At 45.5% G+C, this 137,500-nt stretch overlaps 3 protein-coding genes across 4 annotated transcripts; all 3 read right to left on the minus strand.

The window, feature by feature from the left end:
* Positions 1-1,803: 1,803 nt before the first annotated feature.
* On the minus strand, positions 1,804-117,807 carry MRE11 (DNA repair and meiosis protein (Mre11)). 2 transcript variants are annotated; one of them, XM_086523192.1, is made up of 22 exons: positions 117,599-117,807; positions 85,963-86,120; positions 85,712-85,802; positions 85,493-85,612; positions 53,205-53,273; positions 53,032-53,123; positions 52,850-52,952; positions 52,663-52,770; positions 29,815-29,877; positions 29,657-29,728; positions 29,452-29,529; positions 29,304-29,366; positions 29,155-29,218; positions 28,241-28,323; positions 27,990-28,103; positions 27,726-27,803; positions 27,517-27,582; positions 14,310-14,542; positions 14,008-14,131; positions 13,729-13,923; positions 2,537-2,651; positions 1,804-2,140 (listed from the first exon to the last, which is right to left on the minus strand). In XM_086523192.1, exons 1-21 carry the CDS (start codon positions 117,737-117,739, stop codon positions 2,619-2,621), a joined length of 2,148 nt encoding a protein of 715 aa, XP_086379318.1. In that variant the 5' UTR covers positions 117,740-117,807; the 3' UTR covers positions 1,804-2,140; positions 2,537-2,618. The 2 variants fall into 2 exon arrangements, with proteins under 2 accessions (XP_086379318.1, XP_086379319.1); XM_086523193.1 differs by having other exon boundaries at positions 85,963-86,136; positions 117,599-117,731.
* On the minus strand, positions 45,739-47,282 carry LOC147447372 (uncharacterized). Its single transcript, XM_086524305.1, has one exon. It carries the CDS (start codon positions 46,939-46,941, stop codon positions 46,183-46,185), a length of 759 nt encoding a protein of 252 aa, XP_086380431.1. The 5' UTR covers positions 46,942-47,282; the 3' UTR covers positions 45,739-46,182.
* Positions 117,808-134,859: 17,052 nt separating the features above from the next.
* Positions 134,860-135,711, minus strand: LOC147447373 (uncharacterized). The gene has a single exon (XM_086523611.1). The coding sequence runs from the start codon at positions 135,709-135,711 to the stop codon at positions 134,860-134,862; it is 852 nt and encodes a 283-aa protein (XP_086379737.1).
* Positions 135,712-137,500: the final 1,789 nt, after the last annotated feature.

Consider the following 137,500-nt stretch of genomic DNA (forward strand, 5'->3'; position numbering starts at 1 on the left):
ATTTTTCTTAAAATCCACATGGCGTCCATGTTAGTTCACGTATGTCTGCTAAATATGAAAATTTTTAAATTTGGATTAAGAGTTACTCAAGTCTCTCTCTCTCTCTCTCTCTCTCTCTCTCTCTCTCTCTCTATGGTAGACATCAAGAAATAGATAGGAGGTTACTATTGTATACCCTTATGGCACCCCTATTTAAAACCCCTCTTCCTTGCACTCACGTGATACTATACGGAACTACATAGTGAATCCCTTGGGCTGCTACATGTTTGCACCAACAAAGCATCCCTTTCTCTACAAAGAGCTTTAAAAAATTACATTACGAATTATTTTGATAATCTAACATTTAGAAAATGAATTTAGCAAGGATCTATAAACAAGAATCCTTTAATAAGACATGATAACCCATACACCCTTTGATATTATGATGGCCTTTTCTCCAAAGCTTAAAAGCACAAACAATTGCTATGGCCCTTGCCAATGCCAGGCTAATGTGAATCTCTTAATATTTTTTTGAGTAAATGTGTGTCAATATAATTACATTCACATTCTCGAGTATTTGGGAGAACTTTTACCCAAAAATTCTATGAAAAAACACAAATAGTTGTCTAGAGCCGAGAGTGATAGGGGCCCTTTTGTCCCATTCACATGGAACTAGGGCCCTCTTTTCCCCACTAGTTTGCACAAGCCCATTGTGAATGCATGCATCCTCTCTTGCCAATTCCCGGACGTGGAGAGTTGTATTTGAGACTTGTTATTCAAGGATAGATCCTTAAAAGTCTCTTGGGATAGTTTCCTACAACGTTAAAATACTCTTCTTGGGTGGGTATGGGTGTGGGTGTGCTAATAAAAAGAGGAAAATGGTATAATCTTTCTATCACCCAAGTATGGTAGATTTATTATGCCATTTCCCTCTTGAATAACAAGTCTTGACTTCAACTCTCCTCGTCAATTAGATCTTTAAGGTCTCTCTCTCTCTCTCTCTCTCTCTCTCTCTCTCTCTCTCTCTCTCTCTCTCTCTCTTCCTTCATAGACTCGTAGCATAGATCTAGGGTCTTTGGATTGCTCCTACAATGTCAAATGTCCTTTTCTACCTCTCAATTACTTGCTTTGTCATTCATGCTTGGATAGTGTGTTTTGATATTTCTTGAGCCGACCAAGAATGCCACATTAAATTTCAGTAGTTTTTTGACATTAGGTGGGCATTTATCATGCAACAACCCATATTAGCAAAGGAGTATTGGTACTTTAGGAACCAATACTGATCAAAGTTTTCGATACATCAAAAGAAAACAGCAGCAAGGTTGCTCTAACTTGAAGCAACCTGCCACAAACTCCAAAAGCGGTACTTCAAAAAATGAGCAACTGAAAACAACAGTATTGGGTCTAAGATCAAGTAGGAAGGAAACACCGATGTCTTTCATGTGCAAAGACATCCAACACAAAATATCAATGTAATTACTCAAATTGAGAATTAAAGGCTAGAATTTAGTTATGCTAATTGGATCAAGAAAAGCTACTAATCATTTAGTTGAGCACCCACAATTACACTTCTTCTAAACAAGGCCAAAAACATGTACTGTGACATAGTCAATACCTATGTATCTTAGGCTTCTCAAAAATCTTCTTAGGCTTCTCAAAAATCTTACTCCTAGCACAATTCTAAAGCTAGAAAATTGTTGACCCGTGCCACAATTGCAGCTTCTATTCTATGACTAGCAACTTAACAATTCCCAAAAACTGCTTTTTAGTGACAGTAAATAAGCCAAGGACTAACACCAGCCTATCAAGAGAAAAAGCATTAGAGAACAAAAGCACACAAGTAGGTTTCTTTCGAGAATAACTTCTTTTTATTACAAGGATACAAAAATTCAACTCTCTTCTCTTCACAAGTTCTTCCCAGAGTCTTTGAGGCAGAGAGAAGTATTGTCTATTAGACCTCCTTTTATACAACTTCACTTGTCACTAGTGAGGATATTGGATTCTGGATAAGAGATGGGAACCCCGGGTGTCTCCTAGCAAGTAGCAAAACAATTATGTACACTGGTTTCAAAGTAGCTGACAGGGATGCCGAACGGTGATTGGCTGCTACCTGTCGTTGACCCAAACCCTTACCGGCAGCTTTGACCGTATCCTCCATATCCTGTGTACAGATTGGGAAAATAAGATGGAGTGTCATTGAAGTTTTATTTCTGGTGGTTTTCACCAATGTTGAGACCAGGATCAAATAATCTCATTTAGTCATATGAGCATGCCTCTTGAAAATCGCAAACCCCAATGTTTTTACTGAGTAATCATCCTTGTAGTATAATATGTAACAGACACCTACACACTATAGAGGGTGCAAATTAAAAAGCTCAGAAGCAAGGAAGAGAAAGTGTTCTTACATTCCTCATATATGCCACCGTGATACATAGACAGCTTGTGCACATTGGCTTTTCACAATATTATACTTCCTCTGAGTGACAGGCCCACATCTCCTTGTACTTAGTATACAGCTACTCCTCCCCCCTCTCCCCATAAGAAAAAGTACACGCACCGGCTTCTAACAGGACGGCCCCTGTAGCAAAAAGAATGTATTTTGGAACACCAATAGCCCCACGAATGTCGATGGGTAAGAATCATCTTCTCAATGAGCCCCAGCTCCGCCGTGTCTGCCATGGCAAAAAAACACGTGACTTGACTATATTGTGACTATTTCTATATCAAAAACAATGGACATACGCACATCAAAGACAACGTTTAAATGGAGTAAAATACCCTTCTGCATTATCATTTCCCGAACCTCTTTCAAGACAAGGTAAAACAACAAAACTAACAACAGATTAAGAAATTGTCAATTACTTACTAGAAGTTTGTAATCAATGAAAAGTTTGTTTGCTCCAAAAAAGAGTAGATCTTTGTGTGTAGCAATATTCCGTTTTTGCAATGTATTTTTGTAAAAGCTTGTAATAACTGACGCGGATTTTTCTCCCATTAATACATACGGTGTTTTAAATGTCGTCTCTGCCATACTTGCTCATTATCAATTTGTTCAAGTTTCCGATTGAAATGTGCAATTTCTTTAATTTTGGAGTGCATATGTTTTCAATGTTGGTGTCTTTCAATGCTTTGTCGCGTGATTTTGTTTAAAACTATGGTTTTAACTTATTTTGACGTTAATTTTAAGTTCTTTTTAAAAAGTGACATTGGGTATATAAGTGACAATTCAAATGCATGTTCCAGTGCACATGTTGGACTTGGCTTTGATAGGCAAAGGGGGTTATTTCTATCTCCATAACCACTTCTTGTTTGATCATCTCACTTCTTTGGATGAGGTTTAGAGGTGGAGCATGTGGTGCTAGACCTTTAGCCAACAATGACAACAGTTTTTTGATGGAGTGTGAACTTCTCCTTTCTCCATGCTCTCTCCTTCCCCGTTGGTAGTGTCACGTGTGGCCCTACAAATTTGGTGACTGGTCACTTCTTTGCCCTCCTGTGAGCTTGTCAGTACCACTTGTGGGACATCTTCCAATCTCTTGTGAGCTTGACAACACCACTTTTGGGACAAATTTGCAGCCTTTTGTGAGCGGTTTTCTTGATGATTGACAACAAATTTGTCGAGATCCTTTGGATGATAGGTTTGCACGTAGTGTCAACAGTTGGTGGGGACATCTAGTTCTTTCTTGATGATCGACAGCAGATTTGTCGAGATCCTTTGGATGACAAGTTTGCACGTAGTGTCGACAGTTGGTGGGGACATCTAGTTCCTATTTCCGCAATCAGCAACATTTGGATGCTTCTTCCATACATCCCTTTGGAGAGCTCCAACATTGGGGGCATCTCTTCGGGTGCAGATCTGGCCAGGGCTGGCTAGTATAGAAGGTTCTTTCCTTGAGTTTTTTGACCAGCTTTCTGGCATGTTACAGATCAGCCCCAATGTTCTTCACGGGCTTGTTCCCCGAGCCGGTTCCTTTACTCTCCCTTTGAGTATTGGTATCATGTTGAGTATTGGATACTAATTGCACACTTTAATTGTGGGTATGTTCTCTTCAACACAAGTACAAAGGACAATCTTGATGAAGGTTTTAAGGAAGCAAGATTACAACAGTTGGAATATATGTGCTCTTTCGAGTCTATATGCAGTTTGGCATTATTGGATTGTACCTACAGGTTGATCTTGGCAGATGCGGAGAAGTGGCATACATTTGGTTTGATCTCAAGGAGTTTGCTTGAGTAGCTAGAGGTTCTTTTTGGACCCTGACGGCTTCTTTGGCAAACCTGATCCTCAAGTGACGACCCTTCAGGTCTTCCTATTCTTAGCAGTCCGAGTTTACCGATGGTGTGATTCTCTTTGAGTCTCGAGTTCCATGAGATTCAAAATTTGCTATTTAGTTACAGAGGAAGAAGATTTACCAGGTTGTCTCACATTTCTTTTTGGTGGTACCCATTCTCTTTTCCCAACATTGAACGGGAGGGAGACTTCCTATCTTGAGGGAAGCTCTCAGCTTTGGCTTTGGAGCTTTCTGTAACAATGTTTGCTCTGATCCGACGTAGGGTTGAGTCAGTTGTTACCCAAAACATACTTTTGAGGATACTTCTCTTTCAGAGGGGAAGTCTAGGTTATCATCTTCAATCAACTACCAATGCTAAATACAGTAGAGTACCATGCACAGTGTCTTTTAGTTCTTGGCTTCCTTGCCCATTTCTTGCGGTTGGTGTGTTTCAGCCAAGTGTGGTTAGTATCTTGGCCGATATTCTTCCTTAGCCATTTTGGTGGTTGCCTCGTCTTTTGGATTTGTGGTGTGATAGTTGCTCTTCCTGGTGCATCTGAGCAGTAGATCATATGCCTTGTCTTCCAGATTGATCCCTGGAGACTGTATCATTCAGGACACACCTACTTCCCTTATCCTTAGACTAGCGTGTTGTATTATACAAGTGGATAGTGGTCCTTCTCGGACTAGGAACCAATTGGGAAGACAAGAAGAATGTTGTGGCTGATGCGTTATCAAGAAAGCCACAAATTTCAGTTGTGTCAATTCCTTATCATCATGAGCTTGATGACATGACGGAACAATATGCTACTGATGAGATTTTGCAAGGATCTTTGAACTCTTGCAAGATGGACAACGCCATGAGCACCACCTCCTCAAGGATGGTTTTTTGATAATGCATGGAAGGCTATGTGACATTAGGCCATTGCGACATATGGCTATGGTAGAAAGCCATGTCCCACCGTATGCAGGGCATTGTGGTATAGATGCGACATTGAAAGCAGTCGAGACATTCTTTTATTGGCCTACTTTGAGGAGAGATGTGGATGCCTTTGTGCGAGCATGCGTGATTTGCCAACAGGTTAAGTTTGATAGGCAACAGGCACTAGCGTTGTTGTAGCCACTACCTATTCCAAATAAGCCATGGGAAAGTATTGTTATGGATTTTATCTTGATCTTCCAAGAATGCCGACATGGAATGATAGTATACGGACCATTATTTGCAGGTTCAGCAAGCAGGCCCATTTTATTCCTATCAGGAAGAAGATAAAATTTGATCAGATGGCACGATTGTTTATGTACAATGTGTTTAAGTACCATGGTATGCCACAGTCTATTGTCAGTGATCGTGATCCTCGTATGACGATCCTGTTTTGGAGAGGCTTGTTTGAAAACATGGGCAATATGCTCCAGGTTTCCTCCTCATTTCATCCACAAACTGATGGGCAGTCAAAAGAGGCTAATTCTAATGTCTTAGATCTTCAAACATACAACGAAACGCTCCCCAGGCATCGGTCTGCGTCGTTTCGAGGTTCAAACAATACCAAAACAATATTTCTCACTTCTCCACCCGAGAGTAAAATCACCAATCTTTGAGACCAGTATTAAAACCATAGTCAAACAATTCAAATGGGCACCAAGACAGGTTTAAAACAGATAGCATCCATTTCAAACAAACTTCAAACAATACTTTCTCGAACAATGTTCAAAAGTATCTAACTAGAAAACAACCAGAGAGGTCATTCAAGGCTTTGTTCGGACAACCCAACTTTAAGGACAACTGGCTTGCCCTTCTGTATCACGGTTATAGTTCGGTTCTGAACCTCGAGAGTTGCATCATTCTTGTCGTGCCACGGCATGCCCAAGAGAACGTCGCAATTGCCCAACTTCATAATGTGTAAATCGACTTTTCCATGATAATCTAGTATAGTCACTGAAAGAGCACCAATGAGCGGTACCACTTTCTGAGTTTACCCAGTGGCTAGCTCAGCTTCAATTTCTCCACCCTCTGCATCATAATCAAAGTGCATCTGCTTCAAGAATTCTGGATGGATGAAGTTCTCCATAGCTCCGGGGTCAAAGAAAATAAGGGCTTTCAAGCCGTTGACTTTTCATAAGCTCTGCATAATTCATTAAAATTCTCGAGGTGTATACCATAAATATCGGGTACTAGTCCAATAGCAGGTCTAGCCCTCTTGGCCGGAGGTGGCCCCGGGGATCTGTTTGACGTGGGAGCAGAAGGTTGCACTGAGGACATCGAGGCTCGCTCAGAACATGTATTGAACGTATGCCTTGTTTGGAAACATTCGAATCATCGGCCTTCTTGTAACAAGGCGTCTCATTGACGGTGTGTCAGACCAAGCCGTTGAGGTTGGTTTTCACGGGATTCCCAAGAATTTGTTCGTTGTTGCCGGGAGTTTTGGTTAGTGGCCCGAGGTTCTTCTGTGGAAAACTTTAACTTTCCCTTCATGAGCTTGTAGCCGACCGCGGCATGATCCATAAGCTCTTGCATGGTAGAGACTTGCTTGGAGAGACAATATTCCTGCAATGGTGATGGTAGTCCAATGGTGTAGCGCTCGCATTGGTCCTCCAAGGAACTGAACTTAAAGAAGGACACCAAAAGGTACACGTCGAGAAACCTTTGGTTATAGTCGTCCATGGTTTCAATAGCAAACATTTTCAAGTTGCCCCACTCTGCCAAAATCCGGACTTCAAACATTGAAGTCATGTAACTACGTGCAAAAACTATCTTGAAAGCTTGCCAGGTCCTTGGAGCATGCGGTTGTGTCGCGATTGAACTCCACCATTGCATAGCATTATCTTTAAGAAATCTCGTTGCTAGAGAAATCTTGGATTCTTCTGTATAGTTCCCCAAAGCATAGATGTTGTCGAATTGCTGTAAGAACTGCAATGCTTTCTTGCGATCTTTCACCCCAGAAAAAGTGAAAAATTTGACAGTCGTTCCACCATCTTTGAAATCTTTGGGTTGGTTAGGCGCATATCCCGGGTATGGATAATAAGGGTATCCATATGGGCTCCAACCATTGTAGCCTGGTGGCGGTGGTGGTGGTGGAGGTGGGGGCAATGGCGGTGGCAAAGGCGATTGCACTGGATCAGGGTCAGATGGCTGCACCATATTCCTGAAAACTCCCCCGATTGGAACAGATGGCTGAGAAGGTTGCCGGTTGGAAGCTCTTGTACTTTCTGATGCCGGAGGAGGAGGTACCACCTGGGGCATCATTGGGGTAACATGTAGTACAAAAATTGGTGAAAACTTTGCAACATCGGAAGATTCTACTGAGGATGCCGCGAAAGAATGTCGTGAAGCTCGTTGAGCAGAAGCCGCAAATATTCTCTTGAATCCATGAATTCCATGTCTTGGGTTCTTTATGTATTATGCCCTGTAAGATAGAGCGATGAAGATGGAAGCGCGCCTGATGCGCGATGAAGTAAGGGTGGAAGTGGCTAATAAGTCTGAGGTCGGAACCCGAAGATACTTCAAGTAAAATTCCAATAGCTCTATCTACTCTTTTATAGGACCGTTATGCTTTCAGAAAAGCAGACGCCTGATGCTTTGATACCACTGTCACAAGACGGGCACACGTGCCAATAGAAAAGAACAAACTGAACAGACTTTTAGCACTTCAATAACAACTGAACTGAGAGTGAGAGAGAGAGAGAGAGAGAGAGAGAGAGAGAGAGAGAGAGAGAGAGAGAGAGAGAGAGAAATGAAATGAAATGAAATGTTATATTAACGTCTTCAAAAGGCCAAAATGACCTATGAGACCAATCAGTTACAAAATAGTGAATCTAATACCATGTCTGGGTACAAAAGAACTAGAAAAGAACTAGAAGTGGAACAAAATACTACTACTACTACTACAATCTAAAACTACGTGGGTGTAGCAGCTGATACAATAGGTACCCGGTAAACTGGATGTAACAGTGTGTGAAACAAAGATGGAAGAAATGGTGAGGATCCATCCTCATCTGCACTCTGGATGTCGAGAGAGTATGGCTCGAATCTTCTGTTGTAGTCTCCGTCGATGCTGTGTAGCTCCTCTCCTCAGTCGCGGTCGTCTGTATCTCTGTAGCTCCAATGCTCGGTCGATGAGAGTGCCAGTAGTGGTCGAATGAGTGTGGGACGAGCTCTGCACTGGTGGCTGCTCCTCTGGCTGTCCCATATCTAGTGAAAAGAAATCTGTAATGTGTCTCTGGGACTGCCTCTCTCTAGCTCTCCCCAGTAAAGTGTCTCTATACCTGTGTAACTCAAGTAGATATAGTCCAAGACATCTCTGATCCTCATAACTCATGACCCTAGATAGAGGACCAAAACCCTCTCTGAATAAGCAGTGGAAACGCCCCCGTATCTCATAGAACACTGTGCAATGACATATGTAGTGCAACTCTGTCTCTGGCTCTCTTTGGCATAATCGGCATATCCTGCTGTCTGCTGGTATCCCTCTGAATCTACCGGTCTCAATCTCGAGCTGATGTGAGGATGTGCGTATCTGACCAATGGCACAACGCAAACCATGAGACATATGTGTGTCCATGTAGCTGGGTCGAATCACAAACCCATCTCCTGTGAGGTGGAGAAGATGCTCTCTATAGAAAGCCATCTTCGTGCTCAACTCCTGATGCGGCTCTATCCATGTCCTCCTGGTGTCGAGCTGGATCAGGTCCTGACGAATGAGTCTAGTGATCTCCACCCGTGTAAGAGACACCGAGGGTGCCTGAAGAGAATACTGGAAAGGGGGCAACCTGTCCATGGTGAAGCCATGCGTCTGAAACCATGAAGTCATCTGTGCATACCAGCATGAAGTGTCCCCCTGTAGAGCTAACTGTCTGGAAGACTCAAGGGCCAATCTAGCATATCTGTCTCTAGTAGTATCCCATAGGCTGTGCACAAAGGACACTGATCTGGTAAGCGCCTCAATCTCCATGGGGGGGGCAGCTAGCTCTGCTCGAATGATCGCGTGAGGTACGGAGGCCTTGGCTCTAATCAATCGGGAGATCATAGATACCAAGGGCCTCTCCATACTTCTCCAACCATCCTGGCCTACAGAAGGTCCCCATACCTGTACCCCATACATCATAGCTGAGGCTACTAAAGTATCAAAGAGCCATAACTTTGTCCGAGGTTCCTGGAACTGAACCTGCGAACACATCCTCTCCAAGCCTCCCAAGGCCGCATAAGCTCTGGTCAGTCTAGTCTTTGCTGCTCTCCCCAAAGAAAACCTCGGCCCAGTGAAGACTATCCCAAGGTAAGTGTATGCATCTGTATACTCCACAATCTCTTGACCATACGTGAAGGTCGGTGCCGATCTCCTGATCCACTGCGGTGTGGTGTTAAACACCATGACCTTGGTTTTACCAAGGTTTACAGACAATCCACTATCCTCTGCAAAACTGTGTAATGCATCCAACTGTCGCTGCATACCCTCTGGTGAGTCAGAGATCAAGACAATATCATCAGCATATAACAACAATGGGATCCACGTCCCTGCCAGCTGGGCACCTCTATCACCCTCTCTGTCAATGTAATCAGACACCTCATCAACATACATACCAAATAGAGTAGGAGACAATGGGCAACCCTGTTTCACCCCGATAGTGGAGTGAACTAAGTCAGATATCCCCTCTGGGGTGCGTACATGTCCCATCACTGATCTGTATAAAGCCATAATCCCCCAAATCAACACTGTGGGCACCCCCATCTCCTGCAGTCTGCGCATCAGTCGAGCTCTCGGTACCATGTCAAATGCTTTGCGGAAATCCACAAAGCTACAATAAATCCGTCTCCCATGTGACCTGCCCTCCTCAATGATAGCTCTGAGTGTCAGAATATGGTCAAGAGTGGAGAAACCCCTCCTGAAACCTGCCTGTCCCTTTGCCCGTACACCCTCACCCTCTGCCCAGTTACTCAACTGCTGCTCAATAATGGATGCATACAATCGTGCCAGTGTGTGTCCAACCATAATAGTGCGGTAATTTCCAGGCTCTGTAGGATCACCTGCCTTGAATATAGGCACAATAGTAGACAACCTCCAAGTCTCAGGTAATCCCTCACACATGGCACGATTGAACAACACTGCAAGAACCTCCATCAGCATATCCCTAGCATGTATAAAGTGCTCCGCTACTAGACCGTCATGATCGTAAGCCCTCCGGGTCCTCATCCTGTCAATGGCTCTCTTTACCATCTCAGTGGTAAAGAAGGTGCTCGTAGGTGGACATGGCTCTGTAGGATCTGGAAGGGGATCCTGCCCAGGAACCGTATATAACGATGCCGCATACTGGCCCCACACATCAGGAGAAGTAATCACTGGGGGAGGGGAGTGCTCATGGAAGAGTCGCCATGCCTCGCCTGAGTCTCTACTCAAGAACAACTGATACAAGTCTCGCTCCATCTGGGCCAGGTAAGCTCGTTTCTTCTTTCGCACAAGGCGCCGGAAAGCAATCCGCGACTGTCTGTAGGTGATGACTCCTAAATGAAGATCCCTCTGAAGCTGGGCTCTCATCTCTCTGCACTCCTCATCATACCAACTATTCTGGGGCATGCTCCCAGAATGTCGCCTCCGATCCGGTTGAGTGTGTGGGTATGCCTCTGATGCTGCATCATGTAGTGTCTCAGTCAATAAAGTAGTGCACTCCTCTACTGAGAGGCCTGGAGCAACTGTGCATAGACGATCCCAGATCGCCTCTGTATAAACCGAGTCAGTCTCTGGTGTAAATGTATAACGGGTGTGTGACCTGCCTCCTGATTTCTGGGCTGTACTAAACTGAAAAGATACGGACAGTGTCAAGAGAGCATGATCCACTGCTACGCCCACTGGTCTGGCTCCCACCATGAAATCCTGAATACAAGGAATAAAGCTCGGCTGTGTCATAACATAGTCCACTGTACTGGCCCCATGTCTGTGTGGAAAGCATGTGAAGCCTGCTGCTCCAGGAAACCGCTGTAAGCCATTAAGTATGGCTAGCCCATGTGTAGTCGTCATCTCCGTGAGGTATCTCCCATACTCAGTCTGCTCTCTGTCATGTGAGCATCTGTCAAACCCCAGCTCACCCACATCCAACTCTCTAAGCATCTCATCTGAGGTGTCGTAGAAGACTGTCTGACAGTTGCCCGTTCGAGCATTGAAGTCTCCTAGGAGGATGATATCACCATCCCTAGAAAACTCCCATATATCATCATCTAGAATTGAGAAAGGCGACTGCCCTCTGGATACAGCATATACTGACGTACTGGGGGGGAAGTAACATATAGCAATATATAGAAATCGACCTGTGTCAGCTCTCAGCCTCACGAGAGAGAGAGAGAGAGAGAGACGGAGTGGCGGAATTCCACCCCAAAGAGTATTGGCCCCAAGCCTTGGCGCCCCTTTCGGTATTTCTTTATATTGCATAAACACAGTACAAGCCGGTACTCCAGACTCTACACCTTCTCTAAGAAGCATACCAGAGAATGAGCCCATGGCCTCATATTTAAAGGCCCTAGACTCCAAAAGCAGTTTACATGAAAAGCCTTCAAACTCAAAAGCATCTAGTCCAAAAGCAATGCCCAAAATCTGCCAGTGCGTTTTGCGGTACAATTGCCACATCAGTACTATCAACGCGTTTTGCAAAAATCTACCACGTCAACACTGTCAACGAAATTTTAGGTATGTCTGTACAGCTACCACGTCATCAATCCACGCGCGCGCGCGCGTGTGTGTGTGTGTGGGTCGTGCTTTATTTTGAGTGTCTTTATGTCACTTGGGCCCCATCCGATGAGAGAGTCAGGTCATCACCGAGGAAAATACCTGTCTTTTTGAGAGTAGGCCTCTTCCTCAAGAATTCCTTCTTCTCTTCCAACGAGGGGAAGCGTAGTATGAGAGCTCTCCCCTTTGAAGACTCACCCGTGCCATCACTTTTCTTACCTACCCTCCATGCCTTTGTGTGCAGAGGCTTTTCCATCCCCATCATGGATGTAAGGCTTGTGACCTCTTTCTCCACATTGTTTATGTCTTTGAGACCGGTCACTCTCACATGCAGTGCTCGCATCCGCCTTCTTTGTTCCTCTTCGAGAGTCATGTTGATAAGCGTCGGTGTACAAGGAGTTTCTCGACTTTTCCCTTTCTTGGCGACCTCAATCCATTTTTCAGCCTCGTCCGCCTTTTTCTACGTCCTTGTTGTCATCTCCGCCCATGAAAATGTCTTTGCCACACTCAGTTTCTCTTCCTCTGTGATCATCCTTACCTGTTTCTTAATTTCCTTGATTTCATCTATTACCGAGGGTTGAAATTCGCCTTCCTCTAGTCCATTGCTTACTCTATCAGCAAGCTCCTGTTTAAGGGCTGAGACTTGTTTTTTGAGTACCCGTATCTCTACGTTTGGGTTCTCCTGTTTGAGGGTTGAGACTTCTTCTTTGAGCGTCTGTATTTCTGCGTTAAGGCTCTCTTTCTCCTTCTTCCACTGTGCGCCCTCATTGAAGACCATCTGAAGTAGGTTGGCCTTCTCCTTCCACCATCCTTCCATCTCTGTTTTCCACTCCTTCATTTCCCTCTCCATCTGCGCCATCCGCTTATTCGTGAGCACGAAGGTTGCCTTTGCTCGCGGCTTGCAAACAGGTGAGACATCGGCGGCTTCCATGTCTTGTGCAGGGTCTTCTTCAAGTGGATCCCTTACGGTGAGGCCCAAAGAATCAGGGTCTTCTTCAAGAGGATCCATTACGGTGAGACCCAAAGAATCAGAGAAAGAGAGAGAGAGAGAGAGAGAGAGAGAGAGAGAGAGAGAGAGAGAGGTGCGATAGATAGGTTGAGAGGGGGGGGGGGGGGGGGGGGGGGGGGGGCAGCGCGATAGAGAGGGAGCGGGGCGGGCAGCGCGAGAGAGAGAGAGGGAGCCAGGGAGCAGCAGGGGGGAAGCGCGAGGGGCAGGTGCAGCAGGGGGTGCGGAGCGGGCAGCAAGGCGAGGGTGCAGCGGGGGGGGGGGGGGGGGGGGGGGGGGGGGGGGGGCGGGGGGGGCGCGCGCGCGAGAGAGAGAAATGAAATAAAATAAATGAAATTTTATAGTAACGTCTGCAAAAGGCTAAATAACCTTTAGGCTATGACACTAGAAGTGAAAGCCATATAAGATGTCATACAATTGTCTTTTTCTTTTTTTTTTTTGGGGGGGGGGGGGGGGGGGGACCATGGGGATATACAAAGTTAAGCCAACTGTACCTAGATAAATCCAAGAAAAATCCGGATACATCTTTAAGGACAGTGCACAGTAGTCACCCACAAGGCAAAGTAACTTTCAGTCCATCACGCTAATTACATCCCCACAACGGTACTAGTAGTGAGTGTAGCCCTAGGTATGAATATATGCTTCCAAACACATATACCCCAGCACATAGGAGCATACATTCATATAAGGTCTGCGTACTGAATTTCTGTCCTCGCTATGCACGCACAGGGCACCAATGAAGCCTAGCACTGAACATGCAACATACCTGTGTTGGTGCTCCTGACGATGCCGGTCTTCTATGATCCTCCTCATCTTCATCATCATCATCTGCCATTTCAATGTAGGTTGTCCGTGTAACACCGCTGCTTGCAGATTTTCGTCCTCGCTTCTGCACAGATGATGGCCGCTTCTCCTTTTTTTGAGCTGCTTGTCGCTTTCTTCCCTTAGTGGGTGTAGGTTCCTTGACAGAAGGTACAAGAAAGTTTTATGAAATTAAGGGGGTCTTTATAATCCATACATCTACAGAAGCGCACTTCATACACACCGGTTCACTTTCGGACTCTGCAATTGCATCTCCCATTACTTCCTCACTACTGGATGATGTGCCAATATCCTCTACATCCTGATCACTCCGCTGAAATGCTGCTCTTGCTGCAGTAGATGCTGCCCTGCACTCAGGATGTTAGTAAACTCGCTCTTTCTATCATCCTGTTTGTAGCTTAGCAACTTAGCTACAACAGACACTTTCAACCCATGGATTACTTTCTCAAATCAACTTCACTAATGTCTACAGGGACAAATGCACCACAAAAATTCATCAAATTACTATGAGTGTTATCGATTCACCTTTGGGAGCGACTTGTACTTATGGACAAATCTAAAGTAGTCTGTTTCAAATTTGCTCGAGAACCCCTCCCCCTCCCCCGTGTGCTGGCATTCGATCTCCCACCACGGCCCCTGGTTGACCCTGTTGATTGGCTGACTGTAGTCACAGACTTCCTTGCAGCTCCTCTCAGCTCTGTGTCAGCATCTTCATCATCACTAAAACCTCCTTTGCTGGAATTTGGTGCCAGGCTACCCTGCACAAAAGAGTATGTTTTTTGGTTCATAGTGGCTGAGGATGGGTCTCTGCATTACAAATTAAGGTATGGTTTCTTATTCACGGTATTTAAGTGACTGAGCATGAATCTTTCTTATATGGTAATAAACCGCGCGCGCACACACACACGCACACACACGCACACACACGCACACGCACACACACACGCACACACACACACACACACACACACACACACACACACACACACACACACATATATATATATATATACCAATACCAGCAGATAGCAGGATATGCCGTTTATGTCATTTAGAGCCAGAGACAGAGTTACATTACATATGTCATTGCACAGTGTACTATGAGATACGAGGCCGTTTTCATTGTCTATTCAGAGAGGGTTTTGGGCCTCTATCTAGGGTCATGAGTTATGAGGATCGAGTGCTTCGGTGCGGAACTCCGCCGTGTCATGTCGACTCTCTCTCCGAAAGCTTTTGAGTGGAAGGACTGTTGAATCTCTCTCTGGCAGTGGCAGTGGCAGTGGCAGTGGACGAGGGTGAGCTGCTGTGGCAGTGGACGAGGGCGACCTGCTGTGGCGAGGGCGACTTGCTGTGGCGAGGGACGAGGGCGACCTCTGCTGTGGGCGAGGGACGAGGGAGACCTGCTGTGGCGAGGGACGAGGGCAACCTGATGTGGACGAGGGACGAGCAGGCTGAGGCGAGGGCAACCTACTGGTCGAGGGACGAGCTGGCTGAGGCGAGAGCGAGCAGGCTCAGGGCGAGGGCGAGCAGGCTCTTGGCGAGAATCGCGGGCGAAGGCGGAGCTGGCTGAGGTGAGGGCGAGCAGTCGCGTTGCCAACCTGCTGGACGAGGGACGAGGGGGCGAGCTCTCTCTCTCTCTGCTGGACGAGGGTCCGCTCAACCTGATCAAGGGCGAGCTGCTAGGCCTGGGCAAGCTGCTGGTCCTGTGTCAGGAGGGCGGGACGAGACCAGCCTGCCAGGGCTAGGGGCGAGGAGTCAGCCAAGACCAGGGCCAGTACCTAGTGACTAGGGCGAGGCCAACCAGGGCGGATGCGAGACCTCCTATGATGGACCAACCAATCGAGGATGGTGATGCAAGTGGCTTCACCACCCCACAAAAAATGAAAGCGACTTTCAAGCGGAGGAACAGAGATAGTATACTCTCGCCAAGCTCACTGCGAGCAGGGAAAGCCGTCAGAGTCCAAGATGATTTAATGATGGAAAAGGTTCAAGTGATGATTAAATCTGAGCTCAGCTTTATGAGAGATGACATCAGGAAAGAGATGTACGCAAACGCAGATAGTTATAAGAATTCTATGTATGCAGATATGACGAAAGAATTAGATAAAGCAATGCTTGGTAGGCATCATGAGATGTATATATCTGTGAAAGGGGAGATGCAGGCTCTAATGCGTGCAGAAGTGAATGTAATGGAATGTATTATGCAGAAAAAGTTGGATGAGGCAATTACAAGCTTTGAATCTTGGAAAACCAATATGGAAAAATGCATGAAGGAAAAAGATGCAGTGATCGCAGAGCTTAAAGGGGAACTTGCAGCTTGCAAAATTATGCCCAAAACGGAAGGGGGAAATCAGCCCTCGATGTTAAAGGAGCTCGAAGATATTAAGGAGCAGGTGAAAACTCTGCGCGAAGGAGAAGAACAAAACTCGAAAGAGGCTTCCTCATGGGCGGAGCGCCTTGTTAAAACACAGGAGAAAGTTGATGAAGCAGAAAAATGGATCGAAGGTGCAAAGAAAGGGAAGGCCCGGATGCCAGAAGTCGCACAGACTTCTACCATCATCAATATGACCATTGAGGAGGAACAGAAGAGGAGGACTAGAGCCCTCCATGTGCGTATTACTGGTATCAAAGACACCGAAAATGTAGAAGACGAAGTGAAGGAACTCTTGCAGCGCATGGGCATCCCAGAACCTATGCACACAGGTGCTTGGAGAGTAGGAAAGAAGGGAGTGGATGAGAAGGGAAACGTCAAAGAGAAAGCACTTATTTTGCGTTTCCCGACTTTGGAAACAAGGAAGGAATTCCTGAAGAAGAGACCAGCACTTAAGAAAACTGGAATATTTATGGGGGATGACCTTACTTTAGCACAAATAGCACATATGCAAGAGTTGATGCCAGAGATCAAGGCAGCAAGGGAGAAGGGAAAAATTGCCTTTTACAGAGGAGGGAAAGTAGTGGTCTTGGAAAAACGCACAGCATGACGATGCGAGACATATGGGACCACACTCCGGATGGCGGCATGGAATTGTAATGGATCATATAGGCTGGATGTGGGTGCCTTTGAAGATAGCTTCAGAGATAGAGACATTGTCTTTTACTCGGAGACACATCAAAAATCTGGACAACTGATGCCAAGTGTGACTGGCTATTTATGGGAGACGGTTTGTCGGCCAGACGCTAGATCCCAGCATGGAAGTCGAGGTTCAGGTTGGGTAGCAGTCTTATTCAAGGAAGAGTTGCAGCCGCTATTACAGATTGTCCGGAGAGATGACCAGGCGAGATACATGTGGGTGAGACTGAGAGCTGAGACAGGCAGATTCTTATACATTGCTGTATGTTACTTCCCCCCTAGCACATCGGTCTATACCTCACCTAGAGGGCAATCCCCTTTCTCTATACTTGATGATGACATATGGGAGTTCTCTAGAGATGGAGATATCATTCTCTTGGGAGACTTTAATGCCAGGACGGCCAACTCCCAAACGGTATTTTATGATACCTCGGAGGAGATGCTTAGAGAGATGGATATATCGGAGATGGGACTTGACAGACACTCACAAGATAAAGAGCACACAGAGTATGGGAGATATCTCATGGAGATGACAACTACGCATGGTCTGGCCATACTTAATGGTCTAGAGATTTTTCCTTCATCTGGGGGATTCACATGCTTTCCACACAGACATGGGGCCAGTACAGTGGACTATGTCATGGCTTCACCGAGCTTCATCTCTCATATTCAAGATCTTAGTGTGGGCCCTAGGCCTGTTGGAGTAGCAGTGGACCATGCTCTCCTGAATTTTTCAGTCTCTTTCCAGTATAGTGTCTCTCAGAGACCACGGAGGATTGCACACACACGGTATACTTTTACACCAAAGACGGATTCAGTTTATGTGGAAGAGATTTACAGACGGATGGGGGCAGCCGAGCCTGTACATACAGTGGAGGAGATCACCACTTTATTGACTGAGATCTTGCATGGTATAGCAGCAGAGGCATACCCACACACTCAACCAGGTCAGAGAAGACGTTCTGGGAACATGCCTCAGAATAGTTGGTATGATGAGGAGTGCAGAGAGATGAGAGTTCAGATTCAGAGCGAGCTTATACTTGGAGTCATTACATATAGACAGTCTCGGATTGCCCTTCGGCGTTTAGTGCGACGGAAGAAGCGGGCCTTTTTAACCCAGATGGAACGTGATTTGTATCAGCTCTTTTTGAGTCGAGATTCAGGTGAGGCCTGGCGTCTCTTCCATGAGCACTCACCTCCTCCAGTGATTACCTCTCCCGAGATTTGGGGTCAATATGCAGCATCATTATATACAGTACCTGGGCAACCACCATTACCAAACCCTCTAGAGCCATGTCCAGCCACTAGTACCTTCTTTACCACTGAGATGGTGAAGAACGCCATTGACAGGATGAGGACTAGGAGAGCATATGATCATGATGGTTTGGTGGCAGAGCACTTGATACATGCTAGAGATTTATTGTCAGAGGTTCTTGCGCGGTTGTTTAACCGTGTCATGTGTGAGGGACTACCCGAGTCCTGGAGATTATCTACTATTATACCTCTTTTCAAGGCAGGGGACCCCACAGTACCAGGGAACTACCGTACTATTATGATAGGGCACACATTGGCACGGTTGTATGCATCCATTCTTGAACAGCAACTGAGTAAATGGGCAAAAAATGAGGGCATACGAGCAGCAGGACAGGCTGGATTCAGGAGGGGTTTCTCCACTTTGGACCATATTCTTACACTCAGAGCCATTATTGAGGAGGGTCGGGCACATGGGAGACGGATGTATTGTTGCTTTGTGGACTTCTGCAAGGCATTTGACACAGTGCCAAGGGCCAGATTGATGCACAGGCTACTGAAGTTGGGAGTACCCACGGAGATCATATGAGGGACCATGGCTTTATACGGCTCAGTGACTGGCCAGGTACGCACTCTTGAGGGGATTTCTGACATTGTTCATTCCACTATTGGAGTGAAACAGGGGTGTCCTTTGTCCCCTACACTTTTTGGTATGTATGTAGATGAGGTCTCTGACTACATTGACAGAGAGGGTGACAAAGGCGCTCAGCTGGCAGGGACATGGATCCCTTTATTATTATATGCTGATGATATTGTGTTAATGTCAGAGTCGCCAGAGGGCATGCAAAGACATTTGGATGCATTGCACAACTTTGCAGATGATAGTGGACTGTCTGTGAACCTTGGTAAAACCAAGGTTATGGTGTTTAACACCACACCACAGTGGGTCAAGAGATCGGCACCTACACTCGTATATAGCCAGGACACTGTGGAGTACACAGATGAATATACATATCTGGGGGTGGTATTCACGGGACCGAGGTTTACCCTGAGGAGAGCAGCAGAGACTAGACTATCCAAAGCCTATGCGGCATTAGGAGGGCTAGAGAGGATGTGTTCGCAGGTTCAGTTTCAAGAACCACGAACAAAACTATGGCTCTTTGATACTTTGGTTGCTTCAGCTATGCTTTATGGGGTCCAAGTTTGGGGACCATCTGTGAATCATGACAGTTGGAGGAACATGGAGAGTCCGTTGGTATTTATGATATCCCGGATGATTAGAGCCAAGGCCTCTGTACCACATGCGATTATTCGAGCGGAGGTAGCCGCCCCTCCTATAGAGATTGAGGCTCTTACCAGATCAGTGTCCTTTATGCACAGTCTATGGGATACACAAAGAGGCAGATATACTAGACTCGCTCTTGAGTCCTCTAGACAGTTAGCGATGCAGGGAGATGCATCATGTTGGTATGCACAGATGACCTCATGGTTTCAGAGGCATGGTCTCAGCATGGATAGATTGCCTCCCTTTCAGTATTCCCTGGATGCACCATCCCTGCCAGTCACACGGACGGAGATCACTAGACTCGTTCGACGGGATCTTATACAGTTGGACACCATGAGGACATGGGTAGAGCCGATACAGGAGTTGGGCACGAAGATGGCTTTCTACAAAGAGCACCTTCTCCAACTTTCAGGGGATGGGTTTGTGACTCGTCCGAGCTACATGGACACTCATTTATCTCATGATCTGCAATGTGCTATTGGTCAGATTCACACATCCTCACACCAGCTGGAGATTGAGACGGGTAGATTCAGAGGGATACCACCAGAGTCTAGGATATGTCAACTATGCGGTAGAGAGCCAGAGACAGAGCTACACTACATATGCCATTGCACTGTGTATTATGAGATACGAGGGCGCTTCCATTGCTTATTCAAGGAGGGTTTTGGACCCCTAGATAGAGTCATGAGGTATCAGGACCAGAGATGCCTTGGCTTATATCGACTTGAGCTACACCGACATAGAGACAGTCTGTTGGGGAGACATGGAGTACGACAGTCGCAGAGACAGATCAGAGACTTCTTTGGATCGAGGGAGCCAAGAGACCAACCACTGGCACAGGATTGTACCCGCATTCATACCAGAGGCACCCTCATTGACAGGGCGATTGAGCTCGGGAGATCGAGACGACCACGACCGAGACACAGGAGCACGCTACATCGACGGAGACTCCAGCAGAAGATCACAGGCATTCTAGCACGACACCCAGATTGTCATTGAGGGCCTATTCTACATTTTCACATTTCACATTTCACACTTCATTTTCAGTTTTCATTTTTACTTTCAGTACTTTTTGTACCTGTACTTCAGACATTGTATTAGATTCACCACTTTGTATCTGATGGTCTCATAGGTCATTTTGGCCTTTTGAAGACGTTAATATATCATTTCATTTCATTTCTCTCTCTCTCTCTCTCTCTCTCTCTCTCTCTCTCTCTCTCTCTCTCTCTCTCTCTCTCTCTCTCTCTCTCTCTCTCTTAAAATTCATTGATTTTGAAGTTTCTGTTCGTGTGTTGCTATTGATTTCTCACTTGGAGTGTCCAAGTCTGTAATGGTACAACTATTTACTGAGGCGGACATTGACGATGCTCTTTAGCAACCGATGCACTACATCCTCGAATAGCGCCTGCTGATGCCGGACCAAGATCATGTTAGCTTTTATTTTACTTCATTTTATTTTGTACCTAGATATTGTATTAGATCCAACAAGTTTGTATCAATTTGGTCTCATAGGTCACTTTGGCCTTTTGAAGACGTTTACTAAAACATTTAATTTCGTTCCTCTCTCTCTCTCTCTCTCTCTCTCTCTCTCTCTCTCTCTCTCTCTCTCTCTCTCTCTCTCTCTCTCTCTCTCATGGTTTGGGTTGTGCCATTGGCCAGATACGCACATCCTCACATCAACTCGAGATTGAGACTGGAAAATTCAGAGGGTTACCAGCAGATAGCAGGATATGCCGCTTATCATCTAGAGCCAGAGACAGAGTTACATTACATATGTCATTGCACAATGTACTATGAGATACAAGGCCATTTTCATTGTCTATTCAGAGAGGGGTTTGGGATTCTATCTAGGGTCAAGAGTTATGAGGATCAGAGATGTCTTGGACTGTATCTACTTGAGTTACACAAGCATAGAGACACTTTACTGAGGAGAGCTGGAGAGAGACAATCCTAGAGACAGATTACAGATTTCTTTACACTAGATATTGGACACCCGGAGGAGCTACCTTCTCATAATATGTTGGCGTTTGAGCAAGAGTTCTACACAGAGTTTTCACTTGGTGAACAAAGATTTTTGGGCCTGTGATCAGCAACCTGACTTCAAGGTTCGTCGACTACTCCGTAGTTCAGCTTAAAAACAGAGTTACTAATGCAGTTTCTGCAGGTGCCATACAAAGAGATAAAGAAAGGTCAGCATTTTTGCGAGAGTTTAGTGACTTTTTTTCTGATTCATTACCGTCGCAATTGCCTCCAGAGAGACCTGAGGACCATCGGATAGATTTGGTGCCAAGGTGTAACCCACCAAATAGACCTCCCTACAGGGTTAGTGCGGCGCAGCAGAAAGAGGTTATGGGCCAGGTTGAGGAGTTATTAGAGAAGGGATTGATCCACCCTAGTTCTTCACCCTTTTGCTCCCCAATGCTCCTAGTACAGAAAAAGGATGGCTCATGGTGCAAGTGTATTGATTACCGTGCGTTGAATAAGAATACCATCAAGAATAGGTTTTCTATTCCAAGGATTGATGATATTCTCGATCTTTTAGAGGCTGCTGCAATTTTCAGCTGGATAGACCTTAAGAGTGGGTACCATCAGATTCATATAAGGCCAGAGGATGTGCACAAGACTGCGTTTAGAACGACATTTGGTCTCTATGAGTTTCTAGTGATGCCGTTTGGTCTAACAAATGCTCCTGCCACGTTCAACAGAATGATGGACTTGATTTTTCGCTCGCATCAAGAGTTTGTTAGGACATTCTTCGATGACATGATAGTCTATTCGAAGAATGAAGAGGAGCATAGGCGTCACTTGACCATTGTGTTCGAAGAGCTACGCAGTCACATGTTACTTGTCAACCCTAAGAAAAGTGAATTCTTCCTGGAAGAGATCCACTTTCTTGGCCACATAGTGTCAAAGGATGGTGTCAGAATGGATCCTGCAAAGGTCGAAGCTATTAAGACATGGCCAGACTTGAAGACTGTGCACGATGTCAGAAGCTTCTTGGGATTGTGTTCCTACTAAAGAAGGTTTATCAGGAATTTTGCAGAGATAGCATCACCTCTTCATGCATTGCAAAAGAAAGAGGTAACTTTCAGATGGACCCAAAAAGAGATTTCAGCTTTTAGTCTCTTAAAGGAAAAGTTGACTTCAGATCAAGTAATTGTTTTGCCAGACCTCGAGAAGTCATTTGTGGTCCAGTGTGACGCGTGTGGCAGTAGCATCGGAACAGTGATATTGCAAGATGGACGGGTAGTAGCTTATGAAAGCCGAATTTTGCAAGGGCTATACAAGTCTATGAGGAAGAGCTCTTGGCCGTGATTCATGCGCTTTCTACCTGGAAGCACTACCTCTTGTTAGATTCTTCATCTTCAGATGCTTCGCACACTGTCTACAGGCTTCACACACATCACGTGCACTGGCCCTCGGTTGTGAGTTGGCCACCCGTACACCTGTTGGACAGGGATCTCAGACACACTTAGGGTTGTTCAGCACATTTCCCAATTTAGACATGTTTTGGTCACATATTCCTCCATTTATATTGGAGGGTCATATTTTTAGATCATTGGGCTATATTGAGGATTATTGCCCAACCAAACCCTATTCTCCTATATATAGGACGGGGGACACCCTCTTTCTCATTGTATTGTCTCACACCATGTAGCCATCTGGAGTTATTGGGCTGCCAGCCTTTCCACCATCTGTCTCCTGCCATGTCCTCTCTCTCTCTCTCTCTCTCTCTCTCTCTCTCTCTCTCTCTCTCTCTCTCTCTCTCTCTCTCTCACCTTCCGTTGCACACTCTGACATGGTATCAGAGCTTGCTTCTAGGCTGAGGATTTGCCATAGCCATCCCCCGGGAGGACGCGGCGGAGATTTCCATCGTGAAGACCTGCTCAGATCTACTAGCGTTTTTTTTGGGACCTGGCGTTTTTGCTTCAGCCCTAGCGTTTTGGGATCTGCACCCTCTTCTACTCCCTCTGCTAGCGCCCTCCCTCCCTCTACCTGATCACCACCTTCTGCACCAACGTTTTTCAGCCAGCATTGGCCTTGCGTTTTTTGTTGCAGGAGGGCCATCATCTGCTCTAGTGTTTTTCAACCAGCAGGATCTGCGTTTTTCAGCCCTATGCTCTTGCGTTTTTGGGCAGGACAGCCAGCAGATAGACCAGCGTTTTACCTCTACTTCAGCCTTTCCTCCTTGCCGATCTTGGACAGCCGGAGCCCCGCTCCTTGCCCCTTGGTCTTCCCGCCTAGAAGCTGTGAACTTGCCGGCGATTCTCCGACTTCTACCTTGCTTATTTTCAGCCTGTTTTTGGTGTATTTACAGCCCTCACCTTACACTTTCGGCAGCCGGAGATTCCATCACTTGGTGTTTTGCTCAAACCCTTGCGTTCTCGCGGTGTTTCCAGCTCCCTTTTGCTGCGTTTTCAGGTTTTGGACAACACCTCTACTTTGCACATTTAGCATCCCTTCAGATTTTCCTTGCCTCTCCCGTCAAATACACCCTACTTCGCGGTCATTTGGAGTTCTATCCGGCGCAATTATTCATCTCCTCTTCTCACCTTTGCTCCTTCTTCGACATTGAGACGTGGACTCAGATATAGGTTCTGGCACAACGGACGGATCTCCCTCGACATTGCAGATCCTCCCTCCTCGAGGCTCTTTTGCCCTCGGGAAGATGCAAGAATTTGATTGGTATAGGTACTTATGTGGACGTGGCTTGTGTTTTCCATTGCTACTTCTTCCTCAGTAACCCTCCCTCCCTCTCCCTTGACTGTTGTCTCTCTATTTGGGATTGCCCTATCCACTTCCTTCATTGGTTCTCTGTATGATAGACCCGTGCCTCTTGGCACGTCAGACACTTCTTTTGGACATGTTCTGCTAGATGTGAGTATCCTTTGGCATTTGGATGCTTGCAGGGTCTCTTCTAGCACACTACTTCATGGTGGCTCTTTTGCCTTGCCTCTACTTAGTAGAGCCTCTTCCTTGCTTCTGATTGGTTTTGTGGCTCCTCCACTTGCAGTTTGGATGTACCTATGCACTACTTACATGGTGAAGACCTCCTGGATGTTCCTTGCTTTGCTGGTCAACTCCGAGGCTATGACTTCTAAACACCGGTCATTCTTCCCGATGCATCCTCTTAGCTGTCCTTTACCTCACCACACTCCATTACTTTCCCAAGGGGGGGAGTTCTCCCATGTCGTGTGTCTTCACAACTTGCACTTGCAGACTCTCTTGGATATTTTGTCCAGACCCAGATGGTGGATGTGCTCCCACACGTTGACTTTTCCCAAGATCTCCTCGAACTCTTTTGTTCGATATTGTGTGTCGGCCATGGAACGACAGATCATATTGCAGCTTAAAAGAATGTTATGGTCAGTTGTATCAATTCCTTATCATCACGAGCTGGATGACATGAAGGAACAATATACTACTGATGAAGATTTTGCAAGGATCTTTGAACAGTTGCAAGAGGGGCAACATCATGAGCACTACCTCCTCAGAGATGATTTTATGATGATGCATCGCAAACTTTGTGTCACAAGGCCATTGCGACATAACGTCATGGTATAAAATCATGTCCCACCGTATGCAGGGCATCGTGGTATTGACGCAACAATTAAAGCGGTAGAGACATTCTTCTATAGGTCTACCTTGACGAGAGATGTGGATGCCTTTGTGCGAGCATGCCTGATTTGCCAAAAGGTCAAGTTGACCCGCAAAAGGCACCAAAGATGTTACAACCACTCCTGATTCCCAATAAGCCATGGGAAAGCATTGATATGGATTTTATCTTTGATCTTCCAAGAACCCCAATTGGGAACGATGGTATATGGACCATTATTTGCAGGTTCAGCAAGCAGGCCCACTTTATCCTTGTCAGGAAGAAGATAAAATTTGATCAGATGGCACGCTTGTTCATGTACAATGTGTTTAAGTACCATGGTATGCCACAATCGATTGTCAGTGATCGTGATCCTCGCATGACAATTGTTTGAGAACATGGGCACTATGCTCAAGTTATCGTCTTCGTTTGATCCACAAACTGATGGACAGTCAGAAGAGGCTAATTCTACTGTCTTGGATCTGCTGAAGAGGCTAGTTCTACTGTCTTGGATCTATTGGCAAGTGGGAACAGTATTTGCGTATGCTTGAGTATGCATGCATTTGTTGACTAGCAAGGCACCTTTTGAGATTGTTGAAGGCAGCAAAAAGGTTCTTCTCATTTTGCATACAAAGGACAAGATCTTTGAGGCAGATCAATATGTTGAGAACATGGATGAAATGTAAGAGAAAATTAAAGTTGCCTTGGAGAAGACTCAGGCAAAGCAGAAAAAGGCTGCCGATCGTCACCGTCGTGAATTGCTGTTGTCACTTGGTGATTCGGTTCTATTAAGGTTTGAGAAGGCAAGGTTAAAGCAGATGAAGGGCAAGGAACGGGTGTTTCCTAAGCTCAGCATGCGTTACTATGGGCCTTCTCAAGTGCTTGATAAGATCAGCGATGTGGCTTACAGGCTGAAATTGCCTGATACGTGGAAGATTCATAATGCGTTTCACAGGAGTCTCCTAAGACCCTTCGTGTGTGATGTGCCAGAAGATATGCCAGATGAGGATCAACCAGAAGTTGAGGAACTTGATGAGATCTTGATACCTGAGGAAGTTTTGGCACATAAGGACAGAAAAGTTACAAGGACAGATTGCAAGATGCTACTTGGTGAAGTTCAAGAACTATCCACCTATGGGTGCAAAGTGGATGGAAGAGCATGAATTGTCAGAGTCACGAAATGTATTGCAGCTTTACCTTGAAGCCTTTGGGTTACAGCCTACTTATGCCCCAACCCAACGTGTGCAAAGGAGGGGTAATGATAGAGCTGGCACTTCAAATGTATATATGAATTTGGTGTAATAGATGGAAATGACAAAAGTATGAAGGTCTCATTAAGTCATTTGTATCTATGTGTTAAGACCTTTCTTGCGGATACATGCGATGATAAAAGAGTGCTAACAACACAAGATCCTCAGTGGCATGTATTCATGGTATATTAATCGAGGACGTTCGCGATTTCAAGAGGGAGGTATGTCACGAGGATGTGGCAACTGCTAACCACAGTTGTTGGTTTCTTTCGAATGATTTTTGTTTAATTTTTGAGCCCCTCTTTTTGAAGTTGCAAATGGTTGGACATTGTATGGCCAATGTGAATGGTAGTTTCACCCGCAGACAGGAAGTTGGTCGGCAATGAAACTCGTATAGTAAGAGGATGTCTAGGCTCAGTTCAAGATCATGTAGGTCCTCCCGTCGCACTTTGCAAGTTGGTGGATACTAGGAAGTGAACTCAATAGGCTAGATTGACCAGAGCTTATGCAGCACTGGGGTGATTGGAGAGGATGTGTTCCCAGGTTCAGTTTCAAGAACCTCAAACAAAGCTCTAGCATTTTGACACTCTGGTGGCTTCAGCTATGCTATACGGAGTTCAAATATGGGTACCCTCAGTGGATAACCATGGCAGATCTGGTAGCACTGATGGATGGAGAGGTATGGAGAGGCCTCTATGATCTCTCGGATGATTAGAGCCAAGGCTTCAGTACAACATGAGATTATTCCAGCTGAGTTGGCCGCACCTCCTCTGGTGGTCGAGGCACTTACTCCATCAGTCTCCTTTACACACCGTTTATGGGACCTCCCCAAAGACAAATATATTATATGCCCGGCTAGCCCTTGAGTCCTCCCGACAGCTACCGCAGCAGGGGGATACAGCCTGCTGGCATGGACAGATGACATCATGGTTTCATATACATGGACAGATTGCCCGCCTTCTAGTACTCTCTAGATGCACCCTCTTTGACTCTCGCAGGGACAGAGATCACTAGACTCATCTGCCAGGACTTGATTCAGCTAGATATCAAGAGGACCTCGATACAGCTTCACAAAGGAGGAGATTGATGCCATGATGAAATGACCCATTGATAGTACTTACAGTGACAGCCTACTCAGAAGATCAAGATTTGGAGATACACTAAACCCCAAAATAAGATGCCGCCCTTGGAGATGTTGACACAAACTGGTGCAGCTTATAGGACGAACAATAATATAAAAAACTTTTGCTGTGTGTTACGACATTTAAAAACTCCACTACCTGTGAGAAAGCACTTTTTTTTGCTGACCCCATCTTCACAGATGAACCACCTTTCAATGCTCGTTCCTAGGCATATCAGAACAAAAGACTTGAGTTAAAAAAAGTTACTAGTCCATTGTGCACACCTGCATGCACTGGCTGACTTTCTCAATCAAGTCTAGACAATGCACAGAATGAGTTCAAAAAAGTTACTAGGTCATTATGCACACCTGCATGCACTGGCTAACTTTCTCAATCAAGTCCTCCTCCTTGATTTGCATTACATCAGTTTCCTCTGCCAGCTTAGTCTGAACAATGAATATTAAAGACAAATCTCTTACAGCCAATTCTACTCTTCAAATCTAAAGTGACCCATTCTCATTAGGTGAAACGTGTTCAGAAGATGGTTAAAATATGGAAACCGAAACATTTTAGAACAATAGAACAAATTAGATAAATCTTAAGTTTAAACATGGAGTTCAAAATGGGGATACCCTCGTCTCTTCGAGGTTATGCTGAACGCAATCATAGAAGGCCTGTTTGTCATCTTTATTGACAAATTCATGTAATGCTACATCAAGATCGTTGACAGGTAAAATCTCCATTTTCTGCAAACCAGATCCAATCTCTCGAGCCGTTAGGTATCTTCAGTTGAAGATGATAATTGGATATATCAGCAACCAATTTTTTGTGCATGCTTGAGTGCATAAAAACCATGGTTTAGCACACCAACAATCATAATTACCAGATTGCTCTCAGCAACTAGTGCTTCAATATTTTGCTGATTTAGCTCCTCTGGCCTAAGAAGCTCTTTTTCTTGCTCTTTATCTGAATGAAAACCATTCCCAGTCAGTAAATAACTTCAAAGTTTCCCCGTGAAATGTTAAAGCAACAAGAAGAAATTTCAACAATAAATCTTCTTGTGATGGTCACAAGGGATAGCTCTTGACAAGAGAATCGAGCAAAGCAGAAAAATGACTTGCTATTCACAGAATCCATTTGCAATTTATGCAGCTTCAATAAAATTTACCATTCTCCATTCACACACTAGATAGGTATGGTAGGATCCTGTTTTTACCATATTGGCGTTCTAATTTGAGCAATTTATGCAGCTTCAACAACAATCAAGAAAATTTAGCATTCTCCATTCACACACTAGATAGGTAAGGTAGGATCCATATTGGCGTTCTAAGCAGCAATTGACTACATGATGACCATCTCAGCAGCAGCAAGGGATCTCCTCAGATCTTCACTTCCAAAAGAGCAACAAATCGTTCAAATGTTTGCTTAAGAACTTTGCTTTTCCGAACAGTTAGGTTGATTGTCGCACAAACACACATTTTTTTAATTAAATATTTCTGTTCTAGCACAAAGACACATTTCTTAAATTGAATATTTCTGTTTTAGCACTCGTTTTCCAGGAGGAGTTTTTGAAAAGTATATCTGGTTGTTTGGTGAAGTCTCTTCATCTTTATCACATTATATGCCCTTCTTCACTTGGGTTAGATGTTTTGGACAGTTTGGAGATCTCGTAATATCCACATGTTTCAACAAGGTTTACTGGCACATGAGAGCGCGCACACACAACAGATGGACAAACATGTTACAGGATGGATTCTGCAAGCAAAAGACCTAAAAAACAAAAAGATTTTACAGTACCAGTCGCTGCATGTCTTCTCTTCGCTGCCTTTGTGAATATTAGTATGTCATGAGGGTTGGCAACCTAAAAAATGATGCAAAACCACCTTCACAACAAAATCCCAAAGAAAGATGAGAAAGGAAACTCCAGAAGAAAAGCCAAAATTAACCTTTCCTACAAACTTCTGCCCAAAACGTTGCGGATTGATTGTTGAATATCCAGTGTAGTCTACCTGTATAGACAAGAAAATGAAGGAATCCACAAACTCATGAGATCATTTTCTTCCACATTACATAGCAATGAAGCTTAGTACGAACCTTAATGCGGATCAATGGAAGCTTCAATTCAGGGCGGCTGATACCCTTCCCATTTGCACGAACAATCAATTCATGTACCTGTAAGTTCCAGAAATGCTATTCAAAGGAGACGAAACTTTCATAAAACTAAAAATTCAATCCCCACATCAAGGCCCAAGTGAAGATTTTGCAATTTTAAAGAGGAGGACATCGCAAAGGGCACTACCAATTTGCTCAGATGATCAAGAACAGCTTCTGGATCATTTGGATCAAGGTCAGACTCATTTTGTAGAGAAACCTTGCAACAGAACAAGAACATGAAAATTCATGCTTCAACTTAGCACCCTCAAATGTAGATTCAATCTCAAATAACAGTTTACTCACATCTGCAAACTCAAATGCCCTGACTGAGTTCAAGGGTATTTTTGTAGGCCGATATTGGCTTCCCTGCATCTAAATTCAATCAGACAGGACACAAGCAAGGACAAGACATCCACAGCATAAGAATGTCTGAGGGAATACAAACCTTGAGCACAAAACCTGCAATAGGTGAAAATTCACTTTTGTGCTTGAGGCAACCAAAACCCAACAAACATGAACATTAAGAGTCACTTGAGGAAAGGAGGTCTGTTGAAGTATGCAATGCCCTTTTGTAAGAAGAGATTGAACGCATAGAAGTGATGGTCCAGTGAAAGATTGAATTAAGAGGTCCAATTGTGTTAAAATAGAGTCGAAGTTGACATCAAGGAAAAAAGGTGATAAACAAGAAATTCTATTTCAATGCAAAAGTTGCATGCTTTGAGGCATCCAATTTCTAGCGCTTGTGTCTTTCATTCGCACTCCCCCTCTCTCACTCTTAATTTATCTTCACAACATGAAGCAGTCTGCTTGTGAGCTGCAAGGCCACATAGCCAAGCTTCACCCAATTGAGGTATTGCAGTCAGCTTCATACCCTCGCTTTGCTCTCAGTTTTGGATACAGCAAGAGCTACAATATTGGATCTGCCTTTTCACACCCGGCATCTCTGCTAGCACCAGCCACAGCAATATTCGGATCCGCCTCCGCAGTGGCAAAGCTTGCAATAACAAAGCACGTAAACAAGTGCAGCAGAGAAAATTACAATTAAGCCAAATAAGCCCGATTCCGGTACATAAGCAAAGACAGAAAGTAGAGGTTCAAGGATTGTTTCCCTCTCTTACAACATGTGACTATGTTGCAGGTTCAATAAACATGACTTGGGACATTAGTTGCCATGGCATTGGCAGTTTGCACATGGGCTTGAAGCAAGTAAGATTAGTACCTAGTTCTAATAAAAAGGTGCAGCCTACACTACCTACTAGGTGGTTGCATGGAAGAATCTAATCTACAGAACATCGCCCCCCTGCTGGTGATGACATCACACGTCTACTGCAGCAGGAACCAGCTTTAACTCAACAATATTATTTGGCAGCCCCGCATGTGCATATTCCTGCCAATCTTTGGCAAGAGTAACCTTGTTGAAGCGAGGGCACCTATTCCACGGCCAACTGCAAAGCCTCTAGCACCATAATGCTTGCTGTGCCAACCATAATGCTTGCTGTGCCAAGTGTGCAGGGTCATCACTGGCACAAGGATATGCAAGTGTTGCAACATAATTCAAGAAGAATGCCTACTCAAGAGGTTGTTTACAATCCTGGTGTTCTCACACACACACACACACACTCTTTTCAACGCATGTAAAATACTGTGCATTTGGCACCGTTTGCTACACAACTACAAGTGCAAGAGTAAGACTGCCCTAATGGCACCATCAATCACAAACTACACCATTAAAAAGAATTCACAACAAGGGGTTTCAAACCAAGGAACACAGATGCGACACACCAAAGGATGAACTTACTTTTCCAAGTACACAAGAGTGGATCAAAAAAAATGAACAAGCACTCAAATGATTTAAATTTAGTATTTAGCCTCATTCATACCATCTGCACAAGATGCATGTGAAGGAGTAAACACAATCTTTGGTGGAAAAGTAAACAAACAAAGGATTTATTATGAAAATAACTTTACGGCGTCAAGCATGAATTCAAGGACTCAATGATTTAAATCTAGTATCTAGCCTCATTCATACCATCAGTAGAAGATGCATGTGAAGGAGTAAACACGATCTTTTGTGGAGAAGTGAAAAAACAAAGGATTCATTATGAAAATAACTTTGCGGCGTCATGCATGAATTCAAGGACTCACATGCTCAGCATGCATAGAAGATGAAATCCATCAGTAACATCAATGTATACATTGTACTATGTGGTGGGCTCTTGCAGGAACTAGAGCCATGTTCCTATTTGCAGGCTCAAGAGCTAGATTAGGCCTTTGATGGAGACCTAGGTTTTCCATTCATGGGTCGCTATTTCATTCTCATTAGTATCATGCACAAGCTCAATCAACACCCAGAAGGACCAGCTTGAAGGACACCACATTTGTAGGTGGTCAATTGCCATCAAGGATTGCATCCCAACAACATTCGTACAGGATGCCACTCTGCTTGCCAAATACATGAGCATGACTAGGTTCTCGACTAGCTTTCACTGGATGGCAGGTAAGTGCAATGATTGCTAATAATGTGCAAAATACTTGTCAATTAAAATATGATGATGCCAATATTGTTCTCTAGATGCAAGTCAAAGCTAAAGAATTGAGAGTTGTAGATGGCTTTTGAATTTTAGGTTTCTTGTAAGTTGGGATATAAATCTATAAAGGACACATTGTTAAACATGCCGAATCCAACACTTGGAAGCATGCATCTCATCACTATGTCTTAAGGAAGAAGGAATTTAAGTGCAAGAAAGTGTGACTTCTTACAAGAGATTGAATTAAAAAACTGTGAACCACAGGAATTGAGTCCTCCAGAGTGAGTCAATAGTGCAAGCAATCCACACTTACAATGCCCCATGATTTATCGAGGGATGTAGTCACTTAGACTGTCACACACTGCTGACGTGTCAAGCCACTGAAGAACGGAGCCAACCTGCACATCCCGGCCAAGGGGGGCCTAACCCTAAGTGAAGAAGCCAAAGCAGTAGAAGAAGTTTTACCAACTTGCAAAGTCTTGCCGAATGGCCTATTTTTAAAGAAGAGTTCCCGCCAACTTATGGGGCCACGTCCGTCGATGATAGGGCCCAAATGACATAAAAGCATTAAAATAAGGTTGGACCCTCACACACACAAAAAAGCGTAATAACTGATGACGTGGCAACCAATACGGACGCGCGCGTTTTACGCTGATGACATGGCAGGCTGTATGGATTTTCACGAATTGCGCTGCTGACGTGGCAGTTGTACAGCAGGTTTGGATGTTCCCTAGAAATCACCAGTGATAGGGTCAATCACTTTGTTAACGAAATTATTTCAACCTTGCTCGCCAACTATAAGATTTTTCATCGTAAGTCTTGCTCTTATTACCCTAGAGAAAATGGGCAGGCCGAGAGCACCAACAAGGTTCTGATAGCCCTTCTGCGGAAAACATCTCATCTCCATCCGGCATCTTGGGCTCAAGGTATCCACGGCACCCTTTGGGCATACCGAACTTCCTTCAAAGCTACAACCAATCACACCCCATTTCAGTTAGCCTTTGGTTTGGAAGCAATAGCTCCCTTCAAATTCAACTTAGGATCTCCGCGAGTGGGTAGTCTGCGTGCCGAAGGGGGTTTGAAGTCTACCTCTCTCTCTCGTCTCACCCTATTGGAAGAATGCCGCCGTTTGGCTCCTCAGGTTCTTGAAGTAGAGCAACTTCGTCGCAAGGCGTGGCATGATCGCCATCTTTGTAAGCCAAAAATAATGACAGGATGACTGGTGTTACTGTACCAAGCTAGATATCAGAAAAAAGCAAAGAAAATGGTCCCAGCTTGGCAAGGACCATTCATAGTACAAGAGATTCTACCTCAGGGGACAATACAGTTAGTGACTCTGGAAGGTATTTCCTTACCATTGGTGAATGGCTCCATGATTACATGCTACTACCCTTCGCCATAGCCTGGAGTCATTGTCTCTTCTATGCAGTCATTGTCTCTTCTACTAAGGTGCCTTCCGTTGTGTCCTGACCAGTTTTGTGCCCTACCTTTTCACCTCACTTCTATGACTTTCCGGTCTCAGAGTCCTTCCCCACCTTCAACGCTGTTCTTTCCGACTATGTTCCAGTTTCCATGGATTGCTCATCTTAAACATTGTTCTTCCGACCTATGTCTGTCTGTCTGTCTTCCGGTTCGCTTTTTTTCATCACTCCTATGTCTACTTCATAAAATTCTTTTATAAAGAATTCTTCTCTTGGGTCAACTGAAGGAGTCTGCAGCCTTTCCTTTCCTCAGATTCTTGGATTCTATTCACTGTCTTTCTCCTACTTTAATTTGCAGAGTGTGACTGTGTAATATTTACAGCTATTGAGCTGATCAATTTTTGGATACAAATAATCTACACATCTTTCGTTGCAAATCTCTTCCAGCCAAACGTTCCATCACAATTTCCCGGCCCCTACCTCCCCTATCTAGCAACTAATTCCTTTACACCTACATAACCCAGCTCGCCCTCCTTCCTAATTCGCCCCTCCCTTCTAGAGTCCTTCCCCTCACAACTCGCCCCCTCCCCTTTCCCAACTCGACCCTCTCCCAACTCACCCCGCCCCCAATTCGTCCCCCTCTCTCCCAACTCGCCCCCTCCCCTTTCCCAACTCGCCCCTCCCCCTCCCCAATTCGTCCCCCCTCTCTCCCACCTCGCCCCCTATCTGTAGTAGGGTTACAGTGTCACTTCACAGGGCAGACAGTTGGACAGTTGGCTACACTGGGTCTGACTCACACTGGACGGACCCTCTGGACGGACCTCTGGTCTAGGGAGTGACACGTGGCAGGGTACCTACCGACGGTGGTCTAGTGGACCTCGTGGCCAGGTCACCACATGGCTGACATTATGAGCCGTTGGTGGCTCTTTATGGTGGTACATATGAGTAGTAGCGGTTGGTGATGTTATCATCTTCTTCACCTTTGATCTTGTACGTAGTCGTCTAGAGCGAGTCTTACACAGAGCACTGCTTCACCATCCCTGCACATCTGAGCCTCGACACCCCATTTGTACCTGTGAGTCCTGGGCTGGAGCTGAGTGTGCTGCCACGCCAGAGTCTGTACATGGTTCTTTATGGTTCTTTGAGCGAGTCGAGTCCACATGTTCTGGTCCACTGTTGTGACTCTGTTGTTATCCATTGTTTCTGTGTTTCATTCTTTTTGAGAGAGTTTCCATTTGTTGGAGTGAGATTGTCACGCACATTGCACTGAGGGGCACCCACACTGTAGAGAGCACGACACATTATCCGCGCTACAGGTGCTCTCATTTTGGCGATCACGGTGGGACCTCAACTGAAATCTCACTCTGTGAGGTGCAAATCTTGAAGGTGCAAATCTTGAAGCTAGTTAGGTTTATCTAGCTTCGCCTACCTTCGCCAACCTTGCCTTGCACTGTTCTCCTCTCGCCTAGTCCAACTAGTCTAGTCTCCTCTCGCCTGGTCCAACTGGTCTAGTCCTCTCTCGCCCTGGTCCAACCTGTCCTCGTCCCTGGTCTAGACCTCCTTGACCATGGTCTAGTCCTCCTCGTCCTTGGTCTCGTCCCTGGTCCAGTCGGGTCTAGTCACTTACCTAGTCTGGTCTGGTCTGGTGGAGTCTAGACCTGTCACAAGTTTTCTTGCCCCAAGCGTGGTTGGACTGGTGGTCACTGCATGACACATACAAGGAGGTCAGTCGAGCGTCAAAGCTCACTATTGAGCCCTCTGATGTACTATCACAGAAGACGACCTTTGACACCTTGTAGAAATCCTTCAACCTCATCACCTATACCTCCACATATCACATCACCCATTCCTTCATCAGGTTCCCCATCTTCCCGATCACCTTCTCTAGTAAAGCTCTCTCCTATTTTGATACAGCAAGCTATAGAGCAACAGGGTCAGCAAGGAATCATGGAGCCACTAGCTAGTGTTTTGGCCAAGGTAAACATCAAGTTCCCTACCTTCAAAGGGCTTTCTTTAGAAGATGCTGACGACCATGCAAGAAGATTTGTATCTCTCTGTAGAGGACGTGGTCTTAACAGGGAAGATGCTTATCTGGTACTTTTTCCATCCACCTTGGACGGCTTAGCAGACAAATGGTACAACCAGTTTGCAGAGAATCATTTTGCAACTTGGGCAGACTTAAGACAACAATTCTGTGCAGCTTTCAGGCCGGGCGACTACCAAGAGAAAGTGTTGGATGAGTTGGCCAACATGGTGCTCCAACCAGAGGAGACTTTTGCGGAGCTTATGACCAAAACCAAGTCTCTGGTTGCCAAGCTTCCCCAGCAACCTGGTGAATTCATGGTTAAGAAGTGGGTGGAGAAGGCGCTTCCAAAAACCTCTCAGCAAAAACTCCGGGAGAGCCTCCGACCTGACGCCACTCTGGAGGAATTCATCGCAGCTGCTACTAGAATAGAGGGGGCTAGGAAGCTGTTCAACAACTCTCCTCACATAGATACTCCCTCTGTGTTCTCAGAAGGTGGTCCTGCTGATCCTTTGACTTCCTTGCGCAGGAAACTGGAAGCCCTAAAGTTACAGCGAGCTCTTCAAGAGGAGAGGTCCTTCTCTCTTAGACAAGAGAAGCCTCCAAATCATGAGGCATTGGAACAGATTAAGCGCGAGCTAGAAGAGCTCAAGTGTCAGCAAGAGACTAAGGCTACGGTTTGGTGTAGCTCATGCCGCTCTCCAGGGCACCCTCCACAGGAATGCCCCCTTCGGGTTTACTGCCACTTCTGTGAAAAATCTGGACATGATGACAAGGATTGTTACTACCTAAAGGGATTGCACAAAATACAGCAAAGTCTTGGTCCTTCTCTCCAACAAGGGTTAGCACCATCATCCAACATGGTTTCCCACTACGGCCATCCCAACTACATGCCACCTTTGCTCAATACCCCTGCTGTCCAAGGTATGTAAAGTACTTTCCCGACTCAGTTTTTATAATGCTAATGCCACCTCAACCCCTCAGAGCTTCTACACTTCAGCCTCCAACTCCATGCAACAACCACCTCGTCCCCCGTTTCGTCCTTCCAATCGGCCCATACTCTGCTACAGATGCAGAGAGTATGGGCATTATCAGAGCAAATGCCCTCTGCCAAAAGGCTCTTCTCCGTGCCAACTTTGCCCTGAGGCTCAGGATCACTACACTAAGGATTGTCCAAAACAACTCGCCTCTACCTCTGCGAGCCCAAGTCAGAGCCAACCTGAATTCACCTTTCCCAAGATCAATTTGATAGCAGTTAGTACCAACCCCAAGCCACCCCTTTCTGCCCATATGATTGCCTCTCAAGACAAGTTGCAGCTGGTGTCCTCACACAAGCTCAGAGGGCAGCCCTCGGCCTCAATCTTCCAGCAGGTACAGCCCTTTCCTCCCCAATGCCTACACCTCCTCCAGCAGCTGACATGCCATCCCCTAGTGCTAAGAAAGGATCTTTTACTATGCTCTCCGATATTGATGGGGCTTTCTTAGAAGCAGTTGCTGACTTACCAAAGATCAAAGCACCAGAGGAACAACAACAGGTAGAAAAAGCGAAGCAGTTGCTGACTTACCAAAGATCAAAGCACCAGAGGAACAACAACAGGTAGAAAAAGCGAAGCATACAGCAGAGATAGTCTTGAAGAACACTTTCCAACAAGTGTCCCACTATGACATGTTGCGGCTAGATGCAAGTTTCAGAAGTGACACCCTTGCAGTTATTCAGTCACTTTACCCTAGAGCAGGTCCTAGTGGCGGGCACCTCCCAGTGCGACCGTCAGAGTCCTATATGATATCCAATCCTGCTGCTCCACTCACTGATTATAGAAGCCCTCGCCTGACAGTGTCCATTTTGGGTCGACAATTCTCAGGAGTGATAGTGGATGGTGGATCTGGCATCAACCTGATGCCCGAGTTCACTATGTTAGCTCTAGGTTTACAACCTACTCGCCCTGCTCCCTTCACAGTTACATTGGCCGACCAGCGGACAGTCTACCCAGTGGGCATAGTGGACAATGTGCCTCTGCAAGTACAAGACTTTACTTTTAACTTGGATTTTGTTGTGGTTCGTCATCCCCAGGTTGAGGGCGGATTTCCTTTGCTCATTGGAAGACCATGGCTGCGACACACTAAAGCACTTCATGATTGGGGAAACGACGCTATGTGGATACATACTTCTGGCTCCTCGATGCAACCCATTCTCTTAGAAGGTGGTATGGATCCCGTGGTGCAGCAAGTTTCTTTGTCAATGGAAACCAAACCTGAACAAGAACAGCCTACTACACCTGAAGGGTCAGATGAAGATCTGTTGGAGTGGTTAGAGGCTACCAAATCTATGCCTTGTTATGGAGTCTCTATTCACTCTTTGCATGAAGATACACCCTCTTCAAATGGTGCCACAGTAACTACACCAAATGAGCCACCTGAGCCTATGAAGAAGTATAGAAGCAATAAGAAATCTCCTCTACAAACACCTTTGGTGTCTGCTTCTCCGACCAGAACAAAGCTCTCCTTTGTGTATAGCAAACTCCCTTCACAAAGCTCGTCCTGCAAGATGAATTCTAAGATCACGATCGCTGTATTGCTCATGGTAGCTGCGTGCTCATTATTTGCACCTATCTACCCTATCCCCCTCTCCCCCTCTTCCCCTCACTACCCCTCGCCTTACCCTCCCCCTCGCCCTAGTCCCTCACCCTCCCTCCCCCCTCTCCCACTTGCCCTCGTCCTACCCTCCCCTCCCCCTCGCCTAGTCCCCCTCACTACCCTCGCCCTCGCCCTCGCCCTAAGTCCCTCCCCCTCGCCCCTACCCCTCGCCCTAGTCCCTCCCCCTCATCCCCTCGTCCTCCCCCTACCCACCCCCTCTCGCCCCTAACCACTCCCCCACTCACCCTCGCCCCTACCCACCCCCTCACTCCCTCTCGCCCCTACCCACCCCTTCCTACCCTCGCCCCTACCCACCCCTCACTCCCTCTCACCCCTACCCACCCCTCCCTACCCTCGCCGCTACCCAGCCCTTCTTCGCCCCTACCCACCCCCTCACTCCCTCTCGCCCCTACCCAGCCCCCCCTCGCCCCTACCCACCCCCTTTCCCCCTCGCCCCTACCTATCCCCTCTCCCTAATGGGATACTCTCTCCAAAATAATGCACAGCCCAAACAAGCAGCCTAGAAGCAGTGTATTTTGTGTTCATTCCCTGCATTGAGAGAGCACCTGTAGGTAGGTAGATAGGAGTGAAATTCACACCTACATATCTTTAGTTAGCAGGACTAGATGTAAAAGTTTTGGCAGTTCGTGCTCTACTTGCTGCCATCTATTTTCATGCATATCAGCAGGTCTCATACATGATTTTGCAGAGGGTTTCACCTCAAACTCAATTAGTAGGCAATTACGTGAAGCGACTGGTGGTCATTGTTACCTCTGTTCTTTTCTTCACGACCCCTGTTTCCCCATCAATGGCATTGGCACTAGTATAGCTTTGGCTGGAGTCTTTGCGTACTCACGGGTGAAGCAGCAAAAGAAGAAGCCTGAAAAGTCTGAGTGGCAAACAAAACTTGAAGTTGACTTAGGACAATGCTTAAGGCACACTTCATTTGTCAGAGCTAAACATTTGATATCGATTGGTTGCGATTGGTTGAAGAGCTACCGGTCACTTACTTCCTGCTGTGGAGCTTTATTATGTTTTGCCAATTGGGATTCTTGGATTATGAAATCATACTACGTCCCGCTTCTCCAAAGGATTAAAAATTTGCAAGCAGTGCAGTGTGTTTAAACTCCATTTTTGGGCCTAGAACCTGCTTCAAGAAGGATGTACATATGCAGTACCTAATGGTTTTCTTTCACAGTTTTTTCAGTATTTCCTCTCACCGAGACGGTGAGCGGTCTTGTGGCGGGCAACCTGTAGCAGGGCTACAGTGTCACTTCACAGGGCAGACAGTTGGACAGTTGGCTACACTGGGTCTGGTTCACACTGGACGGACCCTCTGGACGGACCTTTGGTCTAGGGAGTGACACGTGGCAAGGTACCTACCGACGGTGGTCTAGTGGACCTCGTGGCCAGGTCACCACATGGCTGACATTATGAGCCGTTGGTGGCTCTTTATGGTGGTACATATGAGTAGTAGCGGTTGGTGATGTTATCATCTTCTTCACCTTTGATCTTGTACGTAGTCGTCTAGAGCGAGTCTTACACAGAGCACTGCTTCACCATCCCTGCACATCTGAGCCTCGACACCCCATTTGTACCTGTGAGTCCTGGGCTGGAGCTGAGTGTGTTGCCACGCCAGAGTCTGTACATGGTTCTTTATGGTTCTTTGAGCGAGTCGAGTCCACATGTTCTGGTCCACTGTTGTGACTCTGTTTTTATCCATTGTTTCTGTGTTTCATTCTGTTTGAGAGAGTTTCCATTTGTTTGAGTGAGATTGTCACGCACATTGCACTGAGGGGCACCCACACTATAGAGAGCACGACACATTATCCGCGCTACACTATCCCAACTTGCCCCTCCCCTCCCCTCCCCAACTCGTCCCTCCCCTCAACAACTCACCCTGCCCCCTCCCCAATTTGTCCCCATCACCAACTCGCCCCTCCCCTTACCCAATTCGTCCCCCTCTCCAAATCGCCCTTACCCTTACCATACTCGCCCCTACCCCTCACAACTCGCCCTCCCCAAGTTGCCTCGTTCGTCCCCGGTTCGTCAAACCCAACTCGACCTCTACCCTTCTTTATTCGCCGTGCTTTCCCTCCAAAGCAGCCCTAATCACACACATCTCTTGCCTCTCTACCTAATCGACCGCTCTGCCCTCTTCGGCTTCTTCCGCTTCGGCTCCTTCCGTTGTGATAACTACAAAAATTTGGCTTCTTCCACTTCGGCTCCTTCCGCTGGGATAACTATAGACAGTTATATACATATAGAGGATGAAAGCAGTATGCAGTATTGCAGAGTTGATCATATGTATGCAATTGTGGATCAGCTTTTGAGTGTCTAAACGTTTTTTTGGGCTTTGAATTGGAACAACCTCAGTCAATGAGTGTGTGGCCTATACACATCATTTACTGTGTCAGAAGTTTTGCAATTCCCATGGGGTAGCAGCAAACATTCCAGAAAAGCGGGATTAATAAAGAAGCCACCACCGCAACCGCTGAGTTTTGCTAAGAGGATGACTCAAAAACTAGTTGCCATGATCTGAATGACTTCACTTCCAGTGATGCTAGCGACGAAAGTTACAAAGCCTCACCAAACTCGGAGTCGGATTCAGAAGCTACCTCTGAATCGGACGCTTCCAAAGAAACAAATGTGAAAGCAACAGGTAAAAAGAAACGCAATCATCAAATCATCAGTCATGACATCAGTCGGCTGGCTACATCTAAAAATCGCACACCATTCTCTTTGGCTGTTTATCTACAACCGCCTCGACCATCTCTAAGCGAAATCCTCTCCAAGGACCAGCTACAGACTCTGGGTCTCACAGCACTGGCTGATGGTGATCTGCCAACTACTGTTCCTGTTGAGATGGTACATGATCTTTTGAATAACTTTCCCAAGGTCAAGGGCCACAAACTCATTGCTACACGGTTAGGCCATGCTATGGGGATGACCACCTTTCCATCTGTGAAGCCTGCTACCCAAACTTTCTCTCAGCTTTCCAAGGATGCCACCATTCAGGCATGTCAGGAGATTCTCAGTAAGGATTACCCATATTACGAAAGAAACAAATAGCTCCTGGCAATCTTTAGTAGATACTACTTTCTGGCTAGAGATGCCAAAGAAGACGAGGGACATTGTGAATTGCCCACTACATTATTCCATTGGGACAGCCTTTACTGTTTGATCCACACCCAACCCTGTGGATTTCACGAGATTCTTTTTTCATCGCTACAGTCTAGGGCCAAAAGGTTTTGGGCCCAAGTGAGGTCTGTGCACTTCAGCTTCAAATGTTTCGCAGCACCTCTCTTGACGTGGGTCATAAATATACATGTTACACCTGATGAAGTGGATGAGGATACACGAAGTATGCAAGGGAAAGGGAAATCTCTAAACATTCAGGCTGATCCTAAAATCACGAAGAAAAAGAAGATCAAAGCAAAGGTGGCGAAAGATACAGCAAAGTCTCTACTCTCTTTGCCAATATCTGAGAGCCAACAGACTAAGGTGACACATCTTCCGTGGCGCTCTCTGTCTTCCACCCCTCTCTCTATTGGGCCAGTGTCTACTTCTAAACTTCATGACAAGTTGACGGCTTCTCCCTCGGAGATTCCTCTACCTTCTTCCCCAATATTCACCCACACTGATGCCAATATATCACTGACTCCACCTGCAACAACCATCTCAGCTTCCACTCCACCAGTAGTACCTACTACTAGCGAGCCAGTTGTGCCACTTGTGAGTCCTCCAGTATCATCTTCAGGGGTGGCCGACTCTACTTCTTTGCTACAGCTTTCGAAGAAAGTATTACAAGACTCCAGGAATGCTATCGCCACCATAGAGCTTGGAGCGGAACAGTTAGCTTCCACGTACCAGCACCATTCTGTAATATATGCAGCTATGGAGGGATCTCTGAAGGTCGTCAAGAGTGCCATCTCGGATCGGGATGCTACGATTTTCACATTGCGACAAGCTTTGAAAATAAAGTCAAACATCATTGAAGACCTTAAAGCACAGGTACAAGGATTTCGAGAAATGCTTCTTCATGGAGATAGTTCTGCTCGAGCTCCTGCTCGAGCTTGGGCTCGGGCTGGATCCAGGCCACCAATGCATACTACAGATCCTTCTCAACAATTTAAGGGACTCTACACCTAGCCTCCAGTTCAGTACTATAATAGTCAACAGTGTCGTCAGGGGTTTCAATCATCGCCATTGTCCCACATGCATAGCATTCCTTGCTACGACGGTGTTGTTGGTGCACACCGCCATGGCTGTGTCACTCGACGTCCTCAGTACACTACCGGGCAGGAATTACCCCTACCCTGCAGCAGGTGGCGGCTCCTTTCACACGCGGCCAAGTTATGGACAGCAGAGCCCAGCAGCCTCTAGTCCAGCAACGAAGTTCCACCATTGATTTGATGGCTCCACCTCCAGAGATTGAGCCTTCGGGTGCGATTACAGCGACTACTCTTTCTCTGGGATGATAGAATGACAGTCTTTTCACCATGGCAGTACAGTAGTAATTTATTATTTCAATTGAGTTTTTAGCAGTTTCAATTGTTATCGCACCAAGATCGTGAGTGGTTTTGTGGCGGGCAACTTGTAGCAGGGCTACAGTGTCACAGGCACGGGACAGGCCGTTAGTCACAGTTGGCCGGTTTCACACTGGACGGTCGGTGACTGTGACACGTAGCACGGATACGGATGGTGGTCTAGTCGACATCGTGGCCAACGCACCACCTCATAGTTCAGAGATAGGCCTAGCTGGAGTGGATATTTTTCAACCGTTGGTGGCTCTTCATGTTTGTATATATCTGCATGTTGTTTGGGGCTTTTGGCTACTTTTTGTGTGGTCAATTATCTAGAGTCTATCATCAGAGTTGTACACAGCACATCTGCACCATCCCTGCACACTTGAGCCTCGACAACCCCACTGTACCTATGAGATCTGGGCTGGAGCTGAGTGTGCTGCAATGCCAGAGTCTGTATCGGTTTCTTTGAGTTTGTCGATGTTCGTGTTGTTCATGATCTGCTGAGTCATACTGTTGTTGTTGCCTTGTTATTCTTGCTCCGTTGTTCTCTGTCTTCTGTGTTTGCATTCTATGGAGTGAGATATCACGCACATTGCACTGAGGAGCACCCACTACAGAGGGCACAACACACTATCTACACTACATTGTGTTTTGAGTCGTTTCGTGTCTTGAGTCATATTCCACTTCTGTGTTTGAGTCATGTTCTTGTGTGATGTTTCTTCTGTTGAAGTGAGGTTTCATGCATACCGCATTGAGGAGCACCCACTCTACAGAGCACACCTTTTCCTCGGTACACTCCCAAGGCTGCATAAGCTCTCGTCAATCTAGTTTCTACTGCTCTCCTCAATGAAAACACCGGTCCATTGAAGACTACCCCAAGATACGTATATGCATCTGTATACTTCACCGTCTCCTCGCCATATGTAAAAGTGGGTGCTAACCTCCTAACTCACTATGGTGTGGTGTTAAAACACCATAACCTTGGTTTTTCCCAAGTTAACAAATAATCCACTATCGTGGGAAAATGTGTACAAAGCATCTAAATGGCGTTGCATCCCCTCCAGGGAGTTAGAAATCAACACAATATCATCAACATATAACAATAGTGGGATCCATGTCCCTGCCAATTGTGCTCTTCTATCACCGTCCCTTTCAATGTAGTTAGCAACCTCATCCACATACATACGAAATAGTGTAGGAGATAGCGGGCAGCCCTGTTTCACCCCAACAGTGGAGTGAACCAAATCGAAAATCCCCTGTGGAGTGCGTACATGCCCCACTATTGACTTGTATAGAGCCATGATCTCCCAAATCAACTCTTTGGGTATCCCCATCTCTTGTAGTCTGCACATCAATCCAGCTCTGGGCACTGTATCGAAGGCTTTGCAGAAATCCACAAAGCAACAATAGAGCCAACGTCCAAAGTTCTCTCTGAATAGACAGTGAAAGCGACCTCGTATCTCATAGTATACCGGACAAATGACAAATGTGATGTAACTCTGTCCCTCACTCTATATGACACAACTGGCATATCCTGGCTTCTGCTGGTACTCTCTTAATTTGTCATCTCAATCTCTAGCTGACGCGATGATGTGCGTATCTGACCAATAGCACATCGTATCCCATAGGATAAATGAGTGTCCATATAGGCCGGTCTGATCACATATCCTGTTAGTTGGAGGAGATGCTCTCTATAGAAAGCCATCTCCGTGCCCAACTCTTGTACCAGCTGTATCCATGTGCTTTTGGTATCTAGTTGAATCAAATCCTGACGTATAAATCTAGTGGTCTCTGTCCATGTGAGAGAAAGGGAGGATGCATCAAGGGAGTACTAGAATGGAGGCAATCTATCCATGCTGAAGCCATATGATTGAAACCATGATGTCTATTCAGACAGAGAATTCAACACAAGTTGAGGGCCGTATTTTTTAGAGCCGACCCCCCCTCAGGACTTTGTATTAATATGATTCTTCAGAAGAAGAAGAGCTTTTGATCAATACAACTCGCTAATCGCACTTCTAACTGCACAAATTGAAGAGATGAAAGCTCTAAAATTCGGCATAGATTGTAATTAGGCTTTTTACATAAAACACCTCGTTGAACTCAATCCCAAGGCCCTAAACACCTCGTGGGTGATAGGATCTACGGGGATTAAGCAAGAATCAAGTTGGAAAGAAGATATGTAAGCGTTGAGAAGTAGTAACGAGTTTGGTTGAAAATGCATAAGCTTGAGCATCCATAGCTATGGAGACTTGTGTGGGAGAATGGAGACCTTCCTTTTGACTGAGGATTGCATGGAGCTTCAAGAGCTAGGAAGACAAAAGTACCCCTGCTCTCTCCAATGCAGTCCCACAAAAAAACGAACAGAGCTTCAAGAGCCAGGAAGACAGAAGTACCATTGCTCTCTCCAATGCACTCCCACATAAAAATGAAAAAATCTCCGTTTGTGGTCCTTCAATCAAAAAAATATGAGCATGAAAGTTATTCATCTTGCTGGATCCAATAAGTCAGAAGGCCCATTCTTTAAGAAACGACTTCTTTTTCAAATTATTCTATGAATACTCACACTAGGTCCTTTAAAGGCAGTTTCCTATTTTAGAACTACTCATTTACCTTCTTTCTTGCATGGGAGGCTTGTGGACCACATCCCTCATCTCCACAAAGCTTTAGGTTGGCATTTGTGGATAATAACACCTTCGCTCCCATTCCCACCTTTTAATTAGCCATACTACCCACTTTCGAAGGCTTTCAAGATCCGTTTTGAACTCTTTTGGACTCGCAAATATCCCGGTTTTTTTTTCCACACAAAGATCCTTCCATTAGTTATAAAAAGAAAATTGTCCATTGGGCTACAAACACTCCATGAAAGAGTACAAGAGGCTAGATAGAAGAGGAGACTCTCCCCTAACTATCGGAATGTACAACAAAAAAAGGGTATCCCGCTGGGCTATATCATACAATGGGGGGGGGGGGGGGGGGGGGGGGGGGGGGGAAGCCACACAAGTGGGCGATAATGCCACTGAGGAGTGCCTGCTCTACGGGAGTAAAAGAGGCCACCCCCCCAAGTCGCATGGAAGGCTAGGCGCCGCTGCTCCGCGCGATCCGAGGTCCCCCGGATGCGATCGTACTCACCCCTGAAGGTGTGAATCAGCTCTATCCATATCGCTCGAACTGTCTCCGCGGGAGGCTCCGTCCGTCCATCTATAGCTCTACTGCACCTAGCTCGCCATACGAACCAGATAGTGAGGCTGCTGATAAGCTCCCAACAAGGCTCTCTGGCCTCCGTCCAAGGTGAATCTGTGAAGTCCGGTGCAATAAACTGCCTGGGCTGCCCTTGAACAAAATGAAGTCACAGTGAAGGGAGACGCCTCATATCCAAGGGCCAGCCCAGAGGATGTCGACCAGGCTGCGGCTCCCCAAGTGTAAACACCCTCCGACGTAAGCGAGGACAGGAGACGAAGAATCCGAAGCCAAATCTGCAGTGTCTCTGTGTCTCTAGCTGATGCCCACATCTACTACAAATAGGGGGGAAGCCACTATAAACCAGCCAAGTGCCCACTGCTACCCCTCGATGGGCAACCAGCCACTGAAACGTGGAGATCCGACGAGCCTGACATGATGCCCAAAGTCTCGCCCAGAAATCCTCTAGGAAGGCTTGTGAGAGGCCCTGTCGTCTCCAATGCTCTGCTACAGCTGGGATGGCTGCCCGCCGTGACGTCAAAATGTATCTCCCTAGTCGCACTGTACTGAAAGAAGGAGATGTCAGGAGCCCCTAGTGAAGCGAAAGGGTCCTCCCACATCCACTCGCCTGGGTCCCACTGAAGTCGTGCCAGCGGTCGAGAGCCATAGACCCATAATCGCCAAGTCGTGTCAAGCTCTCCTGGATCCGGGTCTATGTGCCACTTCCGTGAAGCAGCACCCACAACTCTTATCCTCTGAAAAGTACATCCCTCAATCAATGGCGACTCCTCCTCCACTCTCTGCAGCCTCCCCTCATCCCCTACCTCAAAGAAGAGACAAATCCCCTCCTCGGTAGATGCTATGACTGCAATCAAAATCTTTAGCTGCGTAAAAACCCCCATCCATCGAGGGGCCGTCGGCTCAAATGGATCCTCCCACTGCGCTGTAAGGGCTATCTGAATCTCCTCTCTCTTAGTCTGTCCGCCCCGAAAGTGGCTGAGGCTCTCCATCTGTATCTCCTCTGGAAGTCTGCAGAAAGCCTGCCAATCCCCAAAGCTGCATGCAGGGCCATCAGCCATGGGTCCCCATGCTAGTCTCGTCCTGGATCCCAACATATGTCCCTACTCTATGAGCACAGAGGAACTCCATATCAAAGGCTGCCACGCTCTCTCCTCTATACAAGATGGCTGTCGCTGCTGTAGGCCAAGGCGAAGCAACTCCCAAGCCCGTAATATGCTCACAGCAAAATGATCCTCCCAGCCTCTGCTCACGCATGTTCCTCCTCATCTCAGTGAAGATCCATCTGGTCTCTGGTGCCCAAATACCTCCTGCTAGGGGAGCTCGGGCCTGAATCCACCCAAGTAAGGACTCCTTCCACTGCTCGGCACCGGGAAGAAGCCCTCGCACAATGAGCTTCCCTAGCAGTGCTCTGTTGTGGTCTGTGGGATCAATGATGCCAAGCCCCCCTTTGCCAAGGGTAAAGTGATGACCGACCAAGCTACTTTGGCCAGGGCAGAGTGACCGTCTCGCCCTGACCAAAGGAAGTTCCTGATCAGCCTCTGAATCTGTCTGATACAAGAACTAGAGAATATCCAACATGAAGTGATGTACCACATGGTGGCCAGCAAAACTTGGTTGGTCACCACCACCCTCCCTGCTAGAGATAATCTCGCTGAGCTCCAATATAGAATCTTCTTCCGTATGCACAGAAGAAGTGGAGCAATCTGCTGCTAGGGAGATAAGTCCAATCCAATCCAACCTGACAACCCAAGTACCGTACTGCAGTGCCAGGGGGTATCCAACAAAATCCGGGGTCCGGGCTCCACTCGGGAGTGGGAGATTCACTGACCCAAAAAGCAAGTGTCTTGCGCCAATTAATGAGCGCACCCGAAGCCACACAAAAGACATCCAAGGCCTGCTCCGCTCTCTGCAGATTGGCCTCCTGGCCATGCAAATAAAGTCATGTATCATCAGTAAACTCTGAGTCCAGCAAATCCTCATCCCGAATAGGTAACTGCAGCCCTTGTAATCCAACCTCCTCTGCAGTCAAATACATACTCATGGCCTCAACGAAAAACAAGAAGAGGAAGGGGGCAGCCCTGCCTAACTAAGCGAGTCAGCTCAAAACTCGGCCCTCGCCCGCCTGCCATCAACACCTGACTCTGAGAAGTGGAGTAGAGAGCTGCAATCCCTCGAATCCAGCCAGGCTCAAAACCCATACACAACATAGTGCCCTCTAGAAAGCTCCAGTCCACTCTGTCATAGGCCTTCTCAAAGTCGAGAAGAAAAACAACCAAATCCTCACCAAGTAAGCGAGCTAGTGCAGTAGCCTCCCAAAATATAAAAATGTTGTCAAGGATACTACGTTCCTTGACAAAGCCAGTCTGGGTATCATGGATCAACTCTCCTAGGAGGGGCTGGATCCTCAAACTCAAAGTCTTCGCTAAGACTTTGTATATAGTGTTGAGGATCGTGATAGGCTTCCACTGCCGAATGTCATCAGATACTCCCTCCCCTTTGGGGATAAGAAAAATCAGCCTCTCCGAGAAACGATGCGGCATCACCCTAGCGTCTAAAATATGCCGAAAGCCTCTGTGTACGCCTGGTCCCAAGATACCCCAATGCCGCCTATAAAATGCAGGTGTCAAACCATCCTCTCCTGGGCAGCTTCTACGTGGGAGTATCCTCAAAGCCTGAATAAGCTCATCCTCAAACAATGGTTGTGCCAATGCATGCCTCATACGATCTGTGACTCTCCTCTGGATATGAGCCCAAACAAGCTCTCTACACCTATCTCTCTCCTCAGATGGAGGTGTAGTACTGAGTAAATCTCTGTAGAAATCGGTAGCAATCCCTCTCAGCTCCTCAAGCTCAGTCGCCAGTGATCCATCCTGACGTCTCAGCTGTCTAACCCCTCTCCGTGCATGGCGGGGTCCGGTGATCTCAAAAAACTCTCCAGAGACTCGGTCCCCAAGTTGTGTCCACTGTGAATCCTAGCGGTGGTAATAGAACTCATGTCTCTGCTCCTCGATCTCGCTAACCTCCTGTCTGGCCTACCTCAACTGACCCTCTAGCCATGTGCACTCAGGCTACTGCTCTTGTGATCTCTGAATGGCTGCTAGGCTGCGCCTGAGTCTCCTCTCTCTCTCGCGAGTCTCTTGAAATCTAGTCAAAGTTGTCTCATGTAAAAAAGTGATGAGGGCCGCAATCCCCTGGGCACACTGCTCTGCTGCATCCAGATCTGAGTTCTGGCTAGACTGCCAGATACGCTCTATCTCATCAACAAGGCTCGGGTCCGTGAGCACTCTCTTGGAATCCGTAGTTGCATGCTAGGTGCTCGTCGCTGCTCCTCAAAAGTAAGAATCACCAAGGCATGATCCAAAAATGTAGTGCAAGCCAGGATCCCTATGGTCCCACCCATCTCCCCAACAAAGTCGCCTACAAAGAATCGACCAATCCTAGGCAGGTTAATTCCTCCCCGTTGACGATCCACGTCGACGATCCGACCGAGAGAAACTCAGACTGTCTGAAGATCGTACAAAAGCCTCATGTTGCCATACATCCGAGATCCGCAAAGTCAAACACAATCTCTCCCATGCTGCTAGCTCCTGCCCATGCACTGTCACATGACTGCCCCCAATCCGGATCCTCTAGCATGTTGAAGTCCCCTCCAACACACCAATGGTCCACCTCAGGTAATGCATCCATAATCTGTGCCCAGAAATGTGCTCTAGCACTCGCCTGATTAGGCGCATATACGTTGAGAAACCCCACGAGCTCCCCATGTATCCTCAATGTCATAAACTGGGCTCTGCCCGGCACAATCACCCTTCTGTCCACAAAGGCCTGCCGCCAAGCATCCGCAATAAACATACATACCCCTCCCTGCCCACTCATGGGTCCAAAACCTACTGACCAAAATGGCTCACATCGGCCTGGCAAAACTGAGCCATATCTACGAATCCGGCTCTCACTCAGATGGTGCTCCTGTAGCATCAAGACATCAATGGAACCGCCTACCAAGCATCGTTGAATCTCCTGACGAAGCCTGCCTCTATAACGAAGATACTCCAAGACCCTGCACATTTCACGAGATGATCCTCATGGTCTGCCAATATGCTTGAAGGTTTTTCATTGTTCTTTTGTCACCAGATACAAATGTTTAATGTATGTTTTACATGATCATTACTTGGTACTTGGCTAGTGAATCTCCAGTTGATAATGTGTAGTAATGTGTCCCCAAGTAGTTTGCATGATATACATTTTGTTAATCTCTAATGAATAATAGAATTTTTTTGAAAATGTTCTCTCACTTACTGGTTTTTTACAAAGGTACGTATTTTTACGTACATAAAAAATTTATCCATACGGAACGACGTACAGTATGTACAGATACGTACCGTACATTACGTATGGTACCACCTTGATCTCCTGGTCCATAGGCTGGTCTCCTGAGATCTCTGTCTGTAAAACCTCAAACCTGTTCTGCACCGACACCCATTGTTGCTGCTGCTGCTGACCCTGCCGCTGGATCGGCTGCTCAAGCTGGCGCCCTCGATGCCGTCCCTGCACCTGCTGCCACTCTGATGTAGCAACAGGTGGGGGAGGTCTCTCTGCAGCCGACTGAGATGTGGCTCCAGTGGGCTGGCTGTGTCGTCGAAGCTCGAGCAGCCGGAGGCTGTGTCTGTGTCTGTGTCGGTGGTGGAGCTCGGGGTCTCCAACAAGGACAGGCCTTGGCCAAGTGGCCAACCTGTCAACAGATAAAGCACTGGTTCGAGAGTCCCAAATACTTTACTCGCTGATCAAACCATACCCCACCAACCTTAGGTAGCTGAACTACCTTTGCAAGCAAGAGACATCTGGTACTAGAACTCTGATTGAAGGCATACCAGCTGCTCTTGCAACAACGGACGCTACTGTACGTGTTGTCTCCAGGACCGACCCCACTAGAGAGCCAATCTGGGAAAGTAGAGGCAAGTACTCCCGATGGAGGCTCGGGAAGCACACTGTCACTGGGAAAAGACGCTCAGTCCTCTCTGCCACCTCTTCTGGATCAAAACCGTGATGCCCTTGGCTAAAGAAGGCTCGAGCTCCGTGTATAGCCAAGGGGCTCGTCCCAATGACCTGTGAGACACTCTGTGCTGTCTCGAACTCGATTTGGTAGTGTCCGCATCCCAATAGCTAGATAATCTTACCCACATCTGCAAGTAGGCGGGCCTGTAGTAAATCTCGAAGCTCACCACGACTGGGACGGGTGCCAACAATGCAGCAGATCATAGAGGTGGCCTAGAGCCTCTCTACCTCTGCTACTAAGCTCGCTTCCTCTTCTGGCGAAAGAGAAAGCCTGATGGGGGTGTCCTCGGGGGCGGTCGAGGGGGCTACATGTGAGTCCCTCTGAGGCGGAGCGGGAGGAGCCTCCATCAGAGTATGAAGGCGGAAAGACGTCGATGACGAGGAAAGGGGTCGTTGAAGTCACGCTGCTGCTGATTCTCTAACACTCTCTCTCTACCTTAAGGAACACTCTCACAAACTCATCTCTCTCTCTCTCTCTCTCTCTCTCTCTCTCTCTCTCTCTCTCTCTCTCTGCGCACAGCAGGCAGGGGCTGTGTACCTGCTCGTCACAGCAACAGTAGGGGCAGCACCTGGAGAAGGGGGGGGGGGGGGCGGGGGGGGGGCACGGGCTTCAGGGAGCGCTCGCAAATATCCCATTCTTGTCCCATAATATCCCGGTTGAATCCTTATCAAATTCCAATGGCACTTCTGACAAATACATTCAAATCCTGGAACTCTCTAGTTCACGAACACATTCTTCTGCCCGTTGTGCATAATTGGCCCTTCTACTATTTTCATTTTCTCTCACTAGAATGGCCAATTCTAAAGAGAGAAAGTTCATTTATGTAAACCAAAAATAAAATTTTGTCAGGTTGTAATGTGTACTTGATATGAAGCGAGTAAATGTGTCTTAATGTTAGAGAACTAGTGGTTCTTCTAATGCTCATCACTAACTTCTAGTGTTTGTTTTGAATTTCTTAATTGACTTAGAGCTATTCTGCTTAAAACCCACCCACATTCAAGTGGTTATCTTTTTTTAAACTGGGGCTATCAAGATCTACTCAGCAAAATTGTCTCTTTTAGGCCATTCACTCGATTTAAGGCAGGCCATGTTAAATGTTATAACACTTCTTTAAGCGACAGAACAGTCACAACGCCAGTACACAAGATGTGGATGTCAACTCCCGACTCCCAAGGGATGGAGTAATCATTGTTTAAAGTGAAGAAAACAGCCCAGAAAATCTTATCATTTGTTTTCACCCACCATGTGAAGTGATCATTGCCTTATCTCCAAAGCTCAAAAAAAGACTATGGCCTTTGCCACTGGCAGGCCTAAAAGGCGGAGATTCTGGCTTGGAGAAGGTTGAAACTTGGAACATGAAGGATTTTCCGCCACATAGCCTCTCCCTTGCTGGAATCCCTTCAGCCTTAATCTCTTAATATAAAAATATAGAGGCGCCACATAAGGCACAGAAAAAGTGGATTGTGCAAGAATGGATGTATCAAATTCATCTTAAAGGCCCACTCTGGCCTCGCCAGGATGTTAATAAACTTTTTTCTCTGTCTTCACTGCTACTGTAATGCAGCTTAGAAACAAGCCCCTTCTTTCTACCTTATAACCGTGCACATGTATACAGGACTAAACCTTCCTGACCATTACGCTGCACATTTTGACGAGCAAAAACCAAATATCAACAAGGGTAGATGCTACAAGCCATTCACACATCAACCTTCAAATCTAAGCAGAAAACCTGCAGAAGGACCAGATAACCATTGTTGCTTACCCTGATCTCCATTAAAAGCACGTGCTTTGGTTTTGCTTCACCATCAATCAAAGAAGTTGCTATAGAAGACCCCGGTTGTGATAAGTGAAACCCCATGCCTGCTACTTCCTAAAGATTTAAACCTGGTTAGCCGATGGGATCTTAAAGCACGTGAACTAATACAGAACTGCCCAAAAACTAGTCTGACCTCTGGATCTACCAAGCACTCATGTTCATGCCCCCAGATTACAAAATCCAGAAAACGTGGCAGAAAATGTTCATTAACTGCATTCTTCGGGTTTGTCTTGACCCTGTGGCATAAAGTACCAACACGTGAGATAACGACAAGAGGTCAAGTTCCGCTCACAAAAAAATGGAAAATAGGTTGACCTGTTTTGATGGAGCACTAGTATGTTGAACCAATCAGAAACCGGTGAGTCGCCCTGAATTTCAGGTCGAATCCACCGTACAGCATGAGGAGTCTGCAGGCATCAAAGACAAGGAGCACATAAGGTAATACTTCAAAACTTCAAATATGGAAAATAACTTATCAATATGATGACCTGAAACATGCGGTTTAACCGTTCATCTCGAATGTTCCCAAGACCATATAGTGCCACCTTTGTTGTGCCCTGCCATAACAACAGAATAAGCTTTGTCTTCTCAGACAAAATAGTACATGTAATGAAACTAGTACATGTAATGAAACGTATTGGACCAAACTAGTACATGTAATGAAATGTATCAGTTTTAAATGAATGTGTGTCTTTAATAGGACAGAGCGGGCTAGAAGACCCAAACAGTACATAACAACACATGTATCTCTCATCTTGGAGAAAAGAAAACAAGCCTAAAGCTAAAGGCTGATAGTTTCCTGTCTAAAAGTACATCCATAGTCCAAAATATACTCTATCAAAGGGGTATCTCTCTACAGGGAAGATGCATCTCTACATGATGAGATGCCTTGGCCTCTTCCTCCTGTCATGCTTGACAATAGCTCTGATCTATCTATGGTGTCGGTCTCTGGGTCTCTTTCCAGTGGGGCCTGGAATGGGAATCTTACCCAGCTGTGTCACTGCTCTATCCAGCAAGGCACACACCGTACTCCTGCTCAAATGTGACGATGATGAAGTCAGTAATCAAGCTATCTCCCGCAGAATTACTGTCTAGTGTCTCTGGAGTTCCAAGAGGAAGAACACCAAGCATCTCTGTCCCTCAACTGCATGAATGGTATTAGTATCTCTAAACTGTCCCCATGCAAGCTCCCTGGAATATCATAGTACATCTGCAAATGAAATGCTCCTCTGTCTTAGGCTCCCTCTTACAAAGCTCGCAAATCGAAATGTTTGCCTCTATACCCTCCCAGCTGCCTGTCTATATCCTCAACTGATGTGATAAGGTACGGATCTTACCGATTACGATCCGTGTGATAGGTAGGTATCCATGTAGCTAAGTTGGATGGTAAAGTCATTTGTGGACAGCTGAAAAATAATGTTTAAGGTAATGAGCAATCCTCATGCCATGTGGAGCAGGGCTCTGCTCCAAATCCTCTATGTCCCGCTCTATATCTGGTCTCAGTATGTCTGCTCTAATTACCCAGTTCATCTTTGATTGGCTCAGCCTGAGCGTACAGCAATCTATACTGCCTGTCTATATCCTCAACTGATGTGATAAGGTACGGATCTTACCGATTATGATCCGTGTGATAGGTAGGTATCCATGTAGCTAAGTTGGATGGTAAAGTCATTTGTGGACAGCTGAAAAATAATGTTTAAGGTAATGAGCAATCCTCATGCCATGTGGAGCAGGGCTCTGCTCCAAATCCTCTATGTCCCGCTCTATATCTGGTCTCAGTATGTCTGCTCTAATTACCCAGTTCATCTTTGATCGGCTCAGCCTGAGTGTATGGCAATCTATATTGTATTCCTTGGAGGTACAAATCAATCTACATTTTATGTATTGGCATCCAAGTGCTCCTTTGAGCATATCAACACTCTGTCTCCCTCGGCTGCTAACTGCAGGGAGGATGTCAATTTCCTAAGGGGGCTCCCATAATCTGTGGAGAAATTTCACTGCCTCAAACAAGGCCTCATAGTTTTCAATCTCCATAGTGCTGCGCCTATGTCTGCTCTAATGATCCCGTAAGGAATAGAGGCCATCGCCCTCATTATACATGTACATCATGGCTGATGGTCCCTTGAGATACTCCCAATCATCCTAATACTCCATATCTGGCCCATCATGCTCTGCTAGAGATTGTCTCCTTGTATGGTAAAGGCCGTCCCAAATAGCTGCCCCATACAAGAGTGTGGGTAAACTATAATATCAAAGGGCCATATTTTGCTATATGTGTCATGGACCTGTAGATGTGTGCATTGCCTCTAATGCACAATGTACTGCACACTCGTGCGAGTTGAGCCTCTCTTGTCTCTCACCAAGAAAACTGTGACTCTCTAATCGTAATTTCCAGATATATGCACTCTCAGGAAGACTCCCAACACTACCCACCAAAAGTGATTGGAGACACAAAGCTCATCACCAAGCAATTGAGGTGCTGAAAACCAGAACTTTGGTCTTTTGAAGATTCGCCCTAGAGCTGTATCTATGCAAAAGGACTGCAAGGCATTGAAATAATCTTGGAGTCTCATGGGTGTCTAATATATTTACAACATTCTTGAGATACAACATATCCACAACCAGAGACACAAATAGTCACCTCATCAACTTGTCAGATTTCAGTGTCGATTTTTCACACATTGGCCAGTCTAGGCTAGAAGACACTCACTGCTGCTCACGCCCCCCCCTGCGCACGCACCTGCAACCCCCCCCCCTCTCGCCATCGCTCAACCTCCCCCCTCCTCCCTCGCGCTGCGCGCTACCCTGCGCACCGCTGTCCAGGCTGCCTGCACGCTGCCCTGCATGCGTGCGGTACCGCCAGCCTGCGCGCTGCCTCCTCGCCCCAGCCCTTCCCCTCGTGCTCCCGTGCTGCTCCACCCCAGTTTTCGTTCGCTGGCTACCAACCCCCTAAACGGGCCTCTCGACTTGCTCCGAAGTGGATTGACCTCTCGACATTGCTTGTTGATATTTCCTCAGAGGGCTGTCTCCTTCCATCTCGCGTTCCATCACAGCAGCAAACACAGATGGAGGCTCATGCTCCACCCCAAAGGGACTCTCAAGAAGCCCCCTCGCCTGACCCTGCAAAGCCCACCATCCGACTTGCTCTTTCGCCGACAGAGCAGACGAGCCTCGCAGCAGAGGTGGAGCGCCTCCAGGCGACCTCCGTCATTTGCAAGATCATCGGCACCCGCCCTAGCAAAGGAGAGGTGCCTCGTAGCAGAGGTGGAGAGCCTCCAGGCGACCTCCGTCATTTGCAAGATCATCGGCACCCGCCCTAGCAGAGGAGAGGTGCGTGATCTTAGATCCTCTAGGCCCGCCTTTTAGCAGAGGTCGGCAAGATACTCAACATTTAGCTTCTCGGGCGTGGATATTACCAGATAGAATTTGAGACTCCCAAGATGGCATCCAAGGTCATTGCGATGAGCCCCCTAGCCATCCAAGCAGTTCGAGCTCATTTTCGACAGTGGCGCCATGATTTCGACCCAGCTACTGACATGCTTGTCGAGGAGGCAGACCTTCCCATCTCAGTTTGCTTCCCCGACCTGAGGAGGGAGTACCTTCCGTTACTATCCAGGATAGGCTCAAAGATTGGGACTGTTCTAGAGACACCTCGCACGGCAGCCTCCGTAGCTGCCAAGGCAACTGGCATTCCCACAGTACGTGTTCTGGTTCGGGACACCCACACCCTCCCGAAGGTCATTCTACTACCTAGGGTGAGTGGTGGTTGGCTCCGCCAAAGCGAGGAGTATTCGGGCCTCCCGAATTAGTGTTTCATTTGTCGTCAGATAGGCTATCTTGCGAAGGCTGTCCACAGAGGAGGACTCGACCTTCACTTCAGGCTCAGTCCCAGCCTCCTAGGGCTGGCCAACAGCAGCAGACAAAGTCACAGGGTACTCAAGCAGACTCACCCTCCGAGCCTGGAGTTCAGGCAGAGGAGGGATGGCAGCAGATTCGTGGTGGACGTCGACAAGGGCCGCCAACGGTGACCACGCCAACCTCGCCCGCCGGGTGGTCGCCAAGCTCCAGGCCAACAACAGTGGGTTCCCACAGGGAACCATTTCGACCCTCTTCAACAGGATGAGGTCCCAGCTCCACCCTCCACTTCAACCTCACCTTTGACAGCCCCACCCCCCCCTCCCACCAGTCTCCCAGCTTCCACATCTCCTTCCGTTCCTTCCCCGCAGCCGACCCATGGGGTAGGGCCTTCCTCGGTTGCTAGGAGATCTCTTGGCAGCGCTTTTGCCACGAGTCGCTTGGCGAGGGAGGGACGACCCTTCTTGCGTACCCCCGTTTTGGTGCAGATTTCTCCCTTTGCAACAGTTCCTCGTGGACTGACGTGCTTCGACATTCGTCGCAGGTGAGATTCCTTTGCCTACGTAGTACGACTTCACACGGTTTCTCGGCGACCCTTCGCCAGACTTTGAGGCAGCTTGTTTCAGAGTTCATGTACTGTTCCTTGCAGCTAGAGGGATAGAGGCCCTGGACTCAACGGTTGGCTTCTCTTTTCCCTTATGTGGCAGGGATCAGGCTGAGTGGACCCTGGACTCGGTGATGGAGTGGTTGCAAGCACATGCTCTCAAGTTCTCTCACCACACGGGAGACCTGGGGGTTACAGACCTAGTACAAACCTTGTGGCCGCTGGCCAAGTTTTCAGTGACACCTCTAGGCACAGGATGTAGACACAACGTAGTACAATTTTTTGCTGACACGCAGAGCTTATCATGCTATGTATACATACATGAGGACTCTTAGACAGAGGAGGTTGCCCTGCGTACGGCACGCTTTTCTTGGGCTTGGGCTAGATAGTCTTTGCAGTCACGCCTATCTCGAGGACGCTTGGATACAGATTACTCCCCATCCAAGCCATCCTCGAAGATAGCACGGTTAGTTGCTGCTGCAGCATCAGTTCTCTCTCGTTCCCCATGAGGATTGTCTCATGGAATGTGCAGGGATTAGGTCGACCCCGGTTTCAGCGCCAGCAGGGTCGATTGCATCAGGAGCTTCAATGATGCCTTGTGGGCGAAGAGATTGATATTCTTATGCTGCAAGAGCATCAACTTTGTGAGAGCCGCATTAGACGATGTGGCCAGCTTTTGCGTAGGCGTTTTGAGACATTTTGGTCAGCTGCATTTGGACCTGGTGGTATATAGGGAGGGGTATGTATGACTATTGCGGACTCTTGGCAGCAAGCCATTGTGGGCAGAGGTATTATTGTGCCTGGCAGGGCTCAGTGGATTACTATGCAGGTTCAGGGTTGCCTCTTGGGTTTCCTGAACATTTATGTGCCCAATGTGGCAAGTGCATGTGTAGAGTTTTGGTCTCACATTGTAGAGTCTCTGCCGCATGCACAGCAATGGTGCATTGGGGGTGACTTCAACATGTTGGAGGACCCCTCAGACAGGATTGGTGGTAGCCATGCTACTATGCATGGGTACTGTGCACGGAGCTGAGTTGCCAACTTGGGCCCCCAGATAGCTTGGCCTTCTCTCGCTCGGACCGCAAAGTGGGAGGAGTGAATCTATCTTGGATAGATCACTTCTACACTAGTGACCACATCTGTGACTTGGGAGGTTCGGTTTGCATCTTGGCTAGGACATCTTTTTCGGACCATGCACCTGTGATCCTCACGGTGACAAATAGGCAGAGGAGGGGAAGCACGATGCTACGCATCCCTGAGAGGATCTTATTGGACTCAGAGCTCAGAGAGCGAGTGGTGGCTCTCTGAACAGAGGGTTTGGACACGCACTACTCTCCTGCTGACAGAGTGGCCTCTAGACTTGCTCAGCTTAGTCATTTCTTTCTCCAGGAGTCTACGGCTCACCTGGCTGCAGCAAGGCAGGAGGAGCAACGTCTCCGTCGGGGCGTTGCTTCCTTGCAAAGGATGTAGGAGCAACACCCATACAGTCCTTGATTGGAGGAGAAGTTGCAAGAGGCTCGCCAGGAGCTTGCCAGCATAGAGGAGAGGCGTCAGGAGTTCCCTTTCCATCGACAGGCATCTCAGTGGACCCAAGTGGGTGACAGAGTGACTAGGTCGTTCTTTGAGGCTTGGACCCCGTCATGCGCACACCAGTGTCGGCCAATCGAGGAGATCTGACGGGTCAATCGCTTCAGAGCCAGAGGATATGCGTGTAGTTGCTACTGAATTTTACCGTGACTTGCTATCAGCAGAGTCTCAGTCACAGTGTCAAGATGCATGCAGAGAGCAAGTTTGGGCACAGATGCCTTGCCTTGTGACTGAGGAGACGTGTCAAAGACTTGAGTTGCCTCTCCAACTAGAGGAGCTCCATGTGGCCCTCCCCGGTGAGGGTGGTTTGACTCCCAATTTTTTCTTGGAGTACTCGGACTTGCAAGGCACAAACCTTTGCAGCGCTTTTCAGTACATCTTGCACACACGAGAGATGCCCGACAACACGAGTGAGGGCTTGATCTACCTCATTACCAAGGAGCAAGGTGGAATCCGTACATACGTAACTAACGATTCCGTATGGTACAGCAGTACAGTATGGTACAGTACGTACTATACGGTACAGTACGACAAGTTTTTTTTATTTTTTTTTGGGTATTTTTTTTGGGCGTTTTCTCCACGGACCACTCGTGCTAGGGGCGCTTTCAAATTGGGATAATAGGGTGAAGGCGAGAGAGCCTTAGGCTTTTTTAATTGACCAAGATTACAAAAGACTCTCTTTTGAAAGGTCTGTGAACTTAAATTTAGTGTAATTTTCTTTTTTTACAAATGGTATGGACCTATCACGTACCTAAAAGTTGGTTCAATACGGAAGTACGTTCCGTACATACCTAAACCGTACCGTACACTACGTACCTTTCCACCTTGCCAAGGAGGCAGGCTCCTAGGATGAGATTCGGCAGTGGCCACCCATCACCATCCTCAACTCAGCCTACAAAATTCTAGCCAAGGCTCTGAGCTTGAGGATTCATCCACTTCTAGAGAGCATTATACATGGAACCCACTTTAGGTAGGATGGGCTTCTCGGATGCTTGAATCAGAGGTGTGTCACCTCTATACAGACGTGCACAAAGTCAGATGCTTTTGGCAGGTGGTAGCGGAGACCGTTTCATGCTCACACACTCGGTCAGACAGGGCTGCCCTCTAGCCCCCTTCCTCTTTCTGTTCTATGCTTAGGTGATGAGCAGGTTCTTGGTTTCACAACAGGTTGGTTTACGTGGCTTAGTGCTCCGTATTCGGGACAATGAGCTACTGGATGTTGAGTTTGCAGATGACTTAGCTTTGTACTTGGAGGGCCAGGAGGCCAAACTGCACAGGTGTGAGCAAGCACTAGAGACGTTTTGTTGTCATCAGGCGCACTGATCAACTGGAGGAAGACAATGGCTTTCAGGGTTAGCAGTGCCCCTACGCCTAATTGGCTGTCAGGTGAGGGTTTTAGATGGATTCCACCCGGGACTGCAGTTCGCTACTTGGGCTGTCAGGTTGGCCTGGACTTGTCCCCTAAGCAGATGATTGCTTCCTTGTCACAAGACGCGCACCACGTGCCAATAAAAAAGAACAGACTTTTAGCACTTCAATAACAATTGTTCAATAACAACTGAACTGAGAGAGAGAGAGAGAGAGAGAGACGACACGCGACACAAGTGGCGGAATTCCACCCCAGAGAGTACTGGCCCCAAGCCTCTTTCGGTATTTCTTTATATTACTGCTGATTCACAAAGTACAACAACCGGGGAGCACCTCCTGTGCAATCTGCGCGCTGAAGAGTGCAAGAGAGGGCCCCCAAGGTTCATATTTAAAGGCCCAAAGCCTAAAAGCATCAATATGAAAGCTGACCCCAAAAAATCACTTTCCTAAAATTTCGGGATTTTCCTAAAAATCCGCCGCAACTTCCGGAACGTCCGTACAGGTGCCACATCATCATATTTTGATGTGCAAAGTCTTTTAAGTGTGTTCTGCTTTATTTTTAATGCCTTAATATCACTTGGGCCCCATCGGACGGAGTCCCGTAAGTTGGTGGGAACTCTTCTTTAAAAATAGGCCACTCGTCAAGACTTTGTAAGTCTGTAAAACTTCTTCTTCTTCTTCTTCTGCTGCTTCTTCATAGGGTTTTGGCTTCTCGGAGGAGATCTGCAGGTTGGATCCGTTCTTCAATGGCTTTGACACGTCAGCAATTTGTTACATCTCCCCTTCTTGAAAGAGAGTAATCGTCCGCGATTACAGCATATTTGCAAAACAAGTCAAGCTAGCTGGAAAAAAAAATTCCGAGAGTCATTCCGAAGGACATTCAGTTTGCTCTTTTTGTTAAGGAGTTAGCTTCTCCTTTCGGCTCTTTTGATCAAGGAGTTAGCTTCTCCTTTCGGCTGTTTTGATCAAGGAGTTAGCTTCTCCTTCCGTCCAGATCGGAACTCTTATATTCCGGCGTAGTAAAATTAGCCATCACACCCAAACCATATTGATCTTCCACGGGTGTCTTGATGCACTAAAATTACATACCCAGGCAATCTCATCCAATCAGGAATATTCAGTAGTTGGCACATCACAATGCAACACAAATGCTCACATATGCATGTTACAGGACATAGAAACATAAAGTCGCCGATGAACACTCCTCCCGCATAACCTAACAAGGTCCCGGCCGGGAGATATTCAACGACTCCCTCATCACTCCTCCTGCATAACCTAAAAAGGTCCGGGCTGGGAGATATAGAGGCCTTTTACAACCAAACGCCCCCCAGACCGCAGCCTGTTTCGTTCAGAGGTGCTGAGAGTAACTACTGCTCAGACTTCTTAACACTCCACCCGCATAACCATCTAGGTCTGGGCCGGGAGTCACAACAACAATACCAATACTCCCTCCATAAATAACCACAAGGGTCTGGGCCATGAGTAAAAAAACAGCACTTTTCAATCATTCAATACTCTCCCCTCAAATAACCACAAGGGTCCGTGCCATGAGTATGAACAAGCATTCTCAAACATAATTTCTCACTACTCCACCCGCGAGTAAAATCACCAATCATTGAAACCAGTATTAAAACCAGAGTCAAACAATTCAAATCGGCACCAAGACAGGTTCAAAACAAATACCATCCATTTCAAAACAAATTCCAAACAGGATCACCAAACAAGTTCTCAAACAGATTTCAAACTTTAAAAAGCAATCTCGACATTAGTCGATCTCGAAAAGTCGACTGACTTTCCATCCTGAAACCTACACCAAAAAATCAGGGTTAAAAATTAGGGTTAGGTTCATTCCATAGGGTCGTAGCCGAGCACAACATGGTTCATCAGCTCTTGGACAAACAGTGTTTCTTTGGCGGCAATGGTAGTCCCAAGATAGCAATCGCACTGGACCTCCAAATTCATCTTATCGTGAAGAGACATCTACTGGGAGATGTCGTGAAATTTCAAGATATAATCTGCTAGGGCTTCCATGGCAAGCATTTCAAGATACCCCACTCTGCCAGAAGTTGCACTACAAAGGAAGATGTCAGAAACCATTTAACTTCGGGCAAAATTTTTCTTGAAAGCTTGCCTAGTACTTGGAGTATGCTGCTTGGTAGCTATCAACATCTGCATGGCCCTGCCTCTGAGAAAAACAGTGACTCGAAACAAATCTTGGATCCTTCTTTTGCAAGTGATCTTAATGGCTTATGCCGTGTAAGACATGATTGGTTTGCTCTGTCTGCTCTTTCGTAGGACCGGTATGCTTTCAGAAAAGCAAACGCCTGATGCTCTGATACCATTGTCACAAGACGGGCACCACATGCCAATAAAAAAGAACAGATTGAACAGACTTTTAGCACTTCAATAACAATTGTTCAATAACAACTGAACTGAGAGAAAGAGAGAGAGACCACACGCGATAAGAGTGGAAGAATTCCACCCCAAAGAGTATTGGCCCCAAACCTTCGCGCCCCTTTCAGTATTTCTTTATGTTACTGCTGATTCGCAAAGTACAACAGCCGAGGAGCACCTCCTGTGCAATCTGCGCGTTAAAGAGTGCCAGAGAGGGCCCCCAAGGTTCATATTTAAAGGCCCAAAACCTAAAAGCATCAAATATGAAAAGTTGACCCAAAAAATCACTTTCCCAAAATTTCGGAATTTCCCTAAAAATCCGCCGCGAATTTCGAGACGTCCGTACAAGTGCCACATCATCATATTTTGATGTGCAAAGTCTTTTGAGTGTGTTCCGATACCTTTATATCACTTGGGCCCCATCGGACGGGGTCCCGTATGTTGGTGGGAACTCTTCTTTAAAAATAGGCCAATCGTCAAGACTTTGTAAGTCTGTAAAACTTCTTCTTCTTCTTCTGCTGCTTCTTCGTAGGGTTTTGGCTTCTCGGCCGGGATCTGCAAGTTGGCTCCATTCTTCAGTGGCTTTGACACGTCAGCAATTTGTTACATTCCCTCCTGTTGTCCATCAGGAGGAAGTTGCTACGTTGGAGTTCGGCACAACTCTCTTTGACAGGCAAAGTTGTAGTGGCCAACCAAGTGTTGTTGGCTACTATGTGGTACATTACATCTTGTTGGATCTTTTCGAGCTACTGCATCGGCCAAGTAGAGAGGCTGATCAGGAATTTTCTTTGGTCAGGGTGCGACACTCATATAGCCCGGGCCAAAGTAGCATGGTAGGTCATCACTCTACCTTGTTCTCAAACGAGGTTGGGGATCATTGACCTAGCACAGCTGTCACAACCCAGTGACGTGGCAGCCCTTGTACACAGACACACCTATCCCTTTGGCATGGACAATCCCGGGGAAACCCGGCTAAAATGATAACGTGGCACTGCTGTACGGACTGGCCCAAAAATTACGACGCGTTTTGCAGAATGGTGACGTGGCAACAGTGTACGGAATTTCTTCTTTTTGCGGCGCTATTTACGACAGCAGGGCAGATTTTGGACTTGCTTTTTGGCTACGCAAGTTGCAAGAGAGAAGAGAGAGAGAGAGAGAGAGAGAGAGAGAGAGAGAGAGAGAGAGAGAGCTTTTGCTTTATTATTGCAAGGCTTTTAACTTTGAAGCTTTTGGGGCTCTGCTTGTGGCATCCCTTGTAAAACCTTTATAAGTGTGGGCAGAGCCTCCCACTCCTTTGTACTTTGAGTTGCAGATTAATACAAATAGAAATACCGAAAAAGGCGCCAGTCTTTGGGGCCAATATCTTTAGGCACGGAACTCTGTCGGGCCATGTCGAATCAATTGTGAAATGTGAACTGTTTTGCAATGAATTCTTGTTGTGTCGCGGTAGAATCTTGACTTGGAGTGTCCAAGTCTGTTACAGTGGTATCAGAGCGTGGCCGATTTCTCTTCTACCGGGAAATCCGATCCTTTTTACGTGGCGCTTATGGATTCAAGCAAAGGACAGTCGACTTCCTTTGCATCCGAAGATGCGGGAAGAGATCACGAAGAAGATTCAAGCGAGGAGTACGGCCCGCCTCGGCCTACTCAGGTGGAGCTTGAAGAGATGGAGCGTTGATGAATGATCGACGATGCAACAAAGATGATGCTAAATTTTGCGAAGGACCCGAAATTTGAAAATTTATGAGCCAAACCTCTTTCGACGAGGTGCATTCACAGTGGCGGCAAACCACAGAACCACCCCTCAAACCGGCACTCAAGAAACCTCCTACTCCAAGGATGTTTACAGAGCAAGAACTGGAAGAGGTGGTTGATACACGGATTTCTCAACTTTTTGACACGCAGAACCAAGCCCAAGCACGACAAAAAGCAGAAGAAGGGCACTGACTTCTCGGGTTATTTGGGTCGTCAGTCTACATTTGCCTCGGCAAGAAAGCAAAAGAAGCATGTGCGATTTGAAGGAGTACCTAGTTCTTCTTCTTCTTCTTCTTTTGACAGTTCTTCTAGCTCCTCGGACTCGAGCGAACAAGACAGAGAAGGGCAAAAGCGAAGCAAAAAGCAAAGCTTCGAAAAGGGCAAGAAAAAGGCAAAGAAGTCTACATCTCGCCCAATCGTTGACAGTTCTATCGAGGACTCGTCTTCGGATAGTTTGGACTCTGACGACAACAGCTTTTATGCAAAGAAGAAGAATTTTTATAAAGCCAACCAGTATGATTTTCTCGAGGATAAAAGCAAGAAAGTCCGAGAGTTTAAAGAAGATGGACAGTCAATTAAATTTGACACGTTTTCTGGATATCAAGATCCTTCGAAGGCTTTGGCCTTCATACAGAAGTTTGACATAGCTTTCTCTCGAGGGCGTTACTCAGAGCACTCCAAGATTCGGAGGGCTACCTCTTACTTCAAGGGAAATGCTCGAACTTCGTGGTCCACGCTTCTATTGAACAAGACAGCGCCAGTTAAATGGTTGAAATTTAAAAGGCTTTTTATTTCTTCTTGGCTGACTCGAGAGTACGAACGCGACATACGAACTGCTTGGACGCATATTGCAAGAGATTTTGGAGCTCTTTTCTACCAGCCTCTTCATTTAAGAAGATCTCGTTCAAAGAACAGATTGAGCGGTTTACCTTTGGACTTCCTACAGACATCCGAGATCACTGCTTAGAGCAAAAGTCAGACTCCATTCAGGAACTAATGAGTCATGCAAAATGGGGTTTTGCCATTCATTCAGGCAGTTTAACCTACCCCACAGATGAAATCATGACGCAAAGGACCGAACAGACTTCGAACAATAAAAGTAGAAAGAGAAAGAGCAACCCAGAAAAGAAAGAAAAGGATGCACGACCCAAGCTCACTCTTTGGGAGAGAGCTCTCTACATCAAAGAGGAAAAGTGCTTTGGATGCGGGGAAACCGGGCATATCTCCGCGAAGTGCCCTAAAAAGGCACCGAAAGAACAGAACGACAAAGACAAAGAAAGGCCTGAGAGTTCGAAAGCAGCTAGGGAACGTGGACAAAAAGGCAAGATGAAAACAGGACTGGTTCCAGATTCCATGGGTACCGACCCAAGCACGATGGCAAGAGTACAGAACTTTGCCAAGCATGGGGCAAAGTGAAAGACCAAGAAGCCCTGATCTACTTTGATAGAGGAGCCAAGGTCAACTTCATTTCACCTTAATTGGCGGCGCGGCTCGAGATCACACCCGATCGGATGGGACCACTAGCAGAGGCAGTTCTAGCGGCACCCAGCAGGGACATAGCCATTACACCTATCATTGGCAAGCTTCGGTTGCCTTGTCAGGGGTATTTGGGACATGAGGACTTCTACATAATGTCCTTGGAAGGTTGTGATACCCTCTTGGGAATTCCCTCATACCACAAGAACAACGCCGTGGTCGACTATCGGGCGAGAAAAGCGACTTTGACTATAGAGAACGGCCGAACTATTGTACTTGATGTAAAACTTAAGGGCGAGTCTGTCACTATTGTATCGGCATCGGCCGTTCAAAATTAATGAAATCCAGTCTGTTTGTTTACTCGATCTTTTTGAAAGCGTTCAATGATGAGAATAGGACAAATATGTCTGAACTTGATAAAGAACGCCAAGATTTTCTCCACACTCATGCCGGTTGCTTTTCAGAGAGCTTGCCAGGCGAGTTACCACCCACTCGTCCTGAGAATCATACTATTGATCTGAAACCTGAAATCACACGACCGAATCAACCACCTTATTTTGTGAGCCATCAGAGCAGACTGTCACCAGCGTGTGACTACTATCTATCCTTTTTGTTGATTTCTTTCTTATTATCTATTTACTTTCACTTTTTGGAAACACCCCTCGGGAAATCTAACTGCCCTGCATTGCATAGCTAGTGTGGAACTGTCCAGAGGGAGTCCAGGCCTGAGGGCAAGAGAGCACTAAGGTTGGACAAGGACTATGGTTAGCCAAGTGGGGTCATTGACTAGCCAAAGTGGAATCCTTTGCTACAGAGGCTACATTTCAGTTCTGGATGTGGCCGCAGTGTACAAAGAGGGTCGGATGACCTAGAAAGATACAATGGCAGCATCTCCTAAAATTTAGGGAACTGCTATTTTGAGACCTGAAAATGTGTTGACGTCATTACCTCCGGAATGACAAGGGGAACATTTTCTTACTCTACCGTGAAGTCAACTGGGCAACCGGTTGGGATATTTTTAGACGGCAACCCCGAAACGGGAAAATGCTTATAAATGTGCCAAGTGGCACCTTCTGGTGCACTTGCCTCATGCAACAAGAATGGCGTTGAATTTAGGAGGGGGAGAGCCTCATTTTCAGATTTTGTCACAGGTTAAGAGCTATGGAGTGCTTGCTTTTCCTCTTATGCACAGTGCGGTGCCAGGAGTGATGCCCTGCACGCTACGCACTGCCCTCTCTCTCCCCTTTGGCAGTATGTTATGCCCCTCTAGTGGGCTCTTCATTTGACCAATGTACAGTTGTGTGGGTTCATGCGCGATTGCCGAGGCAAGAGCCTCTTGCACAGGTACTGGATTAGCTAGTGGCTAATCCCCCCGCAGGTACAGGTGAATTCCGAGAGGTTTCACGCCAAAAATCTCGTCCGATTCAAAGGGCAAGTAGCCCTACAGGTGCGGGAGCTCGAGGACTTGCTACGGATGCGACCGGCACGCGAAACGGAGCCCGAAACAGTGAATTACAGCCTGCTGTGTATTTTTGCAGGTTTAGGGTTTTGGCCCTAAACGGACCCTAATACCCCCAGGAGGTTCGAGGACGCAAGGGGACCGCTGTACAGGTGATCTGGCGCATTTTCAGGGCTGAAAACAGAGATTTCAGCGTGCTGCAGATTCTCGCCAGGTTTTGCAAAGTGCCCGTATGCGTCGGGAAAGTCATTTAATGCGTGGGAATACTGACTGTGAAGGGTTCTAGTACAGTCATGCTGCCGAAATCGGGCTGGAACAGTGGAAATTCAGCCGAGTTTGTGCGGGGCAGCTTGTAGGAACCACAGCGTTTATTCCCTCTTTTGAACAATAAAGAAATACCGAAAGGGGCGCCTAAGTTAGGGGCCAATCTGGTGTCCGTCTACTCATACAGGTGCAATCTAGCAGCCTGTATCCCTCTCCCCTTTGTTGTGTCTTGAAAGTACAGGTAAAATAGACGACTAATAATGGGTGAAAGCTAAATCAAGGTTTGAAGTAAAGTCTACCGCCCTTTTTGGATTGAACAGGCCGGTTTCACAGACCTTCAGAGTTTTTACAGTCTTCATAGACCATCAGAGCTTACGCTACTTCTTGTCACAGAAGCAGCTATCGAAAAAGCAGATGCGGTGGACGAACATCCTCTCACAGTTTAACTTCAAGATTGTCCATGTCCATGGGACAGAAGAATTTGGTGGCAGATGCTTTGTCTCGGAAGCCGTTGGTTCTGGCTCCGTGATACATCATAGGAGCGTCGAGGATATGGTCGATTAGTACGCCACGGATACACATTTTGCAGACATTTTCACACGGATACATGATGGGGAGACAGTAGCGGGATATTCCATTCGAGATGGCTACTTGATGAGGAAAACCATGTTGTGTGTTACACAGCCGTTGAGGGAAAAGGTTATGACCGAATGCCACTGTCCACCTTTTACGGGTCACCGCGGCATTGCTACCACCTTGAAAGGGGTAGAGAGATACTTCTTTTGGCCGAGACTAAAGAAGGACGTGGACGATTTTTTGCGCAGTTGCTTGGTACGCCAAAAGGTCAAGTTTGATAGGCATAAAGCACAGGGATTGTTACAGCCTTTATCCATACCCACCCACCCCTGGGAAAGTATTGCAATGGATTTCATTTTTGATCTCCCGACAACACAGAGTGGTCATGATGGTATCTGGAATGTTATTGACAGATTTAGCAAGCAAGCTCATTTCATTCCACTGAAGAAAACAGACAACCCGGATCGCTTAGCGAGACTGTTTGTGGCCGAGATCTTCAGATTACATGGCATGCCCGACACGATTGTCACCGACAAGGACCCCAGATTCACGAGTTGGTTGTGGAAGGCTATTTGGGAGAACATTGGCACGCGGTTGCAGTTCTCGTCATCTTTCCACCCGCAGACTGATGGGCAATCAAAGATTGCTAATTCAGTGGTACTAGATTTATTGAAGTCTTACATCTCAGATCAGAAGACTCCATGGGAAAAGTATTTACCTTTGGTGGACTTTGCCTACAATAACACGATACACTCTTCGACGGGGAAGGCGCCATTTGAAATTATTGAAGGTTCCACCCTTCCTAAGCACGAAAGATAAGATTTTTGAAGCCGTCGAGTACACGCGGGACTTGGACACACTTTTGCCAAGGTCCGCGAGTATCACGTGGCACATCCAACCCTATAAGTCCATGGACAAGCTACAGCATAACAAGGGTTCCGTCAATCGAGTCAGTCTAGATTAGAAGTGATCTAGCACTTTTGTGAGTCTATTCGTAGACCATGCATGCCCAATCACTTAGTGTAGATGCATATCCTCTGGTTGCACACAGCATGATCATAAGCATTCCCATTAGAATCCTTCAGGGGAATTTTCCAATGCATTTAGCCTATTTGACCTATTTTTGACATTTGTCACTTATTATTTTTAAGTGACTTTTGTTTGAAAGTAGGTAGGGCAAATTGAGTAAGTTTGTATATAAGCAAACCTAGTCTAACACTATTTGGCAGAAGAGCCAACAGGAGCCAAGCTCAACGGGCAACTTCTCAAGCAAGAACCTTGGTGGTTTCCCCTCCAAGCCAAGATCCCATCCTTGGCGATTCCATCAGATAGTCCCAGTCACTAGCATTTTTCATCAAGCTTGCTCTCTCCCTCTCTGCCTTGCGTTTTCAGCACTAGCCTCACCGCCGGCAACCTGCAAACCTCAGCGTTTTCAGCCCTCGCCATCACCAGCAGATTCCCAAGCCTAGCGTTTTTGCTACAAGCAGGAGAAGCATCAGTTTTCAGCATTTGGACTCCCTTCCGCCGTAGGTGAATTTCAGCCCCTTTTTCATAGCCATTTCAGCCCCGACACAGCAGCAGATTTTCAGCCATAAAAGACAGAAATTCAGCGTTTTTCCCTAGCGTTTTCAAGCGGAGCAGAAATCAACCATCAGCGTTTTTGGACAGCAGATAAAAGATTGCAGATTTCAGCCCTTAGGTCGGTCTCGCCATCCCCGTCGTCATCACCGACATAGTCTCGAATTGCATCATTCACATGCGTACACTTTGTACCAGTTTGTGCAATCAATCGTAGACCATTCTCACCAATGAGAGTGGGCCCTCGGAGGAGGGTTTTACAATGTCTCTGGTGTCTTATTTCTCTTCTCTCTCTATCTCTCTGTCTCATACACTTGCACGCACAGTGTCCACTCACTTTGTTCGTGATCATAGCACTCTCTCATTAAGAATGGAAGGCTCTCCCTTCCATAAGAACAAAAAGGAACCTTGAGCACATTATGGAGCACTCATCTTGTGCAAAGTTCAAACATTCATTCCGTTGCACCTGACATTGGTATCAGAGCCTTGGCAGTGTTCTGTATCACTCAAGGAAAGAACCACAAGAATCAAAAGAATTTTTTTTTGCTTGTTGCGGTCACACGAACCCAAGTTCGCTTGGGCGTGTCGATGCCTAATCGTGTTTTTGAAGAGTGACAGGAATCCCAGGAAAGAATGGCTTGTCCAGCCTCCCCTTGTGCCTCTTTTCACTCATTGAGAGCGGACCGTGCACTTAGCGGCCGGCCAATCGACGTGACCTGGGAAAAAGCGACCTTGGTGTGAGCGCAAGGCCGCCAAGGGGTGCGCCCGCGGAAAAGAGAAGAACTCGGGTGAAGAGAAGATCCTTCTCAAACACGGTTTGCAAGCGAAAGAAAACCTCAAGAACCTCCAAGACCCTCAAGAACCCAAGACCCACAAGAACCCACGTTCCTCGTGAACTTAAGAACCAAAGATCATAGTGCATGGTCCTCACCCGAAGCGGAATGGATACTTCGCATACAGGTGATGAGCATGGGAGTGGCGAAGAAGAGCTTTCCCCACCAGGAGGCTTCCCGGACCCTCCCCCTTCCCCATCTACGCCACGAGTTGTACCAAATTCTATGGAGGAGATGGTCAAGTCGATGATGGAGATGATGGCACAACAACAAGAAACAAGTCGAGTTGCATTGGCACAACTAGCAAGAAAAGCAAAACGACAGGAAGCCAAGGACCACGAGCGCGAAGAAAGAAACGAAAGATTTGCCATATAACAAGAAGCGACTCGCATTGTCGAGGGAGATCGCCAATAGCATCCGGAATCTTGGAAGGGACTCTTTGCCGACCCACTCTGATATGTGGGTCGTGCGGTACTTGAACTTCATAAAGGTCTGCAAAGCCTACTTCTTTGGGCCGCGCCGAAAGCGACAAAGTCTTCTGTGGCTCCTTCGATGCTTCAACTTCGTCGAGTGTCATGCTTCTTTCTTCTTCAAGAATCTCCATGGATGAAAATTCCTGAAACCATTTCCAACACAAAACCATGAACATACCTATTCCATGTAAAGTGATTGGAAAAAATCTTGTCTTCCTCAAAGACTGTGCATGCAATGTAGATGAACCAATAGACGGAGTGCTAAACCGTTCACCACACACATGCAAACAATGAGATTGAATCTTTCTCTTTTGATCTATAGCAATCAACTTTGGCAATTACAACGGAATGCCCATGCTTGGTGCTCATACTTTCATGTGCTCTTTCTACAACTGTGTCGTGCCAAGGAAGAGACATGGAATGTGACTTCCTTAAATGCATACTTTTCAGCTTTTCATGAAAAATCCGCATACATCCATGCTCATTCATGAGTGAGACGTGCTAAACATACAATATGTCATGCCTAGTAAAAGGGATCACATAAAGATGCTGACGAAAATACAGGAAACATCACGAATGAAACACTCGAACAATGCATACGTATCAATCATGCGAACAAATAATACTTCCTGTGAGGGTTCTGTGAACCTAGGCTCGAGAGCCAAGATTGGTTCTTCCTGAATGATCGAATCGTCCTGTGGGAGTTCTTTGGACCTTGACTCGAAAGCCAAGATCGGCTCTTTAGTCCATTTCATTCTCCCAAAGTATAGTTACAAATTCTACTTGGTGTTTGAGAGACGTCGCCATCACAAACATGATTCTAAGCATACATACTAGTTAAATTTGTGCACAATTAAAAAGAGGACTAGTCTTATAAGACAAAAACATGAGTCATTTAAAAGAAATTTGTACATTTGCTTACTCTAATGTAGCATTGTAAGCATTGACAAGGTTCATACTATCCTTAAGCTGTATTCCTTGCATCCATCTAGCATCTTCAAAAGGATAATTTTTGAACTCAATAAGATACGGTCGGATAATCTTACCATGTCGTAGTACCTTGTCTTCATGCCGAAGGATAGCTTCGGGTTGTAGCACCTCTTCTTGGTCTTCAACTTCGGGAGGGTCTTCAATAATTGGTTCAGTTGGTGGCTCTCCTTTGTAAGGCTTAAGTAGGCTTACATGAAAGGCATTGTGTATGAGCCAATGGTTGGGCAACTTGAGTTGATAAGCTGTCTCATTGATGGGCTTCAAGATTTGGAAAGGACCATAGTATCTTTTTGCTAGTTTAGCATAATACTTTTGATGGCCCGTAGGATTTTTGCCCGTCGTTTGCCTTAATCGAGCCTTAGGAAACTTGAGTAAGACCCAATCATTTTCTTTGAACATTAAGGCTCTTCGGTGCTTATCAGTAGCAGCTTTTTGCCTTTCTTTAGAGATGGATATAGCCTTCTTAATCTTTTGAAAATATTCTTGTAGGTCACGGCTATACTCATCGGCGGCAAAGATCTTCCCATGTACTTTGAGTAGCAAGGGACTTTTAGGTCTTCCCTCAATGATCTCAAAAGGTGCTTTTCCCGTAGAAGTATGTACACTATTATTGTATGCATACTCTACAAGAGGTAAGTACTTTTCCCATTGTGAGCGTTGATCTACTTCGGTAACATAAGTCTTGAGTAGATCGAGTATCGTAAGATTGGCTATCTCACTTTGGCCATCCGTTTGTGGGTGATAGGCCGAAGAGAAATTCAATCTTGTTCCTAGATTTTCAAAGAGACCTTTCCAAAAATTACTGGTCATTCTAGGATCTCTATCTGACACGATCGATGTGGGTAATCCATGGTGCTTGAAAATCTGAGATATGAAGAGAGTTGCCATTTATTGTGCCTTAATAGTTTTTTTGACAGGAATAAAATGTGCTTGCTTGCTAAACCTATCGACTATGGTCCATATTCCTGTATTCCTATGGATAGACTTGGGTAATCCAAAGATGAAATCCATGGATATACTCTCCCATGGTGAATTTGGGATAGGCAATGGCTTGAGTAATCCATGTTGCTTCCCTCTATCATACTTGGTCTTTTGGCATACTACACATTTTGAAACATACTCTTGTATGTCCACTTTCATGGTAGGCCAATAGAAGTACGTCTCTACTCCTCGGAGAGTAGGTTGAATACCTCTATGCCCCGCATATGAAGGAGCATGGGATTCATACATAACTTTCTCATGAAGGGAATGGGTAACACATAGCCTATTGCCGTGGAGAAGATAACCATCCTACAAGGTGAATGGTTCCTCTTTCTTTCCCAAAGCAAGGGCTGACATTATGTCTCTACAGTCAGGGTCAGTAGCATACTCATCTATCATAGAGGATAGATCATTGTGAGTAGCTATAGACACCGCATTAACTTTTGGTCGTCGTGAAAGTGTATCGGCCACTTAATTGTGCTTACCAGCTATGTGAGCAATATGAAAATTAAATTGTGAAAGAAAATTTGCCCACCTCATTTGTTTGTCGGAAAGCTTGGTTTGCGTCATGAAATACTTAAGACTTTGGTGGTCGGTTCGTAGGATAAATGGAGTCCCCAATAGATAGTGCTTCCATGTGTCTAGGGCATGTAGAACAGCTAAAAGCTCTTTCTCATAAATGCCCAAGACTCGTTCATCAGTATTAAGCCTTCGGCTCTCATATGCTATGGCATGCCCTTCTTGAAGCAAAACTGCTCCAAGGCAATTACCACAAGCATCACATTGGACCTCAAATGGCTTTGAGAGATCCAGAAGCACGAGGACTGGTTGGGAAGTAAGCTTCTCTTTGAGCTTATCAAAAGCATTTTGCTCCTTGGCCGTCCATACATACTTAACGTTCTTCTTAGTTAAGTCATGTAGTGGTCCTGCTACTTCAAAAATTTTTGCTATGAAGCGTCTATAGTATACGCACATACCAATAAAGCTTCTTAGCTCATGTAGATTTCTTGGGTTATGCCATGCTTTTATTACCTCTAACTTTGATGGATCCATACGGATACCATCGTGAGATAATATGACCTAAGTATTGAATCTCTTGAAGGAAGAATTCGCTTTTCTTTTGGTTGAGAAAAAGCTTGTTCTCCCTCAATGCTTGAAAAATCACTTGGAGATGTTGCTTATGTTCCTCCAAAGACTTAGAGTAGATGATGATATCATCAAAGAACACTCCAGTGAGTTTGCGATAAGGTCTAAAAAAAATTCTCCATCAGACGATTGAACGTAGCTAGACATTAGTCAAGCCAAAAGGCATGACTACATATTCATAAAGACCAAATGTTGTGCAAAACGCGGTCTTTAGGATATCTTCATCCACTATCCTTATTTGATGATAGCCACTTTTAAGGTCAATCCTATTGAAGTAAGTAGAGCCTTGTAGCTTATCAAACAAATCTTCTACCCAAGGCACGGGAAATCTGTTTTGATAGTGATACGGTTTAGTGCTCGATAGTCAACACACATACGGTATGTACCATCTTTCTTTTGCACTAAAAGGACTGGAGAACAAAAGGGAGAGGAACTAGGCCTCACCATCCCTTTGTCTACCAATTCCTGTACTTGCCTCATGATCTCCTCTTGTTGAGCTTGTGAGACTCGATAAGGAGGTTTGTTAGGTGGTGAGCTTCCTGGAAGGAGCTCAATGCGATGGTCATCATCCCCTCGTGTTGGAGGTAAATCCATAGGGATATCATCGAATGAACACATCTTGGAATCCTTTTAGAAAATTAGACAAGTCTAACTCTTCTTGATTCCTACCATTTACATTTGATGAACATTAGTATCCTTTAGAGACTCTTTGACAAAAATCATATCCGCAACTGAGCTCTTCATTGACTTATCAAAAGCAAGAGGATTTACAAGTGGAATAGTACGACCACCCTCACTAGCATCTATATACATGTTCTGTAGGTGAAGTAGATTCTCCTTTCATGGAACTTTATGTTGGCAGCCATGCAATCAAACCATGGAACCCCTAGGATAGCATCCTCATGTTGGAGACGAGAGATGAAGAAGTCTTCTTTGTCGACATAGCTTTGGACATGAAGCCTCAACTTCCCAATCAAGGGAGTAACGGAGGCTTGCTGTCCCTTGAAAGCTACGTCAGCCATTACTATATCTCCCATCTCAAAAGCTTGAATGCCCAACTTGGTGGCCAACTCCATTGATATGAAGTTGAGAGTAGAGCCAAGGTCAAACAAGATGAAGGCATCATGCTCTCTTACCTTTCCCCAAGCATAGGAAAGTGATGATCCTTTACCATGAGCATCCTTTTTTGGAGCTTCGATGGTGGAAGCCCTAGGAGTCTCATTGCGAGTATTCTTCTTGGGGCAAGAACGATAGCCATGTCCTTGCTCCCCACACTTGAAACACTTATGGTCCTTGCGAAAAGCTTCATGCTCTTCAGGAGAGAGTTTGTTTTTACCTTTGTAAACTCCCTTCTCCTTGGACCGATTGTTGTTGTTGTTGGAAGTCACTTGGGAAGAATTTTGAACATTGGTTTTCCCCTTTGCATCATTTTTGTCTTTGTTTTCCATGGGCTTGACTTTACGTCTAGCCCCTTGATGGAAATTGATGCATGAAGCAACCATGGTGTGATGGATTACTTCGCTAATAGTACCAAGCCGTTTAGAGTTGATATATTCGGCCATCTCTTCAGGTAATCCGCACAGAATTGTTGCCTTTGCTCGGCAAAGTCTATCTTTTAAACGACAGTAGCCTTGAGATGTAAATCCCAAAACTTGTCTACATACTTCTGGACTCATGAGAGAGAAGCTTCAAGCTGCGCCATTCGGTAAGCACTTTGTCCTTTGCATCGCTTGCAAGGAATTGCTTCATGATGGAAACTCGTAGAGTTTTCCATGTCTTTGGGGCTTCACCATTGCCACGAAGGCTAGCCCACCATTGACGAGCTGATTTTTGGAAGTGCATAGCTACATGGCGTAGCTTGGAGGACTCTGTGAAGCCCTCGTCTCCAAAGGCCGCATCAAATTGTTGGATGAAGGCCAACACTTTGTCGGTAGCACCAAAGGTGCCATCATAGGTGAGAAAAGAGATACTCTTTCCTCCCTCCTTGAACTTCTTTAGCTTTTGTGACCTTCGTCGTGCAAGAAATGATTTGCGATGTCCTCTCCTCTTGTATTCTCTAGGAGAATAGCCATAGCTTTCGTCGGAAGAGGAGGAAGGTGAAGAAGAAGGAGAAGAGGGTGACCTCTTCCTAACCCTTTTCTTCCTTTGTTTCCTCTCTTTCCTTTCGGAGTGACGAGGAGGACTATGTGTTGATCTTTTCCTCTTGGGAGGAGTGGGCGATTGTCTAGACCGTCGTCTTCGTGGAGCCACATCTTTGGAGGAACTTAAACTTTCATTGCTTTCTTGCTCTTTGGATTCCTCCTCTCGAATGGGAGAGAGTCTTCTTTTGGGGGTCTCTTCAAGAGGCCTCCTAAGCTCTCTCTCTCCTTTTGGAGAGGAAGGTAAATTCCATAAGCACGAAGTTGTTGAGTAACTTCGGCTTGCAAAGCAGGGTTGCCCATAGCTTGCTGCAACCTAGTGACGAGATATTTCACAAACATGGGAGCATCATATCATTAGCACCTTCATGTGCAAAATCAATGTTATCAATGTTCATTCTACTCTCTTGATTATTGTCAGCCATGTTAACAAAATTTATGTATGTACTTAGTGTATGCTTTGGCAATTCAAAACCTTAATTGCCACTCCTCTTAGCGTTTGAAAATCGGCTATTAAGTATCTACACCCACGGCTCGACGTGGTTAATTATAAAGAGTAGTGGAGTAGGTCTAACATAGCAAAGTTGCCGAGGGCTAGCTCTTTTCGGACTTCTTATGGCTCAATAATGGTAAAGCCGTAGGCAAGTCTAAAAAGAATCCATTATTAAGTCCAAAGCTCCCGAGGTATGCACCATATCCCACATAGTGGGCTCAACAAAACCGATAATAGATCCCAGTTCCACTTACCCTAATATAATTAACAACATCAACCATTTATAGACTACTTAAGGACCTCTCTTCTTAAGCAAGACAAGAGAAACCAAATGCTTTGATACCAATGTAATGGAATTGACCTATTTAACTTGAGAGTAGAGGAAATTAATGAGAGTACCTTTGAAAATTGAATTTGGGAGCATAGCGGGTGAACATAATTGAAGATAGCAACATAATCATAGCAATTAGTTAACTTGGCATGAACAATACTTTTGCAAGAGAGAGAATTTAGAGAACATGACAACAATTGAGGACCGGATTTATATGGAGCCGGTCTCTCCTCCAATAGGCATTTGTATTATGATTTCTCCTATTAAGAGAGACTTGTTACAATCTTTGTGTTCCTTGTGACCTAGGTGATGCAATGAAGATGGAAAGCTTCATGATCACAAACATAACATAAACTTGAAGAAAGCTTTAACTATCCCAAGCCTCAGTCCCAAGACCTCAAACACCTCCGAAGGTAGAGAGAGCTAGCACGGAATAAGAGTAGGGAAGAGGAAGAAAAAACATTTCATAGGAGAAAGAATTAGTTCCTCACTTATCATAACTCTTCTTGCTAGTATACATAATAGCATAGTAATGAAGAAGAAGGAGATGGCAAGCTTAAGCATTGAAGCATGTCTCTTGGTTGGATTTGCACTCCATAGCCAAGAATGTTGGTGTAGACTCTCAACCTCTACTTGCTTGGAGAAGGAGAGGTGGCTCTTCCACTTTGCATAGCACACAATGAGAGTGTTTGTGAGTGTGTGTGGGTGAGTATACCCCCTAAGCAACCCCCCTAGCTTGCTTGGGTCGACCCCCCCTTGAAGCTCATGCTTGAAGCTCATTGGACCCCTCCAAGCCTAGCCAATCACAAGCAGGAGGCATTACAAGCAACAAGGGTAGCCTTGGGACAAGTGTCCCCCTTTCCCCTTTGAGAGATAGGGCTTTATAAATGCAAAATCAATTAAATAAATCTCCTAAATTATCATTGGACCCCTTGGGTGGCCAACCAATAGGCTTCAAGCACACAATGAGGGCAACATGAGGAGGAACTTGACAAGTGTCCCTTTTGCTTTTCTTGTACCATGCATGCCTTGTGTGAGTGTGTAGGTGTTCTCTGTCATCCCCCCTCATGTAGGGCTCGCCCCTCCTTGTAGGGATTGAATATTTGACTTTTTGACACCTCAAGCCCTTCATGCATAGGCCCAGTTCCCACCACAAGCTTGGCCCTTAAGCACTTTAAGCTTGACTCGGTTCTCACCTCAAGTGCAGCCCTAGCATCTCAAGCATGTCAAGCACCTCAAGCATCTCAAGCACCTCAAGCACCTTAGTCATCAAGCATAACAAACAGGACAAGCACCTCGAGTTGGGTCGGATTCCCACGCCTCAAGCTCAACCCTAGCTTACCTAAGGTCAAAGGACTTTTACATACATTATTGGAGGTCTTCAATGAAGCTAACCCTAAGATCTTATGCTCCATTGATTAGCCTTGCTCTTTGATAGACCATCTCTCATTTGGGCCCCTTTACCATTGGCCCCGTCTTGAGATAGATCTATAAGGACATGTCTATATCTTAACCCTTGTTCCCGTTTATTCTCCCACATTAAGTGATCAGTTTAATATGAGAAAATCATTTGGGTTGATTAGATATTAGATACTAGATTTTATGACAGAGATCGAAGAGATGGATCGTCGACGATTGATCGGCGATGCAACAAAGATGATGCTAAATTTTACGAAGGACCCAAAATTTGCAAAATTTATGAGCCAGACCTCCTTCGACGAGGTGCATTCACAATGACGGCAGACCACAGAACCACCCCTCAAACCAGCACTGAAGAAACATCTACTCCAAGGATATACACAGAGCAAGAATTAGAAGAGGTGGTTGATGCACAAATTGCTCAGCTTTTTGACGCACAGAACAAAGCAAAAAAGCACGACAAAACGCAGAAGAAAGCCAACCAGTATGACTTTCTGGAAGATAAAAGCAAGAGAGGAAGGTGGACAGTCAATTAAATTTGACACGTTTTTTGGTTATAGAGATGCTTTGAAGGCTTTGTCATTCATACAACAGTTTGACATAGCTTTCTCTAGAGGGCGTTACTCAAAGCACTCCAAGATTCGGAGGGCTGCCTCTTACTTCAAGGGAAATGCTCGCACTTGGTGGTCCACGCTTCTTTTGAACAAGACAACGCCAATTAAATGGCTAAGAAAGATACATTGGACGCATAATGCGAGAGATTCTGGAGCTCTTTTCTACCCGTCTCTTCATTTAAGAAGATCTCGTTCAAAGAACAAATTGAGCGGTTTACCTTGGGTCTCCCTACAGAGATCCGAGATCACTGCTTAGAGCAAAAGTCAGATTCCATTCAAAACCTGATGAGTCATGCAAAACGGGGTTTTGCCATTCACTAAGGCAGTTTGACCTACCCCACAGATGAAATCATGACACAACGGACCGAACAGACTTCGAAAAATGGGAGTAGAAAGAAGAAGACAACCCAAAAAAGAAAGAAAAGGATGCACGACCCAAACTCACTCCTCAAGAGAGAGCTCTTTACATCAAAGAGGGGAAGTGCTTTGGATGCAGAGAGACTAAACACAGCCAGAGGGTTCGAGAGCAGCTGAGGAACGTGGACGAAAAGGCAAGACGAAAACAAGACTGGTTCCAGATTGCGTAGGTACTGACCCAACCACAATGGACGAGAGTACAGAACTTTGCCGAGCTTGGGGCAAAGTGAAAGACCAAGAAGCCTTGATCTTCTATGATGGAGGAGCCAAGGCCAACTTCATTCACTTGAATTGGCGGCCCGGATCGAGATCACACCTGATCGGATGGGACCACTAGCAGAGGCAATTCTAGCACCACCCGACAGGAACGTAGCCGTTACACCTGTCATTCGCAAACTTCGGTTTCATTGTCAGAGGTATTTGGGGCATGAGGACTTCTGCATAATGCCTTTGGAAGGTTGTGATGTCCTCTTGGGAATTCCCTGGTACCACAAGAACAACGCCATGGTCGACTCTCGGGGCAAGAAAAGCGACTTTGACTACAGAGAAGGGCAGAACCATTGTACTTGATATAAATCTTAAGGGCGAGTCTATTCCTATTGTATCGGCTTCGGCCATCTCAAAATTAATAAAATCCAGTATGTTTGTTTACTCGATCTTTTTGAAAGTGTGAGTGATGAGGATAGGACCAATATGTCTGAACTTGATAAAGAACCCAAGATTTTCTCCACTCTCATGCCGATTGCTTCTCAGAGGGCCTGCCAGGCGAGTTGCCACCTGCTCGTCCTGAAGATCATACTATTGATCTCATACCTGGAAGCACACCACCCAACCGGCCACCTTACCGTGTGAGCCGAGCCCAGAACAAAGAGATTATGAACCAAGTGAAAGATCTCTTGGAAAAGGGTCTTGTCCAACCTAGTACTTCACCGTACTGCTCTCCAGTGTTGTTGGTTTTGAAGAAAGATGGATCTTGGAGAATGTGCATTGATTATAGAGCACTCAACAAAATCACCATCAAGAACAGATTTCCGATTCCTAGAATCGATGATATACTTGATCGACTACAGGGATCCTCGTGCTTTAGCAGGATCAACTTGAAAAGTGGATATCATCAGATCTGAATCACGCCGGGAGATGTCTATCGGACGACTTTTGGGTTATTTGAGTTTTTGATGATGCCTTTTGGCCTAACCAATGCTCTTGCGACATTTAGACGGATGATGGACGGGATTTTTCGACAGTAGAGACTATTTGTTGGCACTTTCTTTGACGACATCATTGTTTTCTCCAAGGATGAGGTAGAACATTGAGAACATCTACTTCAGGTCTTTCAGGCATTACGAGATCACAAGTTGGTGATTAATGTGAAGAAAAGTGAATTTTTCCTACCCAAGATACACTTTTTGGGACGCATTGTGTCAGCAGCAGGAGTACAGATGGACCTGGCCAAGATAGAGACTATCCGTGATTCGCCCCACTTGAAGAATATCCATGAAGTTAGAAGCTTCTTGGGCTTGTGTTCGTACTACAGACGGTTCATTAGAAAGTTTGCAGAGGTTGCTTCCCCTTTGCATATCTTGACACAAAAAGGAGTCCCTTTCTCAGGGGGACCCTCAGAAGTGAGTGCCTTTCAGACTTTGAAAGAGAAATTGACTACAGGACCAGTTTTGACTTTGTCGGACTTGCAGAAGTCATTTGAAGTATATTGTGATGCTTGTGGTCGAAGTTTGGGTGCGGTCTTAATGCAAGAAGGCCATGTCATTGCCTACGAGAGTCAATTGTTCTTAAGGCCGGAATTGACAGCACAGATTTATGAGAAAGAGCTTTGGCGGTTATCCATGCTCTTACTCACTGGCGACATTACCTACTCGGAGCGGATTTTACTGTCTTCACAGACCATCAGAGTTTACGCTACTTCTTGTCACAAAAGCAGCTATCGGAAAAGCAGATGCGGTGGACGAACCTCCTCCACAATTTAACTTCAAGATTGTCCATGTCCATGTGCAGGGGCAGAAGAATTTGGTGGCAGATGCCTTGTCTCAGAAGCTGTTGGTTCTGGCTATTTCCGCAATACATCATAGGGGCTTCAAGGATATGGTCACTCAGTATGCCACGGATACAGATTTTGCAGACATTTTCACACGGATACGGGATGGGGAGACAATAGCGGGATATTCCATTCGGGATGGCTACTTGATGAGGAAAACCATGTTGTGTCTTACACAAGCGTTGAGGGAAAAGGTTATGACCGAATGCCATTGTCCGCCGTTTATAGGTCACCGCGGCATTGCTACCACCTTGAAAGGGGTAGAGAGATACTTCTTTTGGCCGAGACTCAAGAAGGATGTGGACGAGTTTGTGCGCAATTGCTTGGTATGCTAGAAGGTCAAGTTTTGACAGGCATAAAGCACAGGAATTGTTACAGCCTTTGCCCATACCCACCCGCCCCTGGTAAACTATTGCAATGGATTTTATTTTTTATCTCCCAAGAGCACAGAGTGGTCACGATAGTATCTGAACTGTTATTGACAGATTTAGCAAGCAAGCTCATTTCATTCCAGTGAAGAAAACAGTCAAGCCGCATCACTTAGGAGACTGTTTGTGGCCCAGATCTTCAGATTACATGGTATGCCCGAGATGATTGTCTTCGACAGGGACCCCAGATTCACGAGTTTGTTTTGGAAGGCTATTTGGGAGAACATTGGTACGCGGTCGCAGTTCTCGTCATCTTTCCACCCACAGACTGACGGGCAATCTGAGATTGCCAATTCAATAGTACTAGATTTATTGAAGTCTTACATCTCGGATCAGAAGACTCAATCAGAAAAGTATTTACCTTTGGTGGAATTTGCGTACAATAACACGATACACTCTTCGACGATGAAGGCGCCATTTGAGATTATTGAAGGTGCGAGACTTGGACACAGCTTTTGCCAAGGTCCGCGAGGCTTTGCAGAAATCTCAGGAAAGACAAAAGAAGGCAGTAGATCGCCATCGTCGCGATTTGAAATTGAAGGAGAACGACTAGGTGCTCTTACGTTTTGAGAAGGCACGCTTGAGAAAGAAAAAGGGAAAGGAGAGGCTCTTTCCAAAGCTTAGTATGCGATACTACAAACCTTTCCAGATCTCCGAAAAGATAAATTATGTCTCCTTCCGAGTGAAGCTGCCTGACACTCTGAGGATTCACAATGCATTTCATGTGAGTCTCCTGAAGCCTTTTAAAGGCGATGTGACCGAAGATCGGGAGCCTAATGAGCAACCCGAAGTAAAAGAAAACGAGGAGATCCTTGTTCCAAAACAGATATTGGCACATAAGGACAGAAAGATTAAGGGTAAAGTGAGAAGGCGTTTCTTGGTTGAATTCAAGAACTATCATGCATTGGATGCGAAGTGGATGGAGGAGGAGGACCTGGCAGATACTCCTCAAATTGTGAAACTTTACCTTGAAGCTTTTGGTTTAGCATAGTCTATTCCAAATGGAACCCCGAATTCAGCTTGGCCGGATATCTGGTGCCGCGGGTAAGCACAAGAGGGGAGTTACTCCGCTCCTTTGTCAACACATGCCTCGATTTTTGATACTAGATTCATTGATATCTCTTTGAGCTTCAGGGATACTGAGAGCTGACAGTATTCTGCTGTATGACTTTATGAAATGGAATTCCGGATAATATGAAACTGATTTGTTCTTGACTTGTTTAAGTGCAAGAACTGATAGACAAAATGACTGCAACATTTTGGTTTGAATGATCTCGATAGACATGGTTGCAATAGGGATTAGTCAATCGGGCATCTCTGAGGTCCTGAATTGATCTACATGCGATTGCTAATTGCATTGCAGATAAATCATGGTCTGAGATCCGAATGAATGTTGAATGTGACTTGTCATGTGATGTCCTGTGATGTCTAGTGATGTCATGTGATGTGACTGTCGATTGGTACATGTGCTAGATGTGTGTTCCTAGTGCGTTGGTACTAATAGTCAGTGTCTGCTAAGAAAGTTTATGGCTTCTGTCTGTTTTGCAAGCGTAATCGAGGTGGATTGCAATGCTTTCAAGAGGGGGGTATGTCACAAACTCGTGACGTGGCTGCTGGCTGCCCAGTACACACACACCCTCTCTTGCAGGAACCCCCCTCCGCTGGAATGATGGCGTGGTTGTACGAATAGGCCCGCAATTCGCGGCGCATATCACGGAATTCCGTACAGCTGACGTGGCAGCTTTTTGCATGGACAGTTTTACAACAGCTTTGGATCAGCTTTTTGGCTACGCAATTTGAGAGAGAGAGAGAGAGAGAGAGAGAGAGAGAGAGAGAGAGAGAGAGAAGCTCTTTTGCTTTATTTCAAAAAAAAAAGGCTTTTGATTTTGAAGCTTTTGGGCTTTGCTTTTAGCATCCCTTGTAAACCTATATATTAGTGGTTTCGGCTCTCACTTCTCAGAGCATCTTGACACAGAGTCTGAGAGTGAGTCCCGACCACTCACTTGTACTTTGAGTACAGATTAATACAAAAAGAAATACCGAAAGCGGTGCCAGTCTTTGGCGCCAATATCTCTAGGCACGGAACTCCGCCGGGCTAGTGTTGAATCAATTGTGAACTGTGAATTGTTTTGAAGTGAATTCTTGTGCTGTCGCGGTAGAATCTCGACTTGGAGTGTCCAAGTCTGTTACATGTTGTTCCATTGGGTGGTTGCACATAGAGATACAGCAATGGGGAGCTGGCTGGTACATAGTGGCCTCTCCACGGCATGTGCAGCTTGTGACCATCCTTTGGAGAGTCAGCGTCACTGTCTATGGGACTGCCCTATGGCACAGTACGTTTGGCTTCGAGTCCTTCGGCTGATGCCAACTCTTTCCACAGCACGGCAGTACACTCGGGGGGCAACTGCTTGGTCCACTCTCACGGGCCCTGCATTACAGTTTGAGCTATCCTCCACCAGCAGGATGATAGTATTTACACTCCAGCCTGCTACAGAGCTTACTCCACAGGAGTGGTGCAATGAGAGAGAGGTGTGTTGGGAGCTCGTCTGTGGTCTGACACTCTGGTCTATCTGGCGGGCTCGCTGCTTCCGCATCTCTGAGGCTCGCCTTATGCCAACAGCGGAGACTGTTCAAGATTTTTGGCTGGAGCTGATCCATACTCTTAGGGGACAGTTCGAGAGACTTCAGGGCAGCTCCGACCGCATGCGGGAGCGTAGAGAGGCGTTCCTTCGACTCTGGCGCCTTGGGCCTTTCTTCACCATGGTCCGACCGTCCACCTGTGTGGCTTTTCCCTCCTCCCATCTCTTGATTTAGCCCTCATTGTACATATGTTGTTATTTCATTGGGAGAGTCTCCCCTTATGATTGTTGTAGCCCTCTCTAGTAGAGGTGGTTGTAGCCCTATGGGCAGTTTCATTAACTAATCGAAGGATCTTTTTCTCGGAAAAAAAAAAACATATACACAAGCAATGCCTCAACTAAACTAGCTCCAGCACCTCCTCTCTCGATATACTCTAGTATCTCATATATATAATGTAGATGAAAGCAAGCCTCCATCCACAGGCTCGCATCCTACCTCTCACTATCTCATAGATGACTATCTCCACTAAAACCCCAATACCTTGTAGACTCCTCATCAATCTCATGTATGGCACATATCAGTACTGCACGGAGATCCATGAAGCAGCTACGATGGATCCTGTTTTCAGAGCTCAAAGATTGCTCTCAATAAAAAAAACAAGGTCTACCCTGTCTGGACGAAGCCGCATCTACTGATCTCATGTCATCCATCTTTGCCGAACTGCTCAAAACCCGCTCTACAATAGATCATACATCTTAGCAAAAAGAAGGACAATAATATGTCTCCGGTTTTAATATCCATATATCACATGGTGACCAGCTAGTTGAAAATCCCTTGCATATTGCCCTATTGAATATGTGAGCCAATGTGGTATGAAACTCGCACAAGCATTTTGGGGTGGGGTGGGTTGGGGTGGGAGGGGAGGGGGAGAAGATATGCCAACCAAAATTATTGAGTCCATGCTTACTTTCTGAATAAGAATGGGATGCACTGTGATTTGCCCTACACCTGAGCCCCCTAGTACCATCTTTCCAAAATAATTAACAAGGTTACATGCTGATAGAATATCGATCGCTGAAAGGTTGTCCTGAAAAACCGTAAAGTAGGGTCAAGCCAAGCTCTTGAGTCAAACGAAGAAAAGGGTGCTTGCAAGACTATAATTGTAGCATAGTATTCAGAACAAAACCACTCCAGCAGGATCATCGTGATTCCCGTGTATAGTGAAGATTGGCAAGCCAACATTGTAGTGGGGATCTTCATAATTGACATGCCCGAATCTGAAAAGAAGAAATCTCATGTCATATGAAACAACCTCAACGCCTTCAGGCTTCGGTTCAATACCACCATAATAGCTCACAAATGTTTGTCACTCTCAAAACAAAGCTTCAAATCAAAGCCACACCTATGTTGTCTTCGAGGAGTTAAAAGCCAGCTAACCTGTTTGGAAAGTTTACAGTCTGGTCACTGACTACTTGAAACTGAACTGGTCGGTCATTAAGACAGTAACGTCGCAGGATTTCCATTGCTCGAACCAAGGTTGCGCGCGATGGCTTGTTCTCATGAAAGAGATCCCCACCAAGAAGCAAAAAGTCGACCTGAACAAAAGTTTGACTGCTCAAATATAAGTGTCAGAAATACAGAGCAAATTAAAACACCTTCTATCACATACGACCTTGATACTCTCACAAGGCCTAGATTCCACTTTTCCATCATCTTTTATGCTTCAGCTTAATGACTTACTTGTTGTGCTTGCAATCAAACATAAATCACTAATACTGTCAGGCTGTAATAAAAGGTTTCTTTGCACACTATTGAACTTCTGCACAAGACCATCATTGTGCATGCATTATCATACACATTAGCATTTCTGCTGGACGATAAACAAAAAATTGGTTGTTGGCACACTATATATGCTACAGTTTCTTCCAAAGTAGGCAATGTGCACCATCTTTGGAAGCATCATGATGGGCAAGATAAGATGCATAGGATGGTGCACACAACCATTCAAGTTTAATGGCATGACACATTGTTAAGTGCATTTTTAAGGCCCCGTTTTTTTGTAACTTTGTACATCTTGGCATGATGTGGAGTGACACGAGTGTGTGGGCTAGCTTCTTTTGGTCTTTTTACCTTGCTGATGTACATACGAGACAAGTAGCACCTTTCATTGATTAGTGGCAAATAATACTTACATAAACAGCATCCACTAATCCAATGACATCACCATTCAAAGTTTCTAGCTTTGTCGCCCCACTCGGCAAGCTATCCTCAATGAGAAATGGTTCATTTCCTTTCTTCTTAAACTTAGGGGTAAGCTATTTCAAGGAGTAGACAGGCACCTAGTCACCTCTCTTAAACTCCTTGGTTATCAGTTCGGAATCAAAGAACTATTTTTGTTTGCATTTTCTGGTGTAGCTATGGGCAACAGTGGCAAGGCGTTGGTCAACTAACTTTTCTAGTTCCCCGCACCGATCTGATAACCCATGTCCAATCCACTCAAGTTAGCTTGCAACTTGAAGAGTCGGTATTAACCAAGTTAAACAAAGTATCAAAAAGTCGAACATTCTGGGTCCGAATCTCCCTCTCCCTCTTTTCTTGATGTTGAACTCTCACCTTACTTTCTCTACGAATAGTCTTGTCGCAAAAGCATGTTCACACCACTTTTGCACGCAGTTGTGCATCAAATCAAATTTGAGAATCTTCAACACTTGCTAGATCCAGTTAAAAGGGAAACACGCCGTCAAGAAGGCCACGGTATGCCCGAGAAGGCACAGAGCCTGTTACTATGAGAGTTCGTGGCTTAAATGATCACACACACAACCTATTCAGTAGAAATGAAGAAAAGTTCTGCTATGAAAGCTAAACTCATACACAAGCATACAATCAATTCAAAACTCATGTGTCTTTCATGATTTCATGAAGCCTCAATGCCAATTGCATAGATACAGCACTAGTTTGTCCTATGAAAAACCTTAACTTTCTCTCTAACTTCTTCGTCAAGATGATTTCATGAAAGCTCAAGCACTTCCATAGTCAAGCCCACTAATGAGAGAGAAACATAATTGGCACCCTCACACACTCGAGACCAAACGAGCGTAACATAGAGAAACTTTGCATATCCTCTCTCAAAGAGGGTGAAAGTGTCGATATTCAGCCATAAGCAAGCACCCCCGGTGCTTAACATTATGGCCCATGACTGATGTGGCATTTTGAGCCATACTTTGATCCAAGATCCAAATGGGTGATTTTTGTCATTTCATTACATTTTGTGGCCATTTTGCACCCAAAAATCCCATTTTAAGCACGAAAAGCCCAAAAGAGCTACATTTGTGAAAAAAATTGCTTAAGCTTAAATTTCTTTCCAAACCTCACTTTTCCACTAGTCATGATCTCTAGACACAACTTAGATAGCCATGCATGCAAACTACTATTTTGGACAGTAATCATCTGCATGGAACTTTCTAGGCGAGACAAGTGTGTCACCACCATGCACTTGACATATTCACATTCTAAAAGCCTGAAAAGCAGTATACAAAATGAGAAAAAAACAGGCAGCCACAGTTAAGGCCATGGCCCCTCAATAAGGTATGTACATGACAATAGTTGTAGCAACTGTTTTCACAAACATCACACTATGTACGTTATACGGTTCGCTCCCATAAATCATTAGGCACATAAAGTTAGATAAAGCTTGCATTTCACATTATGTCCGTGCCACGCCACTACACCCACCCTCCCTAAACCCTCATATCCTCCAGGATGTGCTAATATCTTTAATGTTCATCCTAAGCGATTTGTCCATAATGTAATGTGCAACGGAAGGGATATATGGTGATAACTTAGAATGAGTGCTCAATGCACACACAAGGTTTTTTTGACTTTCATGAGAGATGTGCAATAGACTAGAGAGAGAAGAGAAAATGATATTGTGAGTGAAGGTTCTGTGAATGATAGAGAGAGAAAGAAGACTAACACCGGATGGGGTCCCAAAGCCCTGTCACGTGCACATCTAACCCTATGTGTACGTGGACAAGCTACTTCATGACATGGGTTCAGTTTAGTTCAATCAGCCTAGATTAGGAAGTGTTCTGGAAATTTTGTGAGTCTATTCGCAGACCGTGCATATCCGGACACTTAGAGTAGATGCATATCCTCTGGATGCACACAGCATGATAATCAGATTTCACTTAGAACCCATCCGGAGCATTTTTACAGTGCATAGACTTATTTTCCCTATTTTAGCCAATTTTCACTTATTATTTTTAAGTGACTTTGGTTGGGAACTAGGTAGGGCAATTTTAGCAAGCAAGTATAAAAGTAAAGCTAGTGCTAGCACTTTCTGGCAGAAGAGGCCGTAGGTACCAGACATCCAACAGGCACCTTCTCAGCAAGACCCTCCCGGCATGTCAACCTAGCGTTTTTGCAACAGCAAGGCCTACCGCTTTTCACCCATCATCAGCCCTGGCGTTTTTGCATTGCAGATCAGCCCCGGCATTAGCTGACGCAGCAGATCCATAGAGTTTTTGCAGCAGCACGAAATTCAGCCCTAGCGTTTTTGGATCAGCAGGACAAATCAGCGTTTTGCAGATTCTCCGCGACAAGACCACAAGTTGCACAAACGTTTTCAGTTTTCAGCAGTCAGACAACGCAGTACCCATCCCGAACCTCGCAGATCTCACCTTCATGCAGCAAATCCTCGCCGCACGGTCAGAACCATTGAAGTTTGCAGTTTCAGCCCGGAAAACGCAGATTTCAGCATCTACGTTATCAGTGCGTCGTCGCCGGATCGTCGTCACCGACATAGAGGCATAATTCAGCAGATAAAGATTTGCAGATTTCAGCCCTTAGCGTTTTCAGATTTCAGCCCGTCTCGTCGTCATTGACATCGTCGGCAAGTCCATCGCATTGTAGAGATTGTGCAATTAGATAGTAGACCACTCTCGCCATAGAGAGTGGGGCCTTCGGAGGAGGGTTTTGACAACATTCTGGTGTCGTATTCTTCTCTCTCTATCTCTCAGTCTCATGCACCTTCATTCACAGTGTCATTCACTTTGTTTGTGACATTTGCACTCTCTCACTAAAGGAACGGAAGGCTCTCCCTTCCGTAAGTAAAAGGAACCCTAGAGCACAGTTCGAAGCACTCATCTTGAGCAAAGTTCAACATTCACATTCGTTGCTTAAATTGCTATCATAGCTTTGGCAATGTTCTGTATCACTCAAGGAAAGAACCACAAGAGCCACAAATTTTTTTTTGCTTGTTGCAGTCGTACGTAACTCAAGTCCACTTGCGGGTGTCGATTCCTAATCGTGTTTTTGAAGAGTGACAAGAAACCCAAGAAAGAAGGGCTTGTCCAACCTCCCCTTGTTCCTTTTTTCACTCATTGAGAGCAAACCATGCACTTAGCGGCCGGCCAATCGACGTGAGGTGGGAAAAAGCAACCTTGGTGTGAGCGCAAGGCCGCCAAGGGGTGCGTCGGCGGAAAAGAGTAGAGCTCAGGTAAGAGAAGATCCTTCTCTAACACAGATTGCAAGCTACAAAAGAATCTCAAGACTCTCAAGAACCCAAGAACCTCAAGACCTCAAGAACCTCAAGAACTCAAGAACCCAAGCAACAGGACCCAGAAGAACCCAAGTTCCTTGTGAACTTAAGAATCCACGACTTCAGTGTATGGTCATTACCCGAATCGGAATGGATACTTCTCGTGGAAGTGATGAGCATGGCAGTGGCGAAGAAGACAAGCTGCTTCATGACATGGGTTCAGTTCAATTCAGTCAACCTAGATTAGGAAGTGTTCTAGCACTTTGGTGAGTCTGTTCGCAAATCGTGCATGTCCAGACACTTCTGAGTAGATGCATATCCTCTGGTTGCACACAGCATGATCATCAGATTTCACTCAGAACCCATCAGGAGCATTTTACAGTGCATAAACCTATTTTCCCTATTTTAGCCAATTTTCGCTTATTATTTTTAAGTGACTTTTGTTGGGAACTAGGTAGGGCAATTTAAGCAAGCAAGTATATATGTGAAGCTAGCACTAGCACTTTCTGGGAGAAGAGGCAACAGGGACCAGACATCCAACAGGCACCTTCTCAGCAAGATCCCCCCCCCGGCATGTCAACCTAGCGTTTTTGCAACAGTAAGGACTAGCGTTTTTCAGCCATCATCAGTCCTAGCATTTTTCCATTGCAGATCAGCCCCGGCATTAGCAGACACAGCAGATCCATAGAGTTTTTGCAGCAAAAGGAAATTCAGCCCTAGCGTTTTTGGATCAGCAGGACAAATCAGCGTTTTGCAGATTCTCCGCGACAAGACCACCAGTTGCACCAGCGTTTTCAGTTTTCAGCAGTCAGACATAGCAGTACAAGTCCCAAACCTCGCAGATCTCACCTTCCTGCAGCAGATCCTCGTCGCACAGTCAGATCCATCGAAGTTTGCAGTTTCAGCCCGGAAAACGCAGATTTCAGCAGCTGCGTTTTCAGTGTGTCGTCATCGCACCGTCGTCACCGACAAAGAGTCAGAATTCAACACATAAAGATTTGCACATTTCAGCCCTTGGCATTTTCAGATTTCAGCCCGTGTCCTCGTCCTCATCGTCATCGACATCGTCCACAAGTCCATCGCATTGTAGAGATTGTGTAGTCAATAGTAGACCGCTCTCGCCATAGAGAGTGGGGCCTTCGGAGGAGGGTTTTGACAACATTCTGGTGTCGTATTCTTCTCTCGCTATCTCTCAGTCTCAAGCACCTTCATTCACAGTGTCATTCACTTTGTTTGTGATCATTTGCACTCTCTCACTGGAGGAACGGAAGGCTCTCCCTTCCGTAAGTAAAAGGAACCCTTGAGCACAATTCGGAGCACTCATCTTGAGCAAAGTTCAGCATTCACATCCGCTGCACCTTACATTGGTATCAGAGCTTTGCCAGTGTTCTGTGTCACTCAAGGAAAGAACCACGAGAACCACATAATTTTTTTTGCTTGTTGCGGTCGCACGTAACCCAAGTCCACTTGGACGTGTCGATTCCTAATCGTGTTTTTAAAGAGTGATAAGAAACCCAAGAAAGAAAGGCTTGTCCAGCTTCCCCTTGTTCCTTTTTCACTCATTGAGAGCGGACCAAGCATTTAGCGGCCGGCCAATCGATGTGAGGTGGGAAAAAGCAACCTTGGTGTAAGCGCAAGGCCGCCAAGGGGTGCACCCGCGGAAAAGAGTAGAGCTCAAGTAAGAAAAGATCCTTCTCTAACACAGAATGCAAGCTACAGAACAACCTCAAGACCCTCAAGAACCCAAGAACCTCAAGAACTCAAGAACCCAAGACCCAAGACCCACAAGAACCCAAGTTCCTCGTGAAGTTAAGAACCCACGACTTCAGTATATGGTCATTACCCAAAGCGGAATGGATACTTCGCATGGAGGTGATGAGCATGGCAATGGTGAAGAAGACAAGCTACTTCATGACATGGGTTCAGTTCAGTTCAGCCAGCCTAGATTAGGAAGTGTTCTGCACTTTTGTGACACTGTTCGCAGACCGTGCATGTCTAGACACTTAGAGTAGATGCATATCCTCTGGTTGCACACAGCATGATCATCATATTTCACTCAGAACCCATCAGGAGCATTTTTACAGTGCATAGACCTATTTTCCTTATTTTAGCCGATTCACACTCATTATTTTTAAGTGACTTTTGTTGGGAACTAGGTAGGGCAATTTTAGCAAGCAAGTATATATATAAAGCTAGCGCTAGCACTTTCTGGCAGAAGAGGCAGCACGGACCAGACATCCAACAGGCACCTTCTCAGCAAGACACCCCCCCCCCCGGGCATGTCAACCTAGCGTTTTTGCAACAACAAGGCCTAGCGTTTCTTAGCCATCATCAGTCCTAGCGTTTTTGCATTGCAGATCAGCCCCGGCATTAGCGGACGAAGCAGATCCATAGAGTTTTTGCAGCAACACGAAATTCAGCCCTAGAGTTTTTGGATCAGCAAGACAAATCAGCGTTTTGCAGATTCTCCGCGACAAGACCACAAGTTGCACCAGAGTTTTCAGTTTTCAGCAGTCAGACAACCGGTACAAGTCCCGAACCTCGCAGATCTCACCTTCCCGCAGCAGATCCTCCACGCACAGTCAGATCCATCCAAGTTTGCAGTTTCAGCCCGGAAAACGCAGATTTCAGCATCTATGTTTTCAGTGCGTCATCGTCGCATCGCCGTCACCGATATAGAGTCAAAATTCAACAGATAAAGATTTGCAGATTTCAGCCCTTAGCGTTTTCAGATTTCAGCCCGTCTCGTCGTCGTCCTCATCGTCGTTGACATCGTCGGCAAGTCCATCGCATTGTAGAGATTGTGCAATCAATAGTAGACCGCTCTCGCCATAGAAAGTGGGGCCTTCGGACAAGGGTTTTGACAACATTCTGGTGTCGTATTCTTCTCTCTCTATCTCTCAATCTCATGCACCTTCATTCATAGTGTCATTCACTTTGTTTGTGATCATTTGCACTCTCTCACTAAAGGAACGGAAGGCTCTCCCTTCCGTAAGTAAAAGGAACCCTTGAGCACAATTCGGAGCACTCATCTTGAGCAAAGTTCAACATTCACATCCGCTACACCTTACAAGCCCCCTCCACCTTCTCTATCACTAGCAGGATCTTGCAGTAGATGCTTGGATCTGCAAGGCTAAGGGCTGGAAATGCAAAACGCCAGTGAATCTAGGACTGGATCGACACACTGACGAGGTTATGGGCTGATCTGCTATGTCTGATGTTGAGGGTGCTGATGATGACGATGGAAATGGCCTGAAATCTCACAACGCTGGCTGGTCTACTCTGTGCGGTCTAGAAACTGGTAACGCTAGGGTTGATCTAGTATTGCGGGACGGATCTGCTACTATAAGCTGATGCTGGGCAAAAACACTAGGGGTTGTTGGAGGTGATGGTGGAAACGCTAGACATGCTGGAGGAATGGAAACACTAGGCATGTTATTGGCATCTCTCTAGATTCATTCAGTCGGTCCCAGTTTCTCCCAGGGATAGGTGTTAGGGAGTGAGGGTTGTTTTGTCAAAGTAACAGGGAACAGGCGGAACGGGGCCCTCCCGTTCCCGGAACACGATGCCAAGCCGGGACTTCATCAGAACGAAAACAAAAAAGGAACACCGCTCTCTTCCCAGCATAACTGGAACGGCAGCCAGATTGGCAGCATCCGGAACGCTCAAGTTTGAAAACATGGCTGTGTGGGGCAGCTCTTTTGAACTTTTTTGGATGGCGTGTCCTTCCCATTGTCAAGTGCAACGGAAGTGTTTAAGGATTTAGCTCCGATCTAGTACTCCGCACAAACACAAGGTTTAACTTCACTTGAAAGAGAAACTCAACTGAACACAATGAAGAAGAGAGACGCATAGAGAGAGAAATTGCAAGGGACTTCCATTAGGGTCTAACCCGTAGGGGTCATGCCACATCACCAACTTGTAGCAAGCAGCCTCGCAATTCCAAATAGGTTTTCCAGCACCAAGCACGCATATTTTTTCTGCAGATTCCGACGTGGAAATTAGAGCCAATTGTTTTTTTGCAGCCTCAAGTTGTAGATATAGCATATTGCTTTTAAGCTTGCTTTTGGGCAAAAGCCCTATAAACATGTGGCCAAAGTGCCCGTTGTAAGTTAGATAATGTTAGTGGGCTCACAGAGCGATTGTACATACAGTTCTAAAAACAAAATACCACCAAGGGCACCTATTCGGGGGGCCTTCGGGGGGCCGGCATGTTAGAGTTAAAGCATCTCAAGTGAACAGCCCAATGTGATCCAACATTTATTTTGGCTTTAGGTATTTATATTACTTATTTGTCAAGGTTTTGGGTAGGGCAATTTTCCAAGGCTAGTATGTCACAAACTGCTGACGTGTGAAGCCACCGAAGAATAGAGCCAACCTGCAGATCCCGGTCGAGGGGCCTAAACCCTAAGTGAAGAAGCAAAAGCAGAAGAAGAAGTTTTACCAACTTGCAAAGTCTTGCCAAAAGGCCTATTTTTTAAGAGAAGTTCCCGCCAACTTATGGGATCCCCTTCAATGGGGCCCAAGTGACCTAAAGATGTTAAAATAAAGCGGGACCAACACACACACACACACAAGCTTATTTGCGTAGAAATTGATGACGTGGCAGCAGTACAGATTTCCGATGTCGAGATTGCTTTTAAGTTTGAATTTTGTTTGAGAACTTGTTTGGTGAGATTGGTGATTTTACTCCCGGGTGGAGAAGTGAGAAATGTTGTTTTGGTTGTTTGAACCTCGGACCGAAACAGACGGGATGTCTGTTGGGGAGTGTTTCGTTGTATGCTTGAACCTCCAAGCGACGCAGGCTGCGGTCTAGGGAGCGTTTGGTAGTACCAGTCCTCTGAACTCATAGCCCGAACCTTTTTAGGTTATTTGCGGGGGGAGTGACGAGGTAGTCGTTGAGTAGCTTCATACCACAAACTGTTTGTCTTGGGGGAGTGCTCAGCGACGTTGTTCGTTGCGTCTTGTAACATGCATATGTGAGAATTTGTGTTGCATTGTGATGTGACAACCACTGAATATTCCTTATTGGATGAGATACTTCTGGGAAGTCAACAACCAAGGCTATCAAGAGTTCCGATCTAGAATGAGACTCCTTATTGGATGAGACTCTTCTGGGAAGCCAACGACCCAGGCAATCAAGAGCTCCGACTTGGAATGAGAAGACTGATTGTCCCTCGGAATGACCCTACGAAATTTTTGAGCTAACTTGAGTTGTTTTGCAGATATGCTGTAATTGCAAACAATTACTTTCTTTCAAGAAGGAGGGATATCACAAACTGCTGACGTGTCAAGCCACTAAAGAACGGAGCCAACCTGCAAATCCCGACCGAGGGGCCTAAACCCTAAGTGAAGAAGCAGAAGCAACACAAGAAGTTTTATCAACTTGCAAAGTCTTGCCGAGTGGCCTATTTTTAAAGAGAAGTTCTTGCCAACTTATGGGACCCCGTCCGATGGGGCCCAAGTGACCTAGAGATGTTTAAATAAAGCAAAACCAACAAACACACACACACACACACACACACACACAGAGGCTTATTTGCGTAGAAATTGATGGCGTGGCAACATTACGGATTTCCAAATTTTGCATTGATTGCTGACGTGGCAACCTGTACGGATTTTCCCGTTTTGCGGGCTAACAACTTTTGGACAAGATGTTGTTGGAGCAGTTGCTTATGAGTTTACTGCTTTTCATGTAACTGCTTTTGAGGCCAAGGGCCTTTAAATATGTGCAAAGGGCTTAATCTCTGGCACGCTTCAGTGAGAAGGTGCAGAGCGCGAGTACTCGCATTGTATTGAGTTCAAGTAATTAAGGAATACCGAAAGGGGCGCCAAGGTTTGAGAGCAGTACTCTCTGGGATGGAATTCCGCCACTCCATGTCGTGTGTGCTCTCTCTCTCTCTCTCTCTCTCTCTCTCTCTCTCTCTCTCTCTCTCTCTCTCTCTCTCTCTCTCTCTCTCTCTCTCAGTTTAGTTGTTATTGAAGTGCTAAAAGTCTGTTCAATCTGTTCTTTTCTATTGGCACGCGGTGCCCGTCTCGTGACATAGTATATAAGGAACACGAAGAAGAGGAAAAGAAGCTTGGCTTTACAAGCAAGATCCTTGGGCTGCGTTCTAAAATAGGCAAAATGGGTGTTGCACAGGTTGGCCGGGAGGATACTTACAGTGTAAGGTGCAGCCGAATTGAAATGGTGAAGATCTAGGTTTTACACTTCCACAAATCTTTTCGTTCTTTCCTTGGGTTAGTGATTGCTTTTAGCTTGAATGATGGTTCCTTTTTCTTTTCTTGAAGAGAGGGAGTGAGAGAGAGCGGTGGAGATGTGTAGAGGGAGAGAGAGAAAGAGAGCAAAGAGGAGAATGAGACCTGATGGGGTCCCAACCAACCCTCTCAAGGGGCCCCCACATTGTTGCCGATGTCGTATTTGCTTTTGATTGCATAAATGGAATGTACACAAATGCAATACCACTCTATTGACTCAAATGGCCAATGTCCCCGCAGTAACTCCTCAAGTCGAGGCACCTCCGGGGCTGAGTTGATGCACCTTTGGATCCTTCTCGATTTGGGATTGCGGATGGCCACCAAGGTCTAGATCTGGGGCTGAATTGTGCTCCCGATGTGAGAGGAATGAAGGGCTGAAAACTGGCTGCAAAAACGCAGATCTGGCATGCAAAACGCAGCAGATCTGTCTCGAGAAACATGGCCAAAAACACATCTGATGATGGAGAAGATGATGGACAGCAAAGTGAGCACTCAATGAGGCGAGGGAATGGTTGGGAGAGGGCTCGATGTGCTGCCAAAAGCTCAATGGCTACCGATGGGCTAGCATTTGCAGATCTGGACAGTTTCCCACAAGTGGAAGGATTGAAATCTGAAAACACTAGGGCTGATCTGCAGGGAGAGGTGGTGATAGAGCTGAAATCTGAAAATGCTAGTTGATCACTCCCAAAAATGCCACACTGATCTGGAACTAGAAACGCTAGGGCTGATCTAGAACTTATGCTTGCGCTCCCTTCACCGATGATCAAACGCTAGGTTGGATGCTCCCTTTATAGGTGAGGTTAACAGGTTAGAAACTTATTTAGGTTGAGGTAGGGCAAACTGTCCACCAACTAAATCATTAAATGATCTAAAATATAACTTTTTGACCAAGGCTAAGTTTCGAGTGAAACTGTCGCACATCTGCTAATCCGAGAATCCAATTGACGCGGGGAATGGCTCGTCGGATTCCTCTAGCCTAAGACTGCATGCACGTCATGCCATATGCCCACCATAGTGTAACAACATCTGTCAAAACGTGTGTACAAACCATTTATGTAAGAGGATTCCAAAAATAGAAAATTGACTCTAGCAGTCGATGAGACATGTCCACGTGGCACATAGAGCCATATGACGTGACATGTCCACGTGGCACATAGTGTCACAAACTACTGATGTGTCAAGCCATTGAAGAACAGAGCCAACCTACATATCCCCGACCGGGGGGCCTAAACCCTAAGAAGCAGAAGCAACACAAGAAGTTTTACCAATTTATAAAGTCTTGCCGAGTGGCCTATTTTTAAAGAGGAGTTCCCACCAACTTATGGAACCCCGTCCGATGGGGGCCCAAGCCACTAGAAATAAAGCAAACACGCGCGTAATAAGTGCTGACGTAGCAGTTGTACGAACGCCCACGAATCGCGTTGGCAGTGCCACGTGGCCATCCGTACGAAATTCCACGTTCTGCGCTGATGACGTGGCATGCAATACTCATTTTCCATGCTTTGTTCTGGTTGTTTTTGAATCCAGATGCTTTTAGAACTTGAAGCTTTTCAAGTAACTACTTTTGAGAGGCCAAGGGCCTTTAAATATGAGCCAAGGGCTCATTCTCTGGCACGCTCCCGCATGGAGGTGCAGAGGATGGAGTGCTGGCGTTGTACCTTGTTCAAGCAATATAAAGAAATATCGAAAGAGACGCCAAGGTTTGGGGCCAATGCTCTCTTGGGGTGGAACTCCGCCACTCCCCGTCTCGTGTGTCGTGCATCTCTTTCAGTTAAGTTGTTATTTGAAGTGCTTAAAGTTGTTCAATCTCTTCTTTTCCGTTGGTACATGGTGCCCGTCAACGTGACAGTGGTATCAGAGCTTCAGGCGTGTGCTTTTCTAAAAGCATACCGGTCCTACCAAAGAACACACGGAGCAAGATGGCGCTTCAAAGTTTTACTGGAAAATTTATTAAAGAATCTTCGTGTACCGACCCCGGACTTGTTAGCAACTCCCACCCTTACTCCATCGCGCATCGGACGCGCTCCCGCCTTCATCCCTCTATCTTACAAGGCATAAGCCATAAGGAATTTAGGATCACTTGCACGAGAAGGATCAAAAAAAAACTCGAACCACCATTTTTTTTTCTCAGAGGCATTGCCATGCCGTGGTGGATCATAGTTACCCGGAACGCGGAACGGGAACGGCGACGGGATCCCCGCGGAACGGGGGAACGGCTAGGGGTCCGGAACGGGAACGACGCGGAACAGGAGGTTAAAAAACACCCAAATAGTGCATTTTTTAGCTCCTTGTGTTTAAATACAAGGAGTATTAGAGTGCTTTGACTCTAATACTCACAAAAAACTCGTTTTGAAGACCATTCAACCTTGCTATGACTAGATGAAGATGAGAGAGAGAGAGAGAGAGCTTGAGAGAGTGAGAGGGAGAGACTCGAGAGAGTGAGAGGGAGAGGGAGAGATTTGAGAGAGTGGGAGGGAGAGGAAGAGAGCTTGAAGGCTTGAAGCCTTGAGCCTTGAGAGAGTGAGTCTTGAGAGGGAGAGATCTTGAGAGTGTGAGAGGGAGAGAGCTTGACCCTTGAGGATTAGCTTGTGGAGAGAAAGGGGGAGGGGGGTGCATTTTATGAGTCCTTGAGGCCTTGCACACTTTAAAAAGAAGCCCAAACATTTACTTCAATTTTTCCAATTTTTGCCAAATTTGTTTGTAGCCGTTGGCCGTTCCAGGGGCATTTCGGAACATTTCGGAGGCGTTCCAGAACGTTCCGGAACGGCCATTCCGGTTTGCACTGGCCACCTGGAACGTCAGACGTTCCAGGACGTTTCGGAACGTTCGGGAAGGGAACTGCCCCCCGGAACGGCGGAACGGGGGCTAGGAGGCGTTCCCCGGTAACTCTGTGGTGGATGTCTATAGCTACAACACACACTCCAAGGACTTGGCAAGCTTTCAAGAAGAAAACAAATAGCCCGAAGTTACATGCTTTCTCACATCTTCCTTCGGAGTGCAGCTTCTAGTAGTGTGGGTTATACTTAAATGCTTGCCACAAAAACCCTAGCAGATTACAACTTGCAGTCTTTGGATATCTCTCAGTAGGTGTCTCTTCTCAAGCTGATAACCTTCACGGTCCAGTGTGATTGGTATATCTTGGGGCTACCGTCACAGACACGGGAACACTGTCTGTCGAGGCTTGTTTCGTCTATTCAATGTTGCTGCACAGACTTTTAGCACTTCAATAACAACTAAACTAAAAGAGAGAGAGCACACGTGGGAGCTCAAGGTGCGGTTTATGCCACCTCAGTACCTCACACGATTGCAGGACAATTGGCACGCTCTCAAGCATAATGGTATGCCAGTGATGTCTTTCTCTAATAGTGTTTTGCAGCTCGGCACTCAGTTCCGCAAATCGGATGCGGAGCACAAGGAGGCCATCCTTAATAGATTGGACGAGTATCTCAAGTTTGATGTGGAGGTACTTGATCCAATCGATCTCAACAAGGCGGTAGCGATTGCTCTCGCACAGGAGATGAAGCACAATAAGGGAAAGCCTAAGGAGAACAAGACGTCTCAAGCAACCTCTCAGACTTCTCAGAACCCGCAGAATGGTAAGAACAGTAAGAATGGTAAGAATGGTAACTCTTCTAGCCCATCTTCCTCTAATTCTTTGGAAAAGAACTCTCAAAATGAATCTAAGGGTAAAGCTAAAGCACCTACAAAACCTAAGCTAACCTCGGATGAAAAAGCTACACAAGGAATTATAGGAGGGTACATAACGGCTGAAGAACAAGTGATTTATGCTAAGGAAGATAGATGTTATCGATGTCACGTCAAGGGTCACATTAAGAAGGCTTGTCCTAAGACAGCACCACCTAAAGAACCAAAGGCACCCACAACAATCACAAGCACCCTAATGAACCAAGCTGAATCTTCTCATGTCTCTGACACCCACATTGATGAGTTTCTCATGAAGTGTTATGGGCATGTGAAGGGTCAGCGTTTTATCATATTGTTTGATCTATGCAGTATGCATGATGTGATTAGTGCCTCTCTTGTTGAGAGAGCCCACCTAGAGGTTAGTCAGAAATCTCCTCTCGAGGTTTCTGGCTTCGCTCCCGGTATGGACTCTCATCACGAAAGAGTGCCTTGATGTGTTGTTTACAGTTCAACAAGCTGCTTTCCGTAGAAAATTTCTCGTGTCTCCTCTTTCAGGATGTGATATGCTTTTGGGCATTAGATGGTTTCGTGAGCATAACCCTCTCATTGATTGAGAGGCCAACACTCTCACATTAAATGCCAAGACTGACTCCCCCATCATCATTCGTGACGAGGAAGGTCTGCATTCTTTGCCTCTCATTTCTCATGTGCAGGTAAAGCGTGAATTACGACGAGGAGCACAAGCGGCATTCATCTATGCTGCTCCAGTTTCCCAGAGCATTCAGACTCCAAACAAGTATTCAGATTTGTTTACCAGGTTTAAGCATCTCTTTTTGCAGGATGATCTTCCACCCCGTCTCCCGCCCGAGCGGCAAGAGGACCATCGCATCGAGCTTGTGGAGGGGACACAGCTTGTGAGTAAGGCTCCCTACCGTTTGAACACGACACAGGAGGAAGAGTCACGGAGTTGGTGGCCAGAAGATTCATACGTCCTAGTGTAAGTCCTTTTGCTGCTCCTATTTTGTTTGTTCGCAAGAAGAATGGTTCGTCTCGTTTGTGTGTTGATTACAGGGCTTTGAACAAGATGACCGTCAAGCCGATGCCTCGCATTGAGTATATTCTTGATAGGCTCAATGGGGCAAAGGTTTTCAGCAAGGTAATATATAAGAAAACAAGGGCTAGCATCATTTGGCAGAAGAGCAAGGAGAACACAAGCACAAGTGCAACAGGTTCCCTCTCTCTCTCAGGCAAGATCCCCCCCCCCCCCCCCCCCCTAGGTTGGCGTTTTTCCCAAGCTACATCAGCGTTTTCAGCCCTGCCCTTGGGCGATTTCAGCAACGTTTCCACAAGAGATTGCAGCCTGCATTTGGTGCTTCCAATAGCATTGTTTGCATCAACGATTACAGCCTCAGCCAACGTTTTTAACAGCAGCCCACTCAGTGTTTTTTGGACAGCAATTTCAGAGATTTTAGCCATCTGCACACAGCGTTTTCTCAGGCCTTGGACATCGTCAGTACCAGCGTTTTTCAATGCCAGCAAGCTAGCGTTTTCAACGACAGAATCAGTGTTTTTTCAAGGTGTAAGATGCAGCGGAATAAATATTAGAACTTTGCTCAAGATGAGTGCTCCGAATTGTGCTTAAGGTTTCTTTTGTTCTTATGGAAGGGAGAGCCTTCCGTTCCTTTAGTGAGATAGTGCAATGGACACAAACAAAGTGAATGGACACAGTGAATGGAAGTGCATGAGACTGAGAGATAGAGAAGAGAATACGACATCAGAGACGTTGTAAAACCCTCCGAAGGCCCCACTCTCTATGGCGAGAGCGATCTACTTATGATTGCACAATTCTCTACAATGCTTGGACTTGCCGACAATATCGACGACGATGAGGACGACGACAAAACGGGCTGAAATCTGAAAACTCTAAGGGCTGAAATCTGCAAATCTTTATCTGTTGAATTCTGACTCTATGTCGGTGACGATGTCGATAGCGATGGTACGACGACGACGCGCTGAAAACGCAGATGCTGAAATCGGGCTTGCAAACTTCGATGGATCCCACCGTGCGACGAGGAACTGCTGCGGGAAGGTGAGATCTGCGAGGTTTGGGGGTTGTTCTACTCTATCTAAGGGCTGAAAACTGAAAACGCTGGTCCTATGGCTAATTCTGTCGCGATGATCTGCAAAAACGCTAAGATTGTTCTGCAAACCTAAAACGCTAGGGCTGTTTCTTGTCCTGCTGCAAAAACGCTACGGAATCTGCAAAGTCTGAAGTCGCTAAGCTGATGCAGAAGCAAAACGCTAGGCTGATCCGAGTCTTTGTCCAAAACCGCTAGCCAGTCCGCTATGAAGCAATAACGCTAGGCTACTCGGGGGTGTCCTGCTGAGAAGTTGCCTGTTGAGCAAGGTGCTCATGCTGCCTCTTCTGCCAGAAAGTGCTGGCGCTAGGTTTTTATTTATACAAACTTAGCAAATTGCCCTACCTACTTTCCAACAAAAGTCACTTAAAAATAATAGGTGAAAAATGTCAAAAATAGGGAAAATAGATCTATGCACTGTAAAAATGCTACTGATGGGATCTGATTGGAATCTGATGGTCATGTTGTGTGCAACCAGAGGATATGCATCTAATCTAAGTGTCTGGATATGCACGGTCTGCAAATAGACTCATAAAAGTGTCAGATCACTTCCTATTTAAGACTGACTTGATTGAACTGACTCTGATCATGTTGTAGCTTGTCCACGAACACATTAGGGTTGGATGTGTCACGTGATATCCCCTCCTTTTCAAAGTGAGGTAATAATACCGAGCTGTATGGCGTCGAGGGAGATCGCCAACAGCGTCTGGATGAATCTTGGAAAGGACTCTTCGTCAGCCCACTCCGATGCGTGGGTCATGCGATACTTAAACTTCATAAAGGTCTGCAACGCTTGCTTCTTTGGGCCGCGCCGAAAGCGACACAAAGTCTCATGTGGCTCCTTCGATGCTTCAACTTCGTCTAGAGTCGTGCTTCTTCCGTCTTCAAGAATCTCCACGACTGAAAATTCCTGAAACCACTTCCAACACAAAAACATGAACATACCCATTCCATGTAAAGTGAGTGGAAAAAATTTTGTCTTTCTCAAAGACTGTGCATGCAATGTAGATGAACAAAGAGACAGAGAGCTAACCCGTTCACCACACACACGCAAACAATGAAATCGAATCTTTCTCTTCTACTCTAAAGCAATCAACTGCGGCAATTCACAACGGAAATGCCCATGCTTGGTGCTCATGTTGTCATGTGCTCTTTCTACAACTGTGTCGTGCCAAGCAAGAGACATGGAATGTGACTTCCTTGAATGCATACTTTTCAGCTTTTCATGAAAAATCCGCATACATCCGTACTCATTCATGAGTGAAACGTGCTCAACGTATAATATGTCATGCCTAGGAAAAGGGATCACATAAAGACGCTGACTAAAATACAGAAACAATCACGAATGAGACACTCGAACAATGCGTGCTGACGAATCATTCGAACACATAGTACTTCCTCTAAATGTTCTTTGGACCTAGGCTCGAGAGCCAAGTTCTTCGTGATTGATCGAATCTACAATGAGGTTAGCGTCGCTAGAAAAAGTAGCCACTAACTCATCAATCTTGTGAACAATCACATCTTCTTCATGCAAATCATCATGCTTGTGAGAAATCACATCTTGATCATGCAAATCAACATGCTTGTCATTGCCATCCAAATCATCGTGCTCATCATTATCATTCAAATCATCATGCTTATCATCATGCAAATCATGTGTACCATGCTTTGGAGGAGACGAGACCGAGAGAGTCTCCTTCTCCTGAATCCGTTCAATCTTCGCTTGCATATTAGAAATGAGAGATGGAGAATGAACAACTTGCTCTCCACAAATGACAATGGGAGAGTTACTTTTGGCATTGAAAGTGAACGTATTTTCAACCCAATCAATGAGAGGGTTATGCTCACAAAACCATCGAATGCCCAAAATCATATCACATCCTGATAGAGGAGAGACTAAAAATTTTCTACGGAAAGCAGCTTGTTGAACTGTAAACAACACATCAAGGCACTCTTTCGTGATGAGAGAGTCCATACCGGGAGCGAAGTCAGAAACCTCAAAAGGCGATTTCTGACTAACCTCTAGGTGGGCTCTCTCAACAAGAGAGGGACTGATCACGTCATGCATACTACCTGGGTCAAACAATATGACAAAACGTTGCCCCGTCATATGACTATAACATTTAATGAGAGACTCATCAATGGGAGGGTCACGAGAAACTTGGGACACACTCGTGTTGTCATTGATTGCATTGACAAAGGAAGTGGGTTCTGTGGATTCTTTAGATTCATTAGAGTCAAGCTTAGGACATGTTCTTTTTATGTGACCCTTAATGTGACAATGAAAACAACGACCTTCCTTAGAATAAGTGCTTTGATCTTCCGACGACATGTATCCTCCTAAAATTCCTTGTGCTACCTTTTCATCTGGAGTGAGCTTAGGTTTAGCAATTGTGTTAGCCTTACCCTGGGTTCATTTTGAGAGTTCTTTTCTGAGAGACTATTGGAAGATTGGTTAGAAGAGTTACTGTTCTTACCATTCTTACCGTTCTGAGGGTTCTGAGAGGTACTTGTGGAAGTCTTGTTTTCCTTGGGCTTTCCCTTGTTGTGCTTCATCTCCTGTGCGAGAGCAATCGCTACCGCCTTGTTGAGATCGATTGGATCGAGCACCTCGACATCATACTTGATATACTCGTCCAATCCGTAAAGGAATGCCTCTTTGCGCTCATCATCCGACTTGCGTAATTGGGTACCTAGCTGCAAAAGACGATTAGAGAAAGACATAACTGGCATACCATTTTGCTTGAGAGCGTACCAATCGTCCTTCAATCGTGCGAGGTACTGAGGTGGCATAAACCGGCCTTGAGCTTGGCTTGGAAATCAGTCCAATTAAAGGAAAGGGGCATGAATTCGTCGGCTTCCTCTAGGTGCACGACTAACTGTGCCTCTTGCCATGCGTGGTACCAATTGATGGCATCACCGGCAAGGTACATAACTGCTGTCAAAACCTTGCTATTTCCTCTCTTCTTAGTTGTCGCAAAATAAGCATTAAATTGATGCAACCAAGAATGAATAACCGTAGCATCCATCTTACCATCATACTTACTGAACTGGATCTTCTCTGTGACTAGGTTGTTGGAGTCCGAATCTTGGCTTGCGCCACTTGAGGAACTACCAACATCTTTGGTTGGCTCGGACTTCGAAGCGAGAACCTGTCGAACCAATTCTTGAGTGCGGAGGTCCCTCTGAACCTCACGATCGGCCTCCAAGGCCGCTCGTCTTGCTTCGGCTTCCTCCTTTCTTTCTGCTTTTCTTTCCTTTCGTGCATCGCGCTCGCGTTCCAAAGCAATGCGAGTAGCTTCTTGTTGTTCTGCTTTTCTTTCTAGTAGTGCCATCGCAACGCGAGTCGTTTCTTGTTGTTGTGCCATCATCTCCAACATCGACTTGACCATCGCCTCCATAGAATTTGGTACAACTCGTGGCGTAGATGCGGAGGGGGGAGGGTCGGAAAAACCTCCTGGTGGGGAAATTTCTTCGTCGCCTCTCTCATGCTCATCACCTCCAAGCAAAGTATTCATTCCGCTTCGAGTGATAACCATACACTATGATCTTGGGTTCTTAAGTTCACGAGGAACTTGGGTCCTTGTGGGTCTTGGGTTCTTGGGTTCTTGAGGGTCTTGAGTTCTTGGGTTCTTGAGGGTCTTGAGTTCTTGAGGTTCTTTTTTTGCTTGCAATCTGTGTTAGAGAGGATCTTCTCTTCACCCAAGTTCTGCTCTTTTCCGCGGGCGCACCCCTTGGCGGCCTTGCGCTCACACCAAGGTGCTTTTTCCCACCTCCGTCGATTGGCCGGCCGCTAAGTGCACGGTCCGCTCTCAATGAGTGAAAAGAGGCACAAGGGAAAGCTAGACAAGCCCTTCTTTCTTGGGTTTCCTGTCACTCTTCAAAAACAAGATTAGGAATCGACACGCCCAAGAGGACTTGGGTTCGTGCGACCTCAACAAGCCAAAAAAAAAATATGGTTCTTATGGTTCTTTCCTTGAGTGATACAGAACACTGTCAAAAGCTATGATACCAATGTAAGGTGCAGCGGAAGTGAATGTTAGAACTTTGCTCAAGATGAGTGCTCCGAACTATGCTCAAGGTTCCATTTGTTCTTATGGAAGGAATGAAAGTGAATGAGACTGAGAGATAGAGAAGAGAATACAACACCAGAGACGTTGTAAAATCCTCCTCCGAAGGCCCCACTCTCCATGGCGAGAGTGGTCTACTTATGATTGCACAATTCTCTACAATGCTTGGACTTGCCGACGATGTCGACGACGACGAGACGGGCTGAAATCTGAAAACTCTAAGGGCTGAAATCTGCAAATCTTTATCTGCTGAATTCTGACTCTATGTCGGTGACGATGTCGATGGCGAAGGTACAACGACGACGTGCTGAAAACGCAGATGCTGAAATCTGTGTTTTCCAGGCTGAAACTGCAAACTTCGATGGATCCCACCGTGCGACGAGGAGCTGTTGTGGGAAGGTGAGATCTGCGAGGTTTGGAGGTTGTTCTGCTGTGTCTAAGGGCTGAAAACTGAAAACGCTGGTCCTATGGCTGATTCTGTCCCGATGATCTCCAAAAACGCTGAGATTGTTCTGCAAAAAAAAAACGCTAGGGCTATTTCCTGTCCTGCTACAAAAACGCTAGGGAATCTGCAGAGTCTGAGGTCGCCAAGCTCAGGCAGAAGCAAAACGCTAGGCTGATCTGAGTCTTTGTCCAAAAACGCTATCCAGTCCGCTGTGGAGCAAAAACGCTAGGCTACTCGGGGGTGTTCTGCTGAGAAGTTGAGTGTTGAGCAAGGTGCTCCTGCTGCCTCTTCTACCAGAAAGTGCTAGCGCTAGGATTTTATTTATACAAACTTAGCAAAATTACCCTACCTACTTTCCAACAAAAGTCACTTAAAAATAATAAGTGAAAAATGTCAAAAATAGGGAAAATAGGTCTATGCACTGTAAAAATGCTACTGATGAGATCTGACTGGAATCTGATGGTCATGTTGTGTGCAACCAGAGGATATGCATCTAATCTAAGTGTCTGGACATGCACCGTCTGCGAACAGACTCACAAAAGTACCAGATCACTTCCTATTCTAGACTGGCTTGACTGAACTGAACCATGATCATGCTGTAGCTTGTCCACGGACACATAGGGTTGGATGTGTCACGTGACACAAGGGCTGCGAAGGCGGCGTTTATAGTCAGCAAAAGCAACGCTTGAAGATGGCCAAATTAGCATTTCCAATCAGCCGCATAAGCAGTAGCAGTAGATAGCGATTCAAGGCGTCACCGTCGTCCCCACACATTTGCACCATAGTTCTCAAGTTTGCATCAGAGTCTTGTACCAGTTTGTGCAATCAATAGTAGACCACTCTCGCCATTGAGAGTGGGGCCTTCGGAGGAGGGTTTTACAATGTCATGGTGTCGTATTCTCTTCTCTCTCTATCTCTCACTCTCAGCATCTTCACGCACGCTGTTTATTCACTTGCACTCTCATTAAGGGTATGGAAGGCTCTCCCTTCCATAAGTAAAAGGAACTTTGAGCACGATCGGATCACTCATTCTAAGAAAGAACAACATTCACCTCCGTTGCACCTTACACAAATTAAGTTCCAAGATCAATTAACTTGGACTCATAAACACGATCTTGAGAATTTGCTAAGCCAACACAAACTCATCATAAACAAGAGAGATGTAATGTAAAATAAACTTGTCTTTATTCGTTCATGAAATGAGCTTTAAGTAGCTCTACAACCTTGCACAACTGTATGTGGGATTCCTTCTCTTCACTCCTTGACTCATATTCTAGGACAAAGCTCACACTTTACATGCACTTGAGGTATTGCATGTGTGTACATTCCATTACGCAATCAAAAGCAAATACCACATCGGCAACGGTGTGCGGGGCCCTTGAGAGGGTTGGTTGGGACCCCTTCATGTGTCTCTCTCTCTCTCTCTCTCTCTCTCTCTCTCTCTCTCTCTCTCTCTCTCTCTCTCAAGAAAGTAAAAGGAACCATCATTCAAGCTAAAAGCAATCACTCTCTCTCTCTCTCTCTCTCTCTCTCTCTCTCTCTCTCTCTCTCTCTCTCTCTCTCTCTCTCTCCTTCAAGAAAGTAAAAGGAACCATCATTCAAGCTAAAAGCAATCACTAACGCAAGGAAAGAAGTAAAAGATTTGTGAAAGTGTAAAACCGAGATCTTCACCATTTCAATTTCGCTACACCTGACATTGGTATCAGAGCTTTGCAAAATTTGCACTAATCATCCAATGAGAAGGGGGTCTCCACCTACGCAAAAGTGCTTGGCAATGTACCTTACACGCAAAGCCTCAACACCAGGGTGGCCTCCAATGATCCAAAACCAACTCAAGGCTACGGATAGTGCATACCCCAGTCCTCGTTTAATTGCCTTGGGACTCTCGAAGTCCTCAAGGGTGAAGAGGCTTGAAAGCCCTTACTTTCTTTGACCCCGGAGCTATGGAAAACTTCATCCATCTAGAATTCTTGAAGCAGATGCACTTTGATTATGATGCAGAGGACGGAGAAATTGAAGCTGAGATAGCCACGAGGCAAACTCAGAAAGTGGTACCGCTCATTAGTGCACTTCCAGTGACTATACAAGATTATCATGGAAAAGCAGATTTCCACATTATGCAGTTGGGCAATTGCGACGTTCTCTTGGGCATGCCCTGGCACGACAAGAATGATGCAACTCTCCAAGTCCAGAACCGAACCATCACCGTAATGCAGAAGGGCAAGCCTGTTGTCCTCAAAGTTCGATTGTCTGAACAAAACCCTGAATGACCTCTCTAGTTGTTTTCTAGTTAGATACTTTTGAACATTGTTTGAGAAAGTATTGTTTGAAATTTGTTTGAAATGGATGCTATCTGTTTTAAACCTGTCTTGGTGCTGATTTTAAATACTGGTTTCAATGATTGGTGATTTTACTCCCGGGTGGAGAAGTGAAAAATACTGTTTTGGTATTGTTTGAACCTTGGAACGACGCAGGCCGATGCATGGAGAGCGTTTCGTTGTATGCTAGAAAACCTCTAAACGACGCAGGCGGATGCCTAGGGAGCGTTTGGTTGTATGCTTAACCTCCAAGCGACGCAGACTGCGGTCTGGGGAGCATTTGGTTGTACACTCCTCTGAGCTCATGGCCCAGACCTTTTTAGGTTATTTGCGGGGGGAGTGATGAGGTAGTCGTTGAGTAGCTTCATACTGCAGACCATTTGTTTCGGGGGAGTGCTCAGCGACGCTGTTTGTTGTGTCTTGTAACATGCATATGTAAGCATTTGTGAAGCATTGTGATGTGTCAACTATTGAATATTCCTAATTGGATGAGATTGCCTGGGTATGTAATTTTGATGCATCAAGACACCCGTGGAAGATCAGTACGGTTTGGGTGTGATGCCTAGTAAAAGGGATCACATAAAGACGTTGACTAAAATACAGGAAACAATCACGAATGAAACACTCGAACAATGCGTGCGTATCAATCATGCGATCACATAATACTTCATGTGAGGGTTCTTTGGACCTAGGCTCGAGAGCCAAGATCGGTTCTTCCTGAATGATCGAAATCATCCTGTGGGGTTTCTTTGGACCTCGACTCGAAAGCCAAGATCGGTTCTTCATGATTGATCGAATCTACAACAAGGTTAGCTTCGCTAGAAAAAGCATCCACTAACACATCATCCTTGTGAACAATCCCATCATCTTCATGCAACTCATCATGCTTGTGAGAAATCACATCTTGATCATGCAAATCATCATTCTTGTCATTGTCATCCAAATCATCATGCAAATCATTGTCATTCAAATCATCATGCCTATCATCATGCAAATCCTGTGTATCATGCTTTGGAGAAGAAGAGACTAAGAGAGTCTCCTTTTCCTGATTATGTGCAAAGTGCGCCTGCACTTGAGAAAAGAGTCGCAACATCTCTTCATGTGTCGAGCGCTCTGTTCGGCCGCCAAGCACGCTTGCTCATGCTCACGCTCCAAGTCGGCCTTTCTTTCTGCTTTTCTTACTTTGGCTTCCAAGCGGGCTTGCTCGCTCGCACGGGCGATGACTGACATTCTTTCTTGGTACTTACGTTCAATGGTTGCGATTCTTTCTTCGCTTTCTAACTTCCTGTCCAGCATCCTCTTGTCGAAAGCCTCCATAGGAGTTAGTGCAATCCTTGTCGTAGATGGGGAAGGGGGAGGGTCGGAAAAACCTCCTGGTGGGGAAAATTCTTCTTCGCCTCTCTCATGCTCATCACCTCCAAACGAAGTATTCATTCCGCTTCGAGTGATGACCATTCTGAAGTCGTGGGTTCTTGTGGTCTTGGGTTCTTAAGTTCACGAGCAACTTGGATTCTTGGGGACCTTGGTTCTTAAGTTCACGAGGAACTTGGGTTCTTGCGGGTCTTGAGGTTCGTGAGGTTCTTCTTTCGCTTGCAATCTGTATTTGAGAAGGATCTTCTCTTCACCCGAGTTCTACTCCTTTCTGCGGGTGCACCCCTTGGCGGCCTTGCGCTCACACCAAGGTTGCTTTTTCCCACCTCACGTCGATTGGCCGGCCACTAAGGGCACGGTCCACTCTTAATGAGTGAAAAGAGACAAGGGGAAGCTGGACAAGCCCTTCTTTCCTAGGATTCCTGTCACTCTTCAAAAACACAATTAAGAATCGACACGCCCAAGCGAACTTGGGTTCATGCGACCGCAACAAGCAAAAAAAAATTCTTGTGATTCTTGTGGTTCTTTCCTTGAGTGATACAGAACACTGCCAAAGCTCTGATACCAATGTAAGGTGCAGCGGAATGAATGTTTGCGCTTTGCTCAAGCTGAGTGCTCTGAACTGTGCTCAAGGTTCCTTTTGTTCTTATGGAAGGTAGAGCCTTCCGTTCTTAATGAGAGAATGCTATGATCACAAACAAAGTGAATGGACACTGTGCGTGCAAGTGTATGAGACTGAGAGATAGAGAGAGAAGAGAGATACGACACCAGAGACGTTGTAAAACCCTCCTCCGAAGGCCCCACTCTCGCCAAGCCCCACTCTCGTTGGCGAGAGTGGTCTACTATTGATTGCACAATCTGGTAAAAATGGTATGCATGAGACTGATGCAAGTCTAGGCTATGTCGACGATGACGACGGGGATGACGAAGTCGAACTAAGGGCTGAAATTTGCAATCTTTCTACTACTGTCCAAAAACGCTATGGGCTGAAATCTGCAACTGAGCCAAAAACGCTGATTTTGGGGCTGTTTTCTGTGGGTCTTTGTCTCTGAAAATCTGCAGGTTTAGGGCTGAAAACTGAGGGTCTTAAAAGCTGAAAACTGATGGTCTTTACGGCTTGAATCTGCTACTCTTTTCGGGGCTGATCTTGCCAGTTCTTCATGGCTGAAAAACGCTGCATATTGAGGTCTGTCAAGGCTGAAATTCTGCTAACACTGTAGGTTGCAAAAACGCTATGGATGCAAAAACACTAGCTGCAGGGGTTCCTTGGCGATGGTGTCCGATGTAAAAACGCCAGGCTGTGGAAGGTGATGGCAATGTTGCAGATGCTGAAAACGCTAGTGAATGCTGTTGAAGAAAATGCTAGGGGAAGGTCCTTGCTTGGAAGGGAGACCACCAAGTTCTTGTTGAGAAGTTGCCTATTGAGCTTAGCTCCTGTTGCCTCTTCTGCCATTTAGTGCTAACTTTGGTTTGCTTATATATTTTCTTACCCAAATTGCCCTACCTACTTTTGTTGGAAAGTCACTTAAATTAATAAGTGAAAAATGCCAAAAATAGGTAAAATAGGCTAAATGCACTGGAAAATTCCCCTGATGGAATCTGATGGATTCTGATGGGAATACTGATGATCATGTTGTGTGCAACCAAAGGATATGCATCTAATCTAAGTGTCTAGACATGCACGGTCTGCGAACAGACTCACAAAAGTGCCAGATCACTTCCTATTCTAGACTGACTTGACTGAATTGAACCCTGGTCATGCTGCAGCTTGTCCACGGACACATAGGGTTGGATGTGTCATGTGACACTTCTCTCTCTCTCTCTCTCTCTCTCTCTCTCTCTCTCTCTCTCTCTCTCTCTCTCTCTCTCTCTCTCTCTTTTTTCAAGGAAAGTAAAAGGAACCATCATTCAAGCTAAAAGCAATCACTAACACAAGGAAAGAAGTAAAAGATTTGTGAAAGTGTAAAACCTAGATCTTCCATTTCAATTTCGCTTTACTTGACATTGGTATCAGAGCTTTGAAAAATTTGCACTAATCATCCCATGAGAAGGGGGTCTCCACCTAGGCAAAAGTGCTTGGCAATGTACCTTACACGCAAAGCCTCAACACCACGGTGGCCTCCAATGATCCAAAACCAACTCAAGGCTATGGATAGTGCATACCCCAGTCCTCGGTTAGTTGCCTTGGGACTCTCGAAGTCCTCAAGGATGAAGAGGCTCAATTTGTCTCAGGATTGTACAGCCAAAGGCAATTTGTCACGTGCACATCTAACCTTGTGTGCATGTGGACAAGCTGTACCTACTTCTAAGGTTTAGGTAGCCTAGAAGGTGTTATGGCACCCTTGTGAGCCTGTACGCGGGCCGTGCATGTCCAGGCACTTAGAGTATATATCTCCACACCCTCTAATTGCACAACCCATTAGAACCCAGCATGAGCATTTTTGACCGCATGAACCTAGTTCCCAAAACTGCATGTGAACCACCTCTTAAGTGGCATTATTATTAATAAGTGACTTTTTCACTTATTAGTATTGCCAGAACGTGGGGACTCATCTTGCACTACTCGACCCAGCATATTTCACCTATAAAGGGAGGCAAGGCGCGCCAGTAGACAGCAGAAGAAGCAAAAGACAGAGGCCCAACAGCTCCGGCAACAGATTAACCTCCCTGGCGTTTCTCCTCAGCAGGCCCAGACAGGCTAGCATTTTTGCATGACTTGCAGCAACGTTTGCAGATCCAGAAGACCAGCGTTTTCGGCGTAGAGGACCAGCGTTTTCCGAGCGGCCTTTAGCCTTGCTGAACCGCTACCACCCGCCAACAGAACCTCGCTGCAGTCGCCCTAGCGCAGCAGATCAGCCAGCCCTCAGTTTTCAGCATCAAGAACAGCCAGCATTTTCAGAATTCAGCCTCAAGACAGCCAGCGTTTTTGCAGTTCTCAGCCTTGCATGCATCAACAGTTGCAGATCCGCCTCGTAGCATTATCTCAGTTGCAGAACCACAGCAGTAGACCCTAGCGTTTTCAGATTTCAGCCCATTGACAGCCTCGTCGTCGGCACCGTCAACGTCATCTCGTCGATACTTCGTCCCGCATCATAGCATCTAGACCAATGTACCAGACTTGTGCAATCTAAAGCAAATACCTCTCTAGCAATAGAGAGGGGGGTTTGAGCCCCCATCTTGTGTCGTCTCTTCTCTCTCTCTCTAGCACTCTCATGCACTTTGCACTCTCAGCTTTCCACTCTCTTTGTTTTGGTCATTGCACATTCTCTCTCTAAGTGCGGAAGGCTCTCCCTTCCTCTATAGTAAAAGGAACCTTGAGCACTCATTGTTCACTCATCCTCAGCTTACACCATCATTCACTTCCGCTGCACATTACATAATTGCAAGAGCTCGCAAAAGAACAAAGGCAAAGGCAATCTTGACGAGTACGGCGGCAAAGATGGTGTTTCCACTCACGAAATCGGCATGGCACACATGGCGGCAACCACAATGGCCACAATGCCAAACATCTAGTCCGGTGGATGTTGCTGCCACTTTCTTCAGCCAGAGAGAGGCTTGTGAGTGGCAGAGAGGGGCAACGGTGCTCCCTACATATGATTTGGACCCATGTGTTGGAGTTCAAGTTATCGGTGTTTGAATCCATGGGTCACAGTTCAAGGGACATGCATCTGGCAAGGAAAGTGAGACGTATACAAAATACTATGAATGTGCTGCAGACAATCCATTGTTGTTGGCCGGATTGTGGGCAAGATGTGTTCCGGCAATCCATTGTCTAGGAAAGTTTGGACCTGATATGTTCACACTATTAGAGTTTTGGCATCTCAAGTGAATTGCCCAACGTGATCCCATTATGTAGTTTCGCTTTTAGGTATTTAATTTACTTATTTGTCAAAGTCTTGGGTAAGGCAATTTACTGAGGTTGCTATATAAACAACCCCTTGCCTCCAATGTATACACATTCAGTTATTCATTGCAAGGTTGATTGGTTCAGGAGACTCTCTCTCTCTCTCTCTCTCTCTCTCTCTCTCTCTCTCTCTCTCTTGCTCACTCCCCTTGGTCTCTACGCTTCCGCATCGGCGACTTTGACATGGTATCAGAGCTTGGTGTAGCTCGGTGATCGAAGCCCTTAGCGTGGAGGAGCTGTCCCGCGAAGAAGAGAAGCACACAACTCGTCGCCGGCATTCATTCCCACCCTGTCCCGCTGCCCATCGCTGCTACTTGCGTTTTGAAACGCCGTTGTGCAGCGGTGCCGGACACACTCTCTACTCTTGCGTTTTAAAACGTTGTTGCACACAGCTGCGCCAAGCCCCCCTATGCTCCTGTGCGTTTCAAACTCCGGCTGCAACTGGCGATTTTCCCCTTTGGCGCCACATCCCACCCCCTCTGTCACCAACGTTTTGAAATGCTACTGTTAGCCCACCCTCGGCGATGCTGCCTGGCCTCCCTTTGCGACAGGCACCAATGGCCTCGTGCCCCTTGCGTTTTTTGAAACGCTGCTCTGCAGCGACGAGCTTCTCTCTTGCTACGTTTTTTTTTATAAAAACGCCAGAGCCTACAAGCAGCTTTGAGGTCAAAACAGGGCATTGTCGCGCGGAAAGGAGCATATGGAGCCAGAAGGTGGAGTTGAAGAGGGGTGTGAAGCGGTTTGGGAGACGGTGAGGCGAGCGGCTTTGCAGTTGAAGAGAGGGATAGCAGAGGGTTTGAAGCAGTTTGGCATAAGCTGTGGAGTGGAAAAGCGGCTTGGAAGAGGTGAGGAGATTGAAGATCTTGCGGCCTGGGATTCGTGCGGCCACCTTTGGAGTGCAAAAAGGTACCAAATTACCAGTTTTTTGCAACTTCATCATGGCCCCCCTTGCTCGAGCACCCGCGACGACAACGACCAAAAGCAACAAGTGGCTATGGATAGCGGATCCACCATCCAGTTAGCGGCCTATGCACCGGCACAGTTCTCAAGGAACCCGACAAATTGTTTGGCTCAAGTTTGTGAAATCAAAAGCAAATGGAGGAGTTCGCTAGAGGGCAGCGACAAAGGTCAGTTGGACAAGGATGGCACTACCAGTACTCAGTTAGTTGCCTTGGTACCCACGAGGTACGATCACAGTTGTCATGATGTGACTCGACGCTTTGTTTAGCTCGAGAGTTTGAACCAAAGGCAAAAGCAAGAACTCATAAATAGACAACGACAAAGGCAAGCTAGACAAAGATTACGGTAATAAAGATTTGGCAAAGAAGATCGACATAGCACATTTGGCGGTGGCCACAGTGGCCTTGACATCAGCTTTCGACAGGTGTCACAACTAGCTTCAGCCAGAGAGAGGCTTGTGAGTGGCAGAGGGACAAGCAGTTTTCCCTATAATTAATTTGGACCTTTGTGTTGGAGTTCAAGTTATTGGTGTTTGGACCCGTAGGTCGGAGTTCAATACACACGCATCTGGCAGGGAACCAATCACGCATCTAAAACACTACGGATGGGTGCACCAATCCATTGTTGTTGGTCAGATTATGGACAGCATATGTTCCAACAGTTCATTATCTTGGAGTTTTATATTTTGGACGTGTTTTCACAGTTCACGAATGGGGATTATTGGACGTAGTGTGGTTTACAATTCAAAGTTTCTAAGAGGCAACCGATGCTCAAGATGGCATTATTTTCAGGTACAAAGTTGAGGGTAGCAAAACCGAGGTGTATCCAGTATCCCGGCCGGTGTTGGGGTGTCCATGGTAGCTTCTACATCGACTTGGTCTCACTATTGATGTCCACTATGAGCTACAGAAAGGGTGTTAGAGTTTTGGCATCTCAAGTGAGCTGCCCAATGTGATCCCATTATTTAGTTTGGCTTTTAGGTATTTATTTTACTTATTTGTCAAAGTCTTGGGTAGGGCAATTTACTGAGGTTGCTTATATAGCAACCCCTTGCCTCCATTGTATACACATTCAGTTATTCATTGCCAAGGTTGATTGGTTCAAGAGACTCTCTCTCTCTCTCTCTCTCTCTCTCTCTCTCTCTCTCTCTCTCTCTCTCTCTCTCTCTCCCCCCTTGGTCTCTACGCTTCCGCATCGGCGACTTTGACACACTTCACGAATGGGGATTCTTAGACGTAGTGTGGTCTACAGTTCAATTTTATGTGAGTACTCAAGATGGCATTCTTCTCCGGTTCATGCTAACAAATCGGCGAGGTGTATCAAGCAGACAGCAGATGGTGGAATGTCCATGATAGCTTCTTCATCGACTTGGTCTTCCTACATATGTCCACTATGAGTTGCAGAGAGGGTATTAGAGTTATAGCATCTCAAGTGAATGGCCCAATGTGATCCTAATATTTATTTTGGCTTTAGGTATTTATTTTACTTATTTGTCACAGTTTTGGGTAGGGCAATTTGTCAAAGCTAGTATATACGGAACACTCAGCCCCATTGTATAATCACTAATTCATTGCCCAATTGGTTGGTTCCAACGAACTCTGTCTCTCTCTCGTGTATTCTCTCCCTCATTATACACTTCCGCATCGTCAACTTTGACATGGCAATCTCTAAGAGGAGTTGTGTCTTGCAAAATTAAAGCGTGAAGTGTTCTTTCAGGAGGATCAATTCCATTTGTGTTAAGGCTTGTATCAGTGTTCTCCCAATGCCAACCAATTACAGTTGGTCCGTGTTTCCATGCTCTTGTGGCAACTTTCACGTTGGTCTTGCACCCCAAGCCCTCTTTCCATTGAATCGCATCTTCAATACAGTCATAGCCCTCTTCATGGAAAAGGTATGCATGTTTACTCCTCGGGTTAGGTAATTTTCTTGCTCCTTTGTTCGGGCTTTGTGACAACTCTCATTTCCTCATTTTGCTAGGGGCAGCCGAAATCCACTCTAGAGAAGAGCTCACAGTACTACATGAATCATTGATTGGGCTTTGTTCATTCAGTTCCTCACTCGGCCCCTCTACCAACCACAACGCACATGTACAATACCACTCCATACAAAGCCTGATATGAAAATACCACCTTAGATACAGCTGGGCTAGGCCACAAAACAGCCTTCACTTGCTATCCTCCTCTTGAGAGAGACCCGACCATACGCAATGGTCCAGCCATGAGATGATACACTCTAACAATAGTTTCTCAAAGCAAGGCTCAACACCTTCTCAGGCGTTTCTGAGAGTCTAAACACCCTTTGCATGGTTGCTGAACAGGAGCTTCACAGACATGACACTCTCTCTCTCTCTCTCTCTCTCTCTCTCTCTCTCTCTCTCTCTCTCTCTCTCTGTGTGTGTGTGTGTGTGTGTGTGTGAGAGAGAAACCTGGCGCTGCTCAGCAATCGAGCAAATCTCGTCGAAGGCATTGAAAGAGTCGTGGCGTCTGATCTCATCTTTCTCCATGTAGCCAAGGTGGCAGTCCGTAGCCACCAACACCCGCAGCGTGTCGCTGCTGCTCTGCTCCATACTGGCCGGGAGTGACGAGGGAAAGCCAGTCCCGCCAAGTGCGCTATTTATTTTTTTTCAAGTGGGTGTATAAATTAAGAAACCAAACAAGAGGCAAAAAAGTAATAAAATCACGAGGCCTAACCCTATGAAAACCAATCTTTAGACAGGAACGCGTTAATCTTTAAGCAACAAAGATCAACCAAGAATTTTTATACAATGGTATTTTGGGAATTTTTGAAATCTGAGAGGTATTTTGGGAATTTCCACAAATCAAAGTGGTATTTTGGTAATTTCCCTTTTTCTTACACTAGTTTCACCATTTTGAGCGAAGTACATCGCCACTGCTCAATATTGCTTTCTTTTGCACCCCCTCCATGCTCAAAATACAGTAGCACACCCAGCCTTGCCGCTCGCGAGGAAAGTTGGGAGGGAAAGAAGCAATTGTCCGACGTTCAGAGAGAGAGAGAAGTCGACTCTTCCTACCTTACAGCTGTGCTGGCTCCATATTTCATCAAGACTAACACAAACACACAAACGCCACACCACACAAATCAATCAAAGAAAAAGAAAATAAGGAAGAATAACGCCAAGGAGACCAATAGAGAAAAGGAAATCAACCTGTCAGGAGACAACAAACCAAAGCAGCAACGAAAGCTCCACAGTCGAGTGCAGCCACCACTGAGGCGTCCAAAGAAGCGACCGTGTTGGCAGACGACAATGGTAAAGTGGATGCTGAAACCCGGCATAACCTGTGCACGTGCATTCTTTGTTCCTAACATTCTTTCCTAGTTGGAGAAGGCAGATGAAGATAGGTAAGTGCAGCACAAGCACACCCACAACTAGCACTCCCTCATGATGTGCAAAAGGGCCAATGGAACACCAAAAGCACACGGCAACACACATGGGCAACACCATACTGCAGCCAGGAGCAGCAAACACAAGCACGAGGAGGCAAAAGAGATGATACCAACCAAGCAGTAAATGCTGACGAGGCAAAGGTGGCACTAACAGTAAGTCGCGCGTAGTGGCAGCACAATCCAAGTGCGGGATGGGAAAAGGGTATAGCGACGAGAGCTAGAAATGGTTGGGCATAGGGCTGGAGGTAGCAAAAGTGGTGAGCATTACTAAATGTGAATAAGAAGAGGAAAGTAGAATGACCTTCCTATCACCCACCCATGGTAGATAGGTTATCCATCTCCCTCTTAGAGTAAGAGATCTTAAACTCAAGACTTTATAGAAAGAATTTTAAAATCTCTCAAGATTGTTCCTAGGATGCTAAGTGTGTGTGTGAAGAAGAAGAAGAAGAAGAAGAGACATCTATGGGAACAATCCAAGGAGTTGACGGCAAAGATCTATCAGACAAGTTTTGAACTCTAAACCTCTTGCTCAAGAGGGAACTGGGATAACCAAATTCTCTCTCTCTCTCTCTCTCTCTCTCTCTCTCTCTCTCTCTCTCTCTCTCATGCCAATATGGTACCAGGTCATGAACTCTTGAAGTCCTCAAAGGTGCAAAACATCGACATTCTGGAACAGTTCATTCCCCATTAATGACTGTACAGATCATAATACATTCTTGCAGACCAGAAAGAAAAAAAACATACTCGAACATAATTTTTATTATCTTGGTGATACATAAAATCATAGCTGCTGCAAGTGCAAAGCGACCTTGACCATGATGAAGCTAGTACAAAATCTGAATTGAACAGGATAATTTACAACAAATGACAGCTTTTAGGGCAAGTTTAAGTGGAAAACTTTGATTTGAACTATTCTCAAATGTCAAGTTAGGGAGGCGATTCAGTTGGACCTACAAATGAATCACCACTCAGGAGATCTATTGCTGGAGCACGACTCGCTGCTGAAGCGGCAAAATTGTTTTAAGGTTGCGACTGTGACTCCACCGGAGCAAGTAAAGCCAGCTAATTTGGAAAAGCTTACTTCTCAATCTGGTGCAATAGGTCCACATCTACCCTTGCTGCTTGAGGGTGCAGCGTGAGGTTGATGATGACCTCGTGACCTCCGACAAGCCAAGAATGGCGCAACAATGGCCGAGCAGTAGCTATAGAGAGTGGGTGAAGCTTGTAAGCAGCCACAAGCTTCGATGGGATTGAGACAGCGCTGATGTGCTGAATATGGAAGCCGAAATTGAAGGCGGGCTCTAATTATAAGGCTTTTAATTCACAGTGTCACAGAGAAGGCTAATCTCTCCCCTTCTCTCTTTCTCGTTCGTTCGCTCACGGAGGCTACTCGCCTCTCTCTCTCTCTCTCTCTTTCTCAAGGATCGTGTTGGTTTCGATAGCTGGGAATAGGCATGGTCGACAGCTCTGTGTTGGTATCCAAGCAGCAGGCCATTAAGTCGGGCAGGCCACGCTGAGCTCAAAAAGAATAACAGAGAGCTCTCTAGACCCACTCTTTGTCTCTCTCTCTCTTTGTGTCTCTGAGTCTCTCTCTCTCTCTCTCTCTCTCTGGCACGACAGGTTGGACGCAGTAAGAAATCCGATTTCTTTATAGAATGGTGTAAATTCCAATATCTTAGTCTATTCATGATCGAATTTTCATCATTGCCTTTACATGTTTCTGTCTCCAATGAAAAGTCTCTTTTTCATCATTCAAGTTTGTCTCTGTCATGAGTGTGTTGTATCTGCCTCATCCAATTAAAAAATGTGCAATTTTTTAAAAAATATTCCCCTTTTTCATTAGCGAAAAAAGGGGAGTCATCGCTATGGCATGACCCCTTTGGGCTAGGCCAAAAAGTTACAAAGAGAGCCATGCATCAAACCCATGTAAATCCTTCCCATCTAAGGTAAACACACAAGCTTGTCGTTACAAAAGTGACTGCCCTTTTGTCGAAACGATCAACCACCACTTGGTTTAGAGCGATTGAACTATTTTCAAACACTCCCCAAAGGCCGTGGGTTCAATTTGCGGGAAACCTCAGAGCGGGTGAGCACCGTAGCCAATCGATCACACACAACGGAGTAGGCGGAAGGGTAAATGTTCATCCTAAGCGATTTGTCCATAATGTAATGTGCAGCGGAAGGGATATATGGTGATAACTTAGAATGAGTGCTCAATGCACACACAAGGTTTTTTTGACTTTCATGAGAGATGTGCAATAGACTAGAGAGAGAAGAGAAAATGATATTGTGAGTGAAGGTTCTGTGAATGATAGAGAGAGAAAGAAGACTAACACCGGATGGGGTCCCAAAGCCCTGTCACGTGCACATCTAACCCTATGTGTACGTGGACAAGCTACTTCATGACATGGGTTCAGTTTAGTTCAATCAGCCTAGATTAGGAAGTGTTCTGGAAATTTTGTGAGTCTATTCGCAGACCGTGCATATCCGGACACTTAGAGTAGATGCATATCCTCTGGATGCACACAGCATGATAATCAGATTTCACTTAGAACCCATCCGGAGCATTTTTACAGTGCATAGACTTATTTTCCCTATTTTAGCCAATTTTCACTTATTATTTTTAAGTGACTTTGGTTGGGAACTAGGTAGGGCAATTTTAGCAAGCAAGTATAAAAGTAAAGCTAGTGCTAGCACTTTCTGGCAGAAGAGGCCGTAGGTACCAGACATCCAACAGGCACCTTCTCAGCAAGACCCTCCCGGCATGTCAACCTAGCGTTTTTGCAACAGCAAGGCCTACCGCTTTTCACCCATCATCAGCCCTGGCGTTTTTGCATTGCAGATCAGCCCCGGCATTAGCTGACGCAGCAGATCCATAGAGTTTTTGCAGCAGCACGAAATTCAGCCCTAGCGTTTTTGGATCAGCAGGACAAATCAGCGTTTTGCAGATTCTCCGCGACAAGACCACAAGTTGCACAAACGTTTTCAGTTTTCAGCAGTCAGACAACGCAGTACCCATCCCGAACCTCGCAGATCTCACCTTCATGCAGCAAATCCTCGCCGCACGGTCAGAACCATTGAAGTTTGCAGTTTCAGCCCGGAAAACGCAGATTTCAGCATCTACGTTATCAGTGCGTCGTCGCCGGATCGTCGTCACCGACATAGAGGCATAATTCAGCAGATAAAGATTTGCAGATTTCAGCCCTTAGCGTTTTCAGATTTCAGCCCGTCTCGTCGTCATTGACATCGTCGGCAAGTCCATCGCATTGTAGAGATTGTGCAATTAGATAGTAGACCACTCTCGCCATAGAGAGTGGGGCCTTCGGAGGAGGGTTTTGACAACATTCTGGTGTCGTATTCTTCTCTCTCTATCTCTCAGTCTCATGCACCTTCATTCACAGTGTCATTCACTTTGTTTGTGACATTTGCACTCTCTCACTAAAGGAACGGAAGGCTCTCCCTTCCGTAAGTAAAAGGAACCCTAGAGCACAGTTCGAAGCACTCATCTTGAGCAAAGTTCAACATTCACATTCGTTGCTTAAATTGCTATCATAGCTTTGGCAATGTTCTGTATCACTCAAGGAAAGAACCACAAGAGCCACAAATTTTTTTTTGCTTGTTGCAGTCGTACGTAACTCAAGTCCACTTGCGGGTGTCGATTCCTAATCGTGTTTTTGAAGAGTGACAAGAAACCCAAGAAAGAAGGGCTTGTCCAACCTCCCCTTGTTCCTTTTTTCACTCATTGAGAGCAAACCATGCACTTAGCGGCCGGCCAATCGACGTGAGGTGGGAAAAAGCAACCTTGGTGTGAGCGCAAGGCCGCCAAGGGGTGCGTCGGCGGAAAAGAGTAGAGCTCAGGTAAGAGAAGATCCTTCTCTAACACAGATTGCAAGCTACAAAAGAATCTCAAGACTCTCAAGAACCCAAGAACCTCAAGACCTCAAGAACCTCAAGAACTCAAGAACCCAAGCAACAGGACCCAGAAGAACCCAAGTTCCTTGTGAACTTAAGAATCCACGACTTCAGTGTATGGTCATTACCCGAATCGGAATGGATACTTCTCGTGGAAGTGATGAGCATGGCAGTGGCGAAGAAGACAAGCTGCTTCATGACATGGGTTCAGTTCAATTCAGTCAACCTAGATTAGGAAGTGTTCTAGCACTTTGGTGAGTCTGTTCGCAAATCGTGCATGTCCAGACACTTCTGAGTAGATGCATATCCTCTGGTTGCACACAGCATGATCATCAGATTTCACTCAGAACCCATCAGGAGCATTTTACAGTGCATAAACCTATTTTCCCTATTTTAGCCAATTTTCGCTTATTATTTTTAAGTGACTTTTGTTGGGAACTAGGTAGGGCAATTTAAGCAAGCAAGTATATATGTGAAGCTAGCACTAGCACTTTCTGGGAGAAGAGGCAACAGGGACCAGACATCCAACAGGCACCTTCTCAGCAAGATCCCCCCCCCGGCATGTCAACCTAGCGTTTTTGCAACAGTAAGGACTAGCGTTTTTCAGCCATCATCAGTCCTAGCATTTTTCCATTGCAGATCAGCCCCGGCATTAGCAGACACAGCAGATCCATAGAGTTTTTGCAGCAAAAGGAAATTCAGCCCTAGCGTTTTTGGATCAGCAGGACAAATCAGCGTTTTGCAGATTCTCCGCGACAAGACCACCAGTTGCACCAGCGTTTTCAGTTTTCAGCAGTCAGACATAGCAGTACAAGTCCCAAACCTCGCAGATCTCACCTTCCTGCAGCAGATCCTCGTCGCACAGTCAGATCCATCGAAGTTTGCAGTTTCAGCCCGGAAAACGCAGATTTCAGCAGCTGCGTTTTCAGTGTGTCGTCATCGCACCGTCGTCACCGACAAAGAGTCAGAATTCAACACATAAAGATTTGCACATTTCAGCCCTTGGCATTTTCAGATTTCAGCCCGTGTCCTCGTCCTCATCGTCATCGACATCGTCCACAAGTCCATCGCATTGTAGAGATTGTGTAGTCAATAGTAGACCGCTCTCGCCATAGAGAGTGGGGCCTTCGGAGGAGGGTTTTGACAACATTCTGGTGTCGTATTCTTCTCTCGCTATCTCTCAGTCTCAAGCACCTTCATTCACAGTGTCATTCACTTTGTTTGTGATCATTTGCACTCTCTCACTGGAGGAACGGAAGGCTCTCCCTTCCGTAAGTAAAAGGAACCCTTGAGCACAATTCGGAGCACTCATCTTGAGCAAAGTTCAGCATTCACATCCGCTGCACCTTACATTGGTATCAGAGCTTTGCCAGTGTTCTGTGTCACTCAAGGAAAGAACCACGAGAACCACATAATTTTTTTTGCTTGTTGCGGTCGCACGTAACCCAAGTCCACTTGGACGTGTCGATTCCTAATCGTGTTTTTAAAGAGTGATAAGAAACCCAAGAAAGAAAGGCTTGTCCAGCTTCCCCTTGTTCCTTTTTCACTCATTGAGAGCGGACCAAGCATTTAGCGGCCGGCCAATCGATGTGAGGTGGGAAAAAGCAACCTTGGTGTAAGCGCAAGGCCGCCAAGGGGTGCACCCGCGGAAAAGAGTAGAGCTCAAGTAAGAAAAGATCCTTCTCTAACACAGAATGCAAGCTACAGAACAACCTCAAGACCCTCAAGAACCCAAGAACCTCAAGAACTCAAGAACCCAAGACCCAAGACCCACAAGAACCCAAGTTCCTCGTGAAGTTAAGAACCCACGACTTCAGTATATGGTCATTACCCAAAGCGGAATGGATACTTCGCATGGAGGTGATGAGCATGGCAATGGTGAAGAAGACAAGCTACTTCATGACATGGGTTCAGTTCAGTTCAGCCAGCCTAGATTAGGAAGTGTTCTGCACTTTTGTGACACTGTTCGCAGACCGTGCATGTCTAGACACTTAGAGTAGATGCATATCCTCTGGTTGCACACAGCATGATCATCATATTTCACTCAGAACCCATCAGGAGCATTTTTACAGTGCATAGACCTATTTTCCTTATTTTAGCCGATTCACACTCATTATTTTTAAGTGACTTTTGTTGGGAACTAGGTAGGGCAATTTTAGCAAGCAAGTATATATATAAAGCTAGCGCTAGCACTTTCTGGCAGAAGAGGCAGCACGGACCAGACATCCAACAGGCACCTTCTCAGCAAGACACCCCCCCCCCCGGGCATGTCAACCTAGCGTTTTTGCAACAACAAGGCCTAGCGTTTCTTAGCCATCATCAGTCCTAGCGTTTTTGCATTGCAGATCAGCCCCGGCATTAGCGGACGAAGCAGATCCATAGAGTTTTTGCAGCAACACGAAATTCAGCCCTAGAGTTTTTGGATCAGCAAGACAAATCAGCGTTTTGCAGATTCTCCGCGACAAGACCACAAGTTGCACCAGAGTTTTCAGTTTTCAGCAGTCAGACAACCGGTACAAGTCCCGAACCTCGCAGATCTCACCTTCCCGCAGCAGATCCTCCACGCACAGTCAGATCCATCCAAGTTTGCAGTTTCAGCCCGGAAAACGCAGATTTCAGCATCTATGTTTTCAGTGCGTCATCGTCGCATCGCCGTCACCGATATAGAGTCAAAATTCAACAGATAAAGATTTGCAGATTTCAGCCCTTAGCGTTTTCAGATTTCAGCCCGTCTCGTCGTCGTCCTCATCGTCGTTGACATCGTCGGCAAGTCCATCGCATTGTAGAGATTGTGCAATCAATAGTAGACCGCTCTCGCCATAGAAAGTGGGGCCTTCGGACAAGGGTTTTGACAACATTCTGGTGTCGTATTCTTCTCTCTCTATCTCTCAATCTCATGCACCTTCATGCACCTCCCCCGGATTGCGCACAGCTTCTACCTTGTGACACTCCTTTGCAAAGTGACCTGTTATGCGACATTTGTAGCAGGCATTTGGAAACGAGGCAATGCCAATGCTTGTCGAAAGGCTCCAAACTTGTCGCAAAGAATCTAATACTTACTTTTAGATTTGATGGAATATAACTATGAAAGGAGAGAGTTTTCCTTAAGAGAAAGATATCAAGGAGATTATAGGTTGTGCAGATTTCTTTACACAATTACACATAAAAAACACTACAATCATGCACATACTTCAAAGAGAATGCCCAATTAAGATTGAAAACTCGATGAGGACCAGACTTGCTTGGAGTCGGTCCCCCGTCCAAAAGGACTTGTATTATAATCCTCTCAAAAGAGAGCTTTGTTACAATACATGTGTGTGCTCTTGCAAAGCTTTTCTTGAATCGAGATGGTGTTCTTCAAGATTCCATGGTATAACCCTCGTTTCCAAAACCCTAAACACCCCAGCGGGGAGAAAGGAACTACAAGAGAAGAGGAACATGAGGGTGAAAAGAAGTACTTTTCAAGCAAGAGAATTGATACTCCATATAAGCTTTCTCATGGGCAAGCTCTTAGCATAGCTTTGTAATAGAATAGTAGAGATGAAAAAGAAGAAACTTTCTTTTGATTGGATTTGCATCCATAGCCAAGAGCTTGAGCATAGAGTCCATCTCTAGAGCTCCCATGAGAGAGAGAGAGAGAGAGAGAGAGAGAGAGAGAGAGCTTGCTTTGCCAACTTGGGCACTTGAGAGAGTGTGAGAGAGGAGCAAGAGAGAAAAATCCAACGAGCCACTCCTTATATGCTTTGTGCAAGTGTGCAACTAGTCTTCGAATGCATACAACTTGACCAATGAAGTGGGAGTCCCTCATAATGCAACTCAAGCTTATCTTGCACTTGTCCTAGACTCCTAGCTTACCTTGCATGAAGAACTCCCCCCCCCCCCCCCCCTTTGGACTCTTCTTGGCAAGTAGAGACACCACACACACTTGTTAAGTTGACACAAAGCAAGTGTGTGCTACTTTGGACATGTGGCCTAGCCATCCTTGGTAAACAAAGACTAGAGTCAACTTCCTAAACGAGGACGGGCTTATCTTAACCATATTCTTTAACTTTTCCCTTTCATTTATTTAAAAACCATAAACTTACCCTTTTATTTATTAGCTTGGATGCAAGACCTTTGCACAAACTTTGGAGTCTTATGAAAGCTAATTTGGGGCTACAGTCTGCGTGCTAATTTAGGACCTACTCAATTAGGATTAACTTTGGTTAAAAAAACTCACCCTTTTAGCTTTAAACTTTCACCTCCTATTCAAAAGCGTAGCAAAGTGCTTTGGAGGTGCTGCCAAGCTACTTTCCAAAACCGGCTAAATTTAAACAATTTGTGGCAAGTTAGAATTTCACCCTAAGGCTTCCCAGACTTCATACTTGCAGTTTAAAGAGTTATTCTAATGACTTGAGCATAGCACATTCACTTTCTATTTTTAGACTCCTATAATTGCTCATGGTCATTTTGTTTGTCATGTACCTTTGATCAACGCTACTCGGGACACATTTATTCTCCCTTGATATGTAGTAGCGACTAAGATAAGTATTTAGCAATTACCCTTGCTCTTTTATGGAATTTTACCCTTTTGGTCCCACACCTTGGCCGGTTGGTCCATCAACATTCAATCAATTGCACTTGTTCCTTTTTATTTAACATAGACTTAAGTGGCCAAATTAAGATGCAGAATACTTTTAGGAGGTTAGAAATTAATATTTGTGACATTACCTCTTCCTTGAAATCATCGTCGTCCTCGACTACGGGGTAGGAGAAATAATATCATTTCTAGTCATGCTGCTTTGGGTAGAGGATTCCTTTTTACCGGTCGACATTCTTCCATAGTGGTGGCTAACTCCACTTGCTTCTTGGAAGACTTAGTTGTTGCAAGCATGTGTTTACTTAGCTCTAATCATCTTTCATAGTAGATTGGCAAGGTCTACTAGATGATTGGAGAGACTACGTTCCCGCAATCTTAATTTATGGTATGCATACACTTAAAAGTTACGAACATCTTAAAGAAATCTTAGAGTCAAAACAAGAAAAAAATCTTTATAAGCTATACTTGTTCATACCTGATCCTTACCTTTGACAAGAGACATTGTAAGTATTTACAAGGTTTATCTTATCCTTCAACTAAATGTCTTGCATCCACCGTGCATCTTCAAAAGGATATTTCTTAAATTTGACAAGATATCGTTGGATAGTCTTACCACTTCTTAAAACCTTGTCTTCATGTCGTAGGATGCTCTCTGGCTGCAAAATCTCTTCTTGACCCTCAAACTCAAGTGGTTCTTCAATTACTGGTTCTTTGGGTGGTTTTTCCTTATAAGGTTTCAAGAGGTTCAAATGAAAATCATTATGAATGAGCCAGGTACTTGGTAACCTTAACTTATAAGATGTGTTGGAATTAGGGTTGTAGGGAAACACACACAGCTTGGAGAAGATGAAAAAACTCAAGGCACACAACAGAGAGTATATTGCTTAGTGCACAATGGAAAGATAACTTAGCCCTAGAATGATGGGCATATATACAATGCATGGGGGGGGGACCTCCTAGTGAGGGAAAAAATGCCCCAATGGTCCTAAGTGTGTTCACACACATCACTACCACATATATGGTAACAAATCCCCCATGAGAGTGATGAGGTGAATGAGAGTTGGCACATAGTGTTTAGGGAAGTGCCATGCCATACGGACATGCTCAATCCACAAAGGGAAGCAAGACCAAAGCTTTGTAGAAAGCTTCAAACTTCTCACCAGGAAATGCCTTTGCAAGGTTGTCATGTGTTGGCACATAAGCCAAGCTGAACTCTCCCGATGAGAGTCTCTCTTTGACATAGTGATAATGCACCTCAATGTGCTTTGTGAGAGCATGAAAGACTGGGTTCCTCACAACTGCAAATGCGCTCTAACTGTTAGTGTAGATGATTTTGATAGTGTCATGTCCAACACCCAAATCATGTTAGGAATTAAAGAGTAGCTAAGTAAAGTTATAGTGGTTTACTTAATAGAGAGAGATGATTCTCACACACAAGAGGGATAATGGAGAGAGATAGAGAGTACACACGATATACGTGGTTAACCCAAGTGTGGGCTACGTCAACGAGAAAGAAGCCACTCATTGGCTTTGCACTTCAAATTAGAGGTAAGTTACAAAGAGATTAGCAACCCTTAACAGATATCCAGCCTTGCTTCACTCTCTTTCACCACCTCACACACACTTCACCTCACCTTACAACCTTCAATCCATTTTGCGTGTAGAAGAGGCCTCCTTTTATAGGCCAAAATGGGTTGCCCTCTCTGAGCCCTCTCTCATGAGAGACAACCGTGTGTAGCTGCACTTCTGTAGACAAGTTCAAGTAGAACTCTCCCATGCACCCATGTGTGTTTGTCCTTAGGTAGACAAGTTCTCCTAGAAATCAACCACCATCGACCGTTGAACATTGACCATCGGCCATAGACTTTTGGCTATCGGCCAACCAGCCATTGACCATCGACCATCGGTCAACTGGCCACACTGATCGATCCTTTTCTAGTCTCTTTTGGCTGCCATCCGGCCACAATCTTCTGGCAAAAAGGAATATTTTGGGGGTATGAATTTTTGGTTTTTTGGCGAGTGATTTTTCTCACACATGATGGCTTCTCCTCATAACAGGGACCTTAGAAATGCACAATTTTTAGAATAAAAATTACAAGGGGTGAATCAGGCTCCATACTTAACAATCTCCCACTTGGAGATTGATCTCCACGCCAAGCCTATGATTGCTTTCCATTCTGGCTTCTTATCCTTGAATGCCAATTGAAGATGAGAGAAAACTCAACCTCTTCTTGTTAACCACCTTTGTTAACATGTCTGCAGGATTCTTGGTTGTGTGCACCGTTCCAAGCCTTGCTTGTCCTTCTTTCAAAAGAGTACGTATGAAATGATATCTCACCTCTATATGCTTCGTCCTTGAGTGAAAGGCTGAATTCTTTGCAATATGAATAGCACTTTGACTGCTGTCACTACATAAGACACAATTGTCATGCTTGTATCCAAGCTCCTTCAAGAATCTGTGAATCCACAAAATCTCTTTGCTAGCCTCCATAAGAGCTACATATTTTGCTTATGTGGTAGAAAGTGAGACCACTTTTTTCAACTTTGAAGCCCAACTTACTCATGTGCCTCTAATTGTAAAGATGTAGCCAATAGTGCTCTTTCGTGTATCTTTGTCATCTGCCATATCTGCATCAGCATACCCTTGCAAGAAAATGTAAGTGCCTCCAAAACGCAAAGCATTCATGGTTGTCCCCTTTAGATACCTAAATATCTACTTCACACCTTGCCAATGTTCTTTACCTGGATTATCCATGAACCTACTCACAACTCCCACTGTGTGTGCAATATCTGGCCTTATCCAGACCATAGTGTACATTAGAGAACCTACCACTATAGCATATGAAACTTTAGACATATAAAGTATCTCTTCTTGTGTTTTTGGACACATATCATTGGTTAGTGTAAAGTGACTTGTTAGGCCTAGGGTAAGACCGGGCATGCGAAGGACCAGGACGGAGCCATGCGGTCAAGGGGGCCCTATTATTAGCAAGGCAGGGCCTATATAGGGCATGGTTGGGTGGAGAGTTGCAAACTCTAGTCCCCTCAGTCTCACATTGGTATGAAAGCTCAGGGGAGGGGAGAGCCATGGAGGAGGGAAGGAGATGGGTCGAGCTGCTTTGCATGGTGATGCATGTCATCTGTGTGTGTGTGTGTGTGTGTGTGTGTAAGTTCCATGGAGAATGTCATGGGCAAGATCCCTTGGAGGGTGGAGCATCTAAGGAGGAGGTGACCGTGTGCTGAGCCTCCTGGTTGAGGCAAGTTGTTGGAGACCATTGCAGAATCTGAAACGACTAAGCTCGTTGAGAGCACATGACAAAGGGGGAGACTTTTCATCTCTGTTGGCGAGTGCTACGGAGCACCTTTTACCTCCCTCTCTCCCTCCAAAGCCTACAACTCTTGCAGAGAACGCCATCGCCCGTTTTTTTTTGGACAAGGCGGTTGTTTGAAGTGGGCTTTAACCCTAGAATGCAAAGTGGGGTGCATGCCCACCTCGGGCATGCCCTCTACAAAGGTTTGTGAAGAGTTGGTTGGGAATTAGATGACTCTAAGATAGCGATGCTCGATTTCAACAAGCAAAATTTTCTACATCCATCGTTATTCATTAAGTGCTTGGTGACAAACCTCGGCACTCATAGGGGGGCACCAAAAATTCTATAAATAGTCAACGTCAGTAGCATGAAAGATGCAAAGCAACACATTCAACAAGGGATCGGATGTCGGCTCGACACGGATCCCTCAAAGTTCCACAGCTTCATGATGTATCAAAATTGACAAAGGTGTCAAGGTTCAAAGGACGGCCGCATGTGTTATCCATGCACGGTTTGTAAGAAACATTATGTCACAGTTCAAGTACAACAAGCTTTCCAAAGCTTATCGAAAAAGGACAGCAAGACCAAGGAGAAATTGGCATTAGTGTGATTTTGCGTGACAATTTCTCATGAAGTTGATACATGTGGCTATGGCATGCAAAGAATATGTGCATTGCCATGGACATTCTTCCATGCTTGTGGAATTTCAGCACTCAAGGCACAAGCAAGGCTTGTAAGCATTACCAAAAGCATGATATTTTGTTTTCAAACTCACTGTGTGCAACAACCAATCACAATCAAGCAAGTCTTGAGTGAGAAATGATCTCGTTTAAAAGCAAGGTTTCTTCCCATGCCTAGAAAAGGCCATGATACGGTAGTGATTGAGAATCTCACCGAGATGAGCACGGCTTATTGCTTGCCTTGATGAAGGAGGGATAGATACTTGGCAAGGCCGACCATTAACTACTATTCCAAGAAGTTGTGAAGCAAGTTTGCTAGCGCATGGCTCCTAGGCAAGTTGTCAGTGATGCACTCAGACAAGGATATGATCCAACCATTGTCGGCAAGCGTAGTGACAAGTACATACGATACAGTATTGAGAAAGTACGCTTTGTTTATGCAATTACTATCCATATTTAATGCTTCCAAACACGTAGGAGCAAAGTATTTTGGGCCCGTAGTGTCCAACATACATTCCTACATTATACAATTACGGACCTATATGTAGTGTTTGGTACATGTTGTCACATGGTCTAGGAACTCAGGGAGTTTGGTTTAGCCAGCATGGAGCAAGGTTAAAGAGGGTCCCTCTCACTCCCATCATAGAGTGTTTGCAATTACCTCCGCACCCAAGTACATCTCGTACTCGAAGGATGTTCTTTTTTCAGCCATCCTTAGTTGAGACATGTTATGCGGTGTCTATATCAACTCACACTGATCTATCTTCTATGATAGATGAGTATGCTACTAATCCCAACTTTAGAGACATAATGTCAGCCCTTGCATTGGGGAAGAAAGAAGAACCATTCACCTTGCAGGATGGTTATCTTCTCCATGGTAATATGCTATGTGTTACCCACTCCCTACGTGAGAAATTCATGTATGGATTCCATGCTCCTCCCTATGCGGGTCATAGAGGCATTCAACCTACTCTTCGAGGAATAGAGACGTACTTCTATTGGCCTACCATGAAACTAGACATACAAGAGTATGTTTCAAAATGTGTGGTATGCCAAAAGACCAAATATGATAGAGGGAAGCAACCTGGATTACTCCAACCATTGTCAGTCCCTAATTCACCATGGGAGAGTATATCCATGGATTTTATCTTTGGATTACCCAAGTCTATCCATGGGAATACGGGAATATGGAAAATAGTTGACAGGTTTAGCAAGCAAGCACACTTTATTCCTATCAAAAAGACTATTAAGGCACACCAAATGACAACTCTCTTCATATCTCACATTTTCAAACACCATGGATTGCCAATATCCATCGTGTCGGATAGAGATCCTAGAATGACCAGTAATTTTGGGATAGGTCTCTTTGAAAGTCTAGGTACAAGATTGAATTTCTCTTTGGCCTATCACCCACAAACGGATGGCCAAAGTGAGATAGCCAATCTTACAATACTTGATATACTAAAGACTTATGTTACAAAATTACATCAACACTCACAATGGGAAAAGTACTTACCCCTTGTAGAGTTTGCGTACAATAATATTGTCCATACTACTACGGGGAAGGCACCTTTTGAGATCATAGAGGTAAGACCTAAAAGTCCCTTGCTACTTAAAGTACATGGGAAGATCTTCGTTGTCGATGAGTATAGCCGTGACCTACAAGAATCTTTCTAAAAGATTAAGGAGGCTATATCTATCTCTAAACAAAGGCAAAAGTTACTGTTGATAAGCACAGAAGGGCCTTAATGTTCAAGGAAAATGATTGGGTTTTACTTAAGTTTCCCAAGGCTCGATTGAGACAAACAACGGGCCATAATCCTATGGGCCATCAAAAGTATTATGCTAAACTAGCAAAAAGATACTATGGTCCATTTCAAAGCTTGAAGCCAATCAATGACATGGCTTATCAACTCAAGTTTCCCAACCATTGGCTCATACACAATGCTTTTCATGTGAGCCTACTTAATCCCTACAAAGGAGAGCCACCAAAAGAACCAATTATTGAAGACCGCACAAGTATCAAAGACCAAGAAGAGGTGCTACAACCCGAAGATATCCTTCGGCATGAAGACAAGGTACTATGACATGGTAAGATTATCCCCGATGATATCTTATTAAGTTCAAAAATTATCCTTTTGAAGATGCTAGATGGATGCAAGGAATACCGCTTAAGGATAGTATGAACCTTTTCAATGCTTACAATGCTACATTAGAGTAAGCAGATGTACATGTTTTTTTTAAATGATCAATGTTTTTGTCTTATAAGAATAATTCTCTTTTTATTGTGCACAAATTTAAGTAGTATTCATGCTTAGATTCATGTTTGTGATGACGATGTCTCTCAAACACCAAGTAGAATTTGTCACTCTATTTTAGGTCTCCCAAGCCCCAAATGGATTAGTCATCCATCTTGGCATGATGTTGTAGGGTAAAAAGGGATCCTCTACCCGCTAAGAAACATCAAATAATGGATAAGGCTTTATCTCTTCTACCTCATAGTCGAGGACGACTATGGTTTCAAGAGAGAGGTAATGTAATAAAATCTAATATCTAACCAACCCAAATGATTTTCTCATATCAAACTGATCATTTAATGTGGGAGAATAAATGAGAACAAGGGTTAGAATATAGACATGTGCTTATGGATATATCTCAACACGGGGCCAAGCTTAAAGGGTCCATGGACTGTCAAAGATCAAGTCTAGCTAATGGAGCTTAAAGACCTTAGGGTTAGCTTCATTAAAGACCTCCAAATGTTAGTGTTAAAAGTCCTTTGACCTTAGACGACCTTAGGCGAGCTAGGCTTGTGATTGAGGTGGGAACCCAACCCAAGCTTGAGGTGCTTGTTGTGCTTGATGACTAAGGTGCTTGAGGTGCTTGTCATGCTTGAGGTGCTAGGATTGAGCTTGAGGTGGGAACCTTCTTCAAGCTTGATAGGGTTGTGCTTGAGGTTGGAACCTTCTCCAAGCATGAGGGGCTTAAGGTGTGGGTTGCAAGATGACAATGCTGCTTGCTCTTGAACTTTTCAGGCAAGCAGAACAGCAAGTCCAATTGACTTTGACATTATGCATTGCAGTTGTTTGCAATAAGGTTGCTTTTGCTAGCTTCATGCGTGTGATACTAAGATCATTGTTTTGGGTATCTTTTTTTGATAGACTGCAAATGCCACACCTTTCGCATATGGAAATGTTGTGAGGTGTGATGTTACATTTCTCTTGCCAAGCCTCATAAATATGTTGCACACTAAACCATGAAGATGCAACAGGATAGAGTATGACTTTTCGTCTATTCATAGATTGAAAAGTAACGTATTCCCGGTGTTTTTTGCGGGTAGCACGTAGCGTAGTAGCGAGTGCCATTAAGAAGGCCTGCACTTAAATGCAACTATGTAAACAACAGATATAAATTAGTCCGATTCAAATTAGAAGGGACTAATATAATGAAATTGGACGACCAAAAAAAAGAAGAAGGGATGAATATAATGGAAGTAGGCAACAAATCAATATTCAAAGAACTATTGCAAACCATAATGGAACTTTTAGCTAATACTGAAGAAGGGCATGCTAATGTTAGAGACAAGTTGGAAGAAAAGAATAGAATCTCTATTAGAAGTAAAAAGAGCTTGGTAGTTGCGATAAATTTTCTAGCCTCAACGGAAAAAAGAAATACTCATTTCAGAGATGGGACGCAAGCATTGTTCGGGGTGCACATGCAGATGTTCTAGATCTTTATCTAGATTAGCGAGCGTCTTTCTTTCGGACGGATTCTCCAGAAGATAGGCATTGTTGATTATATTCTATATGGATTCAACCTCGATAGCAGTGCTTGTTTGCATCAAGTCAAGCTTGTAATACACACAAAATTCGTTGCAAAAAATACCGAGCTGATTGATGACCCATGCAAGTGCATATACATCGGTTGATGTGCTCCAAGGGCATGTAGATCTGGTATTCAGTAGTTCAGCTGCTCGCCAAGGCCTTTTGGCATGCTCTTTTGGCTTATGAATATTTGTTGGTCTTCTCTCATACGGTGGTCGAAGGGCAAGACCCCAATCTATAATGCCTACACTTGGTATTCCCTCTCTGGTGAAGTCTAGCATAATTTTCCAAGGGTGAAGGTCATTGTGAATAACTCCATTGTCATGCGCAAATGCCAAAGCTTTTATTAGTGCATGAATTAAAGATGAAGCATGGTTGATGATAAGCCTGCATTGCTGCAACTCCAGTTCAGTTGGTTTTTTGTGTTTTTGATCACCAATGGCAAGTACAATTTCACTGATGCTTCCAGAAGGTGTAGGCACACACTCCATCAAATCGCCAAGGGAAGATCCATTGAAATAAAGAAATATAAGTATCCATGGTGATTGAATTGTATGTGCAAGAGCGCGCACAATACCTCGGTGATTGAGGTCAACACTGCTCTCGATTGCGAATGATTTGAATTGTTGTTTTTCTTGGCCTTTGAATTCCTTACAACAGTACATATTGCTGGAAGAAAGAAAAGAAATCCCTTCGATCTTGCATTCATAAGTGTTTCCATATGATCCAGATCCTAGTTTCCTTCCTCGTTTTATAGCCTCAAATAGAATGCCCAAGGTGACAAAGCAAAATGAGTTTAATACAGTTTTTTGAATGTGCAAACCAGACATTGATCCTTTGGTATCTCGAAGGGTCTCCTTCCGCAATTTCTTACTGAAGGTGTTTTGTGTGTCAATATTCCTTGCGCGAGTGGATTTTTCCTTTTCAACCTTCTAGCAGTTATACCAATGTTGTAATTTCTCCATTTGTATGTCCTCTGGTAAGTCAGCTCGCAGGTCGATATCACATTTTGGCATATCTCCAACAATGCTAAAGAGAAGGTGGTGCACGGCACTAATATCTGCACCCTCAAACTTCAAGGCTGTTGAGCGGACTACTTCAGAGACCAAGGTTTGCAAGCGCCGCTCATCTCGCAAGGTTGTTGTTATCTCGTCCAATGTGAGGGCATTCACTACACGCACTAATTGTGTGCGTAATCTCTTTTTCAATTGCACTGCTTGTTCGGGGAGCATTTTACCTACAACCATTGAAATGACATTATGATGTATTGGCGAGAGCATTTATCACTTCATAGCTCAAAAGGGGAGCTAGATTTCTTGCAGAAATGACAAGTATTGTATTGACAAGGAGGAGGGAATGGAAATCAATAAATTAGTGTATATAAATAAATTTTGTAAATGACATCAAATAGTTGATAAAGCAGTGCAACATGTTCGGTCAAGATCCATGCTCGTAACCTAGGACGGGCCCTCCACGTACAAACTAATAGGAACTGCAATTGTTTCACATTGGATGGCGTGCTAAGGGTAACGACTAATGGAAATTGTACTCCTACAATGGGAACTAACAGAAAGTGGCTCCATTAGGCACAACGACATGGGGGGTCAAAATGGTAGCCAATGTTGTAGTACGGGATCCGATCTTTGTAGTCAACAAAGTAAACAATGGAATTCTATAACTAAATGCAACTTTACAGTTTAAAATGGCGGTGTGTACAAATGAGGCAATCACCACAGGGTGTCTGGATGGGAGACAACGACATTTGCAATCGACAGGACGATTGGTGTTGAAGTAATCATGCTTTTGGTGTGTGATAAATTTTACAGTTCAAGACGGGGATGTACACAAATGAGGGATGATGACATTTGCAATCGATAAGACAACTGATGCCGAACTGATTAGGCTTTTGGAGGTCATATAGGTCTCTATATTTACGCCACAACAGAAGTGAACTCAATTTTACAGTTTAAGACGGGGGCGTGCACAAATGAGATGATGACTATAGTGTTTGAATGGGAGAGCATGGCATTTGCAATCGAGAGAACGATTGATGTTGATGTGATCAGGCTTTTGGAGAGGTATACAATCCTTCACATCTACCCAATAACATAAGTAAAATTCAGTTTTCTACTTAATACCGTAACTTGATATGTACACAGAAAAAAATTCAGTTTTCTTCTTAATACCCTAATTTGATATGTACAGAAAAACGACCTCTAAACTTGGAATGATAAATTGATAATACTAAAGAATAGAGTAGCAATCAATTGATCCCTGGATTTTCAACATCGTAGTACTGCATAATAGATGAGCAACCTTGATCACTAAATCACCAAGTAATGACAGAGTGTTAAGGAAATATGGTTTCTCAATAAAAAAGGCAATGCAGAAGTTTTGCGCTAATCGACAACATGGAAATTTTTGTCGCAGTAGACTGTACAATACAACAGCATGTACGTGGACTTAAACAAATGAGAGATGATGATGTTTGCAATCAATAACACAATTGATGTCGACGTGATCAGGCTTTTGGAGTGTCATAGAGGTCTCTATATTTACATCACAACAAAAGTAAATTCAATTTTACAGTTTAAGATGGGGACGTGTACAAAACAAATG

The sequence above is a fragment of the Adiantum capillus-veneris genome, chromosome 11 (assembly GCF_014529385.1).
Source record: "Adiantum capillus-veneris isolate H3 chromosome 11, ASM1452938v2, whole genome shotgun sequence".
In the NCBI taxonomy this organism is placed as follows: domain Eukaryota; kingdom Viridiplantae; phylum Streptophyta; class Polypodiopsida; order Polypodiales; family Pteridaceae; genus Adiantum; species Adiantum capillus-veneris.

What these genes read in the sequence shown, in the direction of transcription:
- LOC147447372 (XM_086524305.1), bottom strand. Translation starts at nt 46,941, where the DNA reads ATGTTGGGATCCAGGACGAGACTAGCATGGGGACCCATGGCTGATGGC.
- MRE11 (XM_086523192.1), bottom strand. Translation starts at nt 117,739, where the DNA reads ATGGAGCAGAGCAGCAGCGACACGCTGCGGGTGTTGGTGGCTACGGAC. An exon ending in ACGATGATCCTGCTGGAGTG is followed by an intron (nt 85,613 to 85,711) that starts GTTTTGTTCTGA and finishes ACGGTTTTTCAG; the next exon opens with GACAACCTTTCAGCGATCGA. An exon ending in ATCCCATTCTTATTCAGAAA is followed by an intron (nt 53,274 to 85,492) that starts GTAAGCATGGAC and finishes TTGTTATGGCAG; the next exon opens with GGCACAACAAAGGTGGCACT.
- LOC147447373 (XM_086523611.1), bottom strand. Translation starts at nt 135,711, where the DNA reads ATGTCTGGTTTGCACATTCAAAAAACTGTATTAAACTCATTTTGCTTT.